The following is a 144179-nucleotide window of genomic DNA, read 5'->3' on the forward strand; positions in this document are numbered from 1 at the left end:
CAGCAGTCATTACATCACCCTCTCCCGTACTCTTAGCTTCATGTCTTCCCCGGTTCTTTTTATTAAACAGCTCCTTTGGAGCTAGAGACATGTACAGTTTTATTACCAGCGCATGTGTGCTCCAAACTCCTTTCAGTACAACTGCTGTACAGCAATTCACATGAGGGCAAAGAACATCCATCTTCTTTATGATGAAAAGTTTTTATTATGCTTCATGTTTCCACTGAAAGCAAGATTACAATTTGTATGTTTGTGCCTCCCAGTGTTGTGCCCTTCTGCCTCTCTGTTGACACATTAAACTCTCCAAAATAAGTGGGGTGGGACATGGTTAGTTAGACCTGAATTTCTACTAGTAAGAAATTTTCTTCTACTGCCAGGTTTGGGAGCGGGAGGTAGAAAGCCACACCATAGATTACATGAGTTCACATGTAGAAAAGTACATCAGATTTTTTTTTTATGTTTACCCATACCAGAATGGAGTGCCAATAACAGAACAAGAGTCTGCTAAGACATAATTTTATCAAGTAATGGAACATTTCTGAAGGGAGAAGGAATTATACACAAATGCCGGACTAAAATGGTTATTCCAAATGACTACAGTCCTGAACAGCCAGACACAGTATAGAAGCACAAGAAAGCCATCACAGCATGACCTAGTCCAGAGGCCAAACACTGAGCAAGTAAAGGAGTGGACAAAAGGTGAGCTCAAGTCGGTAAGAGGTCCAGAACATTAACATTCAACACTGAAGTCAACCATGAATCACAAAACTAGTCTGACAGACAAAAGAATTAAGCACAGGGTGTTTTTAAAACTTCAGATAGATAATCAATGCCCAGGATATTTACAAGACCCTAAAAAAATGCAAGAAAAAGCAGAAAGAAAACCAAATACAAAGAACCTTTATAGGAGATGCAACTCTTGAAACTTCAAAGGAACTTTTATGCCTTTCATACAAAAGTTGAAACAAATTCCCAAGCATCATTAACCTTAGAGGTTCAGGTAGAAGTCTGTAAGCAGAATCATTAAAAGAAAACCAAATAAGCTAATAAAAAGAAGCTCTTACATTTATGGAATGCTTTTTATATGCCATTGCCTGCTTCACTGCTGTACATTTGTAACACTCCTTTGTCCGTTTGACAAACTGGACTCCTGGGATTTAATGAGTTTACAACTTCAATGCTTATTCCCTTGTTCAGATTCAGTAGGTGAATTTCTTCTCTCCTCAGAAGATAACTTGACTAGACTCCGAGTTCTCTGCCACCTGTCAGAAAGGCTTGCCATCTCTTTATATTAATGCATTCTTAATTTAGTCAATGAAAAGTCCCTCCTTCCATTTAATAATGAAATGTCCATAACTGAGGGGGAGAGAGAGGGTGTTAAAAGGCAAGGAGGGCAGGAATATTCTTGTACGAATAGAAGTTCCATGAAATGATGCCCTGTTCTCTGTGCCTGGCAGGGTCCTACAGCAGCCCCTTCTCCCATAAGCTGCTGGTTCATTCCTTCAAAGGTCCCTGCATCCAGGAGAATGGACTCAGCTCCTCCCACGCTGAGGCCCGTTAGTTCTCCAAACAGCACCTTTGGACACATCTCTCCGTCCACACCTAGTCCATATTTGATCAACAAAAAAGTGTGAGACCTGAGCCTGGATCAAGGTGTAATTATTTTAAATTAGGCCTCCATCTTGTAACTTGGGCCTGTGACCAGGCCCTGAACCCTAAGCCAGAAGTTCCTAAAAGTAAATAAATGAACTCCCCTTGTGATAAACTCCTAGCAACAGCCGATTAACAGATAACCGAAAAATACCTGGAGTTCCTGGTATCTTCTCAGGGCAGATAAGGTAATTGATAGCTACCCAGCAGGTATACCCCAGCAGCTCGGACCCTATGCTTCGGCCAATCAATTCAAAAGGTGTCAACCCCAAAGCCATCCAACCACCGTTAGTAGGTCCATACCCGCCACTGGATGCACTAATCAATTCTAAGAGATGTCCTTTGAATTTCCCGCGGGATAAGGATTTGCTAAATGGTACCATGATGTATAGAATATCTCTGAAAACCCTATAAAAACCCTGTTAACTGAAGGGTCGGGGCTCTCAACTCAGACCCACTGCGTCGGTGTTGATTGAGAGTCCAGGCCCGGACCTGCAATAAAACTTGGGTGTGCTTTACAGCGGTATCAGCTCCTTGGTGGTCTTTGGGGACAACTGAACTGGGCATAAAAAAAGCAGTCATGCACTTGTTTCTAGAGCAAGCTTTGAGAACGCAGGACAAAGCCAGTAAGCTCACTTTAACTTCACTCTGTAACTAAAGTTTACCAGATTTCTAGGGTATTAATAAAACACCAGCCTACTGCTTCCCTCCATTTAGAGAACAAACATCCTTTCCTTTCTGTGCCTTGTATGGTTGCTCAGTGCAGATAAAGGAAATAGCTATTCTAGTCCGAGTCTTCTATAACTACACTATTTATACACCTAACTATTTTGAAATTCCTACACAATATCCTATCTTAGAAAAGCACATTAGCATCTCTTGTCACTGGGTACCTCTCTGAAATTTCCCATTTGATATTCTCTTACATTATTAATGTTGCATTTAATCTTGACCAGGTCACTGTCTCAGGTATAGTTCACAAAATACTCAAAAGCATCTACATCAAAGGTGCAATATAGATTCGAAATCTGGTTAAACAAGGTGATTGAGTGGTCACCTCAGTGACTTAGTTTGATGACAACCTAAGTAAGGTGAGGGTATGGATGACAAAGTAAATATGTTTAAAAATCACATTCAGACAACCTACAAAGCCTGTGTTCCTCTTATACATCATATTATATATCAAATACCCACTGAAAAAACAAAATTGAAAATTAGAAGTATCAGAGTCTTCCCTGACTCCTTTGAAAAAAAAAGGAAAAAAAGAAAGCTCTTGTCTGAGACCTAAAAGATGGTTGCCCAGCTCTTTCAAGTAATAGATTCCAAAGTGAATTCAGATCTCCGAAATTTAGCTACTATGCTAGCAACTGTATATACTCCACAGTGTTGTTTTCTTTATCTAAAATGTTGACTTATCCTTTCTTGTTTTTCTCAGCCTCCCTAAGTAAAATGCATTGCCTGGCTTTTGACCATAGCATTTCTGTTTGGACTCCTCCTGGTTAAACAGGAACTAGCAATAAATAACCTGTATTGGCCTACAGAATGAATAGAAAGTCATAAGCAATCATGTTGTATTTGCCAGCCCCAGAAACTAGAGTGTGTTAATACCTATCCAGGTTCTGGCTGATTGTAGATGATTACATCTCCCAGTCATGAAGATCATGGAGGTTGGACGCTATTCTAAAATGTAAAAGTAATGTCCTTCTAGAACATGCATGTGGATTTGAATGAACATATCAAACAATAAAAAAATTAGTGTCAAAATATATCATGGATATCTTGCAAAAAAATGTACTGAAACACTTCCGCGATGCTGTCTTATTTGGAGTCTTGATCACATATTTATATCTTAAAAATGTTTTACCATATATTCTACAGAGCATAAGAAATTTGACATATTTCCATAATATTTTCATAAATAATGTTATAAAAATAAAAAGATTACCTTCTACATTCTAACTGGTGTCATCATTATTAAAGAAAAAAGTTAATTTAAGACACAAAAATTATGCATGTAATGATGGTTTTACCTAATATGCCACAAAATATCTCAAACATCTCAGGAATAAATTCACTTATATTTAGAATTGGGTGAGGACGCCCAGTGGGGCTGGGGGTCTGTGGGTCCTCAGACATAAGTAAAATGTCTCTCACAAGCAGGCTATCACCTGAGGCTGGAACGCCTGAGTCCAGACCAACTGGCATCTCCCCCACTATTAGCTTCTTGTGCTGCATGGGTGACCTTGCAGCCTTAAATCACAGCTTCAGGTGGGTGCAAGCTTTCACCCACGGCTGGCAGGGGAAGGGCTGAACACCTGGGGAGAGTCGACTGGCTCCAGGAGACCCTGGCTATCTGCATGACCTTGCAGTTTTAAACCATGCCTTCAAGTTAGTTCCAATCTTGCACCCAGAGCTAGCAGAGGAGAGGGTTGAGCCCCTTTACGTGACAGTAGCCACGAGGCCTCGACTATCTCCATGAGCCCCAAGCTAATCAACATACATATGTGAAACAGTTGTCCAATAGGCATCCCCACAGAACTGAAATAGGCAGGCATACAGGTTAAAATTCATTAGGTTTGTGAGCTGGAAGACCAAGCCTTCACCATGCCCCTGTGTGACCTCATGCCCCTACCTGGCCACACCTGTGCACCCACCGGCCAATCAGGTTAATTAACCATTCCTCTTTGAAAGTGGATAAAGAGTCTGGGACACGGTGTGCCCGCCCCTTCCTTTCTTTGGCCTTTTGCCAGTATGGGCCTGTGTGGCCCTGCGCCTCCAGGGCACATGGCCTTTGGGCCCCCAGCCCCATGCTTCTGGCCTGAATATTCCTCCCATGGCTGGTTCCTGCTCAGTATGAATCCAGATTTTCCCTTCTCCTTAGATTGGAATCACTGAATAAAAGATTCAAAATGTACCATGCTGCCTTGTTTATTTATGCTAGTATTCAGAATTCTTCTCTGAATGTTAGGCAAGAACCCACAGGGGCTTATTAATATTGGGAATTTATTAATAAGCACCCAGTGATATTGTATGGCACCCCAAATTCTGATTTCATATGGCATCCCAGATGGGACTTTTGGGGGACCTTAAGGGGACCACATTCCGATATCATATTTCACAGGGTCAATCCTGATATCAGAATGACCCAATAAAAAAAAGCAGTAATGCCTTAGAAACCCAAGACACTTTAAAGCCAGTGTCCCACTCAGGCACTCCACCTGCTCTCCTCTCAGACCAGATGCTTTTTCTGTCGCTTGCCAATCACATAAAAGTTTCTTTTCTAACAGAAGTTTCTGCCTCTTTGCAAACCATTTCCCAGTTTTTCATTTCTATACTAAGCTGAGGAAAAGAACCCACGAGACTCACTCTGGCAACCACCCTCCCCTCTGTGACCAGTAACATCGGAAAAAACACATTTCAACAAATCTGATTATTGCTAAGTCTGACTGATACTTTTCTCTTCTTCCAAATGGCCATTAGCAGAGTCCACAGGTTTTAAAGAGGTAGCTATTAATGTACTAGCTGCCTAAACCCTGGCTTCATACATTGGAAGCAAAGAAGAGTCTGGAGGACAGGGGACAGCCAAGAGAAGTAGAGAGGGAAGGGAGGAGAGAGAGAAAAAAATATGATGGGAGGGAGAATACCAAACAGATTCTTATTTACCTTTGGTGTTCTCCTCAGCTTGTTAAACCCCACTCAGGTTTAAGCCACTGACCTCCCTTGTCTTAGAGCATTTACTTTAGAAATCTTTCAGTTGGAAAGTCTTTCCTGTGCTCCTTTGAGATGTAAGTATTCTACAACCCAGGAATGTCTTTCTTGAGAACCCGGGAGCCATCCTTTTGAAATGCCATCACTGGAAAGGACAGAGTTCATTTCTTCCAGTCTCTGTAGGAGGGTAGGGGCCTAACTTCCACGGAGCCAAACACAGATGGCCTAATCACATTCACAGATGTTCCCGCTAATGTCCTCCAGTAATGTTTCATTAGCGCTTGTCAGTATTTAAAAATTCTCTAGCCTTTTCTTTTAGCTGAGTTGAGCTCAAACTTTTTTCACTGTTGTAATAATTTTTAATAAAGTTTTCTTGACTATTTGGTCTTGTAAACAATTGTTTTTGTTATTTTACTTCACTTAGCAAATCTTTAAGGTAGACTATAATGAGTCTCAAAAATCCATTTATCCCTTCCCAGCGGAGGCTCCCAATTCCTGAATAATTTATCAGAAACAGTTTTATTGGCTCAAAGATATATCACACTTTTTGGCTACCTGTTACCCATGAGAGGTAAGCCCACCCTAGAAAACCCAGATGCCAGTGCTAATCCAGAGCCACCACTTTAAATTTACCATGTGCATCTCCATAACCTTTTTCATTATGGCAAAAGAGGCAAGCCTAAACATTGACAAACATACCATACACTGTGAGGTCCACCTGTGTACTTCCTTGTAAAATCCTCTTTTAACAAAGAATACTGTTAAATCACACTAGCAAGAATCCCCTAGTTTCAAAATCCGATCATCTGCCACCATTCTGCCGGGTTATGTCTGTTCATCCCGGCCCATCTTTAGCAGAATCCTCTTAGTTTGGTTTTGTTACAGAATAATGAAGACTATCTCGGTTCTTGTCTCATGACGAAGAATTTCCATGCAGACAGGAACACTGAGCAAAGCGAGATTTGTTGCAGCAACCAAGATGGAGTCTCCAAGCCATGAGTTGCCTGGGGAGCTTGAGGGCAATGGCTCCTTATAAGCCCAAAGTAGCTCTCTCTGATTGGCCCTAATTTAACCTTAAATAACAGCTAATGACCAATCAGTGGACTAGAATAACAACCAGTCAAGAGGCAAGGAAAACCCATCCTGAGAGCTGGCATTGGCAATCCAGTCTAGCCTGGTCTCATGACAAAACTAAGGGTTCCTAAAGGCAGCCTCTGGGAAGAAGTAAGCACTTTGTCACTCTTCATGGAACTCTGACTTCTCTCATTTGGACAGGGACCTGACATAACTGCCTGCCATCCCCTCTCAGTCCTCATAATTTCACATAATCATCCCCTGATGAACCTCCTGATGATTACTCTTAGTAACTTTCCATCCCCCTACTGCGTGGTTGTAAATCCCCACCGGATTGCTCTTCCGGTACTCTGAGTTGAACTCAGTCTCTCTCCACTGCAGATTGCCTTGCAGTGGTCCCTGTACTTATCAAGAAGGTTCCTGAACAAAGTCTTCCATACTGTGCTTTAACAAGTATTATTGATCATTGACTTTAAAAAAAAAAAAAAAAAAAACTTTCTGTCTTGAACTTTTCTTCTCTGTATATCCCTGGGTACTTAATTAATCCTTGATTTCAGCTTTCTGGTTTATAAAAGACTAGATCATCTGCATTTTAGGTAAAGGAGAGAGGTACTCACTAGAGAACCATAAAATGCTATAGGAAAGCAATTACTTGGGACAACAGAAGAAACAAACAGAATGCCATTATGTAAATATAAACCATTTAAAGCTAGTCCCACCTAGAGGTGATAATGTAAATCACTACTCTGCATACCAAGGAAAGCTGAGAAATGATTTCTGTACTTCTGCCCAGTTTATTCCAATTATGTTTGAATACTGAGCATTTTTTAAGGACAGGAATTTTATCTTCGACTTCCTAGTATTCGGAGCACTTCACTAAGGCATATGATAGATGCTTAATAAAAGGACCATTAAATTGAATGTAAATGAATTGTCATGCTTATTAAAGCAAGAGTCAGGAAGGGGCAGATTAGTGCTTTTTAAGACTTTTGAGAAAGATTTGTTTTGTGCTTAGTTGAGGTATTTAAGATAGACAAGTACTGTTTTCCAAGCTAATGATTTCATGGTAGTAATAACAGAGATACAGAAAAGCCTTCTACTTGACCTGAATTTAACAGCCATCATCACATGGAAAATAAGATAGACTACTGGCCCTAACAAACTGTCCAAGGGCATAAGCAGATTCCCCTTCCTCTATTGCTGCATGTTTTAAAACATTAACAGCCTGTTTTGAAGATGAAAACTCTTCATTTATGTGCAAATGACCTTCACTGCACCTTACACTGCAGTAAGCTCTTATGGTTCAAGTTAACGCTCCCATTCTCGCTTAGGCTCTAACACTCAGCTGTGTAATGTATTTTCTATGATTAGGTCTATAATAATAGCTTTAGAATCTATTTAAATAGATATTTTTCTGTAAATATTTTACCTGAAAAACACAACTGCAAATCTGTTTAGAAGGAAGCCTTTTAGGAAATAAAAAAAGACCATTGTTGAGATTACCCTAGTTTGCTGAAAATCCACATCCTACTGACTGTGACTCTTACTTGCAATACTTGTACCTTCTTTCTATTTGTTAACAGGTTAAATTGATCCTACCAACATTAATATTAATAGAGTAAAGGTCAGCAATCTTAGTTAAAATTCAACTCAATATTAGCAATTAAGATTCACCCCTGAAAACTGCAATCTCTGTAAGGCAAAAATCAGAGAACCTGTTTAAAAAGGTTTCAAAATATCTTCTAACTCAGGACTACAGAGAAGGTGGGATTTCATAGATGGCACTCACAAAACCCATTCCTATAGATAGCAAGATCTCCCAATGACACTCTATTGGCACACATTTTCTAGTAGCAGGGAAGATCATACGACAAGAGCAATGAAATGGTGTTGAGAAATGAGGCCGGCCATGGGGCTGGGAGTCCATGGACCCCTTCAGACATAGGTAGAATGCCCTTCAGGAGCAGGCTGCCAGCCATGGCTGGAAAGCCTGTCTCCAGGCCAACTGGCATCTCCCCAACTACAGCGCCTTGTGCTGTACGAGTGACCTTGCAGCCTTAACTCACACCTTCAGCTGGGTGCAATCTTTCACCCACCGCTGGCAGGGGAAGGGCTGAACACCTGGGAAGAGTTGGACTGGCTTCAAGAGATCCTGGCTATCTTGTATGACCTTGTGGTTTTAAACCATGCATTCAAGTTTGTTGCAGTCTTCCACCAGGAGCTAGCAGAGGAGGGGGCTGAGTCCCTAAAGAGAAAGTCTCCAGGAGACCCCCACTATCTCCTTGAGCCCCAAGCCAATCAACAAGATTATGTGAATCCCCCATCCAATGGGCACCCCCAGTAGGATAATCCAATGAACAGATAGTAATGCTTTAAAAACCTGGGACACTTCCTCAAAGCCAGTGTCCCGCTCGGGCACTCCTCGTGGTCTCCTCTCAGACCAGATGCTTTTTCTGTCGCTTGCCAATCAAATAAAAGTTTCTGACTCTTTCTAAATTGTTTCCCGGCTTTTTATTTCTATGCTAAGGTGAGGAAAAGAACGCACCAGACTCACTCCGGCAACTGCCCTCCCCTCCGTGACTGGTAACGAGAAACTGGTATCTTTTTAAACTGCATTTTGAGAAATTTTAGACAGCACCTGAAAACATCAACTATCTGTTAGTTTAATACCAGAAAGACTGGCATCAGTTGTTATAAGAGAAAGATTGCTAGGGAGTCCATATTGGGGAAATACAATTCATAAACAAAATCTCCATACAAGTAATAGAAAAAAAATGTTCCTTATTGAATAAGCATTAAACCAGAATGTAATGTGCATCACAGGTAATTCACTAAGGAATTGCGAAGGCAGAAAAGTATTCATCCCCTTTGATATAGACAAACAGATATGACCCATTGCATCTGTATTTTCAAGATAAACAACAAGGAATCCTCAATTAAGAGGACTTGACAGCTTTTGTCAATAAACTCATCCTACGGCCACTGGATAATTGCGGTGACCATGTGTCTTAGATAATGGTCTTTTTCCACAGAAAAACAAGCTCCTCAGATCTTTATCATAGGAGGTAATTTTGCAACTTGGAAGAAGGTGCCCACCAGTTAGTACTATACTCCAGAAGAAACTGGGAGATGGAGAGGCTATCTCCCTTGAGGATTACAGCTCAAACAGGTTCACAAAGTTCTTGAGAAAGGCATTCCTAGACCATAGCATTGATGAAAGGCCCACCTAGTTTTCTAAGGGATTTATATAGATGTCAGAGAGGACAACTTACTGTAATCACCAAGTTTTCTAAGGTAAAGACTCTAAGAAAAAGGAGGGGAAAGGAAATGTCTACCCTTTTTCTTTTTTTTTAAAGATTTATTTATTTATTTGAAAGTCAGAGCTACACAGAGAGCGAAGGCTGGGGGGGGGGGAGGAGAAAGAGAGAGAAGGAGGATCTTTCATCTGCTGGCTCACTCCCCAGATGGCCACAAAGGTCGAAGGAAGCCATGCCCATCCGAAGCCAGCAGCCAGGAGCCTCCTCTTGGTCACCCATGTGGGTGCAGGGGCCCAAGGACTTGGGCCACCCTCCACTGCTTTCCCAGGCCACAACAGAGAGCTGGATCGGAAGTGAAGCAGTCAGGACTCAAACTGGCTCCCACAGGGGATGCTGGCACCGTCACCCTAGGCAGCGGTGGCTCCATGGGCTATGCCACAGTGCCGGCCCCAGTGTCTTCCCTTATTTAAGGGAACAGTAAGCCACTTTATTTATTTGTTTATTTATTTATTTATTTATTTATTTTTGACAGGCAGAGCGGACAGTGAGAGAGACAGAGAGAAAGGTCTTCCTTTGCCGTTGGTTCACCCCACAATGGCCCCCGCGGCCTGCACTCTACAGCCGGCGCATCACCCTGATCCACTTATTTTTAATTTGCATTTGTTTTACACCAGAAGCATATCTATGAACTAGCAGAGAAGAACCATAAAGATCACAGCAGAGACACTGCTCTGGTCACTCTTGGCTGAATGATTCCCCAAAGTCAAAATGAAATAGAATTGCATTCTCTGACTTTGTCTCTCAACTATGGTAGTCACTGGTATTGTAGTCAGGATAAACTTGACACATCTACGCAGGCTGTTAATTTCATTAACTGATTTGAGAAAATATTTACTTCCAGTTCTTGCAATATTTTGCCACTACACACGTGCAAAAAAAAAATTAAAAATACACCATGTCAGATGATGTTATGGAAATTTTTGCGTAAAGTCAGTGGTTTCAAGGTTTCTGTAATTTGTTAAAACATGATCATTTGGGACTGGCAATGTGACAGAACAGGTTAAGCCACCACAGCTTAAGCTGCTGCCTGCATCCCATCCATGAATTCGGTTTAAATCCTAGGTATTTTGCTTCCTATCCAGCTCCCTGTTAATGTGCCTGGAAACACAGTAGAAGATGGTCTAAGTTGCCACCCACGTGGGAGACCAGGATGGAGTTCTTGGCTACTGGTCTAGGCTTGGTCCAACCCAGGTTATTGCAACCATTTGGGGAGAGAACAGGCAGATAGAAGATAAATATCTCTCTGTCTCTCCCTTTCTTTGTCATTCTAGCTTTCAAATAAACATAAATCTTTAAAAAGATGATTTGAAATTTTATTTGATTTATAGTTATTATATCTGTGATGACATTATATGAAATTGCCATGAAATAACATGAGTAGTTTTTTCATAAGAGAAGTTACTGAAAAGTATCTTAGTATATAAGGGGCTGGGGGGCTCAGGAAAAACATGCAGATGTGCATACAGCAAAGAAAAAAAATATCTGGCACAATTGTAGATTGGTAATTTTAATCAAAACCATGATTCTCACCAAATCAACCAGTAACTTCCCTAGAACTTACAATCAATATCTTAATTCAGAGTCCCACAGCATTATAGATCTCATAAAGTTGGATTTCTTTTAAATGTTAGAATACTTTATTAAATTTTCTTATCATTTTAAAAATAAAGAGCACTTTGCCTCAAGGCTTAATTAGTAAGCAAGAGCAAAAGGCAAGGACTTACTTGTTTAAACTCCTTATTTTTCTCTCAACTGTGCTTCTTTGGGGAAATTGATAGGGAGAAAGCCTTGAAATCATTCTTTGTGTTCTCTCCCCTTTGGATGTATGTGAATAATTGACACTCCCAGATTTCCTAGATACTCCATTCTAGTTAAGAGGCTAAGTAAGGAGGTTTTCATGGAAATGTGAAGTGAATGCTGCTCAGTGGCTGCCTCAGTATTTTTAACTCTTCCATGGAGACTTAACTGGGGCTGAAGAACTGGTATTTAGGAACGAGACAATTGTTCCCAACTTCATCCTCCTTAGTCAGGATGGGTTTACTCGTCTCTGTTTTCTCTGAGGGACCTCCCAAGCCTTACTGGTGGTATTGCTGACCCTCTGCTTTGAAATGTATTTTTGACTTGGTATTTTAAGCCTTTGGGATAGAAGAGGTAGAGGGGATTATGTTAGCTCATGGTAAAATTTGTATCATTTTCAGGTAATGTTTCTGTTTCTGTCTGTGCACATGTATCTTTCTCTCTTATCATACAGTGATTTTTAATACATATACATCACATTCATAAATAATGGTTCTAGCATATGGTACATGTTGTGTGACAAAGGAGGATCATGTGATAAATTAAGACTCTCTCTGGTATAGACTGAATGTATGTTCACAGCAAATTCATGTGCTGAAGACCTAAACCCTGTATTAATGTATCTGGACATGCTCTCTGTTGAAGTAATTAAGGATAAATTAGATTATAAGAGTAGAACCATTATCCAGTAGGATTAGTGGATTCATAAGAAGTGATACCTTTACTCTCTTAGGAATGCATGTACCAAGAAAAGACTGTAAGAATGCATAAGAACATAGCTGTCTTCAACCCCAGGGAAGAACCCTCACCAAAACACACAATGTTAGTACCCTGATATCAGACTTAATAAATGTGAGAAAATAAATTTCTGTGGTTTACAAAACCCAGCCTGTCATATATTATTGTAGTAGTCCAACTTAAAACAATGCCTTTAAATATCTGTACCCTTGACAAACAATGATATATAACATTGACATGAAAGCCTTCATTTCTTATCTCTTTGACTTAACCTAAAGAAGTTGCTGGTGAAAATATTCTGATGGAAATTTTCTAAAAACATTTCAAGTCTGTTAATATTAAAATATTGATTATATTTCAAATTATATATTGCTGTGGTTTGAATAGAGTATGGCTCATGAATTCATGCCAATAATTAAATCCCAAAATACTGGGTGGGTGGAATCATAATCCAATTTCAGTCTTTAGAGGTAGATCTAAATGGGATGTCTTTCAGCCATTGGGGAAGAGTTTTTGAAGGCAGTTCTTTGAGACAGCTTTATGACATGGTGAGTAAAGCTGCTACCTGGAGTGCTGGCATCCCATATTGGCACTGGTTTGAGTCCTGGCCGCTCTACTTCTGATCCAGCTTTCTGCTGTGGCTTGGGAAAGAAGTAAAGGATGGCCCAAGTTTTTGGACCCCTGCACCCACATGAGAGACCAGGAAGAAGCTCTTGATTCCTGGCTTCTGATCAGCACAGCTCCAGCCATTTCAGCCATTTGGGAGAGTGAATCAGCAGATGGAAGATCTCGCTTTCTCTCTCTCTCTTTCTCTTTGCCTCTGCCTCCCTGTAACTCTGACTGTCAAATAAATAAATAAATCTTTGAAAAAAAGTCAGTTCTCATGAGAGGGTTGGTTATAAAAGCCTGAGTTGGGTCTAACACTCTCTGCTTCGCAGCTTACCTTGTGATTCTTTATCTGCATGTGTTCTGCTATTGATACCAATTAGCCTTACCACAAAGACGCCCAACAAATTAGACCACCTAATCTTAGACTGTGAACCTCCAAAACTGTGAGCCATAATAAACCTCTTCATAAGTAGATTGTTGCAGTTACTTTGTTGGAATAATGAAAAGCTAATACTAATAGAATGCATATATTCTATTATATATTAAATATATTATAAAGTGAATTTATAAAATAGAATGCAAAAGTAACATAAAACTATAAAAAAAATAAAAATTCAAATAACTTCATGTTTTGCAGTAGGCTAGTTCATAGCTATTCCATTAGGTCACCTGAGATTATGAGTTTGTGTTCCACTTTTACTTGGAGGGCAGATTTAAGGAACTTGCCAACCACCTTAATTTTTATGCTCATTTTAGTCAGAGGCACATAGATTTAACTTTAACTTAGCTATCTATTAAATTTGATATAATGTCTCCTGTAGTATAACCTTATAGATATAGATATAGATATAGATGTTCAATCTTTTTTTGGTATCTTAATAAGTAGATTAAAAGTAAATGTAACAGTAATTCTTAAAGTTAGGTAACAGGGATGGGAGGCAAGATGACAACTGAGTAAGAAGCACCAGTGATCACCTCCCCACAGACATGCATGCATGAACATGACATGCAGAAGAGCGAGGCATGCGCCAAGTCACCTCCACAAGGACTACAGGATGCAGATGGCAGACTATGTGACTTGTTTAGTATGTTAATAAGGTAAGTCACATTAAAGAAAGCTGGAAGAAAAGAGATGCCTGCACATTCACTTCTCTCTTAGCTCCAATGAGCATGGCATAGAAATAGATGGCACAGGGCTGACGCCGCAGCTCAATAGGCTGGCTAATCCTCCACCTGCAGCGCTGGCACACCGGGTTCTAGTCCCAGTCGGGGCACCAGATTCTGTCCTGGTCGCTCCTCTTCCAGTCCAGCTCTCTGCTTTGGCCCAGGAAGTCAGTGGAGGATGGCCCAAGTGCTTGGGCCCTGCACCTGCATGGGAGACCAGGAGAAGCACTTGGCTCCTGGCTTCAGATCAGCGCGGTGCGCCGGCCACAGCGCACCGGCCGTGGCGGCCTTTGGAGGGTGAACCAATGGAAAAAGGAAGACCTTTCTCTCTGTCTCTCTCTCTCACTGTCCACTCTGCCTGTCAAAAAAAAAAAAAAAATAGATGGCACCTACTAGGGCAAGGGAGAGGAAATCGAATCCCATAGCCACACCTACTTTGATAAAATCCAGAGTTGGATAAGGCCCCATGGTCCCTATTCTCAACCCCCTACCTGCAGACTGAGTATTTTAGCCCTTCCCTCCCCCACCCTCTGGCCCTCAGACACATAGCCTTTGCCACCCTTCCTCCAACATTTCCCTCTGTCAGCAGAGGGAAATTCGCCACTGCTTTGGAGCTCACAGCTAAGTCTTCCTTCCCTGAAACCCAGCACCTAATAAAGCCTGAAGCTTGGCTAGTGTTCATGGACAGAAACTCTGGACTTGCCTAGCATCAGGCATGAACCTGAACTCTTGTGTCATGGACTCCTTCTGGTGTGTGCCACAGATAGCACTAGGTGGGCCTGGCATGCACCTCTGTGACTTCATGTTGCCCAGTGCCTGTGGGATCGAGGTTTGATCCAGCTTCGGCCCAATTTGGATGGCCAGGGGACTGTCTTTATCCCCCTTCTACAGCCTTGGGGGAAAAGCAAGGATCTGTGGAACTATGTCTTGGGACTTAAGTTTGGGAAGCTGCTAATGGTCCCCATCCATTAGTGCCTATGAACAGAGCCTCTGGATTTGCCCAAGGATCAAATGGACACCTCGGACATGCCCTGGTGGGATGGCCTTATTTTAGCATGTATCAGCCAGCCAAAGCAATCTTGAGCAAAAACAACAAGGCAGGAGGCATTATACTACCTGACTTTGAAGCATATTAGAAAACTCCAGTACTTAAACAGCATAGTGCTAGCATAAAAACGGATTCATAGACCAATGAAACAGAATAGAATCTCAAGAAGTAAACCCACATATATACAGAGAACTAATCTTTGACAAGGATGCTAGGAACATGCATTGGGGGAAAAATAGTCTTTTCTACAAATGGTGGTAGGAAAATTGCATATCAGTATGCAGAATCAAAGATTTATATCTCTTACCATGAACAAAAATAAATTCAATATGGACTGAAAATCTAAATGAAAGCTTGGAAACTTTGAAACTGCTACTTGAAGAAAACACAAGGCAAACACTTCAGGACAATGGAATGGACAAGCATTTCTTAGATCAAACCACAAAAGTGGAGGAAACAAAAGCAAACATGGATGGGATTTCATCAAACTGAAGAGCTTCTGCACAGCCAACGAAATAATCAACAGAGTATAGAGCTTCGCAGAAAATATTTGGAAGTCATACATCTGACAAGGAGTTAATGCCAAGAGTTATAAGGGACCCAAATAACTCAAGACCAAAAGGAAAAAAAAAACACACCAACAATTCTATTATAAAGGTTCAGGAGAACTAAACAGATACTGGTCACATGAAGACAAACAAATAGCCAACAGATACAAGAAAAAATGCTCAACATCAAAAATTATCAGAGCAATGCAAATTAAAAGCACAATGAGATATCAACTCCAATTAGATTGGCTATTATCAAAGATAAAAGATAATAAGTGTTAGTGAGGATGTGGAGAAAAGGAACCCTTGCACACACTGATGGTAGGAATGTACAGCCATTGTGGAAAACTAAACCTAGAAGTACCATGGGATCCAACAATCCCATTACTGGGTAAATATCCAAGAGAAATGAAATCAGTCTATAAAATGATCTCTGTATTTCAAGGTGTATTGCAGCACTATTCACAAAAACTAAAAAATGGAAATGATCTATATATCTATCCACTGATGAATGCATAAAGAAAATATGGTACATATTCACAATGGAACAATACACAGCCATAAACAAGAATGACACCTCATCATTCACAACAACATGGATGAACTAGATGTCATTATATAAGTGAAATAAGCCAAGCATAGAAAGACCGGGGTCACAGGATCTCCCTTGAAAGATCAATCTAAGAAAGACAACTAATCTCAAAGAAGCTAAAAATATAATGGTGGTTACCAAGGCTGGAGAGGAAAGGAATGAGGGAGAAATTAGGCAAGGTTGAGTGAAGGCTTCTACATTAGATGAAGTAAGAAGCTCTTCAGTTCCATTACACAGTAGGATGAATATAGATGATGTTATGTACTCTATCTTTCAGTATTGAAAACAGACAAACAAGAGGATAGGATTTGGGATGTTATCACCATAAAGAACTGTTAAGTGTTTGAATTTCACCCCAAATGCATAATACACAAATTATACATGTATGGAAGCATCACATAATGCCCCATTACTATGCAAAATGTTTACATATGAGACCAGGATAAGTACCTGGCTCCTGCCATCAGATCAGCACGGTGCGCTGGCCACAGCGCGCTGGCCACAGCGCGCCGGCCGCGGCGGCCATTGGAGGGTAAACCAACGGCGGAGGAGGACCTTTCTCTCTGTCTCTCTCTCTCTCTCACTGTCCACTCTGCCTGTCAAAAAAATTTTTAAAAAATTAAAAATTCATAAAAAGTTTAAAGAAAACATGTAACAACTTGCTGGATTCAGTTGACAAGGCAAAATATGTGCCAGGGAAAATAGACTCCTTTGTGAAAGTAAATCCTATGTGTAGGGTAGATGACAAGGCATGTTTTTCTTTGGCTTTGCCATATTGTTTGAGAAGCAATGCTCAATTCTGATTTGCATCACTTTGGAAGTTCTAAAAAGAATCAGCACATGGAAAGAACAATTAGATCAAACAAAAAGATCAATTAAACCATTGCCTTTGGGGAGAGAGGTCAGTCCTACCTCCCAGGTACAGCCAGGTGAGATCAGATGCCTTAGAGGGACTTGTTTAAACTTGTATAAATTCAGTAATATACTTTATGTGTATTCTTCCCCCATAATGTTCAATTTCTCAGTCAAACTTGTGAACTAAATGATAATAAATTATGTTGGCCTTCATAGCCAAGGGGCTAAGGATGATTCACAGAATTTAGAGGCATAGCATTTTAACATTTTACTAATTTAGTAACACATAAAAGTGAATTTCGAAAAGCAACAGAGAAGAAAAAATATGTGTCAACTCTGACTGATCATCCACAGAGCAAAGGATTTATATGTCGGTATTTTCCAGAGGACAAAAATCTAATAGGAACTGAAGTGATGAGTTGGACATTCAAAAGAGAATAAAAATTCTGTGTTTAAAGAAAATCGATTAAGAAAATTCATAGAAACATTCCAATATTTGAAGAAAGACAACTCTAATTAAATAGGCAAAAGTACTGAGGACAAACTGAGGAAAAAGATGGATGAGATATTGTGGTCAATATCTGGAAACATACCATATTTATGAGGATTGTATTTATATAGGAACCATTTACCAATTATGAAGCATTGAGCTGAACTCATTAGGGCTCCAATTACTCCAAACCGGTGCTCACCACAGTATGAACATAAGAATTACATGAGGATCTTGTTAAAATGCAGATTTTGATTAAGTCTAGAGTGAGGCCTGAGATTCTGCATTTCTACCAGGCTCCCAGGGAATATAGAAGTTGCAGTACCATAACTACAATTTGAGTAAAAGTAAGCAAACTATTAATCTTTAAAACTTTTCAGATAAAATTATCCAGAAAATAATTAAATTTAAAATGTAAAGTACATTATATTTGTTGCACTTCTGGAACAGAGAATATTTAATTCCTTTCACAGTTTTCTCCACTATACATCTATGATCTAAGTGCTGATTACTATATAAAGAGAGACTAAAAATAATAGACTAACTATAAATTTTGGCAGTGCCATCAGTGCTATCACCACAGATAAGTTCTGAATGAGAATAGAAAAACATGGAAATACCTTTTCTTGAAAATATGAAAGACAACACAATCATTGGCTACTAATGCTGACATGCAAACTGAGTATGCCTCATTCGTAGTTTAAAAGCATCAACAAATACTTTGAATCAGAGCCTTTTATTTTTTTCCTGGGTGGGTTTACCAATATTTCATGGTATGTGTCTTCTGGATACCACATGTTTCCGGACAAAAAGAATTTTAAGCATAAGGTAAGACACAGGGAAAAATGCAATGACCTTGCAGACTAGATTTCAAAAGCACAGGAAGCTTAGGGAGACTGTACTCTTATCTAAAGAATGAAAAATAGAGACTGGAGAACAAAAACAAAATATGGGACATAGGACAGAACACAAAAGTAACAAGTTGATCAAATTCGTTAGAATGTTGTGATGAATATAAATGCCCACCTTCATTTCTACATGGATTATGTTTAGGTACCACATTTTCCTCATACATTCCTCCATTGATGGGCTGATTTTATATCTTGGGTATAGCAAATACAGCAACAATAAACATGAAAGTGCAGGTATAACCTTGATAGGCTGATTTCATTTCCATTGGACATATGCTCAAACGTGTGATATCTGGATCATATGTTAAGCCTATTTTGGATTTTTTTTTTCTAAAACTTCCCCTCTTAGTACTGTTTTGCCATTTCCCATAAGTTTTGTTATGTTGTATTTCCATTTTTAAATGTTTACGAAACTGATTTATTCAATGTTCTTCAGTCTTCATGTATTTGTACAATTTCTTAAGTTCCTTTTGTTGTTGAGTTCTACTTTTATTCAATCATCATCAGAAAAATTGGATGATTTTAATTTTTCTGAATTTGTTGAGACTTTGTAGTCATATATATAAGAATACTGCAAAATGTTTTATGAAATAATACAATGAAAAATGTGTTTTCTATAGCTGATGCATGAATTGCTCTATAAATGACTTTTAAATCCATTTGTGCTTAACTGTGGTTTGATGTATTTGTTGATTTTCTTTCTCTGTATGTTATGTTCACTAATGACAGTGGGGGTGTTGAAGTCATTTATTCTTATGTATAGGCTACTTCTCTCTCTCTTTTGGTCAATAATCTTTGTTTTATTAAATTGAATGTTACAGGATTAGGTGGATAATATTTACAATCATTGTATCTGCTCATTGAATTAATGCCTTGATCCCTCTATAGTGGCCTTCTTTGTCAATTTTTACAGTTTTTATCTTAAAGTCTATTTTGTCTGATATAGCTACTCTTTCTCACTTTTGGTTTTGTCTGAATGAAATGTATTTTTCCATCTTTTCAGTTTTAGTGTTGGGTATGTGCATTAGTCTTCTAAAATAACTGAGAGAAACTTCCTTGGGAAAGATAAGGTTTATTTCAGCTTACAGCTGTGGGTTACAGGACCATGTGGCCCCACAGTATGGTGTCTAATGAAGGCTGGTCATAGTGGGTGCAGCAGTATGATTACATCGTGGGCCAGGAAGGAAAGAAAGAGAACCTAGGTCAAACTTAACTTTAATAAAAACATCTCCTGAGAACTTCCCTTGAAGACACAAACTCAATGACCCAAGGACTTTCCATCAGCCTCACCTCTCAGACAACATCATTAGATCACAGCTCCTCCCTTAATCAATCAACCATTAACATTAAGACAACACAGTTTCAGCGGTTACATGAGTTTTGGGAAGGCAAATCCTGCTATCCCCATTAACAGTGTTTTTATAGATAAAATGGCTTCCTTTTAGGCAGCATAACATTGTGTCTTCTTATTAAGTACATTCAGCCAATCTATATCTTTTAATTGTGGGATTTAGTTTGCTTACATTCAATGTTATTATTAATATTTAAAGACTAGGTCCCATCATCGCTTAAAATTTCATTTGTTTTGAATATAATTTGTTCTTTTCCTCTTTTGTTGTTCATCTTTGTGGTTTGGTGGTTTATTGTATTGAGAAGCTTTGATTCTTTTCTGTTTCTATTTTTTGTATGCATTCTTAAAGTAGATTTTATACTTTAATGTTTCCATGACAACAGTCATTTCTTTTGCTTCTGGAAACAGGATTCCTTTAGGCATCTTCTGTATCACCACCAGTCCAGTGGAGATAAATTCCCTCAGTTGTTGCTTATCTTGAGAGTGTTTATTTTTCATTCATTCTTCAAGGATAGTTCTACTCTATATAGAATTCTCGGTTGATAGTTTTTTTTTTTTTTCCTCTTCAGAACTTGGAATATGCCATTCTATTTTCCTCTTAGCCTATAAAGTTTCTGATGAGAATTCCACTGTAGTCTATTTGGGGTCACCTTATGTGAGACTTTAGACTTTCTTCTTGAAGCTTTAAAAATTCTGTGTTATACATTTGAGAGCTTGCGTATAATATGTTATGGTTGGGACATTTTCTGGTCATTTGTATTGGGGGCCCCATGTACTTAATGCACCTGGATGTCTATATTCTTCCCAATGTTGGGCAAGTTTTCAACTATTAAATCATTGAACAGGTTTTAGATATCTTTCTCTTGCTTCAGAGATCCCCAAATTCAGATTCTTTGACTGGTGTCTCAAAGATCTTGAACCTGTCTTCATTTTTTTTCAATTTAAAATTTTATTTCCAGCTCTTACATGAATAAAAAATTAAGCCCATTTTGTACATGCTGCCAACAATATTTCCTATGTGACAAAGAAAGTAAGAATTATGAATTTATTTATGTAGATAATGAAATCGAGGCTGACTTGTCTTACACCTGCATAATTGTTATATAGCAAATCTCAGCTGGTAGAACTTAGGAGACAAATAACCCCCTTATACTTGAAAGGCACAAAAAAGCTCTTCAAAGCTCATCTAATGATTATAAGATAAGGAATTTATTAACCTTAAATATGATCTGCTTATGAAACAAAATCCTAATTTCCACATCTTTCCTGCTCATTTTCACTCACTTTTAGAAGGTAATTTGCAGCCAGAAATTTCTGACATATCTGTAGTTTAAGATGTGTTACTTGGAGATGTACAAGGCCTAACTTTCCTATCAACAATTCTGGTCTCTCCTCCCTTGAATCACTTAGCCATTTTCAAAATAGCTATAAACTTTTGTGCTGTTGAGAATTTTCTCATTTCTCTGGGGAAACTTTTTCAGATCTCTCCCAGTTTATACACCTCTTAGCAGAAACTATCACTATACATTTCTTTCACATTAATCATGGAGGTATCGCCCTTGGACTCCTTAGGTATCTAATTCAACTCATTTTTATTTCACAGCATCAATGCTGACACATATTTACCATATAAAAAATGTCCAATAAATTCTTACTATATTTTCATGGGAAAAATAAGCAATGATTGAAAATCGTATTGCTTTCATGTTCACATATTTGCTATGATCAGTTTGATATCAGAGATGACCCCCTAAAATAATACAGAAATGTGGCCTCTTAAAGTTCCCCAGAGCGCCATGTGGGATGCCACATATGCTACTGGAATTTGGGGTGCCATACAGTATCACCGTATGCTTACTAATAAATCCCCAATATAAATAAGCCTGAGAGGGTTCTTGCCTAATATTTAGAGAAGAATTCTAAATACGGCATAAATAAACGAGGTAGCGTGGTACATTTTAAGCTTTTATTTAGTGAGAAAGGTGCCTAGGAGAGTGAGAGCTTTATCTAAGAGAGAGGTAAATCTGGGTTCATACTGAGCACCAGGAACCAGCCACGTGGAGAAGTATCTAGGCCAGGAAGCCTAGGGCGGATGGCCCTAAGGCCATGTGCCCTGGAGGCACAGGGCTACAGCCAGCCCCCTCCTGGCAAGAGGCCAGGGCAAAGAAGAGAGAGGTGGGACACACCTTGTCCCAGGCTTTTAACCCACATCCTAAGGGGAGTGGTTAATTAACCTGATTGGCTGGTGGGCACCCAGGTATGGCCAGGTAGGGGGATGAGGTCACACAGGGGCATGGTGAAGGTATCAGGTAGGGTGTGAGGTCACACAGGGGCATGGCAAAAGCATGGTCTTCCAGCTCACAAAACTAATTGATTTTAACCTCTATGCCTGCCTACTTCATTGCCTGCCTACTTCAAATTTGTTAAGTTGCAGTTCATGGAACCAAATTAATGGGTCATAATAATCACTTTATAATATCAAATAAAATAGAACACAAAATAATACAATAGAAATGTGAATATATATACTAATTCTAGAAATCTTTGTAAACAACATCTATGTGCCTAATGTATGTGTTTTGTGACTGCAGTCTCATTTATTTCAAATATCTGGGATTCCTCTGATATATCAGTGTAGGCCATGTAGTGAAAATGACATACAGCAGAACTATATTTGATTCCCAGTGGACATATATCAGGGGCAAAAAATAATAAAGCTTTAAAAATATGAGAAAAATTTGAAAGTGATTTGTTACCACAACCTAACTTAGTTTAAAGTAACTATTATTAACTAAGCATATATTGAACAAAAACTCTTTTGTCTGAGGGGAAAATAGTTGGCATGTGAGTATACAGAGGAAAAAGTGGAAATCTTTTTCCCAAGAAATTGAACAAAGGATCCCAAGCAAATACAATTGAGAAGGAATAATGTAAATACAAATATAAATGTGTAGGATATGACAAATATATACCTTTGTGGTGTTAATAGCTATAAGGAATATTGTCATAATTAATGTGAATTATGGACATTTAAAAATAAACAAAGAGAATAAAAAATTCCCAAATTGACCTCTGTCAGGCATACACAAGTTTAAAACAAAGCTACTTGTGTGACTTTCTTAACATCTTTGATGAATTTTACAGCACAGAAAAAAAAAAAGTCAAAATAACTGTTTTATTTCATTGTGAAAATAAACTCTAAACATGTACTACTAATTTTCATGGTTTCTGGCTTATACTGCTTGTCCTTATGGTCACAATGTAAGAAACAAAAACACAGGAAAAATTGTAAGTCCTAAAGATTTTCTCTCAATATACAAAAGCATGTACTTCTCTTTTGAACTTAACTACATAATATATATATATATATACACACACACACACACACACACACACACTTAAAATGTTTACAGGCCAACTTTTTCTGCCTGACAATTCTCCCAATTTGGCCTGATATAAAAATCCTGTTAACAAAATTTAAAGCAGCCTCATTTTCATCCTTTTCTTAAACACAACTATGCATTAGAAACGCTGGCAGAGACTTCCGTCAAATTGAACTATTGAACTCGGGGCAGGAAAAGTCCCTCCCCGGGCAAACGATTTAAATCATTTTCAAAGTTAATTTCCTGCGCCCAGATGGAGAACAAATCTAATCGGGTTTACTTCATTCTTTGAATGAACAGTAAAATGTCACTTGCATACTCAACAAGGGAAAGAAAATCTCTGGGAAGGCAGTTTCCAATCCACATCACAGCAGACAAACAAGGTGATTCTGAAACAGAATGTGTGAGGTCATTTTGAATCTGAAAGCACATCTGAATTTAATCTAGACAAATCTCCAAGCTTACTTCCAAGCTAGTTCTGTTCAGAGAGGATGTCTGTTTACACCTGAAATACATGCATATGTCTTTAACATTGTTCACCTCAGAGAAGAAAAGATGGTTTTGAGTCCTAAGAAGGAATGTGTGCAGACCTCCTAAGCCTCAGTTTTCATTGTCTGAAACAAGTACAGAATACTTCAAAATCTATAAATTGTAGGGGAATTTAGATCATTATCAGCTTTTACTTAAAAATAAGATAGGATGGGCCTAGCATCGTGGGACAGAGTTAAGCCTCAGCCTGCAATGCTGGCATCCAAAATGAAAGCTGTTTGAAGTCCCAGCAGCTCCACTTGTGATCAGTTCCCTGATAACATACCTGGGAAAGCAGTCCAAGATGGGTTAAGTACTTGGGGCCCTGCCACCTCTGCAGAGACCAGGATGAATCTCCCTGGCTCCTGGCTTCTGCCCTGCCTAGCTCTAGCCTTTTGGCTATTTGGAGAGTAAACCAGTAGATGGAACATCTCCCTCTTTGTTGCTCCCTCTCTCTTTGTGACTTTGCCTTTCAAATAAACAAATCTTTTTCTTAAAACAAAAAACAAACAAACAAAAAAAGGAAAGACAGGATGAGTTAACGTGGAATCACAGAAGAGCGGGAGTTGAGAGAGAGAAAGTTTTAGAAGTATTGTTCTTAATTTAACAGCTGCTATATGTGGGGCCCCATGGGCTGGCCAGCCATGGGGTCCCCATGTCAGGGTTTGGTCTGATAGTTGTCGTTGTGTCTTTATTGCAAGGCGGATGTTGCTAGTTTCGGTTAGGGCAATGCTTTCCAGCGGTCGGGACTTTCCAGAGAAGTTGAGCCTGTCTCGTAAATAACAAGATGGCGCCGAGGACTGTGCACTGAGCCTGCCTGCTGCGTGACACTTCATCTGATTGGCCCGAGGACGCGTGCACACCGCGTGAACAAGCAGCGGATTGGAGTGTTCCGTGCATGGACTAGAGCCCGCTTGCGATTGGTTGAATTTCGTATATAAGCTGTATGCCCAGGAAGGAGGGGGCTTTTTTCTCTCTCCTCTCTTCCTCCTTTCATGCTTTCTCTGTCGCTATTATTTTCTCAATAAAAGTCTACAGAAGACCGAACAGCTGCGAGTATCGTTGTTCCTTTGTGGGCAAGGGAACGGCAGCTATGCACTATTTCAAGGCTTGTAGCCATCTACCTGTCAAGAAAAGATTGACACCTGCTGTCATGCAGACACTGAGTACCTACATCTCTCAACTGTGTCCTTTCCTGCTAACCAAAATGTTCTCAGCAATGAACCAAGTATATCATTAGGTCTTCATGAAACAGGTTGACACCAGTCATGCTTCTCTCAGTTTACCCTACCACATAAGGCTTTGCACAGCTTCCAAGGAATAGAAAGCAGTAGGTTGCAATCTACAATGGAAAATAATTTCCTTAGAAACCTTCTTAACTCTATTCTGCTTGAAGGACAAATTACCCTGAAGTCAACAATACAGAGAAACCTTTTCTGAAAGGGTTGCAATGGACTTGATAATATTAAAATTCATCTTTTCTTCTGAATATAAAGAGGGAAAACAGTATTACCTCAAATTGGTGCTAAAGAAAAGATTTAGATTTTAAAGTAGGATTTATTTCATCCTTTGAGTTAAATGTTAGTTCAGCTTGCAGGATTCCAATTTATTGTTTAAAGCAGGTCTATTTGTGTTATTCTATTGCTTTAGCCAAAGCATGTCCAGACAATTAAAAGTAAACTGTGTTTCATGAGAATACTCAAAATCAATAACATAAAAATTGACAGATGAAAAGGGTCCATTATGATCTAGCTCTTCTTTCAACACACAGAGTCAAAACAAGGCAAGTTTTAAGGCATGACAATGAGCTATGAATCATAGTCAGCACATCTGTTGGGTCAAGAATACCAAAGCATAGTGAGAGAAAAGTAACTGAGTATTCTTAGGGACTTCATTCTGTGTGAGATAGGAGATGAAACACTTTGTAACCTGCACAATCTCATTTAATCCTCATTGCAATCCCATAATTCAAAATTCTGAGAGAATGACTCCAGGATCATAAAATAATGAATGCTGAATGTAGCCCTAGTTCCTCACCAAAAAGAAGTTATATTTATTTTGTATGACTGCATGAACTTTCTAGAAAGAGTAAAATAGAATATTCTGGTATTTCAGAAGCAGTCAAAAGCATAGAAATGCAAAGAACACACTGAAAAGTTAAATAATGAAAATTATGTGCTGTACTATATATATTATTATTATTATAAATTAATTAACAAGTTTAACCTTTCCTCCATATTTGGGATTCTAATTCTGGATTTGCACTGGATTATGGTAGCTCCTCTAAATTTTTTGGCTGCAAACTAAGGTACTACTGTGTCATCTACTTATTCCACAATATGTATGGCAATATATACCCTCAAAGTATGAGGAAGTTTTAAGTTTTATTATTTAATCTTTAATTATTTATTTATTTAAGTTTTATATTGAATCTTAAGGGTATAAGGTTTTGTAGGGATAAAGTTGCAGGAATAATGGCAAAAATTCTTTATTAGCCAGCAGAGCATAAGCCCTTTATAACCATGTGTATCTCTATGTGTATTATCTGAGACTTTTACTGTGTGCAGCTAAACATAAATATTCTGCTGTCATCCATAAGTAGGTAATTAACACTGTATTTACATAGATTTTATGTCAACTAAAGAAGATATCAAGACACCTGAAATTGACACTAGCCTTGTTACAAATAGAACCTAGCCACTAGTTTGGAAGGTTGTCCTATAACATAATTAAAAACAAATATATCAGGAAAAGATATGTGAAGAAGGTATGGAGGCAGCCATCAGATAATATCCAGTTACAATGCAAAGGCACACGCATATATTTCATTATTATTATTTGGAAATGATTTTGAAATTTTTAACTAAATGGAGTAAAGCAGGAAAAACTATATTCTCTTTAAGTATTAGCATCATAGGTTGGTTTACCTAGCTGGAAAACTGCAGAACTATACTTCATGCATATAATTACTAGTTGATTGAATATGAGACAAGTAGCATGTGCCATGTGTGCCACTGGAATAATTCAAAACATGATAAAGATAATTCTTATGAGTTTTAGGAACCAAAGATAAATGTAGGAGGTAGAGAAATAAATCATTTTTTATAGGAGGGAATGCTGAATTAGAGTAAAAGCAGTTTTTGAACTAAAGATATCTTGCCAAAAATGAGGAGAGCTAGCTGAGGGTCCAACTTTATTTTGAAAAGTTTCTGTTTCCATTGTTCCAATTGTAGCTATGGCAAGTTAATTAACAGAAAATTAATTTTTCCAGTAGGAAATGTATCATGTTTAAATTTAAAACAAATGGATATGTTATACTATACTTAGAGGTAAAGAAAAATCAAAGAAACCCATAACACCTTGAACATGTGGGATCAGAATGGGAGATTGGGTTAAGAGCAACAGGAAATCAATTCATATGAAAGTCAAAAAGAACTTCCACTATATGTTCTCTATTAGAAAAACAAGGGATGAGGTATGGAAACAACATAATTTGTGAGTGCAAAATCAAAGTATGAGACTCCTTTTCAAAAACCATGTGAATGATGCTATAAAAGTTACTAAATTATTTTTTCATTTTTCTGTGATCTTTCTTTTTTTTTAACTTATATTTAATGAATATAAATTTCCAAAGTACAGCTTATGGATTACAATGGCTTCCACCCCCAAAATTTCCCTCCCACCTTCAACCCTCCCCTTTTCCTCTCCCTCTCCCCTTCCACTCACATCAAAATTCATTTTCAATTTGCACCCACATAGAAACACAAAGTGAAAAATACTGTTTGAATACTAGTTATAGCATTAAATCACAATTTACAGCACATTAAGGACAGAGATCCTACATGAGGAGTAAGAGCACAGTGACTCCTGTTGTTGACTTAACAAATTGACACTCTTGTTTTTGGCATCCGTAATCACCCTAGGCTCTTGTCATGAGCTGCCAAGGCTATGGAAGCCTTTTGAGTTCACTGACTCTGATCATATTTAGACAAGGTTGTAATCAGAGTCGAAGTTCTCTCCTCCCTTCAGAAAAGGTACCTCCTTCTTTGATGACCTGTTCTTTCCACTGGGATCTCACTCGCGGAGATCTTTCATTTAGTTGTTTTTTTTTTTTTTTTTTTTTTTTTTTTTTGCCAGAGTGTCTTGGCTTTCCATGCCTGAAATACTCTCATGGGCTTTTCAGCCGGATCCACATGCCTTAAGGGCTGATTCTGAGGCCAGAATGCTATTTAGGACATCTGCCATTCTATGAGTCTGCTGTGTATCCCACTTCCCACGTTGGATTGTTCTCTCCCTTTTTTATTCTATCAGCTAGTATTTGCAGACACTAGTCTTATTTATGTGCTCTCTTTGGCTCTTAGTCCTATTATTAGGATCAACTGTGAACAGAAATTGACCACTGGGACTAGTGAGATGGCATTGGTACATGCCACTTTGATGGGATTGAACTGGAATCCCCCGGTATGTTTCTAACTGTACCGTTTGGGGTAAGTCAGCTTGAGCATGTCCCGAATTGCACATCTCTTCCCTCTCTTATTCCCACTCTTATATTTAACAGTGATCACTTTTCAGTTAATTTTCAACACTTGAGAATAACTGTGTATTGATTACAGTATTCAACCAAAAGTATTAAGTAGAACAAACAAACAAAAATACTAAGAGGGATAATGTATTAAGTTGTTCATCAACAGTTGGGGCAAGGGCTGATCAAGTCACCGTTTCTCATAGTGTTCATTTCACTTTAACAGGTTTCCTTTTTGGTGCTCAGTTAGTTGTCACCTATCAGGGAGACAAGTGGTATTTGTCCCTTTGGGATTGGCTTATTTCACTCAGCATAATGTTTTCCAAATTCCTAACAGGGATCACTTTTCAGTTAAAATTTAAACACCTAAGAATAATTGTGTGTTAATTACAGAGTTCAACCAATAGTACTAGAACAAAAAAAAAATACTAAAATGGATAAAGTATTACATTGTACATCAACAGTCAGGACAAGAGCTGATTCTGTGATCTTTCTTATAATTAATATTGGTGTTATTTATTTTCTCATTAATGTCACCATAAAAAGTTAAAAAATTATTATTATCATGAATTTTACCACTTATCTTTATACTAAACAATGTCTCCTTTAAATATGAAAACAAGACAATTTCAGTGAAAACATTAAAATTGTATAGTTCCTATTTCATAATTCTGACCTGCACATATATCATATCAGTGAGTAGAAACACCACAAAAAGTAGCTCAACTTCTTGATATACACTTATTCTAGCCATATTGTCTACACAGGCTTGCTGTTAAGGAAGGAAGGAAGAACTGAAAGAAAAAGGAACTATGGGTTGCTCTTTCTTTTTTCTCTCAGTTGGTTGTTTTAATGTGGCTAATAACATGAATGTAACAAGAGCAAGAAGGGATCTGGTGGGGTTTAATGATCACCAGCATTTCTTAGAATGCCATTCTTCTTTCTGCATTGCAAGAAAGTGTTAGTTCAAATGGAAAACACCATCTCTCAGGGCAATCTGAGACCATATTTAGTCAATGATATAGCCTGTTTACATTCACATGCAATGTAGACATACAAAACACAAATGTTCTGTGTTCATGTGGCATCACACACACTCTATGGGAATGAGGAAGCAAGCAAGGAATGACAGACACACATTTTACACATACATATTTCTTCTGCCCAGTCACAAGCTCCTTCAGTGCTTTCACTTATAAAACACAAATTCAAACATAATATTATTAAGAATTCCAAAACATTCTCATAAGAGCAATAAATAAAGTATGAGGCTCTTAGCATGGGACCTTGTATAACTACATAGTCACATAATAGTGAAGCCAGATTTGATGATATTGTGGATTAAAGACTTTTTAAATAGTATTTAGCTCAAGAAACAAAAAATATTAAATCTCTTTGGATTATAATAGATTTATTTTTGAAATATTAATAAAATCTCTAATTTTTTAAAGATTTATTTATTTATTTGAAAGTCAGAGTTACACAGAGAGAGGAGAGGCAGAGAGAGAGAGGTCTTCCATCCAATGGTTCACTCCCCAAATGGCCGCAATGGCCAGAGCTGCGCCGATCCGAAGCCAGGAGGCAGGAGCTTCTTCTGGGTCTCCCACATGGGTGCAGGGGTCCAAGGACTTGGGCCATCTTCTACTGCTTTCCCAGACCACAGCAGACAGTTGGATTGGAAGAGGAGCAGCCGGGACTAGAACTGACGCCCATATGGGATGCAGGCGCTTAAGGCCAGGGCGTTAACCCGCTGCACCACAGCACCAGCCCCTAGTTTTACTTTTCAATATTATGCCAATCAATAATTTTTTTTTTAACAGGCAGAGTGGACAGTGAGAGAGAGAGACACAGAGAGAAAAGTCTTCCTTTGCGTTGGTTCACCCTCCAATGGCCGCCGTGGCCAGTACGCTGCGGCCGGCGCACCGCGCTGATCCAACGGCAGGAGCCAGGTACTTCTCCTGGTCTCCCATGGGGTGCAGGGCCCAAGCACTTGGGCCATCCTCCACTGCACTCCCTGGCCACAGCAGAGAGCTGGCCTGGAAGAGGGGCAACCAGGACAGAAACCGGCGCCCCAACCGGGACTAGAACCTGGTATGCCGGCGCTGCAAGGCGGAGGATTAGCCTAGTGAGCGGTGGCGTTGGCCGCCAATCAATACTTTTTAAAAATTATTAAAAGGGTCTCTTATCATTGTATTTTCTGAAATGCATATAGAAACAGTATCTGAAGCTCATAAAAAAGCCAATTAGAACTCAAAACTGGATGATTTTCCTCTGTTTCTGCCACTAAAATGTGCTGTACAAATTAATAATTATTCCAATAGTGATAAAGAATTCGGAATCACTTATGAAGAGCAGAGTTTATGTTGACTTTAAACATACTGACTAAATAGATATATGAGTCAATTGATTGGTTTGTACTGAACTAAATCAGTAATTTAAAAATTATCTTCCTGCAGTCTGCTCCTATTGTGGTATCATTAATCAGCAGAATACACATATAGTCAATTTTTCTCTCACTGTCACCACTTCCTTTCTGGGGAGACACTAATTAGACAGAATGGCTAAAATGTTGCCTTTGCTAAAAAATGCTTATTTTTAAAATTTATCTTTATCTGTTTTCAAAGGTGGAGAGGGACAGAGAAGTGTTGGGGGGGGGAGGTAGAGAGAGAGAGACAGAAAGAGAGAGAGTTTTCCATCTATTGGTTCACTCCCCAAATGGCTGCAACAACCGGGCTGGGCCAAAGCCAGGGGCCCAGAACTCCATCTGGGTCTCCCACATGGGTGGCAGGGATCCAAGCACTTGGGCCATCATCTGCCTCCCATGATATAGGATCATTCCTTGTAGTATTTCAAAATATAAAAGATTCTCCTGCTTCTGAAGACAGTGTTAGATTTGAAATCACAGGGAAAAGAGGTAGCTAGGGTTGCCAAAATTCTTCCATATTTTATATTCAGTAATGGGGGCGAAAATTTTACCTTCTCTTTTCTCCTACCCCAAATCACTGCGGAAACTGGAACATTTACTACCTGTCATTCAGAACCCTAAGAACATAAGCAATAGAAGAACTTCAAAGAAATCAAAAACTACTGGGGACAAAGCTGTGGTGTAGCAGGTTAAGCTGCTGTCTGCAGTACCAGCATCCTATATAGGTGCCAGTTCAAGTCCCGGCTGCCCCAGTTCTGATCCAGCTCCTTGTTAATGTGCCTGGAAAAGCAGCAGAAGGTGGCCCAAGTGCTTGGACCTCTGCCACCCACATGGGATACATGGAAGAAGCTCCTGAATGTTGCGGCCATCTGGAGAATAAAACAGCAGAGGGAAGATCTCTCTCTCTCTCTCTCTCTCTCTCTCTAGCTGTGCCTTCCAAATAAATTTTTAAAAAAGAAAAAACACTACCTGCTTTCTGTATTAATGTCTAAATATGTCTAAAGTCATTTGATTATTCATTTAGCTAATGACAACTGCTAAGAACAGCACATGAATATATATAGTACAGTTAGTACATGAAAATGGATTTCTATTTCTTATGTGGAGTTAGATCTCAGATTTTTTATTTCCAATGTGGAATTAGATTCAGTGGGAGGATATGAGATATGCCACAAAACGAAAATAATGAGAAGATCCAAGAACTGAAAAAAATAAGAACAAGAACTGTGAGGATAAATTAATTCTAAATTTGGTATTTGGATTCCATGCTACGTGTGGCTTGAAATAGGTGGAACATTTTTTCATCTTTTCTCCTCTCTTTTCTACTTAGGGACAGAACCCTTGAGACAAGACACCTAAGCAAACTATATCGGGCAGGATTCTCCAGAACAATGGAACCAGTAGCAATAATAACAAGTGCATGATTAATTATTATATATATTTATGATTTATTTTAAGTAACTTACTCACAGAACTGTAAGGGTTGGGCTGGTAAGTTAAAACTCTATAGAGCAAGGGCTGGTGTGTAGTGTAGTGGGTAAAGCCACTGCTTGCAGAGCTGATTTGAGTCCCAGCTGCTCCACTTCTGATCCAGCTCTCTGCTATGGCTTGGGAAAGCACTAGAAGATGGCCTAAGTTCTTGGGCCTCTGCACCCCACCTGGAAGAAGCTTCTGGTTCCTGGCTTCAGATTGGCCCAGCTCTGGCTGTTGCAGTCATTTGGGAAGTGAACTAGTGATGGAAGACACGTCTCTCTCTCTTTCTCTCTCTCTCTCTCTCTCTCTCCCCCTCTCTGTAACTCTGCCTTTCAAATAAATAAATAAAAATCTTAAAAAAATCTATAAAGGCAGACTGATAGGCTTGAAAGAGAAAAATTGACGCCGTTTTCTTGAGTTTGAAATTTGCAGAGCAGACTGGCAGGCCAAAAACTTGTGCAGGATTTCCATGTTTGGATCTTGAAACAAAATCTATTCTTTTCAGCAAATCCCTGTTTTTGTTCTTAAGAATGTAAGACTGTTTAGATGAGTCCCACATAAATAATGGTGGTTAACCTGCTTCACTCAAGGTCAACTGGCTTATAGATTTTAACATCTACAAAATACCCTCACAGCGACACCTATGTTTATGTTTGATTAAATTACCATCTAATCAAGTTGACATATGAATTAACAATTGTACCAAATCTAAGATAAAGTAGTGTATGGTTCATAGTAATGATATACCAGCACTAGACTGGGACAGCATTGCCATGGGAACAGAGACAGAACTGGAGAGTCCCAATATACTTGGGTCTTTTTCAGATTCAACATGGTCTTTTAATGATACAGTACAGTTAATATTAATTGCTTATCACATTTCCTGGAATTTGAAAATACACAAAAAAATGGAATAGTATTTTCTATTTTAAATTCTAAAGCGCCTTTGGAAACTAGCAATAATAAGCACTTGAACATATGAATCTAGAGCTCCTGCCAAGATGTTAAATCAGTCAGATCAGCTTGCTCCATGATTTAGACTATAAAATACGGAATAGAAAAAGGATAATTTTATTATAATGGGCACATAATGGAGCAGACCTATGGACAGAAGCAAAGCAGTGGTGATGTTATCCGGGCTGGGAATACTCATGAAGAGGCATGTATAAGAAAAGGTAAGGTTTGAGAGCTGTTAGGAAGAGTTCATCATCCTCACCATCCATTCTCTTCATCTCTTGTATTCATGCCATCAATGAATGTGCTCTAACTGTCTTCAAGTCTGTCTCACTCTTCCTCTGCCACTACCAAAATAATTCATCTAAAACAAAAGGGTACCCGTGTCATTCCCAGCTTAAAAACCACCAATGACAGTCCATATTTTCCTTCCAAGCTTGAAAACATGTGACACCTATGGCTATCAGACCCCTGCCTACTTCCATGTTTAAATCTCCGGCCATTGCCTGCACCTTTTGTCTTCTGTGTTAAAGATATATTGAGTCTGCTTCCATTTCTGCAAATTTTCTTGCTCTCTTTTGCCTCCAGTTCTTTGAACATCTTTATGTTTCTTTCCAATGTCCCACTGAAAAACTGCTAGATGGCAGAGGCCATCTCTGTTTTCCCTGGTGCTTAGCACAACAACAAGGCACATACAGGTGAATAAAGACACCTGCCCTCCCCTTCAGACGCCCAAGTCTTTAAGCAGAGCAGATCGTAACTATTTCATCTTATGTCTCTCTGTGTGTTAGTGGTGGTGTAGTTTACACTTTGTTCCCTTATAAATTCTTGCTGAATTCAGTGGAAGCAGTGATAGAACTATAAACCCCCATAATCATTTGAAATAGGGAAATCATATTCCAAGTGTTTTAAAATGGGTATAAATGAACCATATGTGTTGATTATATATGGGGACTGAGTATGCTATAAAATGCACATATGGTAGCAAGAACACAACTCCACTGTACTACTAAATGTGAGTCATGTAAAACTAATATGCTAGCAATAAATGTTAATTAAACATTCCATTAACAATTTGCTCGCCTTTATGAAACTTAGAATGGTTTGAAGGGGATTATTGTGTCCCTTAAAAGCATGTTACTAGTAAATTTAAACAGGTACTTTTTTCTCTCAATTTAATTCTGTTAGAGTATACAGAAACTAACAAAAGTATTCTATGGACCTCAACTGTCGGGGACCACGCAGCATGTGACCTCTTAGTTGAGAGACAGGGCTGGACAGGCCAGACCTGATAGTACTGATAATGCAACCTTGTGTGACCTTGTGCCTTAAGGCCTTGTAACCTTTCCCCTACTTGCACTAGCATTGCAGCTACAAGATAAGCCCACCCCTCCTTCCCCCTCCCGATACCCTGTCTCGATGATATATAAGTGTGTGGTTGAAAAATAAAGTCGCAGCTTGATCGGCACCTGTCTTGCTGCCATCTTTGTGTCTCCTGTCCCTTTCATTTCTCCTTCTAGGTGCTCGGCCCCAGTTGCTGTCCCGCGGGACGGGACAACTGGCGCCCAACGTGGGGCTCGAGTGCGGCCCTTGGGGTTCGAGTGCCTGTAAGATTGGAGGAACGCCGCCTTCCAGGAGGAAAACTTGGATCCAAGTGATTGTGCGACCGGCTCGGAACTGCCCACCCGAGATCATTAGCATTGGTCGACGCTGCGGAGTGAAGACGGCGCAAGGTAAGTGACAGCCATGGGACAGGCATTATCGTCACGGGAAATGTTCATTTCGGGTCTCAGGGAGGCCCTCAAGACACGAGGAGTTCGGGTTAAAAATAAGGATCTAAAGGCATTTTTTGAGTATGTAGAAAGATTGTGTCCCTGGTTCCCCAAGGAAGGAACAATTGACGAGATCAAGTGGGAAAGAGTTGGAAGTTGTTTAAAGGATTTTCATGAGATCTTTGGCCCTGCAAAAGTGCCTATTACGATTTTTTCATATTGGAACCTGATTAATGACATTCTAAAAACCCGTCACCTAGATAAGACTATTGATGCCCTAGTAAGGGATGGTGAGGAGACGTTACAGCAATCCTCCCGACCTGCATCTAAATGCCCATCTGTCATTCTAGATATACCCTCCACTGATGATGACCCCAACAATAAAATTAAAGAGTCCACTTTAGCCCCTACCAACGAAGCGAGCCGACTATATCCTGCCATCCGAGACAAATTAGATTCAGATGAGGAAGCTGCCCCAGAGGAAGAGGTCGTGCACTATCATAATTCCAATTGGCCCCAAAATGTTAAAAATCCCCCGCCATACAATACTCACCCGCACCTTCCCATTTGTGCCCCCGCTCTCTATGACTTTAACCCTCCTGTGCCTGACTTGTCGGCCTTGCGACAGTCACTTCAACAGAGACGAGAGCACATCCAGCTCCTTAAGGAAATAAAATCCCTTGACGAGGAGCTCCGCCACCTTGCCTTAGAGCAGCCCCTTCCAAAACCTAAACAAGGTAAAGTCAGGTCCAAAACCCAACCCCTTCTAGCTTTCCCTGTAACCAGGAGGCAAGCCGGAGGTCATTCTGAGCCTGCCGCTGATGGGGAAAATGAGGCTGAGGAGAATTCGCCCCACCACTCTGAGGAAGATAGTGAGGAACCTGGGTCGGAGGAGGAAGATCAGGTCCCCAATCAAGGACCTGGTAATGGACAGCCGCCACCCTATAAAAAACTTAGTCTCAGATTTATTGAAAAACTTAAAACTGCTTGCACCCAGTATGGTCCCACTGCCCCGTATACTCAGGCCTTATTGGAAAGCCAGAGTGCCCGGTGGCTTACACCTAATGATTGGGACTTCCTCGCCAGAGCTGCTCTCAGCGGAGGTGACTATGTCCTGTGGAGGGCTGATTATGTTCAAATTTGTAAAGAAATAGCCCAACAAAATTTTGCTAAAGCTTCATCTAAAAATTGGACCCTCAAAAAACTTTTGGGAGATGCCCCGTATAATTCCAACAATTCACAAGCCCAGTTCCCTGATGGACTTCTGGCGCAAATTAAAACTGCCGGACTAGGGGCTTGGAGAAAGCTCCCTCAAAGGGGAGCAGTCACTACCTCTTTGGCTAAGATTCAGCAGGGGCCCGACGAGCCTTATAGTGATTTTGTCTCGCGCCTTAATGTTGCAGCTGAGAGACTAGTTGGCCCAGGAGAAAATGGAAGTGCATTTGTTACGCACCTCGCCTTTGAAAATGCCAACCCAGCTTGTAAAGATATTCTTCGGCCTCATAAACATAAGGGTGATCTTTCAGACTATGTGAGGCTCTGCGCTGGTGTGGGATCGGCCCATGCCATGGGCTTGGCAATTGGGGCCGCACTCAAACTGACCCAAAATCCCTCCAAGGGGACCTCCACTTGCTACGCCTGTAAACAGCCTGGACATTTTGCCCGCGAATGTCCAACTGCCTTATCAAACAGGCCCATGGCCCAAGGCGCGGCTCCATCTCCTCCAGGTAGGCCGCTCCCCTCCACCCCATGCCCCCGATGTCATAGGGGTTATCACTGGGCAAATGAATGCAGGTCAAAGACTAATTCTTCAGGCCAACCCCTCCCTCCTAGTGTGCCGGGAAACTCCCAGAGGGGCCAGCCCCTGGCCCCAGTTTCTCAAAGGACAAACCCTGGGGCAGTACGGTTTGTCCCTTCCCAGCCTCAGGCTCAGCAAATACCTCAACAATTGCTGCTCTCCAATGAGCAACCCCCGGTAGCGCAGGACTGGACCTCTGTGCCGCCTCCGATACAATATTAGATTCCACCCAGGGCCCACAAATTATCCCTACAGGGGTGTGGGGCCCCTTGCCTTCGGGTACCTGTGCTTTTATTCTTGGCCGAGCATCAGCCACCCTTAAAGGCATTCAAGTTTTTCCCGGTATTATTGACGGTGACTTTACCGGGGAAATAAAAATCCTAGCAGCCGCTATCAATGGAGTAGCTGCCGTTCCACAGGGCACCCGTCTAGCACAAGTGGTTCTTCTGCCTTTAATTACTGGAAGTACATCCTCAATTTCTTCCAGGCCCCGAGGCATTACCCCTTTGGGCTCCTCGGATGCTTATTGGGTCCAGCCAATTACAAAAAATAGGCCTGTGTTAACCCTTACTATTGAAGGAAAGGATTTCAAGGGCATTTTGGATACAGGGGCAGATGCCACGGTCATATCTCAAGATCATTGGCCCGCCCATTGGCCACTGACCGCATCTCTCACCGATTTGCGAGGTATAGGCCAGTCCAATAACCCCCAAGTCAGCTCAAGGGTATTACGCTGGAAAGATAAGGAAGGCAATCAGGGCACTGTGACTCCTTTTGTATTACCAGGCCTTCCTGTTAACCTGTGGGGACGTGACATTCTCTCCCAAATGGAAGTTATCCTGTGCAGCCCTAATGCTGTGGTCACACAACAAATGCTGCACATGGATTATGTGCCTGGCACAGGACTTGGAAAAATGAGACAGGGCATAACTCAACCTATTACAGCCCCCTCTAAAACAGATAGACATGGGCTCGGATATTCGGATTTTTAGTAACGGCCACTGGCCTTCCTGTACCCCATGCAGATAAAATCACATGGAATACTCAAACTCCTGTTTGGGTGGATCAGTGGCCGCTTACTCAAGAAAAGCTAAATGCCGCTACAGCGCTTGTACAGGAGCAGCTCGCGGCTGGACACCTAGAGCCTTCCAATTCTCCCTGGAATACGCCCATTTTTGTCATAAAGAAAAAATCTGGTAAATGGCGCCTTTTACAGGATTTGCGCGCCGTTAATAAGGTCATGGCACCCATGGGTGCCCTCCAACCTGGCATCCCAACCCCTGTGGCCATCCCAAATGGTTATTACAAAATAATTATAGATCTCAAAGACTGTTTTTTCACTATTCCTCTACACCCTGATGATCGTCCTTATTTTGCCTTTAGCCTCCCCCGTGTTAATTTCCAGGGACCGATGCAAAGATTTCATTGGAAAGTCTTGCCCCAGGGAATGGCCAATAGCCCCACCCTTTGTCAAAAGTTTGTAGCACAGGCAGTGGACCCGGTTCGTTTACACTGGCCGCACATTTATATTCTACATTATATGGATGACATTTTACTGGCGGCTCAAAACAAGTCAGACCTACAAGATTGCTTTACAGTGTTAGGGTCTAAAAAAAAAAAAAGCCCACCGCCCGAGGAACGACTCCAAGAGACTTTTTCTCTCATGCAACCAGCAAAGGGTTAAATTTATTGATCCAACATGTTGGGGCCCTCTGACAAGGACAGAGGAGCAGTGAGGAACTACAGCATAGGGTTTATAAAGGCAAAAACCGCAAAATCGGGAGGAGGGAGAGAATACACGGTTGCTAAGCAGTTGCTAAAATCTTACAATCAGCAATTATGATTTTAAGACATAGACAAATCACATCTTCATTAGCAGCCCAGGTAACCCAGGTGCAACCTTTCTACTTTTAAGCTTGAGCAATCATGCTAGGGGGTTTTTGTGCATTGCCAAGGGTGATGTAGTGCACTGCTATTGTCCGACTATTTGAGATCATAGTTTCAGACCAGAGTCTCACGGGGGGGGGGGGGTGCTTTCCCAGAATGCAGTCTCAAGTGCTCCAAAATGGAGTCCCTACTGTCAAGGTGCTGCTTTACTCTGTCTTATTTTCACAGCTGTACCAGGAAGGTTTAAACCTGTGAGCTTAAGCTTAACTTTTGACACCCGCACATATACAATTTTAACTCTTCATTCCCCACTCCTTGTTGTGAGGATCTCTAATCTTAGAGATTATTCGTTTTTGTCTCTTTTAATGTGACATATTGTTGTCTTACAACCATGAGTTTAACATTTTTAACTTGTTCCCACATGAAGGTGATGAGTCTATTTAACACACAAGGTCCTATGGTTACAATTAGGAGTAGAACAATTAAGGGTCCTGTTAGGGCTGACAGTAGAGTAGTAAGCCATGGGGACCGGCAGAACCATGACTCAAACCATCCCTGTTGAGTTTTCCTTTTCCGTTGCCATTTTTCCAGTTGTTTTTTTGAGTTTGGCCATGGAGTTTCTAACCACCCTGGTTCAGTCAGCATAAAAACAACATTTTTTCTTTAGGGCCACGCATAACCCACCCCCATGAAAATGAGATTTAACCCCCGCCTGTTCTGTAATACTGAAATGCAGATACTAGACTGCATCTGGGAGATTGTGGAAGATTTGTCAGGCAGAAGGGGCGGGCATCTCCACCTGGCAGGTTATCAGGTAGAAGGGGGCAGGGCAGGATGTAAAGGCCAGGCTGCCCGTGAAACATTGTCAGGATGACTGAGATGCAGATGCATATGCTGGACACATTAGGCCTTTATGTCACACACACATAAGCTCATAACTGACTTTCTGCCTAATATTTTCCCCTCAAGAGGTAATACCCAAAATTCTTCTTTGGGATTATGGATGGAGTTCCGTTTTCTGTAACTTCTTCGAAGCTGGCATGTGGGCGTCGAGGGGGATTTGGGTATTTCCTCTTGCTACCTGTCTTATGGTGTGCAACAGTGGCCTTGGAAAGACTGTGTTGCTCGGTCCAGAGGGCTGCTCAGGTCGTCCAGTGGAATGGGCTGGAAGCCTTGCCTGATGACCATTTGGAGTTTAACAGCTTTTAGTCTGTTAGAGACAAAACGAACAAGGGCATTAAAAACACATGGTGCAAAGAGAAGCATCAAGATTGCAGAAGTTAGTGGGCCAAGGAGAGGAAATAGCCAGGATTTCCATGACCAGATGTCAGGCCAGAAATCCCAGCCCTGCTTGGCCTGGTCCTGGAGCTGTTTGGCTTTTTCCAGGAAAAGTACAAATCTGGGTTTGTGCCTGTCTAGTCTGATTGACCCAGAGACAATTTTTTTTTTTTTTTTTATATTTAGTAGCCAGTTTTGCTAGGAAGTTAAGCCAATGTACAAGACTAGAGTCTCAGGCTGGGAAAAGGACAGACTAATGAATTATTTACATTTAACCATTTATATTATGGATTATTGTGCACCCCCCCTCAAGAGATAGCCCCTTTAAGTCCTCAGTGAGGACCTGTCCAAATCGGTGTAGGGCTATCTGAGTTAGCTGTTACTGAAAGCCCTGTTTTTAGGAACTGGCAGGGAGGGCTTTCTAAGCTTAATGTTACTGGATAGACTTTTAAGGCCTGGCTGGGTGTGTGAGGCCCAGACCTATCCATGGGGTGCTGGAAGAGAATTGAAAGAGATGCAAATCTCCTTTAAGGGAGGCACCCTGTTGACTTGCATTACATGGCTGGACTAGGAGGAGAGCTGAATAGGAGGCTGATAGAAATAGGCAACTTGCGTTTCACTGACCCTAGGCCATCCCCTCAGTAGCAGTGGCTGGAGCTGGAAGCTGGGCAGAGGCTGGGCAGAGCCAAAGGCTTTTTAGCTCGGGGCCACAGGGTCTGTAGTTCTGAACCAGGAGTCCTTCGACACCCAGGGCAGTTCCGTGTCCAGTGGCCGTGCTCTTGGCAGGGCTGACAGAAGGCATTTGCTGTCATGACAGCAGAAAAACCTCCCAACAACAATCCCTTCGATATCGATGTAGGCCTTGCTCCTTTCTGTACAAATAATGTAACAGTAAACTACCCTCTTTATGCCCCTAATTCCACCGTTTTTGTATGTAGGGATAATTTAGCTTATACCATTTTACCAACAAATTGGACCGGTAATTGCATGCATGCTATACTTTTTCCTGATATAGAGATTATCAATGGAGATACCCCTGTTCCTATCCCCTCCCTTGATTATATTGCAGGGAGACAAAAACGAGCTATTCAATTTATTCCTTTATTAGCCACATTGGGAATTTCCTCAGCTATGGTTACAGGATCCACAGGACTAGGAATCGCGGTCCACAAATATAGAGAATTGTCCCAACAACTTATTAATGATGTGCAGACCCTATCCACCACCATTCAGGACCTTCAAGATCAAATTGATTCCCTAGCGGAAGTGGTTCTACAAAATCGTAGAGGCTTAGACTTGCTTACTGCTGAACGGGGAGGTATTTGCTTGGCTTTACAGGAAAAATGCTGTTTTTATGCTAACAAGTCCGGCATTGTTCGTGATAAAATCAAGACACTTCAAGAAGATCTGGAGCGTCGTCGACGTGCCATGGCTGAAAATCCCTTTTGGACTGGATGGAATGGACTGCTTCCCTATTTGCTACCGCTTTTAGGCCCCATTGTTGGGTTGCTTGTTGTGCTATCTATAGGTCCTTGTCTCCTCAATAGGCTGATGACCTTTATCAGACAACAAGTAGATAATTTAGCAGCCAGACCAATTCAAATACATTACCAAAGTCTGGCCATGGAAGATCCCATGGAAAACGTTATCTCTCTCTCTGGCCGGTGAAGTCTGGCCAGTGAGGTCACGGTCCCTCCAACAACTGACTCTCCCCTTCGGTCTGCCGCTGCCCCAGTCGGGAGCCCAGGAAGGGCCCCAGGCCTATCAATAAAATGAGCAGTAAGCCAATGACGGGCACCTTCCCGGAACCTCATCCACCTAAGACAGGAGTCCTTGGGGACTGGCAAGGATATCCAATGATGGGTAAGAGGTGATGGAGCCCCGGGTCGATTCCTAAGACAGGCACTGCTCGCTCATCATGCTTGGCCTAACCGGTAGCCATTTCTGCTTAATTGATAAGAAAGGGGGATATGTCGGGGACCACGCAGCATGTGACCTCTTAGTTGAGAGACAGGGCTGGACAGGCCAGACCTGATAGTACTGATAATGCAACCTTGTGTGACCTTGTGCCTTAAGGCCTTGTAACCTTTCCCCTACTTGCACTAGCATTGCAGCTACAAGATAAGCCCACCCCTCCTTCCCCCTCCCGATACCCTGTCTCGATGATATATAAGTGTGTGGTTGAAAAATAAAGTCGCAGCTTGATCGGCACCTGTCTTGCTGCCATCTTTGTGTCTCCTGTCCCTTTCATTTCTCCTTCTAGGTGCTCGGCCCCAGTTGCTGTCCCGCGGGACGGGACACTCAACACATGGCTATTCCACTTCACGAACAGGCTTTGCAAAGTATTTTGAAGGGCCTACATGCAGCAATTCACAATCTCTATGCTTACTTCCAGAACACTTTGGGTCTCTGTCCTTTAACAAAACTTCTGGATGAATTCCTTCCTCTCATGTAGGTACACACACACACACAGTACACACTTGCACACTCATAAACACAGCTCCAAAGCTGCTCTGATGCAAATTACACTCACTCTGGTACATGTTTTTAGACATGGTTTTGGTAATATCAGGGATATAGCTTATGATACTGGAGCTGTCTGGATACCTAACAGCTCCTCAGCATTCTATAAAGACTTTGTATAAACAAGTCTGTGGGCTCGGAGGCTAATGTGTCACACCTGTCTGGCTCGTTGTTCTCTCCAGTGCCTCGTACTATATGTGATACACAGTAAGTGTTCAGTTAAAATTTGTTCACTGGGAAAAGGGAGCATATTAAAGAAATAAGAGTGTACCTGCTCTCTAGTACTGTTAATAGTTCTTAAAGATATTTTGGGGGAAAAAAGTTATGGCCGTTAGACACAAACATGCGAACTGTGCTGCTCTATCCTTATAGTAGTTAGAGAGTATCCATAGGAAGGGAGATCTAAAGAGCATTTACTACATGGCAACAGAATCCTGTTACACACATGGTAACTACATGGTAACTACATGACAACAGAATCCTGTTATACACAAGGTAGCTACGTGGTAAGTACATGGCAACCGAATCCTGTTACACACATGGTAATAAACAGCAACCGAATCCTGTTACACACATGGTAACTATTTAAACTGGAGTACATATCATTCTCTTTGCTTTCCCACCAGAGATCCCCAGATTCAGATTCTGAGGTGTCTCAAAGATCTTGAGCCTGTCTTCATTCTTTTTCAGTTTAAAGTTTTATTTCCAGCTCTTACATGAATAAAAAATTAAGCCCATTTTGTACATGCTGCCAACAATATTTCCTATGTGACACAGAAAGTAAGTATTATGAATTTATTTATGTAGATAATGAAATTGAGGCTGACTTGTCTTACACATGTACAATTGGTATGCAGCAAATCTCAGCTGGTAGAACTTAGGAGAAAATAAGTCCCTTATACTTGAAAGACACAAAAAAACCTTCAAAGCTCATCTAATAACTGTAAGATAAGGAATTTATTAATCTTAAATATGATCTATTTATGAAACAAAATTCTGAGTTCCACATCTTTCCTGCTCTCTATTCACCCACTTTTAAAATGTAAATTTGCAGAACAGAAATTTCTGACCTATCTAGTAGTTTAAGAATAGTTATGTGATGTAAAGGCCCAAGTTTTCTATCAATAATTCTGGGCTCTTTCCTTGAACCACTTAGCCATCTTCAAACTAGCTATAAACTTTTGTGCTGCTGAGAACTTTCTTACAAAAGCCTTTCTTGTGTTTTAAAGTCCTCTTATTAATTATAATTACCTAGTTTGAGTATCATTTCTTTGGAAAAACTTTTGCAGATTTCTCCCAGTTTATATACTTCTTAACAGAAGCTATCACTATAAGTTTCTTTCACATTAATCATGGAGGTATCACCCTTGGACTCCTTAGATATCTAATTCAACTGATTATTATTTCACAGCATCAATACTAACAATATTTAGAATATAGAAAATATCTAATAAATCATTATTATATAACAGAATCCAGTTACACACATGATAACTGACTTAAACTGGAATAAAAATGAATAGAGGTCCAGGCCAGCTCTCTGCTGTGGCCAGGGAGTGCAGTGGAGGATGGCCCAAGTCCTTGGGCCCTGCACCCCATGGGAGACCAGGATAGGTACCTGGCTCCTGCCATCAGATCAGCCCGGTGCGCCGGCCGCAGCGTGCTGGCCGTGGCGGCCATTGGAGGGTGAACTGACGGCAAAGGAAGACCTTTCTCTCTGTCTCTCTCTCTCACTGTCCACTCTGCCTGTCCAAAAATTAATTAATTAATTAATTAAAAAATAAAAAAATAAAAACATGAATAGAGGGCCACATAATGACAGAAAATGTTGGCCCCAGTTGTTAGAAATACACTTTTCCATAGCTTAACCTCTCAAATAAGAATGAGCTTGAAGATTGGTGCCATTTGTTAAAATCCATGAGGAGATGAAGAAATGGAAGGCTGCTCTGTATTAAGCCGAGTAGAGCAAGGAAGAAGATTTCTAAAGAAACTGGGAAACCTTCCAGGCCTTGTGACACAGTGGGTAAGGCCATTGTCTGCAGTGCCAGCAGCCCATATGGGTGCTGGTTCATGTCTGACTGCTCCCCTTCCAATCCATCTCCCTGCTAATGTGCCTGGGAAAGCAGTGGAGGATAACCAAGGTACTTTGGCCCCTGCATCCACATGGGAGAACCACAGGAAGCTCCTGGCTCTTGGCTTTGAGCTGACCAAGCTCTAGCAGTTGTGGCCATTTGATGAATGAACCAGTGGATGAAAGATCTCTCTCTCTCTCTCTCTCTCTCTCTCTCTCTCTTGCCTTCTCTCTCTCTTGCCTTCTGCCTCTCTCTCTGTTCCTCTGTCATTCAAAGACAAAAAAAAAAAAAAATAAAGAAACTGCTTCATAGCCATTATGTAGGAAAGTGCTTTATTGATTTGGGGGTTGGGGTTGGACAGAGCTCCTCTAACAACAAACCACATAATTTTGAGAAATGCAAGCAAATTTTTTAGTGCCCTTAACACATGTGTCTTTACCACACAGGATGTTTTAAGGAGGAGTTAGAAAGAGCCCAGCAGTTCTCTTTGGGGTAAAGGCATCAGCTGGTAGTTCTCAACAACTTACCCTGGGATGGGTAGAATTTTCCAGCTGCAGCAAATGAGATCTGGGAAAAACGTTATAAGGACAAATAATACAATATTTCCTAAAAACATGATTTTCACATCATCCAGTTATCCGTAACCAGATGACAGGATACATATGCCATTGTCTGCACGTATGCAACTTGGTCATATCTGTTTGCATTGTCATTTTAACAGTTATGTTTGTACTATAAGTGTCACATGCAATTGTTATTTAAAATGTCTTCAAAAAGTAGCTCATCAGGGTAAGCATCAGGCCCAGTGGTTAAGAAGCCTGTTGAGATGGCTGCTTTCAAATCAAAGTGCCTGAGTTTGAGTCCCAAATTCACTCCCAATTCCAGTTTTCTGTTAATGTACATTCTCTGGGAGCCAGCATATGATGACTCAAATGGTTGGATCCCTGATAAAATTGTGGGAAACTGTAGAAATGCTGCATAAGTGCCTCTCAGCGGGCCACACCCCCCTGAAATTAGAGGCAAGGCTGCAGTTTCTGCTCAAAACAGGCCAGGGGTGGGCACACCCACCTCAGAGGAATGTGGTAGTGGGAGCAGCAGGGGGCTAATGGACATTAATTGGTACCTGGAGTGTTTTTGGGAATTTGTAAATTTGGAGGAGCACCTAAATGGGCCTGTCTCTGAAGATTTACAACACAGTTCTAATCCCTGTCTTAGACCACTAGACCAAATTCCTTTTCTCAAATCCTTAAATTGATGTATAACCTTGCCTATGTGCCTGCTAACTTGTAGACTTGCTGGTACCCTCTAAATAAAAGTGAGAGTACATAGCAATCCAGAGGCTCACTCTTAGAATGGACGCTCCCGTGTCCTGTCTCCCTTTGGAAAACCCTACAGGAAACCAGATTCATGTCCCAGCACCTGACTCCTCAGCTATTGCAAGCATTTGGAAAGAAAACCAGAAGATGCAGGGACTGTCTCTCTCTCTCCCTCTTTCTTTCTTTCTCTCCCCCTCTCTCTCCCCTTCCTCTTAAATAAATACAGTATAATTCTGTATCAAACTGAAAATTTATAATGTGCTTAGAAAGGCACAGAAACTGCACAGCGGTACATACATATATTTAGTAGTCAGAAACAAATATGCAGCCTAAAAGGAATGAATGAAATTATTTCTATTTTCAAAAAGCACTAATTGAGTAGATTTTGGGAGTTAAGGAATACAGAACCCACAGTGAGATAAAGAAATGTTATATTTTACATCTATTAACTATTAAATGCCAAACCAGAAAGTACTAGTGACACATTTTGCAGACCATATATCAGCAGTTTGTGAGAGAAGTCCCCAAAACCATATTGGAACACTATGTAAAGAAATGCTATCTCATGAAGGTTCTTGATGACACAGAAGACATTTTGTGACACAACACAGATAGCTATCGCTAACTATGGAATTTAAAAGGGATACAGAAAGCTTGCACTCCAAATGTGAAATTGTAGAGAAATATATTAAGCAACTTGTCTCACCAATTACAAAATGTACAGAAATATGGTAAGTAAATAATTATTCAAAAATTATTTAAAAATTATTTGAATAAGCATAAGATGAAAACTCTGAGATAAAGTACATCATCACAGTTTTATGGGCAGAATATTTTTATTTTTTCTTTCCTTCTGAGTCACAATTATGTCTGACATTAAACATCCCTTAGATTTCATTTTATATTAATGTTTACTGGATCCTGAAGTATCTGGAGAATTTTTGTGTGGGAGTATAGACATGTACTTCAGAAATTTGTTATCTAATCATCCTTTGAAGAATAAGTAGGACAAATAAATTAGAAAAGACAAAAATACATCAAAAGTAGATGTCTCATGTGACCTAAAGCCAGACAACAATCATTAATGGTTAAGCAGTACAATTTGCTCCCCAAAGCACTCTCAAGTTGGATTCCATCTTGGAGATGATTACACTTGACTGCAAAACAGCCTAGTAGAGAGTCCGTCCTCTTCAGCAGAGCTTTGGAGGAGACACATTAGGCAAAGTGGGGGAGAGGTAAACACAGACCCAGCCCTGTTGCCCTTTGGAGTGGCAGAATTGCAGCCTTATTGAGTCTCTTCACATTCTGATGGCATGTGTCCCTATTCTGTCCTACCACAACAGGGATACATGGGATTTATCTGAGGGTAGACTTCATCTGATGTTTGCAATGGTAAACAGCTAGATGAACCATTCAATTTAAAGTGATGGAATATGTCTGTTACAGGGGTTTTAGATCCCTCCCAAAACCTCACGCAGCATTTTACTGTGCCATAAAATTAACTTTGACTTTCATGACTCCACATTTTTCACTTCCTCCTTGGTTGCCACACCCTCCGGGAATCAGTCTAGCTCTAAATGACTTAGGTAATGAAGGTTCCATTTCTTCCCCTGGGAAACTGATGTACAATTTAATAGACTGTTAGGAAATTGTTTCTGATATTCAACCTACATTTTCTTTTCCTTAATTGCATCCCATTACTACATTCTAAACAATTTTTTTTCTCCTCTGTATCCTACAGAGTCTTGTCTAGGGCCATTTCAATTTGACCAAGCTTTATAAATTGAATTGTTTTTGTTCTTTGTTTCTACTGGAAGTCAAACTTTCCTGTTTCTAGTTTACTGACTTGATAATCTGAAAACTCCCTTGCTGCTGGATATTGCTAAGATAGTCAAGATATTACCAGTCACCAAAGATGATCTGATTAGGCAAGTATAAGGAATAGTACTGCCTTCTAATTTCAAATTCAAAAATTCAATTAACATGTTGGCTGAGAACTGCCACTCCAATTTATTTTAAAAAAGATGACCTAATATGAAGATTATCTTTTCTACATACAAATAGGTATAAAATTCATATTCTTCCCTTAAATTATATCTTGACTTATCTTACATATTTCTGTGCTTATTGTTATTGTTTTGTGTCCCTGCATGCCTTTTAATAGATCACAGATTTTTAACCAACTTTCAGTAGATAACTTAACCCGATTTTATTGGGTAAACAGTGTGTAAAGAACAAAAATATACTCTATAATGAATATCACTAATCTCAAATCTTACTGTTAAATGCCTTTTTGTAATAAGTATATAAAACATTTATAAACAATTTTTTAAATATTTATTTATTTATTTGAAAGGCAGAGTTACAGAGAAGCAGAGGCAGAGAGCTCCCCAAATGGCCTCAAGGGCTTGAGCTGAGCCGATCCAAAGCCAGGAAGAACTTCTTCCAGGTCTCCCATGCAGGTGCGGGGGTTCAAGAACTTGGGCCATTCTCAATTGCTTTCTCAGGCCATATCAGAGAGCTGGATTGGAAGTGGATTCGAACCGACACCCATATGGGATGTCAGCACTGCAGGCAGCAGCTGTAACTGTTACACCACAGTGCCAGCCCCTACACAAATATTTTGAAAGATTTATTCGTTTACTTGAAAGGCAGAGAGACAGAAGGAGAGACAGAGAGCAAGAGACAGAGATTTTTGATCCGCTGTTTCACTCCCCAAATATTCGCAATGGCGAAGGTTGGTCAGGAGTTTTTTTTCAGGTCTCCTACATGGGTGCAGGTGTCAAAGCACTTGGGCTATTCTCCACTACTTTCTCATGCCATTAGCAAGGAGCTGGATTGGAAGTGGAGCAGTGGGGAATTGGACGGCACCCATATATGGGATGCCAGTGCCGCAGGCAGGTGGCAGCTTTACCCACCATGGCACAGCACCAATCCCTATAAACAATTTTTAATATCCACAAACACTTCATATACATTAGATTAATAAGGTGGGAAACTCTGGCTTTACCTTTATAAATGACTTCTATGGTTGCTTTGCACCCCAGGAGTCAGTAAGTGCCCATGCTGTACTGCATACACACGTACACATACACATGCAAACACACACACACATGCATCCACACTCTGGACAGCAAAGAAAATGTTCTTTGCATTATATCTTGCCTTCTTGAGATATATTAAATATCATTTATGAGAGCCTACATTTGAATTGTATATATAGTATTCTTAAATTTTGCCATCTTCTAACATTGAACTAGAAAAAAAATACAGTGAAAGAGTCTTATCCACTACAGAAAAAAAAAAATGACCCCAGGGGAAGGAAGGTTCATTTATGTGTTGTTGATGGAAGCACAGATTCTCCTAAATCTTAAAATGGCACAGTTGAAAAATTTTCCACCTACTAAATAATAATGTAAAATGTCAAAGATAAATATGTGTTATAACTGACGGGTGATAATCCAACGAAAGTCTAAGAAAATGCCACTTAATGAGTATTTTTTTATGAAGCCATAACTTTACTTGAAATCTTGGCTGCTGCCCTCCTGGAGCAATGATTTCCATCACTTTCTCTCCAGTCACTCCATCTGTCCTACTCCCACAGCAGCAGGAAAGAACACTAGGGTCAAGACTGCATGGGCCACATTCCCTAGGGTAGTCTGAGTGTTAAAGAAACATCTTGCAGTCTGATGAAGTACCAGGATCCTTTACACAAGAATTTTCCTCCTGCTTTTATATGTTCCACTACATTTGGACAGTAGGTAGGGTAAATATATCAAAGCAGAGTCTTTCAGTTCGTAAGAGTGTCTGCATTCCTCTTTCTTAATGTTTCTGTAGGTGTTGTTACCATAAAGCTTGATTATGGCTGGCTTCCTTGTTGCTGTTTGGAGATAATATAAAAACTTTGTAAAAACAAAAACCACCAAGTTATTACATTTTTAACTTCTGACATTTTAAGTTATATGGGTACATTGTAAATTTTGATCTTGATAATGAGAACTGACAAGTACAATGTGTAATGAAAGCACCTAACCTATACAAATTAACTGTGTGTTAGAGAAAAAACTAAATGAGAAAAGGAAGAAAAGTGTGTTGCTGACCTGCTGCTCTCCACAGGGAACAGAATATGAAGATCTAGATATGCCTTTGCTTGAGTTTTGTCTCATTGACCTACTACTCGTAACCTGAGCACCTTTCTCACCTTTCTGTGCCAAGTGTTGTAACAAAATGCTTCACACCTCTTGACCCTACTGGTCCAATCAGCTGTGGCTTCATTTGCAGCAAAATTCTTGAAAAGTGGCTTATAATTACCACTTCCAATATATTTCCTCACATTTGGTCTTCTAATATTTTACTTGGAAATAACTTCTTGTTTACTTACAGAAAAGGTATGAGAATAGTACAGAGAGATTCTAAAGATTTTTTCATCTAGATTCCCTGTCATTTTACTATCAGTTGCTTTATGGTTTCTCATGCTATTTCATATATTAAATGCATTTTCATAACAATTTGAGATGTCCATTAACATCTAAATATTTCAATGAGTGTAAGTATTTGCTAAAAGCAAAGTTAGCCTCTTACATAAGCAAAATACAATTATTAAAATCAGGAAATCAATATTGATACATTGTTACATAGTTGACATTCTAATTTTATCATTTCTTTCAAAAATGTCCTTTGTAGAAAACACTACTGCTAATGATAATAATAATAATAATAATTCTGGTCAACAATCCAGCCCTGGTGGTGTTTTCTTTACTTTTTTTTACAATTTTATTTTGCAACTGTTTGCTGCTGGTATACAGAAAAGCAATTGGGTTTTGTACATAGACAACTCCCAACTTAACAATGGTTCAATTTATGATTTTTGACTTCAGAATGTTGTACATGTAATACATGCTTAGATGAATACTGTCCTTCAAATATTTAATTTTGATCTTTCCCCAGGATACCAATGCGTGTGGTACAACAGCCTCTGTCAAAGCTGGACAGAGGCATTAAGTTGAATCTCCCAGTCAGCCATGCAATCACAAAAGGAAAGAACCAATGCTTTACATTGTGTGAGTACTGTGTTGACCTTGTTTGCTGGATACACATATTAGCTAAATTATGATATTCAACACGTTCTCATAAATTGGCTTTGTGCTGCATGATTCTGCTCACCTTTAGACTAATATAGGTGTTCTGAGTACAGTTAAGGGAGGCTAGGTAAAGCTATGGTGTTCAGCAGGTTAGGTGTATTAACGACGACTTCGATAAGTTTATTGAGCTGTAACCCCTTCATAAATCAAGGAGCACTTTTGACCTTGTACCCTACAACTGTTCTAAGGTCATTTATTACTTCTAATAGGCTTTTTAAAAAAGATTCTATAATATATTTAACATAAAAATTATTTCAAACTTGAAGAAACAGTTTTGCTTATTCCTTTCCAAATTGGATTTTTTAAAATTTCTTTTTCTTGCCTGATTGCACTGATTAGACAATGATGAATAGAATTTTTGAGAGTGGACATTCTTATCTTATTCTAGTTCACAAGTAGAAAACCGTATTTTGTTATGAAATATGAGGTTTCCTGTAGATTTTTTTATCAAGATGTGGAACTTCCTGTATGTTGTGGCTTGATCGGTGGTCCTCCAAAGCACATACCCACATTCACATTCCTGGACTCTGAGAATGTTATTTGTAAAAAAAAAAAAAAAAAAAAAAAAAGAAAGAAAAAATATCTTTGCCTGTGAAATTAGATTAAGTATTTTGAGATGAAAACATCATGGCAGAAGTCGACCTGAAATTAAATGGCAACTGTACTTATGAGACAAAAATGAAGATACAGACACACAGAGGAGAACGAGGTAGAAATTGAAATGATTTAGCCACAAGCTGAGAAAGCAAGGGATTCCAAGGGCTACCAAGCGATGGAAGAGACAGAGAGGAATTCATTATTGAAGTTTTAAAGGAGTGTGGTCCTGTTGACATCTTCATTTTGTGCTATTGACCTATACAGTTATGAAATAATAAATTTCTGATGTTCGAAGCCACCCTGAAGCCACAAGGCTCTGAATCACTTTATGGTAATTTGTTTCAGCAGCTGTAGAAAATCAAATACTTTCTACTCCTACTTTTCTGAGAATTTTATCAGGAATGGAAACAGACTTTATCAAATACTTTTTCTTCATCTATTTTTTTTTTCTATTTGATTCTGAGAGTAAAAAGAGGATGAAAACAATACAATTGGGATAATAGGAGTCAACCAAGACTGTTGCACAGCTGGAAAATACAGATTTATTACGATATTCTTGAGTATTCTTTTTTTTTTAACTTTTATTTAATGAATATAAATTTCCAAAGTACGATTTATGGATTACAATGGCTTCCCCCACATACCGTCCCTCCCACCCACTACCCTCCCCTTTCCCACTCCCTCTCCCCTTCCATTCACATCAAGATTCATTTTCGATTATCTTAATATACAGAAGATCAGCTTAGTATACATTAAGTAAGGATTTCAACAGTTTGCTCCCACATAGAAACATAAAGTGAAAAATAATAGATGATTTTTTTTAAATGATGATGAAATCAGATCAGTCCTATTGTCATGTTAAATCCCAGTGAGAGTCAAGTTGGGAGTTGATAATTTCTTTTTTTTTTTTTTTTTACAGAGGATCAGTTTAGTATACATTAAGTAAAGATTTCAACAGTTTGCACCCCCATAGAAACACAAAGTGAAATATATTGTTTGAGTACTCGTTATAGCATTGAATCTCAATACACAGCACATTAAGGACAGAGGTCCTACATGAGGAGTAAGTGCACAGTGACTCCTGTTGTTGACTTTACCAATTGACACTCCTGTCTATGGCATCAGTAGTCTCCCTATGCTCCAGTCATGACTTTCCAAGGCTATGGAAGCCCTCTGAGTTCTCCGATTCTTATCTTGTTTAGACAAGGTCATAGTCAAAGTGGAGGTTCTCTCCTCCCTTCAGAGAAAGGTACCTCCTTCTTTGATGACCTGTTCTTTCCACTGGGATCTCACTCGCAGAGATCTTTTGCCAGAGTGTCTTGGCTTTCCATGCCTGAAATACTCTCATGGGCTTTTCAGCCAGATCCGAATGCCTTTAGGGCTGATTCTGAGGCCAGAGTGCTATTTAGGACATCTGCCATTCTATGAGTCTGCTGAGTATCTCACTTCCCATGTTGGATCACTCTCCCCTTTATTTATTCCATCGGTTAGTGTTAGCAGGTACTATACCTGTTTATGTGCTCCCTTTGACTCTTAGTCCTTTCATTATGATCAATTGTGAACTGAAATTGATCACTTGGACTAGTGAGATGGCATCGGTACATGCCACCTTGATGGGATTGAATTGGAATCCCCTGGTATGTTTTTAACTCTACCATTTGGAGCAAGTCAGCTTGAGCATGTCCCAAATTATACATCTCTTCCCTCTCTTATTCCCACTCTTATGTTTAACAGGGATCACATTTCAGTTAATTTTTAACACTTAAGAATAACTGTGTATTAATTACAGAATTAAACCAGTCATATTAAGAAGAACAGACAAAAAAAAAAACTACTAAGAGGGATAATGTATTAAGTTGTTCATTAACAGTCAGGGCTATGCTGATCAAGTCACCGTTTCCCATAGTGTCCATTTCACTTCAACAGGTTTCCTTTTTGGTGTTCAGTCAGTTGTCACCAATCAGGGAGAACATATGGTATTTGTCCCTTTGGGACTGGCTTATTTCACTCAGCATGATGTGTTCCAGATTCCTCCATTTTGTTGCAAATGACTGGATTTCATTGTTTCTTACTGCGGTATAGTATTCTAAAGAGTACATGTCCCATAATTTCTTTATCCAGTCTACCGTTGATGGGCATTTAGGTCAGTTCCAGGTCTTGGCTATTGTGAATTGAGCTGCAATAAACATTAGGGTGCAGACCGCTTTTTTGTTTGCCAATTTCATTTCCTTTGGGTAAATTCCAAGGAGTGGGATGGCTGGGTCGAACGGTAGGGTTATCTTGAGGTTTCTGAGTAATCTCCAGACTGACTTCCATAGTGGCTTGACCAGTTTGCATTCCCACCAACAGTGGGTTAGTGTCCCTTTTTCCCCACATCCTCGCCAGCATCTGTTGTTGGTAGATTTCTGAATATGAGCCATTCTAACCGGGGTGAGGTGAAACCTCATTGTGGTTTTGATTTGCATTTCCCTGATTGCTAATGACCTTGAACATTTTTTCATGTGCCTGTTGGCCATTTGGATTTCCTCTTTTGAAAAATGTCTATTGAGGTCCTTGGCCCATCTCTTAAGTGGGTTGTTGGTTTTGTTTTTGTGGAGTTTCTTGATCTCTTTGTAGATTCTGGTTATTAACCCTTTATCTGTTGCATAGTTTGCAAATATTTTTTCCCATTCTGTCGGTTGTCTCTTCACTCTCCTGACTGTTTCATTTGCAGTACAGAAACTTCTCAATTTGATGCAATCCCAATAGTTAATTTTGGCTTTGACTGCCTGTGCCTCCCGGGTCTTTTCCAGAAACTCTTTGCCTGTGCCAATATCTTGAAGGGTTTCTCCAATGTTGAGTATTCTTTAAATATTTATGTATTTAATTGAAAGACAGGTGGAGAGAGTGAGAGAGAGAGAGAGGAAGAGGAAGAGAGAGAGAGAGAGAGAGAGGGAGAGAGAAATCTTCCATCCATCCAGTGGTACACTTCCCAAATGATCACACAGCCAGGGATGGTCCAGGCTGAAGCCAGGAGCTAGCAGCTTCTTCCAGGTCTTCCACATGAGTGCATGGACCCAAGCACTTGGGCCATCTTCTACTGCATTCCCAGGAGAATTAGTAAGGAGCTGGATCTGAAGTGGAGCAGCCAGAGATTGACTGGCATCCATATGAGATGCCAACACCACAGGTGGCAGCTTAACCCACTGTGCCATAGCATCAGCCCTTTGAGTCTTTTTTTTTTTTTTAAACAAGAATATCAACCTGTGCCTTTCATAATGTCAGTAGAGAAACTGAGTCAATTTCTTCTATAAAATATCCTCATTCTGTTTCACTGATTGCTTCCCACTCTCCCCTATGTTTCTAACAGACTTTAAATTAGATATAAAGATTTGGGTATTAAATTCCAGTTCTCTCTTTCTCTTCTCTCTCTCTCTATCTCTCTCTCTCTCTCTTACACACACACACACACACACACACGATGAACAGAGAGAAATACATCATAGATGGTGCAGTGTTCTTCATGTTGCATCATATTAAGAAGCAGAGGAGGCCGGCGCCGCAGCTCACTAGGCTAATCCTCCGCCCAGCGGCGCCGGCACACCAGGTTCTAGTCCCGGTCGGGGTGCCGGATTCTGTCCCGGTTGCCCCTCTTCCAGGCCAGCTCTCTGCTGTGGCCAGGGAGTGCAGTGGAGGATGGCCCAGGTGCTTGGGCCCTGCACCCCATGGGAGACCAGGAAAAGCACCTGGCTCCTGGCTCCTGCCATCGGATCAGCACAGTGCGCCGGCCGCAGCGCGCCGGCCGCGGCGGCCATTGGAGGGTGAACCAATGGCAAAAGGAAGACCTTTCTCTCTGTCTCTCTCTCTCACTGTCCACTCTGCCTGTCAAAAAAAAAAAAAAAAAAAGAAGCAGAGGAGGATGTCTCAGCCTCCCACGCTTAGCAATGCTAAAATTGATCAATAATGGCAGCTTAGCCTCCTTTGAAGTTACCCCTCAACTTTTATCTAACAGATTTATCATCTATTAAAGACCATTGTCTCAATTATGATTTTATTAGAGATTGAAAATTTATTTTTTCTAACATATCCTAAATAGGTTAGTTGGAGAGCTTAGACACTGAAAAGTATATCAACTAAAGATGTTTAATTTTCCTGAAATACTGGTTATACTGTAAAGGCAGGATGAATACTTTTTCTTTTCTTAATGATCAGTTCTCAGGAACATAAGAAAGTGCTCTAGCAATAGCTAATGAGGTACAACATTTTCTGTATTTCTGTTTTTTATTGTTTTATTTTAGTATTATTTTTAGTTTTTCAGTATATTCAATATATTTTATTTTTATTAATATAGAGAACAAATTTTATGTAGTTCATAGAGAAAATTCAAAGAACATAATAATACTTTCCCCCACTCCTTCATCCTTTCCTTCTTTTAATCCTTGCAATACATTTTTAATTTACTTTATAATCACAGGCTAAATCCTCCACTAAATAAAATTTTTAACAAGTATAAGGTAGAAAGACCACTGTTCCACAGGAACAGTAGAGAAGGGCTATAAATAATAATTAAATCCCAAAATGTTAATTTCATTCACATATATATATATATTTTAAATATTTATTTATTTATTTGAAAGTCAGAGTTACACAGAAAGAGAAGGAGAGGCAGAGAGAGAGAGAGAGAGAGCGGTGTCTTCCATTTCTGGTTCACTTCCCAACTGGCCACAATGGTTGGAGCTGCGCCAATCCAAAGCCAGGAGCCTCTTCCAGGTTTCCCACATGAGTGCAGGGGCCCAAGCACTTAGGCCATCTTCTACTGCTTTCCCAGGCATAGCAGAGAGCTGGATCCAAAGTGGAGCAGCTGGGACTCAAACCGGCACCCACATGGGATGCCGACTCTGCGGGCGGCAGCCCTACCCACTGTGCCTCAGCACCGGCCACAACTTATATTTTTTACTCTATATATTAGTTATCACAACTCAGAGAAAACATGTGATATTTGTATTTTGGGGCCTGGATTATTACACTAAGCATAAAATTCTCCAGTTTAATCCATTTTGTTGTAAAAGACAATATTTCATTCTTTACTTGGCTGAGTAGCATTTTACTGTGTTTACACATCACATTTTCTTTATCTAGTCATCAATTCATGAACACTTGGGTTGATCGACCTTAGCTATTGTTAATTGAGCTGCTATAAACATGGGAGCACAGATAACATACTCATATGTTGACTTCATTTTTGGGGGGTATATTCTTAGGAGTGGGATGGTTGGGTAATATGGTAGCTACTTTCAGATTTCTGAGGAATCTCCATACTGTTTTCTACAATGGTGGTACCAGTTTACATTCCATCAACAGTGTATCAGTTTTCTTACATCCTTGCCAGCATTTGTTATTTCTGGATGATAGCCATCCTAACTGGTGAGGTGAAAATCTCATCATAGTTTTCAGTTTAATTTCCCTAATGGCTAGCCATCCTGAGCACTTTCTTAAAGAAAAAAATTTATTTATTTATTTGAAAGTCAGGTTACAGAGACAGATGGAGTGACATGGAGAGGGAGAGAGAGAGATCTTCCGACCACTGGCTCATTCTCCAAGTGGTCACAATGGCCAGGTCTCAGCCAGGTCAAATCAAGGAGATTTGCACTTCAGCCAGGTCTCTCACATGGGTTCAAGGGCTCAAGCACTTGGGCAATCTTTTGCTGCTTTTCTCAGGCCATTAGTAAGGAGCTGGATCAGAGTGTATCAGCTGGAACACAAACCAATGCCGTATGGGATGCCAGCCCCACAGGCAGGGATGTTATCTGTGCAGCAACACTGGCCCCCTGAGCATTTTTTCATGTGTCTGTTGTCAATTCGAATTCCATACTTAGAAAAATGCTTGTTCATGTTCTTTGTACATTTTCCAACTTGAATGTCTTGTGGTTGTGGAATTTATTGAGCTCATGAAATATTTTGGATATTAATTTTTCAACAGTGAATAATTTGCAAATAATTTCTCCATTCTGTCATTTGCCTCTTTGTTGAATGTTTCCTTTCCTATGCAAAAGCTTCTTAGTTTGACGTAATCCCATTTTTCTATTTTTGCTTTTATTCCCTGTGCTTCTGGAGTCTTATTTGAGAAATCATTGCCTATGCAAGTGTCTTGTAGTGATCCATTGTGAGTTGATTTTTGTATAGGGTGTAATTTAGGGTCTTGTTTCCTTTTTTTAGATCCATTCATTTCATTTGAAAGGCAGTGTTACAGAGAGAGAGGAAGAGAGACAGAGAGAAAGAGAGACAGAGAGATCCTCCATCTACTGGTTCACTTCCCAAATGGCCAGAACAGCTAGAGCTGGGCCAGACTGAAACCAGGAGCCTCCTCTGGGTCTCCCACATGAGTCCACGGGCCCAAGCATTTGGGCCATCCTCCACTGCTTTCCCAGAAGCATTAGCAGGGAGCTGGATCAGAAGTAGAGCATCTGGGACTCAAACCAGTACCCATAAGGAATACCACCATTGCAGGTGGCAGCTTATCCAGCCACACCACAACACTGGCCCCAGGTTCTTATTTCATACCTTGCAGACATCAAGGATATCGATATGCAGGAGGAATCCTCAAAAAGTTTGTGGAAAATGTGTGTCATAAAAAAAACTATGCATGGATTTTTTTTGCATTACAATAAACATCTTTTAACCCTACTTTCTATAAACTTTTCCAAGAGCCCTTAAAAATCTCTATCCTTTCTATTAAAATTTATTAAATATTTATATTTTTCTCCTACCATAGAACTGAAGTTCAATATTAGTTTATTAGCCAACCAAAATTCTACTTTAGTAAGTGAATTAATCAATTTATAGTTATTAATATGATCTATAAATTTAGCCTCATATTTACAACATTTTTGAAATATTTTTGTCTTATTTTGGTATTGCTCTTGTTGTTTATTAAGCTTATATTTTCTATAACATATTCTAGTTCCTGTGCTGCACTTTTGTTTTCAACTATTCTTATATTTCTTCTATCTTAAAGTTAATTTCTTTTTTTAGAATGTTTTTAAAATTTATTTGAAAGAGTTATAAAAGAAGAGAAGAGACAGAATGATAGTGAAAAAGTGAGTGAGAGAGAGAGAGAGAGAGAGATCTTCCATCTGCTGGTTCACTCCCTAAATGGCTGCAAGAGCTGGGGCTGGGCCAAGCTGAAGCCAGGAGCCAGGAGCTTCTTCCGGGTCTCCCACATGGGTGCAGGGGCCCAAGAATTAAGGCCATCTTCCATTGTTTTCCCAGGCACAGTAGCAGGATCGGAAGCAGAGTAGCCAGGACATGAACTGGCGCCCACATGGGATGCCAGCATCACAGACAGAGGCTTAATCTGCTATGCCACAATGCTGGCCCTTAATTTCTAAATTGCTTAGATTTACATTTATCCAATTCTTTTCTGATTCCTTCCTATGCTCTTTTCAGATTCTGTCATTGTTTATTTCTGCTTTATTGGTTTATTTAAGATTTAATAATTTTTAACATTTCCAAGTTCACAATATATTTAAATGTAATATACCTGTATACATATACTATTTTTTCTTGAAAACATGATACAAATGTCACATAATGTGGTATTCATTATATGATCATAAAGTGAGGAAAAGAATGGCATATTGTCATGTAGAGGGTATAATTCTCGGAAGACATTATTTTTTTTTGACAGGCAGAATGGAGAGACAGAGACAGAGAGAAAGGTCTTCCTTTACTGTTGGTTCACCCTCCAATGGCCACTGCGGCCAGTGCACCGCGTTGATCCGATGGCAGGAGCCAGGTACTTATCCTGGTCTCCCATGGGGTGCAAGGGCCCAAGGTCCTGGGCCATCCTCCACTGCACTCCCGGGCCACAGCAGAGAGCTGGCCTGGAAGAGGTGCAACTGGGACAGAATCCGGCGCCCCGACCAGGACTAGAACCCCGTGTGCCGGCGCCGCAAGGCGGAGGATTAGCCTATTGAGCCGCGGCGCTGGCCTTGAAGACATTATTTATAACTGTCTAATAATGTATGCATACCTTTTATACTCTCTCTATAGATTAACTTCCACATATAATAAAATGTGATATTTATCTTTCTTATTTCTTTTAGTACAGTGGTCTCCAGTTCCATTCATTTGTTGTGAATGTCAAGATTTAATTGTTTTGTATGGTTGAGTAACGTTCCAGCATGTATATAAACCACATTTGCTTTATCCAGTCATCAGCTGATGGACATCTGGGATGATTCCATATCTTTGGTATTGTCAACTGTCTATTACCTCACTTCAGAGCTGCTTTCTTTACTAGTTCATGCTTTTCTCGTAAAGCTTTAACAATTTTCTTAATTTTCTACACTTAAAAAGTCTAAGTGTGTGGTTTTAATCTTTTTTGGGTATATTTTCTGTTGTATTTTCATTATCTATTGTATTTATATATTCTTTCAATTTATTTATATGGGGTTTAAATGTAAATACTTTTTCTGTCTTTAAGTGATGCTGGATTTTTTTTTTTAAGTATGAAGGGAATGTTCCTACGTAAGGAGCAGAGAAAAGCCAGATCACCAAGCTCTGTTTTCAACAGAGGTTCCTCATTCTGTTGTTACCATGAGGTATTTAGAATTACAGTGTTTTTTTGTTTGTTTGTTTGTTTGTTTGTTTCCATGTCTGTATTTGGAGGCTAAGCTTGATTCAGAGAGTTGCCCTGCCCTACTTCTAACAGGCCCAGAGCTTTATGGCTTTCTATAGTGGTGTCCTTATCCTTATCTCTTGTATTTTATGGTTATGAGTTCATTCTCTGTTCATTCCTCCCCAAGGGGTTTGGTTTACTCAATTTGTATTCTGTTCTCAACAGTCTTACCTTCAGTTTCTTCTCTGTTCTTCAAAAGGGAGAATTCTTCAGCTATTTTTGAGTATCTAGAGGCTACATAGGCTACTTTGTCACACGTGACAACCTAAGGAAGTGCTAGGTGGTTTTTACAGCTTTGTATAGTCCATATGGCAGTATATATATTTCACTGGCTCTCCTGTATTTGCCCCACTTCTTCTGTTCTTCTGTGTTGAGTATTACCTACCTACCCCTGTCTATAGAGGTGTGTGAGAATTCTGTCTTGTTTCACTGAAGATATCATGTGTGAGGTTTCCATTTTACTAACTGATTTAACTGGTTTTTGTAATGGGATTAATTTTTTCTAATATTACTGCTGTCATATTCTTTCTATCAGAGTAAATTTATGATTTTTAATTCAAATAATGTAGCTGGTCTGTATAAGGAAAAGTATGATGTCACAGAATTTTTGATGAGGTGTGGAAAACTTGACATTTGAACTTACAACTCAGAAAAATACACACATATTAATGAATCTTGATGACTAAATCAATATGATTGGTTTAATGCCTTTGAGCTATACCTATGTGTGTGTGTGCATGTATCTTTACATGTGAGCACCCAGATTGTTCCCAACTTAGACAAGTTTGACGTGATTTTTCATTTCGTTATGATGCAAAAGTGATATCTACCCAGTACAAACAATACTTAAGTTTCTTGATTTAGATATATTTTATGGAAAATGATGTGTGTGGCAGCAAGGGTCAGCAATCTGCAGATCCCAGTAAGTCACACGATTATGAGGATAAACAACTGATACTGCATACAGTGTACTGCATCCCCTGCATGCTTTTGATACAGATGGTCAAAAAATGATGTGGAAGACATTCAGCACTTCATTAAAATAAATTTTGTGTTAGATGACTTTGCCCAAGTGCAAAAAAAGGCTAAGCTAAACTTCTCAGTAGCTTAGGCATATTAAATGCAATTTCAGCTTAAAACAGGTATATCAGGATATAACCCAGTTGTAAGTCAAGGATTATCTATGTATGTTCAAGTCTATCTAAATCTCTGTATGTGCATAAACACACACACAACTTGAAAAATGGGACAATGGTTTATAAAAGTTTTCTCTTTAATCAACTCATATATATCTGAATTTAGTGTATATATTTATATTATGCATTCTACGTAAATATCCATGTCATTGTCCCACTTTTTTTTTTTTTTGACAGGCAGAGTGGACAGTGAGAGAGAGAGACAGAGAGAAAGGTCTTCCTTTGCCGTTGGTTCACCCTCCAATGGCCGCCGCGGCCGGCGCGCTGCGGCCGGCGCACCGCGCTGATCCGATGGCAGGAGCCAGGAGCCAGGTGCTTTTCCTGGTCTCCCATGGGGTGCAGGGCCCAAGCACCTGGGCCATCCTCCACTGCACTCCCTGGCCACAGCAGAGGGCTGGCCTGGAAGAGGGGCAACCGGGACAGAATCCGGCACCCCGACCGGGACTAGAACCCGGTGTGCCGGCGCCGCAAGGCGGAGGATTAGCCTAGTGAGCCACGGCGCCGGCCCTTTTGTCCCACTTTTCATGTTGCTTACATTTAAGGGGTGTGATAGTAACACATATAAATAATTATTAGAGATGGTATAATATTCTGTTAAGAATAATTCTTAATCATGTTTCAAATAATCATTAATTAATATCCTTTGTAGAAAATGAATTAATAATTGTGATCAGGGAAAGACATGCATAAGTAGAATTTCAATATAACCTTAACTGATGGATGTCCAGATTTGGCTGGGTGTGTATCATGGTAGCAATTTCAATAATGAAGAAAAGTAAGAATGCATACAGTGCTTGGAATTCCTGAGCAGTAGCTATAAGTACATCTAGCTGCTGAGAGACAGAGCTTTTTTGAAACTGTCACTCCAGGTAGTTCAGATCAAGATACCTTTCAAAAATGGTACCTTCTTTAATTATGTTGTAGAAAGGCAGTTCATCCAAGTCCCACCTGTTAAGCTTTCCTCATTTGGAGGGGTATAAATACATTATTAGGTAGTAATGAAACTTAAAAATATAATGAATATTTGTTCTTTTAGCTTAGAGATGAAAGAAAAAAGAAATCATTGGGTGTTTTGCATCTGTCTTCATCCTTTCCGTTTGTCTGTTTTGGAAGAGTAAGCACATCAATTAAGCATTGTTACCCTTCATATTAAATGTCATTTATTCATTAAATAAATGTTTCAGGCACTTGCTAAGTGGTTAATATTTTTCTACAAAAGGAAAAACCTGCATTTTCTCCTCTTTCAGCTCTTAAAATAGCTATCCTTAGTTATAAGTTAGAATAACTAGGGATCTTTTAAAAATCCTAATGTTCTCTCACAGTCAGCTGAATTTAAACATTGGGGATTAGGGTTTCTATTAGGATATTTTACAGTCTCCCAATATAATGCCAATGAGCAGCCAGGATTGAGAGCTATTGTATTAACGGATAGAGACAAGAGGAGGAAAGAGTGTCTTATTTTATGTAGGTGATTGAGTTTGGGTAGCTTTTTCATCAATATTGATACATGGCTTCTTTTCTGTTAATATATTCCCTCTTCAAACAACAAAGACTTCATATTTCTGAGGTACTTAACTTAATTTAGGAGTACACTCTACAAAGAACAGGCTATAATCACAAACAAAACACCATGGATTTATTAACAAAGCTTAATAAAGATCATCTTTAGAAGACAGCGCTAATTGGGCCTTGGTCACGATTTTTACGCTAGACTACTGATTTCATTCTATCTTCATGGCCACAGAATATTCCCCAACACTCAAAATGTTTCTCTTAAGGAAGGAACAAACAACTGCAAAAAATTCTACTGAATGCCTTCCCAGTTACCAGTCAACAAAATAATCTTCATCTGTGAGGAACAACCCAAATTCAAAGGCTACAACTTAGTTAAATTGGAGTCAATTTCAAAGAGATTAAATCTGAAAATGAAGCAAGTACTAATAGTCTCTAAAACAGGCTAGGCACAATTACTCTGTATCTTCCTATCCAATGCATCATGGACTAATCAGCTGTTTTGACATCACTGGTGAGTGGGTTAGAAACGCACAATCTCTTGAGTGCCAGTGCCGCGGCACAGTGGGATAGGCTCCTGCCTGCAGCACAGGCATCCCATATGGCCACTGGCTTCAGTCCCAGCTGCTCCGTTTTTTTTTTTTTAGTATTTTTAAAGATTTATTCATTTATTTGAAAGTCAGAGTTATACAGAAAGAAGAAGAGGCAGAGAGAGAGGTCTTCCTTCCTCTGGTTCACTCCCCAATTGGCCACAATGGCCAGAACTGTGATGATCCGAAGCCAGGACACAGGAGCTTCTTCCAGGTCTCTGACAAGGGCGCAGGAGCCCAAGGACTTGGGCCATCTTCTACTGCTTTTCCAGGCCATAGCAGAGAGCTGGATTGGAAGTGGAGCAGCCAGGAATCGAACTGGCTCCATATGGGATGGCAGCACTGCAGGCAGTGGCTTTTACCTGCTACAGCGCAGCGCCAGCCCCAGCTGCTCCACTCTTGATCCAGCTCCTTGCTAATGTGTGTGGGAAAGCAGCAGATAGTGCCTGGGTGCTTGCTACCCATGTGGGAAGCTCTGGCTCCTGGTTTCAGACTGGCCCAGCCTCAGCCACTGTGGCCATCTGGGAAGTGAATCAGAGGATTTAAGCTCGCTCTCTCTCTCTCTCTCTCACCCGCTCACTCTCGCTCTTGCTCTGCCTCTGCCTTACTCTCTGTATCTCTACCTTCAAAATAAAGAAATAAATATTTAAAAAAAGAAATGCAGATATGCTGAATTAGCAACTGAATTTAGAAAGATCCCCTGGTGATTGTTATGTGCATTAAATTTGAGACATATTGGGATAGGCCCACAACTTGGTAGCTTCAACTCTTAAATTTCTCACATCTCCTCTAGAACCACTATATTCCTATTAAAAAGAAAAAATAAATTTATTATTATAACAACACAGTCAAAATTCCTCATTTGATAAAAGTGTGAGTGATAACATTTCATTAGATATTACAAAAATACTCATTAAAACTATGGAATTATTCATGTAAGATGCAAATATTTTAAAGTTATCATATTTCTGTTAGTCCTGTTTTCTCCTATATCATATACATATGCTCCAACTATTATCTATGATTCTGTCTTGCTATAGTTCTACATTGAAACAAAATATTTTTTAAAATATCAGTTGTTTTCTCCTAACAACAAAATACTTTAAACCAATTGTCAATTGTCTTAGTGTTATCCATTATATAATCCCTTTAAGTATACAGACAGAATACAGTCATTCCATTGATAACTATATTTCACTTAATATGCATAGTGAGGCACTTGTAATGTCTTCCTTCATTGGAAAGGCTATAATTACTTCATTTTGCATTCATTTGTTCAATCTTGCATCATAAAATGATGCTTTGGTCAACCATAGATTAAGTAGACAACGATGATGCCATAAGATTATGTTGAAAATTCCCATGGTTTAATGATGCCGTTGCCATCACAACATACAATGCATTACTCATATAATTGTAGTAGTTCTGGTGTAAACAAACCTGCCATGCTGCCAGGTGTAGAAATCCATATCACATACAATTATATGCAGTTTATAGCACTTGAAAATAATAATGAGTGACCATGTTGCTGGTGTTATATTTACTATACCATATTTTCTATCCTTACATTAGAGTGTGCCACTTTTACTTACAAAAACAAAAACACAGAGAGCAAACCCATGAAACAGCCTAAACAAGTCCTTCCGGAGATATTCCAGAAGATGGAATTGTTACCAGAGGAGAAAACAGCTCTGTTTACGTTATTGCTTCTGACGACCCCACAATGGGACAGTGTGTGGTGGTGTAAGACAGTGATAGTGAAGATTGTGACTTTGTATAGCCTACATTAATCTATGCATGCCTCAGCTTTTATTTAAAAATTTTAAAAGGAAAAATAAATAGGTTACATCACAAATATACAAATGTCTACCAATGCATACAAGAACAGTGACATGCTATTCAGGTAGCCTAGGAATATAGGCTTATACCACACTGCATAGGTGTACAGCAGGCTGTACCCTGTAGGTGTGTAACGACGAAATCAACTATTAACACCTTTCCCACAGCATGTCCCTGTTGTTAAATAATGCATTACTATGATAATCCTACTAAAGATGATTTTAAGATGGCAAGTATTTTATTTCCTAACTTAAAGAGAACTTATATTAAACATTCAGAACTTATTTCCCAGTATATTTGTGGGGGAGAAAACTCAAAGAGTGATATTAATAGTTTGTTTTCCTGAAACAGTGATGCCATGATTTCTGTAAATTGATTCTCATTTGTCATCAGATTAGGTGATATTACAAAGCGAACAAATCTGTTTTAACACTCTTTAATGTGGTTGGTCATTGTGCCTTAGTGAATTTTTAAAGCACCCCGATGTCTTCTCACACATGAGTTTTTTTTTTTTTTTTTTTTTTGAAGACAGAAAAGCTTTATTGTTACTACTATTTGCAAGTAAGGGAATAGACTATCCCAAATCTGCCTTAAGTCAGTCTTCCTGCTGGGGTGGGAGAAACCCACAACAGAGCAGCATCTGTCTCTAGATCTCTATCTACAGCTCATCAATATTTTCTTGTTGCAATATTTTTCATATTTTAAATAAAAAAGCTTTATGTTGTCTTTTTCCTCAGTTTGGTCTTGTTTGTTTTGCTTTGAGATAAATATTTTTTACCACAGGGACTTAGCTGGGTGGTTATCAGCTGGATGAAAACTGCCCTTCAGGAAAGGGGTTATCAATGATCCTCTTATTGTAAAACGTTTTGGTTCAACAATAGTAAAACTCATTTTACTCACAATGTCAGCAGCATTTAAAATTTCTCTTCATGAAGCATCTTCCTCTCTTGGTTTCTATGACACTATCTTTGAACTCTTTTTTCTCTTACTTGCTGCTTCTCATGGATCATAACTAAATTCTCCATATCTACCTAATTTTGACATTTTGACATCTGCCCTGACCATGTAGTCCTCTGGTCTATTCCCTGCTCTATCCATATTTTCCAGGCAGTATCATCTATATGCAAGCCTAAATGCTATGTAAGCCTAAATCTATATGCAGAAAGCTCCCCATATTATATTTCAGGCCTCACTGTTCCTCCCATCTGAAACTCACATAAATAATTGCTGACTCAACCACTCCACTTTGATAGCTATTTCAAAACGAATTCATGCAAAACCAAACTTTGTATTTCTGCCGCTAAGCATACACACACGCCTGTTCTCCCAGTGTTCCCTGTCTTAATCAGTGTAACTCCATGCTCGCAAAAGTCTTGGAGACATTTTGACTCTTCTTCTTAATAGCATACATCCAATCATTAAATTCTGAGACCTAACTTAAAAATGTTATCAAGAAATCCCATCACTTCTCTCACATAATAGCTACCACACAGTCTCATGCTACCATCATTTCCCTTGAGGCGTATTACAAGAGCTTTCAAAATGTTCTCCCTTCTTTTGGTTTGACTTCTTAAGTCTAGTCTCAAAACATTAGAGTTTTCCTTTTGTAGCATAAGTTAGATATTATCTTTTTTTCTTGTTTCACAAGAGTAAATCCATAGTCCTAAAATTATTGAAAAGTTCTTATCCAATACATGTCCTGACCACTTCCACAACTTCATATCTTATCACTGTCTGCCTCCCCCAGATGCAGTAGTCTTGTGTCCTCTTTGCCGCTACTCAGCTATGTCAGTCACGTTCCAGCCTCAGGGACTAAAACTTGCTGTGCTCTACTTGAATGCTCTTTGCTTACTCCCCCTCCCTCAGGTCTCTGCTTAAACAGCATCTTTTTTAGAGGGGACTACTTCACCAACCCCTTTCCTGTACATCCTCACACCTGAATTGTTTTCTTCTTAGCCCTTATAATTACTGATATATAATGTCTGTGTTTATTTTCCATCTCCCTAAAAGAATGCAACCATAGAGAACTCATGTATCTTGTTCACTTCTAAATATCCTTGATGCCCAGAACATTTTTAGAATCATAGGTATTCAATAAATGTATACATGGAAGAAAAAACTGAACAGATAAATGTAAAAAATGCAAGGTAAGCCTCCTTCTGATTGGTACTCTCAGTATGTACACAATGTGAAAAATCTGGCTATCTGATCTGAGGCCAGTGCTGTGACATACCAAGTTGAGCCACTGTCTTCAGTACCAGAATCCCCTACGGGTGCTGTTCAAGTCCTGGCTACTCCACTTCTGATCCAGCTCCCTGTTAAATTGCGTGAGAAAACAGCAGAAGTGGCCCAATTGCTTGGGCCTCTGAACCCATGTGGGAGACCCAGATGAAGTTCCTGGCTCCTGGCTTCAGTCTGGCCCAACCCTGGCTGCTGTGACCATCTGGGGAGTGAACCATCTGGAAGATCTCATTCTTTCTATCTCTCTCTCCCTCTCCTTCTGTAATACTGGCTTTCAAATAAATAAATAAGTCCATACAAAATAGGTTGCAAGAACACCTCATTAAAAAAAAAAAAAAAGCTGGCTATGTATATCCAAATCCAGTTCAGTGGTCTTGGAATTGTATATTTTTAAAAATATTTATTAACAGTGACATCCAAATATGGATTAAAAAAAACTTTAGAAACCACTGATTATAACAATAACTATTGGGTTTCTATGTTGATTATAATAAGAATTAATGTTAACCTCTATCACTATAACTAGGAAACCTGACATCATTTGACAGCAAATTTGGGGATACCAAAAATTAAGGGCTGGGGCCGGCGCTGTGGCTCACTTGGTTAATTCTCTGCCTGTGGTGCTGGCATCCCATATGGGTGCTGGTTCTAGTCCTGGTTCCTCCTCTTCCAGTCCAGCTCTCTGCTGTGGCCCAGGAGGGCAGTGGAGGATGGCCCAAGTGCTTGGGCCCCTGCACCCGCATGGGAGACCAGGAGAAGCACCTGGCTCCTGGCTTTGGATTGGCGTAGCACACCGGTGTGGCGGCCATTTGGGGGGTGAACCAATGGAAGGAAGACCCTTCTCTCTGTCTCTCTCTCACTGTCTATAACTCTACCTGTCAAATAAATTAAAAAAATAAATATAAAAAATTAAGGGCTATTAGGACAAAGTAACCAGCCTATATTCGGCATCACTATATTCTTTTCCTCACTTTGTTAAGTCCTACTGTAGCAATGAGAGATGAGTAGTAACTCCAATGTGGTGAAAAGATCAAAGCTGAAAGCAAGGCTCAAGTTTTCAGCAAGGAGGTACAATTGAAATCTTGGAATAAATGCTCTATGATATTTTAAGAGCAAAAGAGAGTCCTTTGATGTTTTGCACAACTTGTATCCTTAACATTTTTTAAACAACATATCAGACACTCTACCATTTTTGTCTTTCTATATATCTGTGTCATATCCCATTACATCGCATACTCTTGAAATGCAAGGGTCAAGCATAGTAACTAGATAGCCTAGCACTCAACACATACTTGCTGTTTGAATGACTCAATAACTTGCAAAATAACACAGTATGCACATTGAGTGATAACAATCTGGATTAATAATCAGCATCAGTTATAAAACTCCTTCCTATTTTTAGAATCTTTCATGATCCCCTCTCCCCCATGAGAATAAAAATCTTTATAGATTTGAAAACCCATAAGAAGACTAAATCTAGTATTAAAATAAGCCAAAAACATGCATCTGTCAAAATAACAGGTTGGATACGGACTTCAAATAATACTGTGTTCTCATATACTTTTTTTTCTAACATCATCCTCCCACTTCAGAATTTCAGTGAACCAAAGTTGGAGATGCAAAGTAGCTCATTCATATTTTAATTCAGGCAAAGAGAATATGAACTTAATCTAAAACTTCCCATATAGTTGTGTTATGAATTTACAACAGCAACTCCATAATTTATAGGCTGATGGGACATATTTCCAAAACAACCTGGTATGACTAATGAAACAGTGTGTCACAGTTCAGCAACTGAATAGGTAATGTAGCTACAGGGCTTGATTTCTAAATCACTGAACTCATCATGAGCAGACAGGAGAGCCTGCATTTCTCTGCAATGAAAATAAAGATGAAGGAACATGGGACATAAGTTGCAATGGCATTGAGGTTGAATAGCCTGTACCAAATAGTCATTTAAGTTTAAATAAGAATACAAGAAACCATTTCAGAATTTTCACATTTAGCAAATATTATCTGTGCTGGCTTCCTCAATTCAAATATAAATGATGATGATGATGTTTGCCATTGTTTGAGCATTAATAGCACTAATATAAATATACTATGATACCCAAAACTAACAACAAGATACTACTGGCCCCAAGCTCCATTCAGACATGAAGAAATTTCCTGATTTATATCCAGCTGACCTCCCAGTTTCACAGTTCCTTTTCCACTCACAAACACTCATGCTTTTATCCTTGGATATACTTGTTTAACTGGATCTATACTGAGATCTACATTTTGTCTAAGTTCACAATAGTTTCTTATTTTTTAAAAAGTTTATTTATGTAAAAGGCAAAATATTGGGGTGGAAGGAAAGTGAGTAACAGAGAGAGAGATGGAGAGAATCACTCTTCTATCCATTGGTTTACTCCCCAAATGCCCCCAAGAGTATTGGCTGACCCAGGCTACAACTAGGAGCCTAGAACTCCATCTAAGTCTCCTACATGGGTGGCAAGTACCCAAGTACCTGGGTCATTAGCTGCTGCTTTCCAGACACATTAGCAGGAAGTTGGATTGGAAATAGAGGTGGGACTCAATCCTAGGCACTCCAGTATGGGATGTGGGTCTCCCAAGCAGTAACTTAACCTGCTACACTATAAGCCTGCTGCGAAATATTCTGATGTCTGGCTCTGGTTTGCAATTTTCCTTTTCTCTCCTGACAATCTTTGTGTTTCAACTGCTATTAGGTCATCTAAAATAGGAATAAGTTTCAAACAGTTCATGGAAAATAAAATTAAAAGATAAAGCAAATTTTTCATGAACTATTTGAAATTGACTTGTATTATCCTTGAAGACCCTCTACTACCTTAATCTTGCAATAGAGAATTCTCAGGCTAACTACAATTTGAAAGATGATCATTTATCTGTTTAAAATGAGACAAGTTGGAAATTAAGCTTAGCAGTAAAGATGCTGGTAAGGACATCTGCAACTCACACTGGAGTACGTGTTCAAGCCCTGGGTCCCCTCCTGCTTGTAGCTTACTATTAACACATAGCTTTGGGAGCAGTGATAATGACTCAAGTAATTAGATTCCTGCCACTGATATGGGAGATCTGGATTGAGTTCCTGGCTCCTGGCATAGTGGGCATTTGGAGAGTGAATCAGTGCATGGGTACCCTCTCACTCTTGCTGTCTGTCTTGCTCCAAAAAAGGGGGGGGGGATAAACTAAAGAGCCTTTCTCATCGAGCAATCATATGACAACACACAAATACTTTATTTGTTCTCTGTCCTCAAAGCTAGCTTTGATCCTCAGGTCAGAATCCAAGTAAATAAACACATAGATCTGTTAAGAAAACATTGAAGGGTATAGAAGAGACAAGACTTACAATTATTTTTGGTTAAATTAAAGTTGTATTTAGTAAAGATCACATAATAAATAAGGGTAAAATCTATCATTAGGTGTTTCAAATAACAATCCCATTCCATAGAAGCTCTCGAATTCCCCTTCTACCAAGAATAGCGTTCTACTAATGTTCCAGGCTCCCTACATTTACAGTGATCAGCATCTGAGAGAACTTGCTCACCAGATCCCCTAAGGATGCCATTTAGATTTCTATGCTGTGTCTTGGAAGGAAGTCTAGCTATTTAATCAATGAGAGCACGTTTCTTACAGATAAAGTAATTCGGTTGTGAGGGCGATCTCATTGCAACATCTGTCACCCCATTCATAACCAGAGTTGATTCAGCTGATCTGGCTGGCTAGGCAGACATCACCTTCCTCCCTCATCACTCCATGACTGTGTGTCCCTCCTGAAGCCATGTGCTCAGTCAGAGAATGACCTTCCCCACTAGAGAAGGACTGGTCTCCAGTCAAGGGTATACAAGCAGATGTACTGCCTGCTAGAGCCTCCCAACAAGCTCTCAAGATAGAGTGATTCACTGTAGGGTTCCTTCTAGTGAGTTCATTCTAGAGCTAATCTTTAAAAAAATCCTTTTTCTAGCATGTTGATCTTTCATTACAAGGAAAATATGTATTTTTGTATGAGGGAGCAATGCATCTTAAAATAGAATGTTATACTAGAGGCTGGCGCTGTGGCATAGTACGTAAAGCTGCTGCCTACAGTGCCAGCATCCTATGTGGGAGCTGGTTCAAGACCTGGTTGCTCCTCTTCTGATCCAGCTCTCTGCTATGGCCTGGGAGAGCAGTAGAAGATGGCCTAAATGCTTGGGCCCCTGCACCCAGAAGGTCCTGGTTCCTGGCTTCGGATCAGCCCAGCTCCGGCTATTGCAGCCATTTGGGGAGTGGACCGGCCAATGAAGATCTCTCTCGGCTTCTGCCTCTGCCTCTCTGTAACCTGTATTTCAAATAAATAAATAAATCTTGAAAAATAATTTTATATTACTATAGTTTTAATGATCATTTTAACATTTAATGTATATGGGTTAAATGGTCATTTTTCCATTCAATTATTATTTATAGCCATTGTCTATAGTCCCACTACACTAGGATCTTTTGCTTGTTACTTATTAAACTTCTTATTTGGTGAGGTATTAAGCATTTTTACTGTAATGTAAATTTAAACTATGTTGTCTCAAAAACTAAAACAAAAGAAAGGGAGAATGAAGGAGGGAGAAGGAAGGAAGGGAATATCATTATGTTATATCTACAAAGTATATTTAATCTGCTAAAAGCTAATTAAAAATTAAAATAAAAAAATTTTTAAAGTAGCTTTTTTAAATTAATAATGATTTCAGCTAAATTCTTTTGCTTTCATCCTCTACATGCAAGGTCATTAGGATCAAGTCAACAGAAACGTAGTTCAAAAAGCAGGCTATTCAATATCTAATGAAGAAAGGCTAAAGATGCATAACTCACAAGATTTTCATAACTGGAAATAATTAAAATGGGGTGTTGAGCTAAAAAACAGACAGCAGATATCTATTTTCCATGACCAATTAGCAGTTTAATAAGTCAATGGAAAGGTTAAAAGACTCATAGTATTAAGTTGTTTTTAATAAAATCAGCATTAAAGGAGAAAAGGGAAATTGATTATCCTCTCTTTCATACTTTATGACCATGAACTAAAAATGTAGTCTTACAATGAGATTAAAATGAAGTTTGCTAGATTTGCAAGACTGAAAAGGGTTCTTTCAGGGGTAAAAAGAGTAAATTATCATGTGTCAGGCACTATTCTTGACTCTCTTCATTTATCAATGCCTAACAGTGGACATAGAGGCTAAGGGAACATTTTTATGTTCATTTACAGATGAGGGAACAGAAACTTACTGATTCCTTAGATTTGAACCTACATTTATAGTCACTCTAGCTCAAAGTAGATCAAGAAATAGTTCAACAGCAATGTACAAATAGTTTTGAAAGAGTACTTGGAATCCCCTACCTGTAATGTTCATAGTGAATATTTCTGAGATTATAACAAACCTGGATACTTGTTCAAATCTGCAGTGTTTTATGAAAAAATAGAAATAAATCAATATTCATGTGCTTGGCACTCTTTTAAGAATTTTGTAGAGATGAGTTTTTAATAGTCATACAATACTTTAAGGTGGATAGTGTTATTATTGACCTCTTTTTACAAATGAAGAGGGAAATGAGACACAGAGGTTGAGAAATTTGCCCAGGATTATACAAGTAGTGACAGTATCAGAATTTGAGACCAAGAGGCTCACTTCAACATCTGTGTTCCTGACAACCATCCTATTAATGACACTTTCATGCTAACCTAGCCATATTTTAAATTTCAGATAAAGTGAATTCTCTTTTTCATCCTCATAATATGGTATTAACCAAATTATTTCACTAGGGGAGAAAAATATCTAAGGAAAATACTATTAAAATTAATATTCTTTCTATATACTTGAATTTCTGAAAAATTATGGTAATCTCCAGATCTATCACTTAGCTAAATTTTCACCAAACTTGTTGCTTTTCGTTGAAAAGAAACTACTTTAGTAATAACTCTAATTATTTCAAACAGTTGTATCATTGGATTTAATTCAGTAATCTTGAATTGGTTTATTATTAATCCTAATAGACAGGAAGATATCTAGAAAATGTTTCTATCTTTATTTTGTAAGTGCTTTCTATGAAAGTAATTATACTATCTTTAAAGCCAACTATCCAAGCTTCAGAGTATCAGCTATGTAGATCAACATTGTTTAGTATAAATACAATGCAAGCCACATGTTTTCTAGGAGCCACAACCAAAAAGGAAAAAAGAAGAGTTAACCTGTTGGAGTGAGGTGGACACTATGGGAAATGGTGGCTTGATCAGCATAGCCCTGACTGTTAATGAACAACTAAATACATTATCCCTCTTAGTAGTTTTTTTATCTGTTCTACTTAATATGACTGGTTTAGATCTGTAATTGATGCACAGTTATTCTTAAGTGTTGAAAATTAACTGAAATGTGATCCCTGTTGAACATGGTGGTGGGAATGGGAGAGGGAAGAGATGTATAATTTGGGACATGCTCAGGCTGACTTGCCCCAAGTGGTGGAGTTGGAAGCATACCAGGGGATTCCAATTCAATCCCATCGAGGTGGCATGTACCAATGCCATCTCACTGTTCCAGGTGATCAGTTTCAGTTCACAGTTGGTCATGGTGAAGGGACTGGGAGTCAAAGGGAGCACATAGACAAGTCTAGTACCTGCTAACGCTAACTGATGGAGTAAATAAAGGGGAGAGTGATCCAACATGGGAAGTGAGATACTCAGCAGACTCATAGAATGGCAGATGTCCTAAATAGCACTCTGGCCTCAGAATCAGCCCTAAAGGCATTCGGAGCTGGCTGAAAAGCTCATGAGAGTATTTCAGGCATGGAAAGCCAAGACACTCTGGCAAAAGATCTCTGCGAGTGAGATCCCAGTGGAAAGAACAGGTCATCAAAGAAGGAGGTACCTTTCTCTGAAGGGAGGAGAGAACCTCCACTTTGACTATGACCTTGTCTAAACAAGATAAGAGTCGGAGAACTCAGAGGGCTTCCATAGCCTTGGAAACTCATGACTGGAGCATAGGGAGATTACTGATGCCATAGACAGGAGTGTCAATTGGTAAAGTCAACAACAGGAGTCACTGTGCACTTACTCCTCATGTAGGATCTCTGTCCTTAATGTGCTGTACATTGAGATTTAATGCTATAACGAGTACTCAAACAATATATTTCACTTTGTGTTTCTATGGGGGTGCAAACTGTTGAAATCCTTACTTAATGCATACTAAACTGATCCTCTGTAAAAAAAAAAAAAAAAAAAAAAAAAAAAAAAAAAAAAGAAAGAAATTATCAATTCCCAACTTGACTCTCACTGGGATTAAACATGACAATAGGTCTGCTCTGATTTCATCATCATTTAAAAAAATCATCTATTATTTTTCACTTTATGTTTCTGTGTGGGAGCAAACTGTTGAAATCCATACTTAATGTATACTAAGCTGATCTTCTGTATATTAAGATAATTGAAAATGAATCTTGATGTGAATGGAAGGGGAGAGGGAGTGGGAAAGGGGAGGGTTGTGGGTGGGAGGGACGGTATGGGGGGAAAGCCATTGTAATCCATAAGTCGTACTTTGGAAATTTATATGCATTAAATAAAAGTTTAAAAAAAAAACTAGAAAATAAAAAAAAAACATAAATTGAATAATATTTTGATTAACATAATACCACTTCAACATGAATTAGTATAACTATTATTACTGCAATAAATTACAGTCTTTTTATACTAAGTCTTTAAAATTCAAGGAGTATTTTATACAAGAAGTCTTCAGAAACTTCATGGAAATGAAGAGTATGAGAAACCACACATGCATTTCAAATTTTTTAATTTTTTTTGCATCAAAATAAATTATTAATTCACTTTTCCATGTACTTTGGGAGTATCCTCATACCTACTGTGCACCTCACTTCAAAATAATACAAATGTAGTCTTACTGAAACAATAATTATTTTTAACAAAATATTTTTTAATGTTCCATTTCCATCTATGTTTAATTAAACTAAACTAAACTAAAATTAAATTCCTCAGCCACATTAGATATATTTCAAACACTTGGTAGCTCTATGTGCCTCTTGGCTACCATAACGGGTAGGACAGCTCTAGGTGACCTCTTAAATTTTACCCTTCCTTCTTCCTAAGATATATATTGTTATTAAAATAATTATCCTCAACCTCAATCTTCATTTAACATTTTCCAGAGGCTTCCTGATCAAATTATTCTATCAAATTTGAATCCAGTCATTCAACATCCTCTAACGAAGTGTGATCTTGTATTTCTTGAATTGATAGCGTCCACCTGTCCATGCAAACTAATATGGACATATTGTCTCTTTTCCTTCATCTGTGCCTTATTCCCCCATGGGCACCTGCTTCTTTCTCTGTAATGAGTGTTGGCAGCCACATGAAGTTTACCACAATTGGAAGTATTCCTATGAACTTTGTGGCGTAGTGATGACTCCTCTACCTAGAGCCTCTTTGCTCTCGATTTGTAACATACTGTATTGTATAGTTATTTAAACTTATTTTCATTGTGAAAATACTTTATGCTTGCATTAGGCCAGACTTTCATACATTTTCATCAGGGCTCTTAACCTATGTTAAGAAATGCATTTAAACTTGTACACCAATATAAAACTTAATGCGGTGTATGTGTGGCTTATGTTGAGAAGAACATCAACATATAGAAGGGTACATCAAAGAATGAAATTAAAAGAGAATGCACATTTTCCTTGAACTTTTTGAAGAGTTTTGTTCATATGTTGCCTCAGTTTGAAAAAGCAGTTTGGACCACATCAGCTAAAGGCATTATTGGATTACAGATGAAAATCAAGGAACAGAACCAGATCAGTTAAGGTATAGCAAGAAAGCTTGAGTTCTAGCCTAGACAGTGATTCCGCCAGCAGACAGAAAACTTGAGGTTCACGTGTAGCAGAACAAGTTTTCCAAAAGCTTGATAAGGAGAAAGACTACAACTATACTCACATAGATGGTAGGGGACTGTGCATGTGACGGGGTAGGGATCAACTAAACATTTAAACAAAAATTAGTGAAGCAATATTGAGCTTAATTATACACCCTGTGGGTGAAAGGCAACCGAGATGTAAGATTTCAAAGCACACAGAAAAATCACGAAGATGAACAAAATAAAGAAACTAGGAAAATGTAGATGTGGGGCAGCTAATTCAGGAAAACTTGCTTCTAATCCATAGGGCTGATTTCATGGTTATGTGATCTATGCATCTGCCCAGAGCTGTGTGCTCAGAACCACGCTTGATGTCAATATCTTGAAAATCTCCTCAGGGATTCTGTCTTTGAACTTGTGTTTTGTAGGTGAAGTCCAACGGAACAATGGAGCATGCCTGTGAGCATAGATACTGCATATATGCAATATATTTGTCCCTGGCTTATTGCTGACCCATTTTCATGCATAATTCTGGTAACCTCACAATTTATGAGATTTCAGTGAGATTCAAAACAAGTACAAGGTGAGTGTGTTATATCCTCAATTGAATAAGAAGGAGCACAGACATCCCTAAGAGACCAGGTGGTCCATTTTAAGTTCCTTCAAATGCAAAAATAAAGCAATAAAATTTTAAGAAACACAAATGACCAAAGAACACAATTATATCCTTTATTACTCATGCTACCTGCCTGTATTAGCTAATCAATTAGGCTAACAGTGACAGAAAAAACGGGGAAAGGCAAAGCAATCCATACTTCCCTTTCCTTTCAGCCCATCCATCCTTACCAGTAAGCCAAAAGTAGAATGTTCAAAGAATATGTACATATCAAAATATAAAATAAAAATAATGGAGTTACTTTTGTGTAGCAATTCCACTGTTTTAGTAAGAACAAAATCCAGATGCATAATATAAACTGTGCACCTTTCGTGATTCTATGTAAGAGTTAAATAGTATCAGTATAAGGGTAAATATTAAAATTTATGATAATAATTCTAAATTTTAATTTTTTTCTGCTTAGAATGACATTAAACAGCAAATTTTAGAAAATGACCCCTTTCTGCTTTTTGAATAGGACATTCACATTTTTATTTTGCAGTGGGTCCATAAATTGTGAAATTAGTAATGTCCACAGCATTGTAAAATTCTAAGTGATGGCACCTCAGGGCTCCATGTAAGAGAAAATAAGTGCCTGAAACTATGTGGCTGAAAAATACTCCTTGTTGGCCCCATCATCTCTTCAGCTCACTTCCTACACAACATTTCTATACCCAAAGCCTACAACTATATTCTGCACATATGAGATGCTTAGCAAATATTTGTACATAGCTTCCCACAATAACATTCATGGAAGTTGTAATCTTTCTTTACTTTCCTCTCTCAAACATGATTAACCATGGGGGGTGGGGTGGGGATAATATGTGAAAAGTTTGGGAGTTAGAATCATTCACTCTATAAACTTAAGCAAGTTGATTAACTTTTCTGAGTCATTTTCCTTCCCAACTTGTAAATAGAGATTATGCAGGCACATTGAAGATCTAATCGAATCCTGCAGCTTTCTGACAAACCACAGAAAGGAATATCTGAAATATTACACATAACAAAAGCAAAAATATATATTTCTGTTTCTTTTTTAAAAGATTTTATTTCTTTGGAAGGCAGAATTACAGAGAGAGGAGAGACCGAGAGAGAGAAACAGGGAGGGAGGGAGGGAGGGAGAGAGAATCTTTCATCTGTTGGTTCACTCCCCAAATGGCTACAACAAGTGGATCTGGGCCAGGTCAAAGCCAGAAGCCTGGAACTCCATCCTAGTCTACCACTTGGGTGGCAGGGGCAAAGGAGTTGGGTCATCTTCTGTTGCTTTTACAGGAACATTTATTTACCAGGAGCTGGAAGGGAAATGGAGCAACCAGAGCTTGAGCCAGAGCTCATATGGTATGCCAGCATCACAGGAGGCCATTTAACCCACTGTGCTATAATGCCACCCCCTGTATTTTTATTTCTTATGATTACCTGGCTTTCTCTATTGGTTATCAATGTCAAGAATTTCCATAATTGAAGGCAAAGAAAAGAATCCTAGTTCAAGATTAAAGGTTTAAATGTTGGAAGTGAAGGGAATATTTAGCAGAACTAAATATACACTCATTTATTCAATCAACCATGGAAAAAAATAAATATACAGCTCAAGTTCTGGAACTACTAATTCTAACATTAAAGATGTTAACTGGGAATGCAAACTCTAGAGAAAGTTCAAAAATCATGACAGGGGAGCAGGCGCTGTGGCGCAGTGAGTTAAGGCTGCAGCCTGCAGCGCCAGCATCCCATATGGGCACTGGTTCGAGTCCTAGCTGCTCCTCTTCTGACCCAGCTCTTTGCTATGGCCTGGGAAAGCTGTAGAAGATGGCCCAACTCCTAGGGCCACTGCACCCACATGGGAGACTTGGAGGAGGCTCCTGGTTCCTGGCTTCATATTGGCTCAGCTCTGGCCATTGAGGTCATTTGGGGAGTGAACCAGTGGAATGGAAGACCCCTCTCTTTCTCTGCCTCTCCTTCTCTCTGTGTGTATCTCTGACTTTCAAATAAATAAAATAATTCTTTAAAACATAGACATGGTGTTAGAAATATCAAAGAGTAGCCATAGATTAGACAGATATTATAGAAAATTCTTACTATTTCAAAGAAAATAATTTTCTTCTTGCTTTTCTTGGAATGGGTAAACAAATGACATCTAATTTTAGCTTATATTTCAAAGTCCTGAAACAGATTATTAAAAATATTTGAAAAAGGCTGAGATTCCACATGTGAGAATTGGGGTAACCATACTTGTCCCTTTCCCTGAACATTACACATAAATCAATTATAGACTCTGAAAGGTGGAAAGAACACAGACCAGCTAGAGACCTCAGGGCCTGAGGAACAACATGACGGTGAGTATGTTGGTTTTATTTTTTTTTCTTTTTGATCTCAGATATACCATGAAATGGAATGAAAGCAAATGCTAGAAACCCACAAACACCCATGACAGCAGAATGAAAAAAAAAAAAATCCTGTTCTTAGTCAGGAGACAGGCAGAATAGCAAGATGGTCAACTCTATGTAATGACTACTGCTACCCAACCCAAATATCTTTCCCTCTCCCTCTCCCTCTCCCTCTCCCTCTCCCTCTCCCTCTCCCTCTCCCTCTCCCTCTCCCTCTCCCTCTCCCTCTCCCTCTCCCTCTCCCTCTCCCTCTCCCTCTCCCTCTCCTTCTCCCTCTCCCTCTTCCTTTCTCTCTTCCTTTCTCTCTAAAACACAAACCACACACACACACACACACACGCACACACACTGTAGACCATTCCCAATGCCTGCCAGAAAAGTCTTACTGGGAGCCTGGACATACACTCTTGCCAAGCTGTAATGGGTGCTGCCCCAACACTCTCTCTGGTGGGGCCAGAAGACACCAAGAAGAAAGATGAGAATTTCATCTCCACCAGATAGTACCAAAGCCTGGAAACCACCTTAACATCCTGGACTTCATTTTCATCTCCCAACTCCCACTGTGGTGATGTCCCTATAGGAGAACAAGGACTTTCATCATCACACAGTGATACCAAGATCAGTTTTCATTATCTCTTTCAAAAATTAGTGGAAGTCATTAGGCACATTAGGAATTTGTGTTTGAATTCCTTCCCAAAAGGGAAAAAATCTTTTTACTTTAGACTTCAAGTGTCTGTGGACGTAGAGACAGACTATGCTGTATTTCTTCAATTCTCAATGCTATGAAATATTGGCTCATGATAGTGAACAGTCCCAGAGATTCCCAATGCAGCAATGTCCTCTGTGTGGGTCTCCAGAAGCTTCTAGCAGCAATGTCTGAGAATATGGTGACAAAAATCTACTACACTTTTAACTTCTATCTTTCTGCTTTTCATCTTAAATGATAAATGGAAACTCACAGTAATTTTCCTCCTGTGCATGGGCCAGGCAGCTGATGTACCTCTGCTGGATTCTGTAGGGTCTTCCCAGTATATATGATACAGAGGTAATGACTCAGCCAGTGACTGAGGCAGTGACTCCCAGACAGGAATAGGTGGTGCAAAGAGATCCACAGTCTCATAACAAAATAAGTGCTCATCAAAATCAAAATATCCTGTCATACTAAAAATCAGGAAGCCCTAAACATATAGAAAAAAAGAAAAATGTAAATAAGATGGTAGATATGTCAGAATTATCTACTAAAGATGTGAAAACATCCATGAAAAAAAAAAAGACTGAGAAACCCAAATAAACTCACACTAAGACACATCATAGTCAAACTTCTGAAAAGTCAAGAGAAAGAAAAACATTGAGAAGCAATGTTGTGAAAGAGCACCTTACCGACAGCAGAAAACAATGTGAAGGACAACTGCTTTCTTGTCGAAGATGGAGCTCAGGAAAGGGGAGGAATTTTTTTTTACAGTAGGAAGAAAAGACTTGTGAATGTTAAATGCTATACTCAGCTAGAATATTCTTCAGGAAGGAAGGAAAGATGAAGATATGCTCTCAGGGGCTGAGGGATGGGGCAGCAGGCATTTATCCTAGCTGTCAAGACATCCCTTATCAGAGAATCTGAGTCCAACTCCTGGCTTTAGAACCCAATGTCAGCTTTGCACCAATGCAGACCCAGGGAGGCAGCAGTGATGGCTTAAGAAACCGATTCCTAACATCTGTTCGGGAGACCCGGATGAAGACCCTGGCTCTAGGCTTCAACCCCTTACTGGCGCCATTATAGGAATTTGAGGAAAGAACCAGTGGGTGGGGGAGCATGCTCTTCCCCTTAACCCCACAAAAAAGAAAAAAGATATACTCAGATGAAGAGAATTTGTCATTTGTGGACTTAATCTAAAATAATGGCTAAAGGGAGCTCTTAAAACAGAAAGAAAGGAGTATCGGGGAGGAAGAAGGAACACAATAAAACATGGCTAGGTTAGATAGAATTCCCTTCTCTTCTGGAGAGCTTTTTTCTCTTCTTAATTGTTTGAAAGTTGAGGTAAAAATTATAACACTGTCTGATGTGCTTCTAAAGGTGTGTAGAGGAAATGTTCAGGAGAATTACATTATAAATGGAGAAAAGTAACAGGATGTAAAGGAAGGTTTCTGCACTTCACTTGAACTGGTAAAATTAGCATACTAGGTCATTAAGATAAAGGAAAGTCTGAGAAATCATCACAGTCAAGATGAGTCTAAAGAGACACAGCAACTAAATATAATGTGGTCCCCTGGATGGGATTCTAAAATAGAAAAATGTCATTAGGTAAGAACAAAGGAAATCTGAATAAACTCCCAGGTTAAGTTAATAAGAAGTTACCACACTAGTTTGTTAATTTTTAACAAATGTAGGATATAATGTAAAATGTTAATAAGGGAACTATGTGTAGCAATATTTGGGAACTTTGTACTATCTGTTCAATTTTTATGTAAAGCTAAGCTGTTCTAAAAAATAAAGCCTTAGTGACAACACCAATTGCTCTTGAAGTTGGAAAGAAACTGGGTAACTCATGCATTGCTGATAAGGATGTAATATGTTAAAAGCCACTCTGGAAAACAGTTTGGAGGTTTCTTAAAAAATGAAAAAGCAGGTACAGTGTTGTGATGTAGCAGATTAAGCTGCTGCCTGCAACACGGGCATCCCATATGAACACCAGTTCCACTTCTGATCCAGCCCCTTGCTAATGTGCCTGGGAAAGCAACAGAGGATGGTCCAAGTACTTGGGCCCCTGAACCCATGTGAGAGACCTAGAAGAATCTCCTGGGTCTTGGCTTCAGTCTAGACCAGGCCCAGTTCTTGTGGCCACTGGGGAGTGTACTAGGGGTTGGAAAATTGATTTCTCTCTCTCTTTCATTCCCTCCCTCTCCCTCTCTAACTCTGCCTTTCAAATAAATAAATAAATCTTTTTTAAAAATGAAAGAAACAACTATCATAAACTCAGCAACTGTTCTCTTAGATGTTTGTCCCCACAAAATTAAAGCTGATGTTCACATAAAAACCTATATGCAAATATTAACAGCAGTTTTATTTATAATAGGCAAAATCTGGTAACAACTTCACGGCTTTCAATGGGTGATTTATTAAACTAGAAATGAAATGCCAATACTATGGAATATTATTCAGCAATAAAAAGGAATGGATTATTGATACATCCAACAACCTGGTGAATCTGCACAGAATGATGTTGCATGATAAAATTCAACCCCCCAAAATTAAAAATGGTAGATTTCACTGATGCAACATAGTTGAAAAGAAAAAAAGAATTAGAGAAAAGGAGAATAGCTAGTGGATGCTGGCAGTTGTGGCGAAGGTGAGGGTAGGGGGAAGATGTGGTAGTTAGAAGAGCGCAAGAGTAGAGATCCTCAGGTGATGGCAAACTCCAGTACCTCAGATGTATCAGTGTCAAAGTCCTCATCGTCCTATTGCACCATGGTTCATAGGAACTCTCTTTATTGTTTCTTACAGCCGTATATGAATCTATAATTACATCAAAATAAAAAGTATAATTTGAAAAAAAAAAGTAAGTTTCTCCTCTCCTTCCAGCAAACCTTAAGCCTATAATAACATAAAATTTCAAGAAAATTTTCAGAGTAATTTGTAGTATATTAAGAGAGTAATGATTCACACTGCTTTTAAAAATAATTAAATAGGTTATGTTGTGATATATCAAGTAATTTACAGTTCAGTTTCAAAATCACCATACCTCACTGCAGATAGTGTTGTTACATCCTTTGTTTCCTGATTTTAAAAGTCATCACCCTTTAGAATACAACATAATATTCAGAATTGGAAGAGACCATAGCAGGTTACCCAGATAAAATATTTTATATAAGAGACAAGAAAACAGAAGCTAAGAGAGTTTAAAACGTGGTTAAGGTCACATGACTAATTTGAGGCAGAGCTGTCTGGGTCTCCAGTCTCTTGGTTCTTAGACCACTATTGCTGTCAAACTCACATATTATTTTTTCTCTTTCTCACAGATGATCCATAAGTGAATCTAAAAAACAACAATGCTGTGTGTATCAGAAGGAGAAAGTTGGCAGAGCTGGGCAAATATTAACATTCAGCCATAAATAGAACTATGTGGAATATGGAAATGAGCATTCAAAATTCTCATGTTAATACTAAATAGTTTTAGCCTAGTAAATAAGATGCTGGTTAAGACCTCTGTATACCATATCAGAGTACCTGGAATTATCTGACTCTAGCTTCCTGCCGATACAGACTCCAGGGGGTGGCAATGATGGATTAATTGTTTGCACTCCTGTACCTACATGCAAGACCCAGACAGAGTCCCTACTTCCCGTCTTCAGTTAGGCCCAGTCCCATCCCCTGCAACATCTGAGAAGCGAGCCAGCAGATGGGCGTGCTGTTCAGGCTCACTTGCTCTCTCTCTCCTCTCTCTCCTTCTTCTTCCTCCCCTCCACTTCTCTCTCCCTTCTTTGCACATCCTTCCTTCAAGCTGATCTCTATTACCTCATCTTCTCTCCATGCCATCTATTTCCTTTTCAAAGTCCACCCTCTTTGCTGTTCTCACCATACAACTCAAGAGGAGCACACTTCTGGATTTCTCATGAGGTACATATTTCTGCATTTCTAGAGAAGAATTTCCCTCCTTGTAATTTAAGCAAACTCCAAAATCAAATCAATAATTTGCTAGATGAAATAAAAAGACAAGTAATGCACACTGAAAATAGATGTGTAAATTGCTTTTGTTTCCTGGATTACTGCATCCCCCTAAATTGGAAGCCAGATAATGGTTTATTGAGTATTTACATCAGTCAAAGCAGGTGCATATGGTTATCAAAATTATCCAGAAAGCATATACATATCTTGCTGTGGTAGTCAAAATAAGGTCTCACTAAGTCACTTAGCCTGAGCATGCAAGATATAGAAAATGTTTTTTGTTCTTGGTCTGCAATACTTTGTCTTAATATACTGTTCAGTAGCACCTGTACACTTAAAATGGCATTATATTAAGAAATTGACTCTTCCCATCCCTCCTAGCTACACTGTAACTTCAGGATGATAAGTGATTTGGTTTATGGTTATTTGATTTACAATACAGCAAAGAAACATGAAGATACTTAAAAAAGTTTATGGAATATGTATGGATTTTCAATATAAATGTATTTTATGCTATCAAATTAGAAATTCATGTATAGTTTTTTCATAATATAGATTGTCCATGAATTTTTTGAATACCCCCCCCCATCGACTAAATACATAAATAAATAAATAGCCACTAAAATCAAATGAAGTATTTTGCAATTCAACAGAGCATGCCAGCTGGAGGAAGCCAGCTGTGGGTAGTGGTGGGTCCTAGTGGATTCTGCAATTTCTTTCTATATACATTCCTGCCAATCCCTTCCCATTCCAATTTTCCTCCTTGGATGAAAGTAGCTAGGGTTTTCCTGGCACTTTCCTCATTTTGCTGATTATTGGGAGAAATAATCAGAGCACTGTAGAGTGCTGGAGAACAGTCAATGCAGCTGGAGCTTGTTAAGTGAAGTGGTGAGTAGAGGGATATGTTGTGATCAAGTCCTGGGTATAAAGCAGCAGCTGAGTTGGACACATAAATAAAAATGAAATTCATAATTTTGATAGAAATGCATGATTACTAATGCTTTTAGTTGATTTTTTGTAATCCTGATTATCAGTATGTATACCAAGATCTTTAAACCATGCAATTTTCATTCAAGTAATATGAATACAATTGACTCATAAGGATACAATTGGATTTAGTACACTCTGAATCAGAATGAGGAAGTAATTATTTTCCAATATTCTACACACATCCCTAACACGTATTTCTAAATTTCTGGGAGATGATATGGAGTATGCCCAGGGGCTAAGTGTAATTTTGAATTTAATGCATTCAAATGGACTCAGCAGTGTCATTATTGTTATATGAGGTACTTTTAAAAACTTGTGTAAAAATAGAATTTAGAGATAAGTTCATTTACACGCAAAAAAATTGAAAACCATTAATATTTTCCACAAAATGCCTTCTCCACGAACATTTTGAAAATGCCTTATAAGCATGGATTTTTTTTTAAAGATGTATTTATTTTATTTGAAAGGCAGAGTTACAGACAGCAGAGGCAGAGAGAGAGAGAGAGGTCTTCCATCTGCTGGTTCACTCCCCAGATGGCTGCAACTGCTGGAGCTGTGCCAATCTGAAGCCAGAAGCCAGGAGCTTCTTCCAGGTCTCTCACATGGATGCAGAGGCCCAAGGACTTGAGCCATCTTCTACTGTTTTCCTAGACCATAGCAGAGAGCTAGATTGGAAGTGAGCAGCTGGGACTTGAAGCGATGCCCATAAGGGATGCCAGCACAGCAGACAGCAGCTTTACCCACTGTGCCACAGCGCCAGCCCCCATAAGCATGAATTTTAACATCCTTTGAAACAAACTAAATTTATCTTTTATTTATTTTAAAATGTTTTTACTTACTTTTATTTGAGAGGTAGAGAGAGAGAGAAAGATTGAGGCAGAGACAGTGACAAACAGGTAGATGGACAGAACTCTACCATGCATGAACTCACTCCCAAAATGCTCACAAGTAGCAGGGCAGAGCTAGGACAAAGCAGGGAATGGGAATGCCATCCAGGTCTCCCATGTGGATGGTAGAAATCCAACTACTTGGGTCATCATGTGCTGGCTGACAGGGAGCACATTAGCAGGAAGCTGGAGTCAGGAGTGGAGATGGGACGGGAATTCAGGTATGCTGATAGAGTGTGTGGGCATTCCATAGGCATTGTTTTAACTGCTACACCATATGTCCATCCTAACTTAACTTTTAGTTCCATTTTTCCATAAAATTTTTGAAGTCCTCTTGTACATACTATTTACTGTTTATACAGCTTTCTTTCAAAACAGGTATTGAATTTTATTTCTTTTTTTTTTTTTTGTATGTGTCTGCATGTCTTCACATATATTTTATCACTTTTTTTGGTCATGAAAAAACAACATTTATTGGGAAAAAATAAATAAAATTAGGGAATCATTTCCTGTTTATTGATGTTAAAGTTCTTCAGAAAAAATAGTAACATTTGAACTCATCATCCAATCAATCATTCTAATCACACTTTGTTAGGCTTTTATGCTTTTGTTTTTTAAAATCTTAGCTATCTATTTATTCACTCATTTACTTGAAAGGCAGAGAGACAGAGAGAGACAGACAGATATAGATCTCCCATTCTCCAGCAACTGCCAAGGCTGAATCAAAGCCAGGAGCTAATCTGGGTCTCTCACAGGGGTGGCAGGGACACAATCACTTGCGCCATCACCTGCTGCTCTCCAAGGTGTACAAGAATCCAGAGCATAACCAGATCGAACTCAGGCACTCCATTGTGAGCTGGCAGCATCGCAAGTGACGTGTTTACTACCAAGTCAAATGCTGGCCCTTGTTCATTGCGGTTTTATAATGAAAGGGTGTTTAATTTTGTCTAACTTATTTTCTTCACCAATTGAGATTGTTTCACTCCTCAAATGCTTACAATAGCTTAGGCTGGGCCAGGCCACAGCCAGGAGCCTTCCCAGACTCCCACTTGGGTATCAGGACACAACTACTGAACAGCCACTTTCTGCCTCCCAGAGGATGCGTTAGCAGGAAGCTGGAAAAGCAAGCAGAGATGGATCTCAAGCCCAGGCACTCTGATACGGTATGCAGGTATTAGAAGCAGCATCTCTATCGTTACAATAAATGTTCTTCCTGTTTCTTTTTAACGTGAGAATTTACAAATATACTTAAGTTTGTCTCTTAGCATGCTTTTGCTGCACCCCACATATTTTATTATGTTGTGTTTTTATTTTCATGTGAAACAAGGAATATTTTGTGTCCTATTTTGTTTTATTCTTTGATACATCAGTTGTTTAAAAGCATGTTGTTAGGGGCTGGCGCCTTGGCACACTGGGTTAATCCTCCGCCTGTGGCGCCAGCATCCCATATGGGCACGGAGTTCTAGTCCCGGTTGCTCCTCTTCCACTCCAGCTCTCTGCTGTGGCCCGGGAGGGCAGTGGAGGATGGCCCAAGTGCTTGGGCCCCTGCACCTGCATGGGAGACCAGGAAGAAGCACCTGGTTCCTGGCTTTGGATCGGTGCAGCTCGGGCCGTAGAGGCCATTTGGGGAGTACTTCCAGCTATTGTTGGGTGGAGTGTTCTGTGCATGTCTTTTAGACTCAGTTAGTATTGTTCAAGTCCTCTTGTGACTTACTGTTATATCTGCTGTTATTTCACTATTGAAAATGGAGTAAGAAAGTCTCCTATCATTAATATAGATCTATCTTTTCCTTAAATTCTATACATTTTTGTTTCATATCATTAAATACATTTAAAGATGTGTGTGTGTGTGTATGTGTGTGTACATGTCGGAAGAAGTGTTTTTTATGACTTTAAACACGTGAAGGATCAGAAAACTTATTCACCACTATAGTGGTCATGTAGGTATCTCACTGAAATGTCCCTTCATGTGAACCTGCCTCAGTGAACACTGCCAACCAACCACACCAGCTGCAGTACCTTTGGATTCATTGCAGTATTCAGTCAGAGAACTCACTTCCTCTAGGCTGTTACCAGAATGTAACTGAGCTTGGAAAGAGTTCTAGAGTAGAGCTATTCCTGGCCAACCTGAGATGCCTCCAGAATGGTTCAAACCTGTAGCCATTCCTATCAGTTCTCTTACCTTCTGTTTCTCCTTTTAAATGCGTCAGACTTGCATCATAGCCTGAAGGTTTTCTTTATATAATCCTACTTCCCCCTCAGTTGAACCTTTATAGGTGTTGCACTCAATGATCTTCATTTGAATACTATTTTGAAGTCTTCTTCTCAGAGGAATTGAACTGACATAAAAGCTCATTCAGAAGTGGTAAAAAAATAGTAGGTTTTCTATAACTAATAGAATCTTTCAGATGAGTCTTTGACATTTACTTTCCACCATATTGGAAGGAAACCTAAATTTAGCCCTCCATTTCATTTGGAATATTCATTCTACTTAAAGTTTAAATCCTCAGTTAGGAATGCGTAAATAACATCTTAGGGAAGAATTAGTCCCTAGATAAGAAAAATTCCGTATCATCTCTCCTTCCACCCAATTGATGCTGCCTGCACGTGTTTGGACTCTGCTTTTTCTTGTGGAGATTTGGATAATGGAAGCAACATCAGTATTTGTGGTAGTGGTATTATTCGTTAACATTTATTCAAGCTTTCTCTGTGCAAGGTACTACTATGATTCATTTTATCTTTATGATTTCTTAATAAGATACATACAGAAAGAGCTAGCCTGTTTAATGCCCCCCCCATTTATTTCTTTGCAAATTAGAAAAAGGTGGTTGTTCCTCATAAAACTTTATGTCCCCCTAAGAAACTGTTGCTTTACTCTCATTTTCAGAGAAATATATTTTGTCATTTGTTGAAATAAATACATAAACTATGATGTCTATAAAAGGAATGGAGGTTTGCTAGATGCAGCAACCTCATGTAACACACAAACTGGATCACTGTATGGACGTCCTGTGACAGAGACTATTTCCTTATAAAGTGGCATTCGTTCCTTTACCTCCACCTTCTTTCTCACTCGCCACTCCCAGCACTGCTGTAGCTGCAAAGGTGATAAACAGTTGGGAAGTATGATTTTAAAAAGCAAGCAATGAATACCATATCATTACATGGTTTGAAAATATTATGCCAATTATACATGTTTAATTAACTCATTAGTTATGACTTTATGTATGGCTAAATTAAGCATCTTCTTATTTATTAGTCTGCAAGTAGAAATGGTTTAGCTTAGATGAATGTTTGCCTTGAAGGACATTCAAATACAAAGTTAGAACAGTTCCAAAACTAAAAATATGATAGTTCTACTTTATTCAGAATAAATAATGAATGAAATGGGCAGCAAATTTATGCTAGTTATTGAATACTACCATATGTTCTATTTGTGAATTACCAGTATAAAAAGCATTTCAACACAAGTATACTAGATATAATTCATTATGTTTCAGAAGGCACTTCAGTATCTTATATTATTTAAGTCATGTTTAAATATAATAATAATTATACAAAACTATATTAAAATAATACTAGTTAGGAACTGGTGTTATGGTGCAGCAGATTAAGCCACTGCCTGCAATGTCAGCATCCTGAATGTGTGCCAGTTCGAGTCCTGGTTGTTCCACTTCCAATCCAGTTGTCTGCTATTGTACCTGGAAAAGCAGCAGAAGATGGCCCAAGCATTTGGGCTCCTAGACCCATGTGGGTGACCTGGATGGAGTTCTAGGTTCCTGGCTTCGGCTGGTCTAGCACTGGCCATTTGCAGCCACTTGTGGAATGAATTAGTGAATTGAAGACCTTTCTCTTTTCTCTGTTTCATTTTTTCTCTCTTTAACTCTACCTTTCAAATAAAATAAATAAATCTTTTAAAAACACTACTATTAGTTGGATGGCTGCTATAGACTGAATTTTGTGCTCCACAAACTCATATGTTTCACCAATAATGTCCAATGTTACTCTATTTAGAGATGGGGCCTTTAAGAGAAAATTAGTTCTCATATAGTAGGATTGTGGGCTTGTTAAGAGAAATGAGCACTTTGACACTCTCACACATAGAGAGTAGCTGTATGGTGCTGACACTGGCGCAGTGGGTTAAAACCCTGGCCTGCAGCGCCAGCATTTCAGAAGGGCACCGGTTCAAGTTCCAGCTGTTCTACTTCCAATCCAGCTCTCTGCTATGGCCTGGGAAGGTAGTGGAAGATAGCCCAAGTCCTTGAGCTTCTGCACCCACATAAGTGACCTAGAAGAAGCTCCTGGCTCCTGGCTTCGAATCAGCACAGCTCTTGCCATTGCAACCAATTGGGGAGTGAACCAGTGGATGGAAGGTTCTCTCTCTCTCTCTCTCTCTCTCTCTCTCCCTCCCTCCCTCCCTCTCCCTCTCTCTTCCTCCCTCCTTCTCACCCTTCCTCTCTCCCTCCCTCTCTCTCCTCTCTCTGTGTAACCTTGACTTTCAAATAAATAAATAAATATTTTTTAAAAATAAAATATACAGATATATGGAGATGAATAACATGCTCCTGAATAAACAGTGGGTCAAGGAAGAAATCAAAAAGGAAATCAAAAGATTTCTTGTAAGGAAGGAACATGAAAACACAACATATCAAGATATATGGTGTATACCAAAAGCACTGTTAAGAGGAAAGTTTATAGCAATAAGTGCCTACATCAAAAAATTGGAAAGGCATCAAATAAATGATCAAATAGCACATATTGTGGACCTAGAAAAACAAGAACAAACCAAACCCAGAATTAGTAGAGAAAAACACAATAAAAATCAGAGAAGAAGGAAATAAAATACACATTAAAAACAATGTATAAAATATCAGGGAAATGAACAGTTGTTTTTTTTAAAAAGTAAACAAATAGATAAGCCATTGACTCAACTACCCAAAAAAAGGAGAAGACTGAAGTTAATAAAATCAGAGGAGAAAAATGAGATGTTATAACTGATACGACAGAAATAAAAAGAATCATCAGGAATTATTATATAAGGCTATATGCTAACAATTTGGAAAACCTAGAAGAAATGGGAAGATTTCTGGACACCTGCAATTTATGAAAATTGAGGCATAAACACATGGAAAACCTAAATATACCAATAACCAAGGATGAGATTCAATCAGTAATAAAGTGCCTCTCAACAAAGAAAAGCCCAAGACTAGATGGCTTCACTGCTGAATTCTACCAAGCTTTTAAGGAAAAACAAATTCCAACCATCTTAAAAAGCATTCAAAAAAATTAAAAGGGAGGAAACCTTTACAAACGCATTCTATGACTTCAGGATAACTTTCATTCCAAAGCCAGAGAGAGATCCAACAAAAACAGAGAACTATATACCAACATCCCTGATGAACACAGATACATTCAAAAATCCTCAACAAAACACTACCAAATCAAATCTAACAAATCATCAAAAAGATCATCCACCTTGACCAAGTCAGATTTATCCCAGGTATGCAGAGATGTTTAACATGTGCACATCAATAAAATATATCATATCAACAAAATGAAGGATAAAAATCATGATTATCTCAACAGATGCACTGAAAGCATCTGATAAAATACAATATCTATTCACAATGCTACAAACATCAAAAAATTGGGCATAGAAGGAATATATCTCAACATACTATGTGACACACCTGCAATTAGCAACATACCGAATGCGGAAAGCTGGAAGCATTTCCACAAAAAATCTGAAACCAAACAAGGATGCCTACTAATGCCCACTGTCACCACTATTATTCAAATATAGTTCTGGAAGTTTTAGCCAGGACCATTAGGCAAGAAAAAGGAAATCAAAGAAATACAAGCTAGAATGGAGAAGTCAAATTACCTCTGCTTGCAGATGACATGATCCTTTATATAGGGAAAGCAAAATAGTCCACTATGAACTATTAGAACTCAAGAAAAATTGACAAATTTGTAGGATATAAAATCAAGACACAAAGATCATTAGCATTCTTTTTAATTTTTGTTTTTTAAAGATTTATTTACTTTCTTGAAGGTAGAGTTACATGGTTGGGGGGAAGGTAGGGATAGAGAGAGCATCATTCATCCACTGGTTCACTCTTCAAATGGCCTCAATGGTCAGGGCTGGGCCAGGTCAAAGCTAGGAGCCAGGAGCTTCATCCAAGTCTCCCATGTGGGTACAGGAGCCCAAGCACTTAGGCCATCTTCCACTGCTTTCCTAGGTGCATTACTGTGGAGCTGGATCAGAAGTGGAGCAGCTGGGACATGAACCAGTGCCCGTATAGGATGATAGAACCACACGTGGTCACTTTACTCACTATCCCACAGGGCCAGCCCCTCAATATCATTTTTATACACCAAATATGCTCTGGATTGTCGCTCCCCTACTTACGGAGGAACGACACCAGACCCTGCGCTGTTCTCTTTCCCCGGCCCTTCCCAGGTTTGCTGCCGTCCCCCCCCGCCCCCCACGGAGGGGCGGCACCCCCGCCGCTTCCCCCGCTTCCGCGGAGGAGCGGCACACCGCCGGCCGGCTCTCTCAGGGGTTGCTCAGATGTTCCTGGTGCATGTTGTCTCTCTCCTCCTTTATGGTCCTCTTCCACCAATCCCAACTCTCCTGGCGTTCTCTCCCCATGCGCTGAGCACGCTGCTCTCCTCCAATCAGGAACAGGATCAGCTCCTGCAGCTTGTTAGTCGAATTGGTGAGGCAGCTGTGTGGAAGTTGTTTATTCCCTCTCAGCGCCATATGATGGGAGATCAGCTGCATAGAATTAGTCTTAGCAGTTCCAGTAATTTAGTCTAGTCTCATTTGCTGCCCACATGGATGAGTAAGAACTAATAAGATCAGTGCCATTCACAATAGCTACACAAATGTCAATACTCTGAGATAAATTTAACAAAGGATGTGAAAGATTTCTACAATGACAATTACAAAACGTTAATGAAAGGCCTGCACTGTGGTGTAGTAAGCTAAGCTTCTGTCTGAGATGCTGGAAACACATTTGGGAGCTGGTTCACATCCTAGCCACTCCTCTTCTGATCCAGCTCTCTGCTTATGGCCTGGGAGAACAGTGGAGGATGCTCCACTGCTTGGGCCTTTGCACTAATGTGGGAGACCTCTAAGAAACTCCTGGCTCCTGGATTCAGATCAGCCCAGCTCTGGCCGTTGCAGCCATTTGGGGAGCGAGAGTGTATAGAAGACCCCTCTCCCTGTCTTTCCCTCGGTCTGTAACTCTACTTCTCAAATAAATAAACAAATGATTAAAAAAAGAAATTAATGAAAGAAATAGAAGACACAAAAAGTGAAAAAATCTTCCATGTTCATGGATTGTAAAAATTAATATCATCAAAATGTCTGTACTGGGGCCGGTGCTGTGGTGTAGCAGGTAAGGCCACCACCTGCAGTGGCAGCATCCCATATGGCCACCAGTTCAAGTCCCGGATACTCTACTTCCGATTCAGCTCTCTGCTGTGGCCTGGGTGGGCAGTGGAGGATGGCCCAAGTTCTTGGGCCCCTGCACCTGCATGGGAGTCCCAGAAGAAGCTCCTGATTCCTGCCTTTGGATTGGTGCAGCTCTGGCTGTTGCGGCCATCTGGGGAGTGAACCAGCGGATTGAAGACCTCTCTCTCTGCCTCTGTCTTTCTGTAGCTCTGCCTTTCAAATAAATAAATATATAAAACTTTAAAATAAATAAGTAAAACAAAATGTCTGTACTACCCAAAGCAATTTTCAGATTCAGTGCAATCCCAGTCAAAATTCCAATGATGTTCTTAAGAGATCTAGATAAAACAATTTTAATATTCACATGGAAATACAAAAGATCCCAAATAACCAAAGAAATCTTCAACCATAAAAACAGTCAGAGACATCAAAATGCCAAATTTTGAGACATATTACAGGGCTGTTATAATCAAAACAGCCCAGTACTAGCACAAAAAGACATTTATTCCAATGGAACAGAATAGAAACCCAAGAAATTAACCTACACTTCTACAACCAACTAATCTTAGACAAATGAACTAAAGTCACTCCGTCTGAAAGGACAGTCTCTTTGACAAATGGTGTTGGTAAGATTGGATATCTAATAATTGAAGAAGTTTGACATTAGATCCCCGCCTTACACCTTAAAAAATTCAACTCACATTGTATCTAAAGTTAAGACCTGAAACCATCCAATTATTAGAAGAAAACAAGGCAAATTCTGGAAGACATTGATCAGGGCAAAATTTTCTTGGATAAGACCTCAGAAGCACAGACTATAAAAGCAAAATAGACAAACAGGATTACATCAAGCTAAGAAATGTATGCAGAGCAAAGGAAACAATTAATACAGTGAAGAGAGAAGCAACAGAATGGGAGAAAATACCTGCAAATTATGCATCTGATAAAGGATTAATATCCAGAATATAAGGAGATCAAGAAGTTCTAAAACAACAAAACAATCCAGTTAAGAAATGGGCAAAGCAGATTATCATGCATTTTTCAAATAATGTAATACAAATGGCAAAGAAACACTTGAAGAAATGCTCAGGATCACTAGCCATCAGGAAAATACAAACACAAACCGCAAATTATCACTGCACCCCAGTTAGAATGGCTATCATGCCATACCTGGGGGAGGGGATACGGAGGCCATCTTTGACGCATTCATACAGCACACAGGGAGCTTAGAGTCTCCAGGAGAGAATCGTGCCAACGTAACTGCTCATTGGACCTGCCGCCCGCTGAATCAGCCTTGTCAGCCAGGGTCCTCGGGAAAGGAAATGGGTCTCCCTAAGAGACTACTGAAGAGAATTCTTTAAGAAGAAAGAATTAAATGTGCAAAATGAGCTGATGTGTAACATTTGACTTCTTTGGCCATTTTGCATCTTCATACATTGTTCCTCAGAGGATGACAATTTTTGTGCTCCTGATTTCTGTATGGGCCTTTGGGAAACAGCTGCCTTGCAATCAAACAACTAGAGCATAGCTACATTAAATAAAGTTGGCATTACAAAAAGGTTAGAAAGATAGAGGCCCTAAAATGGACCTTTTCAGAGCCATCCATGGTTTCTAAGTTACATGAACCATGCCCGTAATAACCAAAAGTCTGGCTAGGAAATTTGATCAAGTAGGAAACATTGTTAGTGCATTGTCAATGCAGACGTGTGATGTGTTGTGGAGGAGATGCCTTAGATTGGGAGTGAACGTCTTCTAACCTAGAATACAAAAATGTATAAGTATACAGGGCACATTCCAGGAACCTTGCCTTGGTTAAGAGAACCAGGAATAATCAGCTGAAGACCGGCGTAGGAGGCTACAAGGAACATGACCAGTGGATGCTAGCTGGCATAGTCTCAGGAATTATGTAAGGTGGCAGCCCCCTTCAATACATCCCATAAGGACATGCATACCATATCCATCTCTCACACTATACCTGAATGCCATTCTAGGAAAAGGGATCGAAGGAAATTTGGAGGAGATTTTTGAAAAAAAAATTGAAAAAGTTTGCTAAAATTATAACAGACTAAAAACATAAGATTTACAGCTACTAATACTATCTGAACTTATTTATTTATTATTTATTTATTTATTTGCTTCTTTTGTTCCTTCAGGTCTTCTATTATCTGGAAGTAAAATAATGAACTGTGGGACCAATTCTTGTTTGTTTGTTTTTCAAACTAGGGCTGACAATTTTGTAAAGGACAATGAAAATAAAATACCAAAACAATGATCACATGCTTGGAAGTTGCAGCAATGTCAAATTGCTATAAAGGTGTTCAGATAGGGGACAGGGTGGTGGCATAGCAGGTTAAGCCACCGCCCATGACGCCAGCATCCTATATGGTTGCTGGTTCGAGATCCAGCTGCTCTACTTCTGATCCAGCTCCCTGCTAATGTACCTGAGAAAGCAACAGATGATGGCTCAAGTGCTTGGGCCACTGCACCCATGTGGGAGACCCAGAAGAAGCTCCTGGCTCCAGGCTTCTGGCTTCGGTCTAGTCCAGCTGCAGCCATTGTGGCCATTTGGAGAATGAACCAAAAGATGGAAGATCTCTCTCTCTCAATCTGTAACTCTGCCTTTCAAAAAAAAAATGTTCAGATGCTTAATGTGCATGTGTGTGCTTACTGTCATGAACCATTAAGCAGACCCTGGCCCAGCGGCGACCCACAGTTCCCACTTTGCACAGCACAGCACCCAGCCAGGGCAGGGGTGAAAAGGCGTTAGCTGCCAGAGTTACTGGGAGTCCCTGGGCATGCATACAGTATCGGTCACGCTTGAGGGAAGCTTCTGGGTCTTCTGGAGCCCATGAGGCAGACACACTGGAAGACAGAGAAGTCATCTTCCAAGCAAGGTCAGTATTTATTTATTTTTCAACATGCAGGGCTCCACTAAAATCTTTGCCTTACAATTATTGGCATTTCACCTATTAAAATTTTTCCCATACAAGTACTAACCATGCCCGACCCTGCTTAGCATCTGAGATCAGACGAGGCGCATTCAGAGTGGTATGGCCATAGACTTTTTTTGGTTTTTTTTTTGTTTGTTTTTGAGAGGCAGAGTTAGACAGTGAGAGAGAGAGAGAGACAGAGAGAAGGGTCTTCCTTTTTCCGTTGGTTCACCCCCCCAAATGGCCACCACGGCCGGCGCGCTGCAGCCAGCGCACTGCGCTGATCCGAAGCCAGGAGCCAGGTGCTTCCTCCCAGTCTCCCATGCGGGTGCAGGGCCCAAGCACTTGGGCCATCTTCCACTGCCTTCCTGGGCCATAGCAGAGAGCTGGCCTGGAAGAGGAGCAACCGGGACAGAATCCGGCACCCCGACCAGGACTAGAAGCTGGTGTGCCGGTGCCACAGGTGGAGGACTAGCCTAGTGAACTGCGGCACCGGCTGGCCATCAACTATTAACTTAATTTCATTCATTTTAATAAATAATGACTAAACCAAATTACTCTAAGAATTATCCAAATTAATTATCAGATTTATAAGGGTAGTTTTTATCCTAGGGCTTAAGATACCTCATTCCACAGTGGACTACCTGGCTCCAACTCCTGACTTTATCTTACTGATAAAATGAATTTTTTATATTAACTTCATTTATTTAAGTGGCAGAGTGACAGAGACAAGGAGAGACAGAGAGAAGGAGAACTTCCATGCATTAATTCACTCCACAAATGTCCATAACAGCCAAGGATGATAATGATGAAGGCAGGATCTTGGAATTCTATCCATTTCCCATGTGGGTGGCAGAGGCCAAGGATTTGGCCCATCTTCTGCCACTTTCTTAAACACATTAGCAGGGAGCTTGATTGTAAGGTAGAACCTGGGACTCTAACTAGTGTTCCAATATGGGATACCAGCATCAAAGGCAGTGGTTTAATCAACCACATGGCAATCCTGGCCCTTAAAGTTGATTCCTGAAGGCTGTGGTGTTGTGCCAGTAATTGGGGTCTTGTCACACACACTGAAGAGCTAGATTGCATTCTTAGCTCCTGGCTTCATTCCCTTCATTTCTACCCAGTCTGGGCTGTTGTGGGCATTTGGGGAGTGAACAAGTGGATGAAAGTGCTCTTTCTCTCTCTTGCTCTCATTCTACCTCCATATCAAATGATTTTTTAAAATTTCCCAATAGAGAGAGCCTTATCCCATGTGTCTGAGATGAGACTTAGAAGTTTCCACAATCCCCAAACTTCATAAAAATTTTAAAGTGAACGATTCAAAACAGTATCTAAGTTCCTAGTAAAAATCCTCACTTTAAATATCATCAGTCCTCCTATTTCTTATCAACCAATATTAATAGCCTTCTTAGAGAACCCAGACAATGTCCTATTATTGACAAATGTACAATAGTACACTCAAAATATTCCACTGCATTGGGCAGATACTTGGCACAATAGTAACAAACTGCTTAGGATGACCATACCTTATATCACAGCTTGATTTCAAGTCACAACTCTGCTTCCAATTCCAGCTTCCTGTCTGTGTACCCCCTGGGATGCAGCAGGTGATGGCTCAAGTGGTCATTTGCTACTACCCACCTAAGAGACTGGGATTAAGTTCCCAGATCCAAGGCTTTGAACTTGACCTACTCCCAAGATGTTTTGGGCATTTGGGAATGAACTAATGAATGGGAAATTTGTCACTCTCTCTCTGCCCACCCTTTAAGAAAAATTTAAATATTTGATTTCATGAATTTAACTATTGGATCACACTAAATATTTCATGAAAACCACAATAAATCACAAGAAATGAACATCACCTGGCACAATTCAAGAACAAAGTCTGAGACAGTGGATGAATCCCACTGTCAATCTAAGTTCAGGCATGACTGGACAAAATATGCATGTCAACAACACCAGCACTGCCATATTGACTTTCCCCATCCTATCACTGAGAGATAATCACCCTTTAAATGAAAACCTATAAGCATGCAGAAACTGCAGCAATTCACCATGATCCAAGAGTTTTCTTTTATACACCAAGAAATTAATACATTACCCCGAATCACCTTTATCATTCCATGTCATTATAACTTGTTTACAAAAGTCAAAAAGAGGCCGGCGCCGCGGCTCACTAGGCTAATCCTCCGCCTAGCGGCGCCGGCACACCGGGTTCTAGTCCCGGTCGGGGCGCCGGATTCTGTCCCGGTTGCCCCTCTTCCAGGCCAGCCCTCTGCTGTGGCCAGGGAGTGCAGTGGAGGATGGCCCAGGTGCTTGGGCCCTGCACCCCATGGGAGACCAGGAAAAGCACCTGGCTCCTGGCTCCTGCCATCGGATCAGCGCGGTGCGCCGGCCGCGGCGGCCATTGGAGGGTGAACCAACGGCAAAGGAAGACCTTTCTCTCTGTCTCTCTCTCTCACTGTCCACTCTGCCTGTCAAAAAAAAAAAAAAAAAAAAAAAAAAAAAAAAAAGTCAAAAAGCAATCTTCAGGTTGGAAAAGAAGAGGCTAAGAAGCATGTATTTCTGCTCACAATAGATTTTTACAGGCCTCACTGGAATTAATTACTGAAAAGTTGCATAAAGTAATTACTTTTATGCAATTCAGCACCCTCTGCAGATGTATTAATTTCATTCAAAACTAGTAGAATTTAATATAAAATTGAAAATATTAGAAATTTTGATAAAGCTTAAATTTTTGTATCTTTGTTTATACTAACCAGGCAAGAGCATTTTACCTTTTAGATATTCCTCCCAAAAGTATTAACTGAATTACCCTTAAGATAGATGTCAAAGAGAAAAGTAAAACCACAAATTCTAAATGTTGACCTTTACTTCAGGGGTTATTCAGTCTAACTTAAATACCTAGACCATCATGATACTCTCCTGCTGCAAAAATAACATAGTTTTCAAAACTCCATAGTCTCACAGTTTTTAATACAGCTTGCAAAGTTTGTATTATTCCCATGCACATTGAACTACGGGAGCTACAACTCCCATAATGCTGGTTTGCAGAGAACAAACATCCTCCCATAGCACATACACTCTAGAGTTCACTCCCTCCCCAGAGCCTGATAAAAAACTAATCAAAAGAGAGTATGAAGGAGAAGTACAGTGTATTTCCCTTTTCGTAGGCTTTCTGCCTGTTCCTCATTAGTTTTGCCGTCTAACCCTTTTGTGGGCCTATCCTAATTTATTTGAGGCCTTAGGCATGTGAATAGGTGCTTTGACTTTTCATGACAGGTTTAAATATGCAGGTAAGCCTTTCTAGAACAGGGCTTACTGTGTCAATATCTATTAGTGTGGACCATCAGATTCCCCGGTTTGTAAACACTACAACTACTAAAAGCAGTTGCAGTGTGTCATTGATCTTAAGGACAGACCCTCTAGAAGGATTAGGAACGATCAGGGAGACACTGGAACATCTCTTCAAGACACCACAAAACATCCATGTTTCATACCTGACCTAAAGATTTGTCCATAGCAGAAGCCTTGAAGGACAAGATATGGGATCCACTAATGCATGCTTCTTTCTATTCTTTATGTGATGAGCATATGTGGAAATCCATTTAAGAAATGGGATAGACATTCTAGGCCCCAATCACAAAGAGTATTTTCCTTATATTAAATTAGCAGTATTCTCTTCTCTGACTAGAATTAAAAATATTAGCAGCCAGAAATACTGATTTTTTTTTTTACAGGAACAAAATATATACCCTGGGAACTCATCTCTCAAAGCACAAATGTCATCTGTTTCTTTAAATTTTTCTCACTTTTTTTTCATATGTCTGTTTTATCTTTTAAGATATAACTGCCTTTATATGCTATGAAATAAGTCATCAGAGAAGCAACAATATATGACTATATCTCCTTTTTATGTTGTCTTAAAACTTATTACAGAGAATTATGTAAGTTATTTCTTCATGACAAGGAGAGAAAGCTATGAAACAAATTAAATCATTGGGTCTGCAAATAAAATTTCTGTAACAGAAACTATTTATAACTTCTTCACTATTTATATGGCTACTGCCTCCATGAGCCTTTCCCAATCATTTTAATTAAATAAATCTCACTCCAAAAAGGATAAAGGTGATAGAGGACAAATTCTGGGGCTCTGTCTGTCATTTAGTCCCACAGTCAAAAGAAGTCATAGCAATTCTCATGGCATTTTTAGTAAAAGAAAATCATGTTGTTTCAGACATTTATTTAACTGACATTTATGGGTTGGAAAATTTCACCTAGAAACCTTAAGAAAGTGAAAACATGATAAGTCATCCATTTCTCTTTTTTATATAGGTAATTTGATCGTTATCTCCTACTTTCACACTTCAACACTGGAATGAAGTCTTCCTACTATCCAGACTAAGTGATAAGACTGAAAAAAGCAAAGCCAGAGGCTCAGGAGGCCAATTCACAGTAGAAGTTAGATAAAATCATCCAAGACTAAAGGCTGTTATTGAATTGAGGTGGCACAATTTAACACTGATTTTGGCATCAAGAGACCAAAGTTCAGGAAATATTTTATTCTTTGAAGAAGAATCAACAACCTTTGCTGAAAAATAGTTTACATCTTAAAAATCAATGCTATAGTGATCCAGTTTTTTATTAACATAAACTGTGGCTTTAGACATTGGTCACAGATTTCCATCAGTATGTTTTGAACTATAGTCTTTTTTCAACACCTCACAATAAGTTGAAATACCACATTCTGCAATAAAAATGCTCACATATACATTGTTTAAATTATTTCTGAACTAGGAAAACAGCTTAAAATGCAATTTAAAAATGTACTTGCATATTTGCAGAGATCATCTTCCTTTTTGTGCTTTAAAACATAATATTTGAGTTTTATACATGTAAAACCAGGCTTACCATGAAATGTGGCAAACTTATCCCTTTTTCTAGCCTCCAGGTTATACAAAAATGAAAGTAAAGAACTAAAACAGATGCAAACCCTCAAGGATGAGAGAACAGGAAAAGAGCAAGAAACATTTCTGGGAAATATTGGGAGACAGAAAACAGAATAACTTCAGGAGCAGAGAGAAGACAATGGAAATGCAGGGTCTGAAGTGAAAGTGTACCAGTGCCAGCTCAGAAACCCCAAAAGGTGATTTCAGATTCCACAGAAGGAAGGAGTGAGGGATCTCAAGACTTTTCTGGTCTTCTTCCTGAGCCTACTCACCAGGTCATTACTCCTTCCCAAAATAAAAAGGACACCAGAGGGTCTCCTCTCCGGATGAACTGAATAAAACCAGATAGATAGATACAGAGGTATCAAGCACAGTGGTGATGGCTGGGAGACTCAGGACTGAAGACATGGAATTCCACCCACAACTCTGTATGGAATGCTGACTCCCACCGCCATTGCCATCCCCAGCTTAGAGCAGACAGTCTGACATAACAAAGAGCAGGATGGTAGAGCACTTTCAGAAGAAACTGAAAAAAATCCCAAAGAAATAAACAAAATACTGGCATTGGAGAATTTCCGAAAGAATAAAATCTGGCAAATTTCATTAATGTTCCATGAAGTGCCTGATGCAAAGCCCTCCCCAGGCACACAACCTCCAACCAGCTTTTTAGTGATCTTCTTACAGGCATGTGAAGATAGCAAACAGTAAAGGAAAGTCCCTAAATGAAGGAAACACACAGCAGACTCATAGAATGGCAGCACTCCTGCCTCAGAATCAACCCTTGGGACATTCAGATCTGGCTAAAAGGTCCATGAGAGTCTCACAGGCATGGAAAGCCATGACACGGTGGCAAAAAACAATCGAAATGAAAGATCCTGGTGAACAAGACCCAGGCAGAAGGAACAGGCCATCAAGGAGAGAGGCACCTTTCTCTGAAGGGAGGAAGGAACCTCCACTGTGATACGGCCTTGACTAAACAAGTTCAGAGTTGGTGAACTCAAGGTGCTTCCATTGACTAGACAGCTCATAGCAAGAGTCTTGGGTGATTGCTGACGTCATAAATAAGAGTGCCAATTGTTAAATCAACAACGGGAGTCACTGGGTACAGGCTCCCCACGTAGGATCTCTGTCCTTAGTGTGTTTTACTATGAAACTTATAAACAACACTACTAGTCGAACAATACTCTATACCTTGTGCGGTTGTGTGAGTACAGCCTGTTGAAATCCTTGCTTAGTATATACTAAGTTGATCTTCAGTATATGAAGGTAATTGAAAATGAAACTCGATGAAGGGCGGGATGGGAGAGGGAGAGGGGAGGGCCAAGGGAGGGAGGGGGGTTGGGGGGGGAAGCCACAACAATACAAAAGTTGCACTTTGTAAATTCACATTTATTAAATAAAAAATAACTATATAACAAAAAAAAAAAAAACAGAAAAAAAAAGAACTTGATACTTTACCCTTTTAGTATTTTTTATGTTCTACTTAAAACTATTGGTTGAACTCTGTAATTAATACACAATTACTCTTAGGTGTTTAATTAATGCTATAACTAGTACTCAAATAGTATTTTACACTTTGTGTTTCTGTGTGGGTGCAAACTGTTGAAATCTTTACTTAATATATGCTAAATTGATCTTCTGTATATAAAGATAATTGAAAATGAATCTTGATGTGAATGGAAGGGGAGAGGAGTGGGAGAGGGGAGTGTTGTGGGTGGGAGGGAAGTTATGGGGGGGGAAGCTATTGTAATCCATAAGCTGTACTTTGGAAATTTATGTTCATTAAATAAAATAAAATAAAAAAAGAAAGTCCCTAAATGAAGGAAACACACCAGAATAAACAAAAATTGGGAAAATATGAGGTAATCTAAGCAATTGAACAGTAGAAAAGTCAAAAATTAATTTCCCAAACATAAAATATTGTATCTATACAGTAAAAATGAGAGACTATTCAAAAGGAAACATTTAAAACCTTAGATTGGTGCTGGTGCTGTGGCGTAGTGGGTAAAGCCCCCACCTGCAGTGCCAGCATCCCATATGGGCACTGGTTTGAGTACCGGCTGCTCTACTTCTGATCCAGCTCTCTGCTATGGCCTGGGAGAGGAGTGGAAGATGGACCAGGTCCTTGGGCCCCTGCACCCGCATGGGAAACCCAGAAGAGGCTCTGGCTCCTGGCTCCTGGCCATTGCAGCTAATTTGCGAGTGAACCAGTGGATGGAGGACCCCTCTCTCCCTCCCTCTCTGCCTCTCCTTCTCTCTCTGTGTAACTCTGACTTTCAAATAAACAAATAAATCTTAAAAAAAAAAAAAAACACCTTAGGTTAAATTAGTTTAGAATGAAATATAAGATTTAGAAGACAAAGGTTGAGAACAATTTGGGAATACCTTACAAAAAAGAACAAAAATAAAACAGAGGAAAGATATCAGAAGTAAAACACAAAAACTATTGCAGGAAATTCAAAATCTGCTTAATAGGATTCCTTGAAAGTAAGCATAGGAAGAAAATGATCAAAAAAAAAAAAAAAACATACAAAACTGTGCTAAAACACGTCTCTAAATTGAAATGGCCCATTGGCTGTTCACATGAACTGTTTCCAAATATTTACCTTTCCTGTAACCTCTGTAACCTCTCATTGGAAGCTACTATAGAATATCCATTACAAAACACAGAGTTTAAAACCAAGAAAGAAATAATGGAGTATAGGAAATGAAGGATTCAATAAAAGGGAAAGAGGAAAGGAATTCTGAAATCTGCGAAAAGTTGTAAAATAACTTTAGATTGCAACCTGTGTAGACTAGCACAGGAATAGGAGGAATTCAGGAGACTGGTCCCTTGGAAAAAGGACAACTGTGATTGAGAGATTATTCTATGGGTAAATCCTGAAAAAAAAATTAAAATTATGTTGGAAAATGTGCAAGAATACTAAGTTCACACTAAAAAATTATTGATTGCAAAAATGAAGCAAATATCTAGAAAAAATTTTCAAGAAAGAGTATTCAATAGAAAAAATGCTATTTGGATTACCATTAACAAAATTTACATAGTCCCAGAAAAGAGTACACAATTCAATTAACACAAAAGTTGAGATACTGGGGAAGAAACAAGAGTGCTATCATACAAGGAAGAAAAGCCTCAAGTATTATTGGTCACCAATAATATGTGACCAATAATGTAAAGAAAATGGAGATCTTACAAATTAGAGATTTAATATACTGTTTAGTAATAATGGCTACTATGGGAAAGATTGCTTAAGGATAACGGAATCATATGAAAATGATTTTGTTTATAAACCTTTTAAAAACTTACTCAAATTTGAAAAGTGTGCATGAACTGCTACTATAAAAAGAATAGTATTTAGAAATAAGCATAATTCCAACTGTGTTTGTTTTGCTTTCAAAAAAATAGAACTCGGTGTATACCAGCAATCCCAACAAAATTATAAATACTATTTTGAAAAAAACTAAAGCATTTTTAAGAGTACTTATGAAAATACCTGAATATACTTAAATATACTCAATAGCATTTGAGTCTATAGAATCTAATATTTTATTGAAAAAATTTATTAAAATGTCATATTTTCAAATTTATAATATACTATTTAGAAAGAGGAACATTTTGGAATTAGAACAAATGGTTGTAAAGAAATTTGAATTCAACTCTAAGGCTTTCCAAGAAGAAAAGAAACAATATACCTAAGAAATTACCAAAATTCCTTATTTTTTATATAATTTCTTGTCATCATTATGCTTGCTAAAGAATAGAAAAAAATAGAGAGGAATGAAATGAAGAATCTTCTAACTTTTCAAGATTATCAGAAGAAGAAAATGAACACTGTTTTCTGATTTTCATGTTGTTCATGACAGTGAATTATCTTCCAAATGTAAAATTCAGTGTGCCTTTCTTATAATGTCACCTTCATAATTACATATATATATAATAATAAATAGAGTAAGGTAATATTAGCAGAAATGTTCATGAGTTCCATGTATCCTCATAAAAAAGATTCTTAGGTTTAAAAAAGAAAATGAAGAATACCTGAAGCATATTGAAGATAAGCTATATAAAATAATCTACATTCTGTCTCATTTAATAATCTACATTCTGTCTCATTTAAACTTAGAAAAACTTTAGATCTGCTTAGAGACATTAAATGTGGATGGTATATTTATAAGGTGTGTGTATTGATATTTCTTCACTATGTTCTCTGTGTTTCTGTACCCATCCTGCTGTCTTGGTGGTACTGGTATTATTCCAAAGGATTTTCCCAAAGGGGTTCAGGTAGTAAAGAATAACTAAGACAGAAACCCAGGTTTTCTGATCTTTTCCTACCACTTTCTCTGAAAGTTTAGATTTGGCACCTGTTCCTAATAGTCATGTAATTTCTGTTTCTTAATGAATGTCTTTTCCATCTACTAGCCCATACTCTCCTTCCAACTCTATTAAAAACATTACATAATATACAATGTAGCTCCTTGGCACATTATAGTATTTTGCTTTCTTGCTTAAAAATTAAAGCCTACATGTAAAAGAAACACACCCAAATATTCCCTCTTTCAAGAAGTCTTATCTTTTATTGTTTATGACACTTAATGGAAAGATTAAGAACCAAATGTATATAAATGTGGTGAATATTTGGTACACAAAATCAAATGTTAAATGAGTTATTTCCAATTTGTCTCCGTATTAATAATCTTGTTGAAGTAAGACAAGGGAGTGAAAACAGAGATGAGCTAATGTGCTGCACAGCATTAGTCCAATGAATAGTTTTGCTGATTCAATTAGTTTTTAGAGTTTAATTTTTTAAAAAGATTTATTCATTTGTTTGAAAGTCAGAGTTACACAGAGAGAGAAGGAGAGGCAGAGAGAAAGAGGTCTTCCATCCACTGGTTCACTTTCCAAGTGGCCACAATGGGTGGAGCTGTGCTGATCTGAAGCCAGGAGCCAGGAGCTTCTTCCAGGTCTCCCGCATGGGTGCAGGGGCCCAAGGACTTGGGCCATCTTCTACTGCTTTTTCAGGCCAAAGCAGAGATCTGTATCAGAAGTGGAGCAGCCGGGTCTTGAACTGGTGCCCATATGGGATGCCAGCACTGCAGGAGGTGGCTTTACCCATTATGCCACAGCACCAGCCCCTACACTTTAATTTAAAAGTATATGACTGCTCTAGAAGTTGACCTTCGACCACTCTTTGTCAAGTAGGTACTACTAAAATGTGTATTAATGGATCATTTTCATTTGACTAATTTGAGCCAAACATGTTGTTTTGAGGCTTGAGCTAATGTCTTTGATTCACATGCAGTTCAGTTAGTCCCATTCCATTCATGCCTGTGGACAACATGACTAACTGGCCAGCTATCCCAGCTATCCAATTAAGAAATGGACAAAGGGTCTAAACAGACATTTTTCAAGAGAGGAAATTCAAATGGCCAATAAACACATGAATAAATGCTCAGGATCACTAGCCATCAAGGAAATGAAAATCAAAACCACAATGAGGTTTCACCTCACCCCCATCAGAATGTCTTGCATATTCCCACTCTTAATTTTTACAAAGCTCTATTTTCAGTTGACTTAATCATCATAAAGTTAAGCTGGTACTGTTATTGTGGAAGATGGTTTAGAGACACCTCAGAATCTGAATATAGGCCTACCATCTGATCCAGCAATGGAATTTACCCAAATGAAAAGAAATCAGCATATGAAAGAGTGATCTGTATCCCCATGTTCGTTGCAGCTTAATTCACACTAACTAATATATGTAATCAACCCAGATGTTCGTCAACTGATGATTGAATAAAGAAAGTATGGTCTATATATACATTGGAGTACTATTTAGTAGTTAAAAAAATGAAATCCTGTCATTTTCACAAAATGGATGAAACTGGAAACCATTATTCTTAGTGAAATAAGCCGGCCCCAACAAAGACTGGTTTCCAGTTTCATTCCACGGTAACAGTACCAGCTTATCTTCTTACTAACAATGGATTAGGTTACCTTTTTTCCTACATCCTGCCAGCATTTGTTGTTTGTTGATTTCTGTATGAGAACAATTCTAAAGGGGTGAGGTGAAATGTCATTGTGGTTTTGCTTTGCATTTCCCTAATGGCTAGTTATCTTGAATATTTTTTCATGTGTCTGTTGGCCATTTGGATTTCCTCTTTTGAAAAATGCCTGTTCAAGTCCTTTGCCCATCTCTTCTTAACTTTTTGTTGTTGATTTTCTTGAGCTTTTTATAGATTCTGGATATTAATCCTTTATCAGTTGCAGAGTCTGCAAATATTTTCTCCCATTCAGTTGGTTCCCTCTTTACTTTGCTGAGAGCAGAGAGGGCACTAGTTTAGTAATGGAGGTGAGATCAGACTGCAGCAACAAGCATGGTCTGGGTCTGGCCCAGAGCCCTAGGAACAAGAGGGTACCTGCGGACACAGTAGAAGTAAAAGGGGCATGTTTCTCTTACCCCATTGCCCCCACAATGGGGTTGACATGCTGAGAATGGGAGGGTACCATGTGGGGCATAAGCAGCAGCTACAGAAGCCCTTGTGCACACACTCAGCAACTGGCTGAGACAGGACATGATCTTCTCAGCAGTACTGGAGGCAGCTTCAGGGAGAGGGCAACATTCAGCCAGTGGCTTTTGTGTACATGTGTGATCCAGAGATTCTAGCACAGTTTTCCCTCTGACTTTGAATCTGGCTGGTAGGATTGACAGGGGGCTGGGCACCCAGGTAAACTGTGAAGTGCCCCCAGCTTCCCAACATACCACAAGCCACCTAGGTGGAGAATCCTCAGGCAGCTGGCTCAGTGAATGTCTGCCTCTCTGTGGATTGGACAGGATGACAGGGTGAAGCAGACTCTCTGCACCCAGGGACTGTGGGAGCATTCTGTGCTGATACTGTGGGGAATCTGTGGCTGTACTAGAGGGTGCAGCCTGTAGCGGGGTCTCTGGGCAATCATTGTATGAGGTTCCACATGCTTGCAACTACCTGGCTGCCTTGAAAAATTCATTGTAGTGTGATCCATGCTCAGAGTGAGGACTGTGCAGATCATTCATGTGGTTCATGCAGTAGTGCAGATGAGTGTTGCACCCAGGGGGGCTAACATCTGGGCACTAATCACCTTGGTGGAGAGGAGGTGGGGGCATGATCACACCAACAGAGGTGAACATTCCCCCATCTCTGTTAACAAGGGGAGAACTATCATGCTCAAATTAGGTGTTACCTTGGATACTTGTCTGACCCTGGAGCACTGACCAGAGCTCCCTGGCCACACCCAGCACACACCTCTTGGGATTCACTGAAAGTGCAGATACTGCACCAAGCCACAGCAGCATAGGTCAGTGATAAAAGACATCACTGGATAAAACCAACAAGTATCTCCACAAATTCCTAAAAAATAAATGCAGAAATTCAAGAACAAGAATGAGGAACACTACATGTCCCCCACAAATGAATACAATAACATTTCAATATTAAATGTGAAGATGAAGGGATCAATGAAATGCCTGAAATGGAATTCAAAAGATATGATTACTCAGAAACAATCAGCAGGAAATCTATGAGTTAAAGAAATCCATACATGACATGAATGAAAATTTCTTCCAATGAAATTGAGATTTTAAAGAGAAATTAAGATTAAATATTAGATATGAAGAATTCTGTAGATCAAAAAAAAAAAAATGGTGGAAAGCCTTAACAACAGATTGATGAGGCAGAAGAAAGAAAATCTGATAGAAGACAAACCTTTCGAAATTTTTCAGTCAAACTATTTAAAAAAGAATAAGAAATCATAAAAATTAAAAAACAATGTTGGAAATTCATGGTATACTACCAAATGACCCAATATACAGGTCTTAGGAGTTCTGGAAGATGTGGAAAGAGAGAATGGATTAGAATGTATTTTTAGTGTAATAATTACAGGAAACTTCCCCAATTTGTAGAAAAAAAGGGACATCCAATTATAAGAAGTACATAGAACTTAAAATAGATATGATCAGAAAAGATCTTCACCATTAAACATTGTAGTCAAATTTTCAACAGTAAAACATACAGAAAGATTCTAAAATGTGCATGAAAGAAATGCCAGATTATTTTCAGAAGATCTCCAATTAGACTCAAAGCTGACTTTTATCAAAAATCCTGTAGACTATGAGAGAATGGCAAGATATATTTGAAGTCTTAGGAAAAAAAAACAAAACTGCCAATCCAGAATACTGTACCCTGCAAAGCTCTCATTTATTAATGCAAGTGAAGTAAGGAACTTCTATAAGAAACAGAGATTTAAAGAATTCATCACTATTTGTCCAGCCTTACAAAATAAGCTTAAGAATGTGCTACACATGGAAACATGGTCATTATTATGAAAAAATGTGAAGGTAGAAAATCTCCCAGTAAAAGTACAAAAGAAATTCAATATCTAGGAATATCTAGGGGGAAATGGCAGGGCCAGGTTGTTACTTATCAATAGTCACCTTGAATGTAAATGGCCTCAACTTTCCAGTTAAAAGATACAGTCTGGGGGTTGGTACTGTGGCACAACAAATAAAGCTGCCACCTGCAGTGCTGGCATCCCATATGAGGGCCGATTCAAGACCCAGCTGCTCCACTTCCAATCCAGCTCTCTCCTATGGCCTGGGAAAGCAGTAGAAAAATGTTGCAGTTGATTTCTCAACAATGTTGCAGTGGATTCCTTTCTGAGAGAAGGAGCGTGGTGGAGACAAGAGGCAGGGAGTCACCACACAGACCCTGGGAGTCGGGTGAAAGTGGGCTTGAGGCAAGCACCCTGCAGATTCATTTATTTCAGTTAGTACAACAGCATATATAGGCAAGACCAGCCAATCCGGTCAAGGGGCGGTCTATGCCCCAACCAATCACAGCCTGTTGCCAGGCAGTTTCCAAAGCCATCCAATCACAGCCTGTTGTCAGGCAGGCTCCATTGCCAGGTGGGTTTCAAAGCCATTTCTGAGTAACTGACGCTCATTTGCCAGTGGCCATCTTGGCATGGCCTCCTCATTCCACCACAGAAAAAGGCTCAAGTCCTTGGACCCCTGCACCCATGTGGGTGACCCAGAAAAAGCCCCTGGCTCCTGGCTTTGGATTGGTGCAGCTCCCGCCACTGTGGCCATATGGGGAGTAAACTGGTAGATGGAAGACCTCTCTCTCTCTCTCTCTCTCTCTCTCTCTGACTCTCTGTAATTTTGCCTTTCAAATCAATAAATAAATCTTTAAAAAAATGATACCATCTGGCCGAATGGATTAAAAAACAAAGCCATCTATTTGCTGGCTACAAGAAACAGATCACCAACCATGGTATACACAGACTGAAAGAGAAAGGATAGAAAAACACATTCCATGCTAACGGAACCCCAAAAAAGAGCTGATGTAGTCACCCAAATATCAGACAAAATAGACTTTAACACAAAAACAATTAAAAGAGACAAATAAGGGCATGTGACTATTTAAAACAAATGTTAATGAATATAAAGTGAGACATAAACTCCAATACAATAGTAATGGGGGTCTCCAAAACTCCACTTTCATCAATGGACAGATCAACTAGACAGAAAATCAACAAACAGAGCTAATCATCACTGTAGTCCAAATGGATCTAACTGATATCTACAGAACTTTTCACCCCCCAGTTGCAAAATACACATTCTTCTCATCAGCACGTGGAATTTTCTCTAGAATAGACAATATGCTAGAACATCAAGCAAGTCTCAGAATATTCAAAAAAAATCAAAATTGTACCATGGATCCTTTTAGACCATAATGGAATGAAGCTGGAAATCAAAAATCAAGAATCTAAAAGATAATTTTTAATAATAATTCTATTTTATGTGATAAAATCACAAATCAAAACTGTAGCACAAATCTTAGTGCTTATGTGTCAGGAAGAAAATCTTACATCAATTATCTTCTACATGGAAAGATTTAAATTTTCCTATCTGATATAAATAAACACACACACACACACACACACACACAACTCTTTATTATGTGACTTTTTTGATTGACTCACTCATTTGTTTACCCAACAGATCTCTGAGGACTCCCTGTGGTTAAAAAAAAAAAGCCATAAAACTATTTAGCTTATGAGGCAATGGAAATAAAAGTGCAGGTGAGGAGATAAGAGTGGCAATATAAAATAATGATCATGAATTTAGATCAGAATTCAGATACACAAGTACTGGAAGTGTAGCCCACTTACACACTTGATATGCTGGCAACATTTTTGGAACTCTTGGGGCTTTCTTCTCCTCCAATTAAAAAAATGGGGTAATACTTGCTTCATAAGGTCATGTAAGCACTACGTTTTATCATTTATGTCTCCCATTTTATAGGTTAACTTAATTATCTTTTACTTGTATTTCTTAATGGGATTCTCTTTTTATTCAGTAATCTTTACTGCCCAGTTCTATTAAACGTATTAAAATGACATAGAGTTAGTCCTCAATAAATGTTAACTAATAATATTACTATTTCAATTATAACTAAGACATAGACACTTTTCCCAAGACTTTTAAAGGAGAAGACACTTATATCAATTATAATGTCACCTGGAAAATAGCAAATTAAGTAAGCTACTCAAATATGGTTGAGGGAAAAGGAAATTTTAAAAACTACATTTATTTTGCTTCAAAAAATGTGAAATTTATGCATAGTTTTTTCATAATGTGCATATCCATGAACTTTTTGGAGACCACTCATAAATAAAGTGATCTTATATATTAATGTTTACAGAACAGAAAATCCATTTTCAATTTAGGGTACCAGGAAAATCTAAACAGGGAGAATTTGGGCTGGTGTTAGATCGAGGATTTGAATATACCAATAGAGGCAGAGAGGGAGTCATGTGAGCAAAGATACACATGTGCAGGTGTAAACCTGATGGATGTGATGAGTGAGTGCATAGGGAGCAGAATATCTAGTGTATGATGAGAGAGGAGTCAAATTTGGAACAATAGGCTCATATTGGCTCATAGAGTCATCAAGGACTTGCAGACAGTACACTCCAGGCTATTAGAAAGGAAGCAAGTGCTGACAGCTGGGTTTAGCATACAAGAATATACTGTAAATTGAAAATTTAATTTAATGATGACTAGTTGAATTTATAACTTCTATGCATCTATCTGAAATAAGTCTTGTTTATCTTTAATGTAAAGAAAACCCTAACAGTCCTATAGACCACCTTAAAAATTCAATACAGCTGGGTTCCTGAGATGAGTACATTTCATCTGATTTAATATCTCCTGATATTCCATAATCACATTTTACTTTTTTTTTAATTTTTTTTTTGACAGGCAGAGTTAGACATTGAGAGAGAGAAAGAGACGGAGAGAAAGGTCTTCCTTTTTCCATTGGTTCAGCTCCCCCACTGGTGCACTGTACTGATCCGAAGCCAGGAGCCAGGTGCTTCCTCCTGGTCTCCCATGTGGGTGCAGGGCCCAAGGACCTGGGCCATCCTCCACTGCCTTCCCGGGCCACAGCACAAAGCTGGACTGGGAGAGGAGCAACCGGGACAGAACTGGCGCCCCAACTGGGACTAGAACCCGGGGTGCCAGCGCCGCAGGTGGATGATTAGCCTGGTGAGCCGCAGCGCCGGCCTTATTTTTCCTCATTGTAAATAATTTGGCAATTTTGTTTCCAACATTACTACTGTTTGTACTTTTTCAATTAATTTAGGCCTCAATTTATAGAGCATCAGCCTACTTATAAGTCAATCATGTAACAGAATTAGGGTCATCACAAGTTTTCTTCAAATACGCTGCAATTAAAAAAAAACTAATTCTGCAGGATGTATAATTTATTGCTGAATGCAACTCATGATCAATAAATAAGTATTTTTCATAAGATGTAGTAAATGTTTCCTTCCTTTTATCTTTGAAAGACCTATCTAAACCTCATCGGTAGAGTGAAGACAGCCATGATACTTTAAAATATGAAAACCAGGGTAAACTGACTTGTGTTTTAAAAGAAACATAAGTCAAACTTTCTGTCCCCATAGATTGCAATTATAACATGCAGCTAACAAGCAACTTAGCATATTAACATTTAGCCAACTAGTCAGTCTCTGTATTAGATTATTATCTTCTGAAAATTGGGAACTATATTATGACTTTAATTTTTTTCTTTATTCAGTGTCTAAGTCCTGCCACATAATGGACATTTGACAGTATTTGATTAACAAATAAGTGAAATATTAATTCTATATTTTCTCTGATTTGTTTCATTGAATTTAGAATAAAGATATAATTAACTTATTTAGGTTATATAAAGTAAAAAATGACTCAAAATCTTTTAGGAAGGAGATAAGGTATGAAATGTACATTACACATACACACATTACACATAGATGCTGAGTATCAAAATGCAGATAATTTGGGGCCAGCGCCTTGGCACAGTACGTTAATCTTCTGCTTGCAGTGCCGGCATCCCATATGGGCATCAGTTTTAGTCTCGGCTGCTCCACTTCCTACCCAGCTCTCTGCTGTGGCCTGGGAAAGCAGTAGGAGATGGCCTAAGTCCTTGGGCCTCTGCACCTGTGTGGCAGACCGAGGAAGCTCCTGGCTACTGGCTTCAGATGGGCACAGCTCCAGCAGCTGGGGCCAGTTGGGGAGTGAACCAGCAGACAAAAGAGCTTTCTGCTATTCTCACTGTCTGTAACTCTGCCTCTCAAATAAATAAATAAAAATCTTTTAAAAAATGCAGATACTTTTAAAATGGGGGGGAGGAATAAATCAGATAGAAGAGATTAAAAGCAAATCCAGCGACAAAGAGTGAAAGCACAGAATAGCAGATATTAGAAGGCAACTTCATATTGTAACTAATTGAAATTTATTTATTTATGTGATTAAGATTGATGAGGAAAACAAATGTAGGTAATAAATACACTTTTCATGAATGTCACTCACTGTTCCATTTTCACAAAATATCTAGGAAATATCAGCTTTTGTTAGCACTGTCAAAATAACAGTTTTATTTTAAATTCTGAAGCACAACACAAAGCAAGAACTAAAATACGATAAACATAAAGTCTCATCTTGGAAATTAGACAATTTTTCAGTGTGTTCAAACATGAAGAGTTGCTCTGCTGTTTTATTCCGACCTTTATGGCTTATATAAAACTATTTCCTATAGCCAAGATAAAAATAAATAACTACATTGTAAGTACTTCAATTTGCATGACTGCTTCTATTTCCCTGTTTTTGTATTTCTCGTGTATCCTGGAGACCTTTGAAAATTCTGCACATAAGAGTACAGGAGACGTTTGTGTCCATTTGCCATAAATGACCACTCTGCCTTCATTTGTGAAGGAGCAAATTGTATAAACTATCACCAAAATTTATAGAGTATAATAGCCTAAGGTCTTTGATGTCTCCCAAAAGCATTTACTTCAATTTTCAACAAAGAAAGTAAATGAAAATATGACATGTTCTACAAAATTCTTATGTCTTTCTTTAAATCCTCAAAAATTGTGCATGGTTTTAGTTCATAATGTACATAGTAGTAGACCAAGGAAGATAGTCCTTTGGATTGCCAATGAAAGAAGAGACCTGGGATTGGCCTCTTAATACTTTTACCATCTTATTTATAGAGACAGAATAGGAACATCTTGCCATTTCATGCCCAAAACTTGGATTTCTTTAACCACTTTCCTAAAACATCAGCATGAAGAAGGATGGTGTTCATTAGAATGACTTCTTAAAAATATTTATTATTTATTTGATAAGTAGAGAGAAGACAGGGAAAGAGACAGAGACAAACAGCAATAAGAGAGCTCCCATCTGTTGGCTCACTCCCCAGATACCCACAATAGCTAAGCCAGGAGCTGGGAACACAATCTGGATCTCCTATGTTGGTGGTGGTGATCCGGTCACTTGGGTCTTCATCTGCTGCCTGCTAGGGTATGCATTATCAGAAACTAACATCAGAATCAGAGCAAAAACTCCAACCCAGGTATTCCAACATAGGAAGTGGGCATCCTAAGCAGTATCTCAACTGCTAGGTCAAACACTAAATAAAAATTAATGTTTTATAGAGGGTAGTAACCTTACCATCAGAGGGCTGAGACACCAGTGAAGGCAATAGATGATTACTTCTTGGTATATTTTGAGGAGAAATTTTTTTTTAAAAAATTGGCAAAATACCCTTTTTTAGCATCTTACTAACCTGAAGTGTTAGAAATGTGGGCTTCAGGCCCACCCTAGACTTACTGCATCAAAATCTTCCTTTTAAAAAGATCCTCACAATTGCCATACATTCAAATCAGAGAAACGCTGTTCCAACTTGTCTCTGTGAATTGTGAATCATTGCTTAGAAAAGTAAACAAAATCACTAATTTTGATAGGCAAAGAGAGGAACTTCTTACTTCTTCCTGAGTCTCTGTTAAAAATTTCCCCCAGCATAACACCACAATGTCTAGTAGAGCAGCCAGTGGATGATCAGTAAACACAATTAATGCAGCAGAATTTAAATTACCACATATCACAGGCCCTGATTTCACCATGGGTTACTTAAGCTTTTTACCAAGTAAAGGCATTTTTGTCCTTTACAAAGTATTCATGCATTCTCTCTCCCCTGCCTTGGAGTACAAATGGGTATTCACAGAAATTCTTTATGATGCTGTCTGAGGACAGTAAAAACACTCATTTGTTTAAGCTGTCTTATAGCAAGGTTTCACTAGGTGTAGTTAGATTTTAAGAGACATGACTTGAGTTGCAGTATATCTGATTTTGTAAAACAGTATTTTAATGAGGTCTACACACTGGAAAGTATAGTGGAAGACATATATAAATATGGGAAAGGACAATATGATTATATAAAATAGGTACTAAAATATCAGTTGAATATTGTGATTCACAACAGCATCTTCAGATTAGCAAATCAAAGGAAGTTCATGTATATTGAACAAATCATGGTTGGAATCAACTTGTTCTCCATTAGTGTTTATAAATCAGGCATTTTGATTAACAAATAACAAAAATAGTTTTTATCTGGTGTATTAAAATTTAACTGTTTAGATGTTTCCCAAGATGAAAAGTTAATGAAATATTTTATGGCATATTACTACTAAAAACTACAAAAATCTTACTTAAAAGAGAAACAACAACATTTAACTATTGAATGCAATAATTTAACTCATATTCTTTTTTTGAAAGCAGACAATATTACTATCTAATGATGATACTGTCAATCTATGAGGGTATACATAAATACTAGAAATAATTAGTTGCAAATAATCATACAAAAGTCAGCAGTTCTAAATATGTGAGTGTTAAAGAATTAAGTTTTGAATATAAATTCATTAGAGAGGCAGATGCAATCTAATAGATTGATGGCTAACCCATAACATTGATTCACTGAGCATGTCCACAGAATTGAAACTTAGGAAATATTAGTTATTTCATTTCTTTGAAAAATTCCATATGGGTCAGATCTAAAAAGAATGACTAGTATTGAACTAGGTAGGGGAATCTTTATCTCAAAAAAGGACTTTATGCTTGGAATCTCCCCCTTTTACCACTGAGCTCCTTTCCTGAAAAATCTATGATAATAATTTTCTACTTGGAGTTTTCCATAGGTAAGTGATGATTATTGAATAGTCAGAAATCCAGAAAATTCTACAGAGAATTGCTTTGACCTCCAGAGAATTTCAGGAGTGTACACATTTCCTTTGGGTGCTCAATATACATTTGTTAGAAGTACTATTATTGACTAGTTCTTAATAAGACTGAACACCACTAAACAACAACTTACAATTTAACAAGGACAACTCCATTTTCTTAGCCAGGTGGTTGAAATACTATTGATTTTTCAGGTTTTCCCTGAAAAGATACATGGCTGAAAATATTTCTTATATATGAGCAAATTTAAATTGTAAACATCGTAATAAAACACTACCAAGACTTACAAACAGGTATTCATACAGTTTTTATGCTCTATTTGATTAAAGTTTAATTAATATTTATATTGAGTCTTGTTAAAGCAGTGATTAGACAAGTGATTGAAAAAATGACAATTCGGAAACAGAAAATTTCTATATACACATAATTCTTAATTATTATTGTAAGATAAGGGAAATGAGATGGCTCTTCTGGCATGCCAATTTGAAAGTCATTGTATAGGAACAAATTTGACATTTAAGAAACCACTGTCATTAAAAACATAAGATATTGCCGGCGCCATGGCTCACTAGGCTAATCCTCCGCCTTGCGGCGCTGGCACACCAGGTTCTAGTCCCGGTAAGGGCTCTGGATTCTGTCCCAGTTGCCCCTCTTCCAGGCCAGCTCTCTGCTGTGGCCAGGGAGTGCAGTGGAAGATAGCCCAAGTGCTTGGGCACCTGCACCCGCATGGGAGAAGGAGGAAGCACCCGGCTCCTGCTTCGGATTAGTGCAGTGCACCGGACATAGTGGCCATTTGGGGAGTGAAGAAAGGAAGATCTTTCTCTCTGTCTCCCTCTCACTGTCTATAATTCTACCTGTCTAATAAAAAATAAATAAAAATAAAAAAAAACCGTAAGATATTGATAGAATAAATGTAAGTTAATTAGAATAGACTACAACAATAAGACACAGGTCTAACAGTATCTGAGAACTTAATATATCCTACAGGTAGCATTTCAAAGCAGCAGGAAAGACGTGGATTATCCAGTAAGTGATATTCTCTATTTATTTATATAAGGAAATACATACCCTAAAATATCTTATTGTATACTAAAAATATAATACAAACTGTGTACAAAATTATAATGAAATATTAAGTCCTTCAAAATAATACTGAGGTGGGGACACTTTTCTAAACAAGGCTTGACGTACAAGAGCCAGTATACATGATTGAATACAATTCAGCCATAAAAAATGAAATCCTGATATTTGAAACAAAAGGAATGGAACTGGAGAACATTATGCTAAATGGGATAATACAAACTCAGAATGACAAACATGCTTTCTTTTTCCCTTTTTCCCCATGTTATGATCATTGTCATGAGGCCCTCACTTTGTAATATTAATATCTCTAATTTTAATAAATATAGTATATATATATACATACATATCTATATTTGAAGTGAATATGGCAAAAAGTTAAAAATTCCTAAATTTTAAAACTGCAAGAACTTACCATAAAAGCAGCTTAAAATAGCTGTGGGTGTGTGAAAACATACACACAGAATTTGACTCTTTAAAATTTAAAACTAACTCATGTTAAGAAAATAAACTCCCCCCAAAAAGCTATTTTAAAGACATAAACTTAGAGAAAATTTCTGAAGTATGTTTAAAAATAATACCCTATTTTTTTTTTTTTTTTTGACAGGCAGAGTTAAACAGTGAGAGACAGACAGAAAGATCTTCCTTCCATTGGTTCACTCCCCAAATGGCCGCTACATCCGGCGCGCTGTGCCAATCCGAAGCCAGGAGCCGGGTGCTTCTCCTGGTCTCCCATGCGGGTGCAGGGCCCAAGGACTTGGGCCATCCTCCACTGCCCTCCTGGGCCACAGCAGAGAGCTGGACTGGAAGAGGAGGAACCGGGACAGAACTGGTGCCCCAACCGGGACTAGAACCTGGGGTGCTGGTGTTGCAGGGGGAGGATTAGCCCAGTGAGCTGTGGCGCCGGCTCCCCCATATTTTTAAAAGCTTTAATTTTTAAACAAAAAAAACAGTGCAATAGGAAAAGAAATGAGTCATGTATAAGAATAGATAATTGAAGAAGAATAGTAATGACCAGCAAGACTTTAAAATAGTTGTGTACCTTTAAACCTAATTAAGGACATGAAAATTAATACACAAATTTCAATTTAAATCTAATCTAATAAAGTCTCATAAAGCACACTATTATTGATAATATTTTTGAAAGATAATAGTACTATCTTAATATTTATAAAGTATGATGTTCAGTATATAGAAACAGAAATATATGGGACATGTGTACTAGGACACTCCACACATTATTGATCAAAACATAAAAACTGAAAAAGAATGGAAACATACATTGATAAGACAATAGTTAAGTAAATTGGATATATAGATACAATCCAGATATCATGAGCCATCAAATTATAAATAATTCATAAACAAGTGAATTATAGAATTGATAATTGATAAAATGAGTTCATATAAAAAATCAATATTCTTTTTCAAATGAAGGAATAAGTACTTAACGATTCAACTGTCTTTTTTTTAAGATTTATTTACTTATTTGAAAGTCAGAGTTACACAGAGAGAGGGGAGACAGAGAGAGAGAGAGAGAGAGGTCCCCCATCCAATGGTTCACTCCCCAGTTGGCTGCAGCAGGCAGAGCTGGAGCTGCGCCGAACCGAAGCCAGGAGGCAGGAGCTTCTTCCAGATCTCCGATGTGAGCATAGGGGCCCAAGGTCTCAGGCCATATTGTACTGCCTTCCCAGGCTACAGCAGAGAGCCGGATCGGAAGTGGAGCAGCCAGGTATCGAACTGGCACCCACATAGGATGCTGGTGCTTCAGGCCAGGGCATTAACCTGCTGTGCCACAGCGCCAGCCCTGTCAACTGTCTTAAATGTATGTGTGTATTTATATAACAATCAAAATTCTGGGAAGTTTTATTATCTGATTTGTTCCAAAAGAAGACTGGAAGGAAATTACAGACAAGAGTTATTAACTTCATATTATATTATATGTAAATATTAAATTTATGGGGCTATATTTACCTTTTGCTAATTTTAACACTTTGAAAACCAACAAATATATAAATCTCTAGCAATGTAAGTTCATCTTCAAAAATCTCTAAATCAAACAAATTTATACCTTCTCAGTCTCAACAGAACTGTCTATTTTTCAAGAAAGCTCACTAATTTGCCTCGAAAGGAAATATTTGATGCAAATGTTCTGGTACTTTGGATACAATTCCAGAAAATAAGATAAGAGATGATAAGCTTTTGTGGGTTCTTCTGCCAGGGCTTTTGGGAGCTAACCTAATAGAACTACACACCATCATGTGCCACCTAGTGGTATATTAAGGACTATCATAGGCTAACCATGACCATCATTTTAAACAAAGTTACTAAAACAAAAATTTATAGGGATGTTTCAGCTTCATAACAACTTAATCTCTGAGCAGAGAGAAAATCAGTTTAGTCTGTGCAAAATGTATGGAGACTGCTAGTATTCTAAGTACCTCTTACAGCTCTGGTACACAGTGAGCACTCAGTCAGTATTTACTGATGAACTGAATTTGGTTTCAGCTTTTGGTTTCAGCTCTGCCCCTTACAACTTCTGTAACCTTGACAGGTTTCTCTAAGCTTTGGTTCCTCATATGTGAAAAGGGGGCACCAGGACTTACCTTCTCAGCTGGTCGCAACAGTGCAGTATCAGCAGTGTTCTTTTCATCCTCATTTTCCACACACTTAGATGCTATATTTAAGAGAGAATGTGAATATTTACCAGTTAAGCTCAAAACACATGTTTCTTTGTAGCCCACACTTAGCACATTTAGCAGAAAAGATCTTATGTCTGATGGACCTTAGTTTGAATCCTGGCTTTGCAATGTATTAGTGTTGTGGCCTTGTGCGAGTTACTTAACTTACCAGTAAAGTACAGTGAGATTAAAGTGACTCATTATATATATACATAAACCACCTAGTTCATTGTCAGATTTGTGTAGGCCCAAAATAAATAATATTATTTTTGCTGGGGGGAAAAAAGGACCATAATGCTTCAGTTGAAAGAAGGAAAAAAAAAAAAGTAAGGTTGCTTTTCTTAAACAGTAGACTACCGTAAAAAATCAAGAGGTATTTTTCCTACTTTTTGAGTATCAATTTAAGTCCCTGTACCACTTCTGCTGCTGCTACTATTAACTAGTACCACTTCTAAATAATAATGACATATAGCAATGTAATAAAATATAATTGTAAATAATAAGCCAATATAAGCAGGAATATGATTTATGTTATCATAAATTAATTCATTTCTTTTTCCATATTTAGGACACTTAGGTGTTATGAAATGCATTTATTGAAAAATTTCTCTTGAAAATGTCTGCATAACAATAAGCATCCTTGTCAATAGCATATTACTAGCTGGCGCCGTGGCTCAACAGACTAATCCTCCGCCTTGCGGTGCTGGCACACCAGGTTCTAGTCCCGGTCAGGGCGCTGGATTCTGTCCCGGATGCCCCTCTTCCAGGCCAGCTTTCTGCTGTGGCCAGGGAGTACAGTGGAGGATGGCCCAAGTGCTTGGGCCCTGCACCCCATGGGAGACCGGGAGAAGCACCTGGCTCCTGCCTTTGGATAGGCACAGTGCGCCGGCCGCAGCGTGCCAGCCGCGGTGGCCATTGGAGGGTGAACCAACGGCAAAGGAAGACCTTTCTCTCTGTATCTCTCTCTCTCACTGTCCACTCTGCCTATCAAAAATAAAAAAAATAAAAAAATAGCATATTACTACAGTGGTTTAACTTCAACATGCATTAGAATGATCCCGATTGTTACCATACAGCAACTGGACCACATCCCCATAATTTTTGATTCAGCAGGAGTGGGATGAGTCAAAAAACTTATTTTTCACAAATTCTCAGGAGATGCCTATAGCTACTACTCTGAGGAACACACTTTGAGAACCAATGTCTTATTGTATTGCAGACTGGACACACAGATTTCTTTGCAGGTAGGAATCTGGGTGTGAATGAAGTTCATACAATTAGATGCTCTCCTGTGATTTGGAGAATGAATGAAAGGTAAAATTTAATTTTGTCCCTTTTTTATTGGCTGTTTTCTGTGGCAAGTAAGGTTGTAGAGAATTGGAGAGATTTTTTGCAATAACATTTCTATGTCCAGCTTTAGCAAAGGTGTCAGCTGGACCATGTCTTATCAAGAGAATGACTGATGGAGACTGAGAGGCCTGTGTGGTAGTAGTGGCAGCAGCAACAATAACAGGAGTAAGTTGATTTCAACTTCCTGTTCCCTGGAGTACAGTTTCAGCAATGACATCTCGCAGTGGCCTCCTGAGTCACCTTCTGACTATGGCAGGCTTGGCAGATTCCCAGGTGGGTCATACTTTGAGGCCGACTATAGTCCTGTTTCTTTCTAGCCCTTCTGATGACATAATATGCATCTAACTATCTTTAAGTTTAAGTGTCGAGAGTGGTTTCTTTTCTACTTTTTGTAGTGAATCTTGAAAAGATAGAAAATGCAAACATGTTAAAAAAAAGTTCAACATGAAGAAATTTCATCTATGATTCATTTTTGTGTATCCATGAACAAATTGTACACTTAGTTTCAAACAACAGATGTGTCTTTGACTAAAAATAATTAGCCATATCACCCAACAGAAGCATCAAGACATGATAAAATGATAAAAGAAATTTCTCTGAAAGCTAACTACATTCTATTATGGAATATGTGCTATTCCATAAATGAAATATTAAAGCTAAAAGGGAACTTATCTAGCCTAATTGATCTTCCTGACACCTCTGCCCTGATATGGCACAAAAAATGTTACTGAAATTCAGAAAACTTAAGCCTATGCTCAAGTCCAGACGTTCAAATATAATCAATATCAATTAATAATATGGTAAGTAAGTTGCATATACACTGTCAGGGCAGTTTTTGCTTTGTATAACCTTATGTCTGTGTAATTTCTTTAGGCTACTATGTTTCTTACTCCTTAAAACATTCTGCTATAAGACAAAGAGTGTTTTATGTGTTGTATTAAGTTATAGACATAAATTGTAAGGGTAATATTAATTATATGCACTTTGTAATTTAAGGCATCTTTATATAGCTTATCTCATAAACTCAAATGATTCTTTCCATAGTCCTGTGGATAGAAATGTAGGGGTACTATATACATACAAATATGTATATATAATGTATGTATATACACACACACACATAAATACATACTGTGATAGACATTCCCAAATGAATTTGATTCACACCAAAACATTTATAGTGCTTCACAGAAGAAAAGTATTGTACAAGACTGTCACAGAAATGTAAACTTACTTTTATACTCTGTATTATATATTTTAACAAAATAGCTATCAAAACATCTTCGGAATCCTTCCAGGAAAAAAAAAAAATCAGGAAATGTAAAAATGTCTAAGCCCATTGAATCAGTATAGTTAATGTCTCTAAGACACCCATGGGCTCAGAAATTATGTGCTCAGGAGAGAAAGCATACTTCTGGAAATCAGGGCTTTGTTCTCCAGGAAACAGTAAAGCTAGTAATCAAAATGAAATAAAGGCACCCAATGAAGATTCCCATAGGTAAAAACTGCTTCCTAAGTGGATGTTTGATTGCTCTCAGCTTCTCCTTTTATGTTCATCTTTCTACCACAAAAGCTCATTCTCTGTGGCATTTCATAAGGTTGCTAATGATTTACGGTTGGTAGATGCTGGAGTCTAAAGGGGAGATACGCAGAAATAGTGCAATTTTAAAAAATGTAAGACATAAATAGATTTTAAAATTCTTGTCCCATTACTTTTACTTGGAAAAATAATGCAATTTTTCTATATTTTCTCTGGTTATCTTAAATCTTTATGTTTACTTTAAAACTTAAATACTATGAGTATATGAATTACTATACAAAAATTATGAAGAAGACAGTTTACCTTGAATCTTTCATATTTCACATATTTCGGTTGAGTCTTTTTCATTGCCCTAAGCACCTACAGAGTCATTATCAAGAATGCTGTTGATCTTGAACCTTACTCAACATTAATTCCCCCCTATTGTGGTTATATTAACACTCTCAATTATTCATTGCAGATAGGGGAAAGGTCATCTACTAAACAATCCCTATTAACCTGAAAATGACTAATTACCTCCATATACTTTCATTGTCTTAAAAAAATGTCATCTATTAACCAAGTGAGTTTTTAAAGTTAACACTAATCTGAATGGGAAAGACTAAAATGAAATTTTTCCCTAGCCTGAAGAAATCTCACAGACAGCATTGTGCCGGCCCTGATGCATGCTTTTCAAGTTATTTTTTGTTCAAAAGACATAAACAAAATATATAAACTGTAAATGACAACATCAACCATCTTTATCAGCAGTATTAACAGCCTTTTGGACTGATTTGCAGCCATGTGGGGCAAGGATTAAACATCATTTTAACAGAGATCAGCTTTCAATTACTGGCCCCCAGTCACTTCTTAGATTCCGTATCTTCAGAAATACTAAAATGTTAGGCCATTTTAAATAGCTTCCTTAAATGGAAAAATCAAATGGAGCCCAATTTCTGTTCATGCACATTAAGAGGCAATAAGCAATAATATACTATTCCTCCCAGATTTCTGTTGAATAGGCTGAATCATCTTAGAGATGGCCCTGCAATCTGACATTATAATTATATATGAGTGAGATGATGTGAGGTGGGGCTTTTGTGTATCTGTGTGTATGTGCTTAAAATAACATTTATTTCTTTTGGGGGATCAGATTATTCATTAATTAATACTTAGGTCTTTGGGAATAGACTATACTTTTAGTGACCTAAATCTAGTATCATGTATATAAGGTATTAACCATATTTTCTGTAATCTGTATAGAGTTGAGGTACTGGAGCCTTTAACATTCAAATTTAACATTGAGGAGAATCTACATGCCATGTTTTTTTAACGTGCTAGCTCTTAGTTTCTGATCTGCCAAAGTAGATCAGCCTATGGAGTCTCTCTATCCAAGACACCATTGCTTTTCTCTGGATTTTCCCAACCCTGAAAAGCGCCCTTACATATCCATTCTGTGTGCCCCCTGCCCAGATTCAGGAGTTACAACATGAAGGTAGGGTTGCGGTGAGTGGTGCTTTAAATGACATAATTTATTACGAGAAATCAGACACTGTTGTTTATAAACCACAGCCATTCTCATTTACTATCACACAATTGGCATTTTGGCTTTTATTAGATAACTGACTTTCTTTCAATTTCCTCATTTCAGTGACTCTCCTTCCAATTTGCCCTTTTCAACCTGTTGTCAGTATTTCAAAAGCCTTATTTTATTATGAAGAAGAATTTATGTCTGTCTCTATTCAGTCTTCATAACTGTATCTAAATCCCATCTTTCATCAGGAAATGTCTCATCTATGCATTTTGCTAAACCACAAAAAGGAAGCTTTAGAAAAATTATTCCATCCCTCTAATTTGCAGAAACAGACAAACTTTTGGAGTTTTACAAAAAGGCAATTATATTTTCTCTTCAATATATGTGCATAAATATCTGTTTCTAAATACAGATATAGACACTGATATATACATTTAAACCATAATCATTAAGTTAGGCTTAAGTATAAATGGGAAATGATTTTATATGAGACAAATAATATCTAATTAAACTCACAGTGCTACACCCATTGATTTGGCTGGCTAAGTGTTACAGTCCATTTATTGTGTATAAATAAAAAATTATTAGGGAACTATGTTCTGATAAGTGTGCACTCAAAAATGTATATTTTTCTATTAATAGAAAAAATACTGTTTCCTAAGATGGGTCAACCTTAAAGAAAACTTAAAAAATAATTTTGAGCTATTAGCTTTAGATTAAATGTCATGATTAACCAAATGAGTTGCATTTCAGGTAACAAAGGAAGATTCTAAAAAAGCATGTTAAGTGCATGTTTCTCCCCCACATAATTGATAGATATCTAGAGTAACATTGTTGTTTCTGCTTCTAAAATAAATATAGGGTAAATATATACAAATATTCCAATAAAATCTGAAAATACACATTATATTATAATTTTATTTCATGGAAGTCAAGGTCCAAAATTACATAGCAGATAACAAAACATTTTAATTATTCCTTCTCTCATTGATGATTACTTATCAATGCAAATAGCAAAGAAAATTATTTTAATTAATGTGCATATTACAGATAGAAAGAAACTGTGCCTTTCTGACTGATGTTCTCTATAAGAATAATTGCTTCATTAACCTTACAATACCAACTCCACCTCATTAGGAAGGTCAAATAAATGGATTTATAGACCTCTGAGTAGCAGAAAATTTTATACAATGTTTTGCAAATGCTAATAACTTTTATTACATATAAAAAGTTAAAGGAAAGTCATAAAAATAAATAAAATAGTCAGAGACACAAATATAACACATAATTATTAATTTTGTACATTATTTGTTCAGAAAAAGAATGATGATTCAGGATAGCATAAACTATATAGATTCTTAAAAAAATAAAAATGATCAAGATAGGAACTTTTTTCCTTTATAAATACAATGGCACAATTCTAATTTTGAGTCGATTTTATTTATGAAATGATAATGTGTTTTTCCTTCATTGTGTTAATGTGGTAACTTCTTTATTGATAATGGAATTTTGTGATCTCCAACTGTTATAGTAGAATTTTCTATTTCTCCCTTAAATTCTGTCAATTTTTGTTTTATGTATTTTGATGGTCTTATTATGTATGTAACAAAACTCAGCACCCTTCAATGACTTATATACACACACAAACACTCACATACAACAAACTCAGAAATTAAGAAAACATTTCAACATAATTAAAGTCACAAATGAAAAATATCAAACATCATATTCAATTATGAAAGACAGAAACTTTTGTGTCTAAGAAGAGGAAAAAGTCATAATGCCTCCCATTTAATTGAACATTGTACTGGAAGTCCTAGCCAGAATGATCCGGTAAGAAAAAGAAATAAAGTCATCCAAATTGAGAAGAAAGAGGCTAGATCATTTCTGGGAATAAATGATGTAATCTTAGATATAGAAAACACTAAACATTTCACAAAAAAAGTGCCTATTAGAACTAATAAGCAAATTCATGGGGCCAGCATTGTGGAACAGTGGGTAAAGCTGCTGTCTACAATGTCAGCATCCCATTGAAGCGCCACTTCAAGCTCCAGCTGCTCTACTTCTGATGTACCTCCCTACTTATGCTCCTGGGAAGGCAGCAGAAGATGGCCCAAGTTCTTGGGCCGTTGCACTCACGTGGGAGACTTGGAAAAAGCTCTAGGTTCCTGATTTCAACCTGGCCCAGCCCTGGCTGTTGCAGCCATTTAGAGAGCGAATCAGCTGATGGAAGATCTCTTTCTGCCCCCATACCCCTCTCAATAACTCCAACTTTCAAAGAAATAAATAAATCTTAAAAAAATCAACAAATTCAGCAAATGAGCAGGATATGGAATCAACATACTAAATCAAGTTGAATTTCTATACAATACAATGAGAGAACAAAAAAAGGAAATTAAGAAAACAATGCCACTTATGATAGCATTGTATAGTCAAGATTTTCCAGAAAAACTTAACCATAAAAGATAGGTAGGTAGGCAGGTAGACGGATAGATAGATAGATAGATAGATAGGTAAATAGATAGACAGATAGGAAGGCAGACAAGAGAAGATTAAGTAGGATTATGGAGATTGAGACAGTTATGATATCTAAGACTCACAATATGTCATTTGCAAGAAGAAGAACCAGAGAAGCCATTAATGCAACTCAATCCAAGTCTGAAGGCCTGAGAACAGGAGAGCCAATGGTATAACTTGAAGTCTGAAGGCAGGGCATGCCGGGTGCTGCTGGTGTTAAGTGCCAAAATCTAAAAGGCAGGGAACCTAGGAATCTGTTGTTCAAGGGTGGGAAAAGATGAAAGTTCCAGCTCCAGAGAAAATTTGGGCCCCACATACATATCCCTAAACTGTACTTAACTTTATTTTTTTTAAATGTATTTATTCATTTGAAAGTCAGAGATACATTGAGAGGGGGAGAGATGGATAATATATAGATAGATATGGAATCAATCTTCCATCTGCTGTTTCATTTACCAAAAGGTGACAATGAAAAAAAAAAAAAAAAAAGAGGACCTAAATGAAAGATCTCTGCGAGTGAGATCCCAGTAGAAAGAATGGGCCATCAAAGAAGGAGGTACCTTTCACTGAAGGGAGGAGGGAACTTCCACTTTGACTATGACCTTGTCTAAATAAGATCGAAGTCAGCGAACTCAAAAGGTTTCCTTAGCCTTGGCAACTCATGACTAGAGCCTAGGGAGATTACTGACACCATAAACAGGAGTGTCAAATTGCTAAGTCAACAACAGGAGTCACTGTGCACTTACTCCTCATGTAGGATCTCTGTCCTTAGGGTGTTGTTCAATGTGAATCAATGCTATAACTAGTACTGAAACAGTATTTTACACTTTATGTTCTGTGTGGGTGCAAACTGATGAAATCTTTACTTAATATATACTAAATCGATCTTCTGTATATAGAGAATTGAAAATGAATCTTGATGTGAATGGAATGGGAGATGGAGCGGGAGATGGGAGGGGTGCAGGTGGGAGGGAAGTTATGGGGGGAAAAAGCCATTCTAATCCATAAACTGTACTTTGGAAATTTATATTTACTAAATAAAGGTTTAAAAAAAAAATTAAGATACAATAAAAAAAAAGGCTACAATGGCCAGGCTTGGGCTAGGCTGTAGCAGGAGCCAAGCACTTCATCTGAGACTACCCGTGAGTACAGGGGCATAAATACTTGCACCATCTTCTGCTTCATTCCCAGGCACATTAGCAAGGAGCTGGATTAGAAGTGGAGTAGCAGGGATTTGAACCAGTGCCCATCTGGGATGCCAACACTGCAGGCACCAGCTTAACCAAATGCATGACAACACTGTCCCCCATACTTAACTTTGAAATAAAGACAATAACAATGGCATATTCCTGTTCAACATGATAAGACTATCCTTCATATGATCAAAAATGCACTAATCCCCTCCCCAGAAGAAAAGTCATTGAGTGATGTCTATTCTTCTCTCAATATGCCATAATTTAATAACTATGTTGTAAAATTAACAATTCTTAAATGCCAATATAAAATTAATGTATCATAAGTTATATGTTAAAGTAATAATACAGGAAAGAACAAGAGTATCTGCTTAATATATGTATATATACACATAAACACATTCTTAAAAATAGGAAAAAATATTTATGACAATTGTAGTCCTTGTCTCAATAACTAGACATATGGTTGATATTTTACCTACTTTCTTCCACTACTCATTCTGTATTCCTTTTGTCTTCAGCAATACAAATAAACTCAGTTGTTCAGGTTTTTTTTATCTAGTGGGGGAATCACACTATCATTCCTAAAAAGTCTAAGTCATTTGTAATCTGTCTAGATTTAGTTTTGGTAGTTTCCCAGTGAGTTTAATCAAAGGGCACAGTAATATTAAGAGATACCAAAAAAAGGATCACCTATATTCTAGACATACTTGTTCTGTTTTTTCTTTTTTTAAAATTTTATTTAAGGTATATAAATTTCATACATTTCATAATACAGATTTAGGAACATAGTGATTCTTCCCATCATATCTTCACTCCTAGCCACACTCCCACCCTATTCCTCCTCTCTCTTATTCCCACTCTTAATTTTTACACAGACCTATTTTCAGTTTACTTGACTTTATACTCACAAGATTAACCCTATAGCAAGTAACAAGTTCAACAAACAGTATGAGAAAAAACAAAACAAAACAAAACTGGTCCTTGAGGGTAGAGACAAGGGCTATAAATAATCACCAACCTCAAAATGTCAATTTCACTCTTATACATTATATTTTAGATACTCTATTACAAAGAAAAGTATAGGACCAGATGGCTTCACTGCTGAATTCTACGAGACATTTAAAGAACTAATTCCAATTCTTCTCAAGCTATTAAAAACAATTGAAGGGGAGGGAATACTCCCAAACTCCTTCTGTGAAGCCAGAATCATATTAATTCCTAAACCAGAAAGATTCAATAGAGAAAGGGAACCATAGACTAATATCCCTGATGAATATGTATGCAAAGATCCTTAACAAAATACTAGCTAATCAAATCCTAATGATATCAGGAAGGTCATTCACCATCAGAAAGTGGTATCTATCCTTGGCATGCAGGAATGATTCAACATTTGCAAATCAATAAATGTGATACATCACATTAACACACTGAACAAAAACCATATGATTATTTCAATAGATGAAGAGAAAGCATTTGATACAATACAGCATCCTCTCATGATGAAAACCTCAAGTAAATTGGGTATAGAAGAAACAATCCTCCACACAATCAAGGCAATTTAAGACAAACCCATGGAGAGCATCTTATCTAATGGGGAACAGTTGCAAGCATTCCTACTAAGATCCAGAACGAGACAAGGATGCCCATTTTCACCACTGCTATTTAATATAGTCCTGGAAGTTTTAGCCAGAGTCATTAGGCAAGAACAAGAAATCAAGGGATACAAATTAGAAGGAAGAAATCAAACTATTCCTATCCACAGATGACATGATTCTATATATAGGAGAAGAGAATGACTCCACTAAGAGACTACTGGAATGCATAAAAGAGTTTGGTGAAGTGGCAGGATATAAAAAATAACACACAAAAATTAATAGCCTTTGTATACACAGATAATGCCATGGCTGAGAAAGAACTTCGAAGATCAATCCCATTCACAATAGCTACAAAAAATTAAATATCATCGAATAACTTTAACCATGGAAGTCAAAGATCTCTATGGTGAAAATTACAAAACAGTAAAGAAAGAAATAGAAGAAGACACACATACAAAAATGGAAAAATCCTCCATGTTTATGAATTATAAGAATTAATATTAAAATGGCCATATTACCAAAAGCAATTTATAAATTCAATGCTATCCCAATCAAAATACCAACGATGTGGCCATCATCACTGTGGAGTAGTAGGTTTAGACTCCACTTGCAGTGTTGGCATTGCATATGGTTACTGGTTCATATCTCAGCTGCTCTTCTTCTGATCCAGCTCTCTGCAATGGCCTGGGAAAGCAGTAGAAGATGGTCCAAGCGCTTGGGCCCCTGTACCCATGTGAGAGACCCAGAAGAAGCTCCTGGTTCCTGGCTTTGGATCAGCTCAGCTTTGGCCATTGAGGCCATTTGAGGAGTGAACCAGTGGATGGAAGACCTTTCTGTCTCTCCCTCTATCTTTCTGTAACTCTGCCTCTCAAATAAAAAAATAAATCTTTAGAAATCTACCCATGATATTATTCTCAGATCTAGCAAAAATCAATGCTAAAATTCATATGAAAACACAAGAAACCCAAATAGTTAGAGCAATCTTACACAATGAAAGTAAAGCCAGAGGGATCACAATATCAGATTTCAAGACATACTACAGGGCATTTATAATCAAAGCAGCCTTGTACTGGCAATAAATAGACTTGTAGACCAACGGAACAGAACAGAAACTCCAAAAATCAATCCACGCATCCACAACAAACTTATCTTTGATTAACAAACTAAAATCAATTCCTTGAGCAATGACAGTCTCCATGCATAACTGTTGACTAGAAGAAAGGTATAGGTGAGAGGTTTTAGGTGGTCCTGAAAAGAAGTAGAATTTCATTTGTTAATACTTATTCTTCTCTATTTTCCTCAAAAATATAGTATAAATGCTAGTTGTGCTTCAAGAGAAGCAAGAATATCCACATGTGGTTAGTAAAATGACCCGTGGGAATTCTAACAGATACCATTCCCCTATAATAATCTCACATCCTAACAATCAGGAAGTTGCAGAGGTTTGGGCTCCAAAATGCCTGTGTTCAAACTCTGTGTTAAATTTCACCAATGTACTTCATCTCTCTAGATCTCAGTTCTCATAGATACATTCCAAAATCCTAGGATTCTTGAGATGAATTGATATAACACATGCAAAGCACTCAGAATATTAATTATTAAACAAATTAACGTACTTTTCATCTAGTTCTTTACATTAAAAAAACTTTCCATATTATCTTGTGTGATACCTTTACATTTAAAGGAGCATAATCTCTAAAGATTCTCCTCTGATTATCAAAGTAATTAATGTTAATTCCAGTTAACTAGAACACAGAGTAATATATAAAATAAATATGGAAAAACACTAAAATTCTCAAAGATAATAATTTCTAATGGTTTTCTGTTTTTCTCTTTCTTACTTCTGTGCATATTTCTACCTCACTGAGATAATAGTAGGCTGCAATCAATGAGATGCTAATACTCAAATTTTAGATCTACAAAAATGGCAATTTCATTTGTATATAATGTTGTGCTTTGCAATTTTATCCCTTTAGTATAATATAAAAATCAATAATAAACCATGGATATTGTTAAACTTATTTTATATTTTTAGAGACTATAGGTCAGCATAGCTTAAATAATTATTCTAAGAGAGATGATCTGCATGTATTGGAAGTAATGAAAGGATCCAGGTCTATGACTTCAGGAAAATGTGCTTTCCCTTCCAGCAGCTCACTTTCAAAGCTGTTGAAGAGATAGATCTCAAAAGGGAAAATGAGGAGGAAGGATTCCATTCTTCTTGTTTCCAAACATCCTCCCATTTGTTTGCCTTTATAAACTACTCATCTGCTTTTCTGATTTTCCCCAAAAAGTTCTTGAAGCCTCCTCATTATCAATTTACCCAAGTTCAAATACTGCATACCTAAAAGCTAGTCCTAGTATTTTAGAATCACCATCCTACCAAGACTGTAATCATCTCATCACTAATATTAAGATTATTGCTCTGCTTGTTTTATGTATTCCTTATTCTTTATTAAAATATTTTAAAGCAAATGTTAGATGTCATGTTATTTCACCATTTTAGTAAACATCTTCCCAAAATCTGATTGTTCTCTCATTTAACACATCCTGCCATTGCCACACACAATTCAATTAAAAAAATACCTTACTAACAGTAATACTCTTGGGGCCGGTGCTGTGGCCTAATGGGTAAAGCCGCTGCCTTGAGTCCAGGTTGTTCCACTTCCGATCCAGCTCTCTGCTATGGCCTGGGAAAGCAGCAGAAGATGGCCAAGTCCTTGGGCCCCTGCACCCATGTGGGAGACCCAGAAGAAGCTCCTGGCTATTGGCTTTGGATCAGCACAGCTCTGGCCATTGCAGCCAATTTGGAAGTGAACCAGTGGATGGAAGACCTCTCTCTCTCTCTCTCTCTCTCTCTCTCTCTCTGCCTTTCCTTCTCTCTCTGTGTAACTCTTTCAAATAAATAAATAAATAAATCTTTAAAAATAACAGTAATACTCAAGTCAGATTCAGATCTCTTTGGATAAAAATGTTACATATTTGATTTTGTGGTTTACATTTCATATCAGGTCTTCCACACATTGCCATTGGAGGTGAACAAGTTAAATCCCCAGGAAGTGCTAAATTGGCATTGAGAGTGAGAGAGATTTATTAGAAATAAAAACTGAAAGCAGGATTGGGCAGGTGGAGCCACAGCATCATAATGGAATAATAATAAAATCTCTTCCAATCCTAGATGAAACTCTGGAGACATTCAAAGCATCCCATTTCAGACAAAAATGACTAGGCTCATGTACTACATTCGTGTGCACTCATTAGCTAGAACAGAGGAAAAAAGCTGATAACTGCATTTATAGTTAGGCAAGTGATTTCTTGAAGGGGAATCTGAGAGGTGTATTTGTGTGTTTCATGGCTCAGCTGCTGTATGTCTTTTAAATCATTCTCATTCTTTATTTTTCCTCTATTCCTATCTTTATCTCTTTGTCTGTCTCTCCAGGGCACTGACTAATTAAAAGAAATGGATCACTGAGATACAAGAAAGGTACCTGTCATAGTGAGAAGTCAGTTTGGTGATGATCAGGAAATTTTACAGTCTTTGATATATGAGTACCGGCAACTAACTCCACTTCTCCAGAGGAATTGGTTGGTGGGGGCGGGAGGGATGAGGACTATATTAGAATAGATGTTGCTGGGTCATGAAATAAACACCAGTGTTCTCTAGTAGCTGCTGTCAGCATTATGTCACCTGTCAACCACGTATGAAGAGATATTGTAGAGCTGGAAGGCTCCTCCCTGGTTTTCCTCAAATGAGAGTCACATGTCTTCCCTGGGCACCAGGTACTTTTGTCTTCATAAGTAAAAAATAAAATAAATAAATATAAACAAAATAATTAAAATAAAATAAATAAATATAAAATATAAATAAAATAATTAAAATTGTATTTTATCATGGTGTTAGTAATAAAGATGAATATGTTCTTTGATCAAAGACTTACTTCTCTTTCTCTGGCTTAGAAGATACTAAAATATGTTCCTGGGCCCCTGAAAGCACTGTGGCCCCTGGACACTGTGCTGACTGTGCCTAAAGAAGCAGATGGACCTGACTAAAATCATACTACTTACTCCTCAAGATCAGCCAGCCTTGAATACCTCACATGTAGTAGGAGGCTCTTAGACATGTGGGTTTAGCCCCTCCAGATGCCATGTCATTTGCGTACTAAAACAACATTTCATCATTATTTGCAAAAAATAAATCAATGATATTGATATGGTTAGGCCAGAGTTCTAAAGGATAGTTGGCAACTTCCCATTCTGCTGTGGCTGACACACTATCTTTAGCGAAGTTCTCTAATCATATTCCATCATGCCACAGTGATCAATCCAAGTAGTGGGCACCTGACATCTGTCTTGTCAAACTCCTCCCTAAGACTTTGAACTTACGTTAGGGGAATGAGCCCTTTCCTCCAGTAGTGAAGCTGTGACAACAATAATCCATAGTTAGCCAGGGCAGCGATTCAATCCTGGACTGAGGGTTTCGAGCAGATTCAGAGGTACAAGAAAATAGGGCACCAAACAAAAGAAGACCATGAACAGTTCACATCTCTACTTCCTAAGGTTCTCGAAAATTCTGTTTTTTGCTATTCCTGGTATTGGCTGTTCTTACTCACTCTATGAGCTCATGTAGTATCCTTCGAATGTATCTGCAGTACATTCACCTTCTCCTTTAATATCCTGCTTATCCAAAGCTTAAATCTATACATAACTCTAAGCAGAATGTTTTAAAATATTGACCAAGTGATGAACTTCAGACACATTGTTAATGAATGAGTTGAAAAAAATTTAAGGGAATTTTAGCAGTAAACAAAATACTATGTACCAAACATTTCACTAGTGCCTGAAATATAAAAAATAAATAGAACAATAATTAGTATTTAAAAAAAGAAATGGATTAAATTTCTTATATAATATCCTACATTCTGGATTTGTCTGTGTTACCTTCTTGAAATATCCTTTAACCAGCTTTTTAGTCTTCAGATTTCTAATACATTGGAAGTTACCTATAAAGTTAAACTAAGGTTCAACATTTTTTTAAAAAATGCTTCATAAATGCTGGTTGAAATTCATATTATATCCATGTATTAGGAGTTCCTCCAGTAAAGAGTCCTTCCTCTTTCCACTATAATTTTTTTTTTTAAATAACTTCATTCTGAAATAACTTCAGGTATCTAAAGCCTTGTGAAAAATAAAGAATTTCTGAATACCTGGCATCCAGCTTCCTTGGAGCAAAGACTTGTGGCAATTTGAGCCATGTGGCTACCTTGAGATCTGATGTCACTAACGAAGGGCAGTGGATTGAAAGATTGAAGGAATTTGGGTCCTAAATGATTGAGGAGCTGTCACACCAGCTAAGGACTGTTGTTTCTGGAATTCTTAAGTGGGGGAGAAGAATGCACAACTTATTACGTTATCATTATTTGGGGCTTTTTGTTATGTGCAAGTTAAAATCTTCTTAACTGATACCCATGCCTTCTCAGATACCATCTACATGACTATTACTCTCACTGCATATTCATCCCTTCCATGTTGTATTATTTTATATATTGTTGGGAAGTGTGGGGAGCAACTCGGACTAGACTAAGTTACTGGAATTAAGACTTATTCTATGCATCTGCTCTCCCACAATATGGCGCTGGGAGAGGAGGAAACAGCTTCTACGCAGCTGCCTCTTGCCAACTTGAGTGATGACCTCCAGGAGCTGATCCTGCTCCTGATTGGAGGAGAGCAGCGTACTCGGCGTGTGGGCAGCCGAGTTAGGATTGGCGGAGGAGGACTATAAAGGAGGAGAGAGACAACATGCACCAGGAACATCTAGGGGGAACATCCATCTGAGGGAACACCTGTGCAGCCCCCGAGAGAGCCGGCCGGCGGTGTGCTGCTCCCCTGTGGAAGTGGGGAAAGTGGCCAGGGGGAACCGCCCTTCCACGGAGGTGGAAGGGACAGTAGCCAACCCAGGAAGAACCAGCAGCAAACCCGGGGAGGGCCGAGCAGACGAAAGAACAGCGCAGGGTCCTGTGTCGTTCCTCCATGAAGAGGGGGAGCGACATAATGGTGCCGTGACTCGGATATGAAGCCTAGGCAGGGTTTAGTGTCGCTCCTCCATGAAGAGGGGGAGCGACAGGGAAGGAATTATGTTATAAAATAAGGCTTCTAAAGATTCATACTAGACAGCTACTAAAACACAGTTAGGCAGTTGACACACTTCTTCAACTCTGTACATCAATATTGATAAGTTGAACTTTATAACATGTAACCTCCATCCCAAATCATCTTTGATTTAGAATACCCATCTTTTGCATTCAGATCAGATGTGCTTTAACTATTTAGTGGCTCCTTAATAAAAATGTGTCACAAACAGGCAACATCCAAAATAGTATCATTTGATCATTATTGCATGGTTTATAGGTGGACAGAAAGGAAATTATTACAATTTAATGAGTAAATAAACTGTGACAAGAGATATCAAAATGATTTTGTCATGGGCTCATGCTGGTGAATTACAATCATTATTAGAAAATAGTTTCTGGCTTCTGCTGCATATGTCTATTACTGATGATGTAGCAAAAAAGGCATCTATTTTTCATAAAGATCCAGGCAGAATATGTTTCTAAATATTTCCTTTTAACAGAGGATGATTTCAAAATTCTAAAACCACATTATTTTCAGTACCTCATATTTTATTTGTTTTCACTGTATCATGTTTATCTCAAAATAAGTAATGAAGTTTTTAATATATATTGTGAGGTATAATCTGTATAACAATAATGAAATCACATACTTCAACTTAATCTACATTCTGAACAGATACTAAAGATGAGGTCATAATATTTCTTATGTTTGTAACCAAGTCAGCTTTGTGATTTTCTCATTCTTGTAAATTAATTGATGCCAATATCATATTACTCATTCCATAGTATATTTTTACATTATGAATAAAACATGATTTTAACAACAAGAATTACTGCTGCTAATGTTTACTTTTTGCTTCATATTACAATTCATAAGCCACATACAACATTTAGAATAAATTCTATTTGGTTAATTTGCAAAAGCTCTTTAGCCAAGTGTCCAAGGTAAGCTGTAATAATCATATGGCAATGTTTTCCATAACATAAAAAGGTAGGTCATTTTTATAACAAGACACACATATAATCAGAATATATTCTGTAACTAAATCAGAATTTATATGTTTACTGGGAGATGAGATAATTACTTTAGAATTGCCATGGAAACTAGGCTATTTTAAGGCAGTCATCATTGAATCTTTATGACCATTTATGTTACTATCTCCCTATGTTTCAAATTTGCTTATATAGAAATGTTGCTAGACTGCAAAAATAATTCACAAGTTATTGCACAGTTATTACCTTGCATTTGGTTCCCAGAAATGCCAAATTCATGCCTCACAGGATAATTTGTAAGCATTTTTTCTCATTTATCATGTGTGTGGTAATGCAAAAACATTGCTAGCATTTATAAATAGGAGTATATAATATAGAATACACGTGATTTTATTCATTTGTTGGCTTTTCCTTGTTTGGCCATGTTGAGCTAATGTCTCAAAGTAGTTTGACTAAGTAATTAACTGCCCTTGCACTATTGAGCTCAACATGAAAAGAAAAATGTGAAAAAATTTCTCATTCTTGAAATGAGGAGCCAGGGCTTTGGGTCTTAAAGCTCTGGGTTTCCCTTACCCCAGAATAATTTTATTTTTATAAGTAGAGGATTCAGAAACTATTGTGTTTGAGAGAAAGGTAACATATTCAGTGTTAATGAGTGGAAGTAAATCACCCTGGAGAACATACTATTTCTTAAAATCATTAGCATTTCATTTTTTATGGAAAACCTCAGAGGAGGTAGAGCCTCCACATAATGTGAGTATGTATGTCTGCCATGAAATATGATGTTCTGGAATCATGGAGAAAGTTCTCTGTCACCAGAGAGATCCACCCTCAAATGGATCACAAAAACTGAATGAAGAGAGACAACAGAGTCTGTGAAAACTGTGCTAGCCATCATGGTAGCCACTACCCACATGTGGCTACTTAAATGTGAATTTAAATAAATATAAATAAGATCAAATTAAAGTTCATGTCTTCATTCACACTACCTACATTTCAAGTGCTCATTGGCCACTTGTGGCTGATGGCTACCATATAAGACATCATAGATCATTTCCATCACCATATACAGTTCCTTTGGATAGATTTTCTTAATATTGCTTATGTATCCACTTCTGACAGATAAAGAAACAGGAAAGTATGACCCACTCACTCACAAGATGAAACAAATAAAAGGAATAGAAACCATCCCTAAGGAAGTTGAGACTTTGGAATTACATGACAATTAGTACTACTTAGCATACTTAGACAACTCAGAGGGGCACAATTTAATTAGTTGTATCTTCAACTAACTAAAGGAAACCATTTGTAAGAAATTAAAATAAAGTATGAAAACCATGTCTCTCCAAAGAAAGAACAGGAATTATGACATAAATGTTATTTTCAATGATGGCCAAATGAATTTTTGTAAATTACAATAACTAAAATAAAATATTCACTAAAAGTTATCAACATCTGATTATACCAGGGAGAAGCAGAAATAAGCAAATTTTAAAATATATTAATTAAACTATCAGTCTGAGGAATGGGAAAAAAAGATGAAACAAAATGCACATACACACACATATACACACACACATACACACAGCCTCAGAGACTTGTGGGTCACCATCAGGTGTAAAATATAGGCATAATAACTGTACTCAAAGAAGAGGAGGGGAGAAACATAAAGGATAACAGAAGAAATCATGATGAAAAGCTTCTCAAATTTTATAAAAATACTTACATGTGTATGCAAGAAACTCAAATTTCAACCAGAATAAACTAAAGAGACTTACATCTATATACATCATATTCTAGATGTCAAGAACTGATTACAGAATCTTAAAATCATCATGCAAAGTGTGTCTATCACTACAAGATCCTTTTCTATAATTAATCGCTGACTTCCAATCAAAAACAATGTCGAAATTTCATTAGGATAACATAGTCAAAGTGTTTAAAGGAATAGATAAACAGCCAAGAATTCTACATGCAGCAAAAATGTCCTTCTAAAATTGAGAAGGGATGGTCTGGGCACACGCAGGCATACACACGTAGGAACTATGTTAGCTTTGGATAGTCAAGTAGCAGCAATGGCTTTTCTGTCTCAGAGTAAAACACACTGTGTAGGTATTGACTGTCCAGTGTTTTTCCTCTGAGACTACATGAAGTTCACAAAACATGTCTTTCAGCTCTATCACACTGACCTTGGTGGAAATTATGGTAAATGGAAAGTCAACTGCACTGGAACTAATACCATTGCAGCTGTGTCAGTTGTGAAGTCTGAAAAAAGGAAAAATGACTTTGAATTCAGTACTTGGTTTAGCCACCAAAACGTGAATTAAGATCATGAATGTTAGTAAACTATCTACTGAAAAAAACAGAAATTGTCAAAAAAAAAAAAAAAAAAAAAAGGAGGGGGCATGTCATGGAAAAATGGTCATAAGAGGTTTGTTTTGTTTTGTTTTGTTTTAAGTGGAGCAGTTGATTTAAAAGGTGGAGGGTAAATAAGTTAACACCTGAGAATAAAGATAAAGAACAGAAGATAAAATCATGATTTTATGATTCATGTGGAGAAACATTTCATATGGAATTGGATCGTTGTCATTTCAGTCCAACTAAATACTCTAATATAAAAGTGATTATTAGGGCTGGCCCTGTGGTACAGCAAGTTAACGCCCTGGCCTGAAAGACCGGAATCCCGTATGAGCGCTGGTTCTAGTCCCAGCTGCTCCTCTTCTGATCTAGCTCTCTGCTGTGGGCTGGGAAAGCGGTGGAAGATGGCCCAAATTCTTGGCACCCTGCACTCGCATGGGAGACCCAGAAGAAGCTCCTGGCTCCTGGCGCAGCTCCAGCCATTGCGGCCAATTAGGGAGTGAACCATCGGATGGAAGACCTCTCTCTCTCTCTCTCTCTCTCTCTCTCTCTCTCTCTCTCTCTTTGCCTCTCCTTTCTCTGTGTAACTCTGACTTTCAAATAAATAAATAAATCTTTAAAAAAGTGATTATTACTCTTAATTAACATCTTATTCCTTTTGCTCGCACAGAATCAGAGTTGTCAAGAATGGTAATTTTTTAGTGAGAAATAAATTTGCATAGTCACAAATAAAAACTTCAGGAATTTTTCAGATTTGAATTAAATTGATTTTAATTCATCTGATTGTCTTAAATTATGCTGTTGATTGTAATTCAAGAAGAATCATTAAGAAAGTATCTCTAGACGATGGAACAGAAGAATTTATATGATAGAATAGAAAACATATATTTAATACAAAAGAACACAGTAACATAGTTACAGAGAAACAAGGCAAAAGGCAGAAAGTAATTATGAAATCACGGGCATATCTTTTCATATCCTCAACGGCAGTACATTTTTTAAAATTTTTTATTTATTTTTAAATTATATAAATTTATGAAATACAATGTGATGTTTTGAAGTATCCACATTCTACAATATCCAATTGGTAAATATATTTCTCTCTTCAAATATCTCACACTAATTTATGTTGAAATGATCCAAAATCATATCTTCTATCTGTTCTTGTTAGAAGAGAAATTGATGGTACATTATCTATAGTTTACTAGGCAATGGAATCCCAGAACTACTTAATCATACCTAAATATAATTTAGTATTCATTAATGAATCTTTCTCCATCTCTCTCTTTTGTTTTCCCTCTCAAATCTCTGGTAATTACTAGTATACTTTTAACTTCACCTACTTGTTAGAATCCACATATGTATGAGCTCCTGTGGTACTTGTCTTTCTGTGCTTGGCTTATTTTAGTTAACCTAATAACCTCTAATTCTATCCTTGTTGTTACAAATAACAAGATTTTGTCCTTTTTTAAAAAATTTTGGCTAAATAGTATTTTGTATATTCATTCTCATTCCCCTTCTCTCTCTCCCTTCCCCCCTCTCTCCCTCCCTCCGTTTTCTGCATCTATTTATCAGTGCATGGACACTCAGGTTGTTTCCAATTCGTGGTTCCTGCAAATATCGTTGCAGTAAACATGGGAGTGCAGATGTCTCTTCAACAGACTGATCATTTCCTTTGGATATATACCCAGTAGTGGGACTGCTGGAGCATATGGCAGTTTCATTTTTAGTTTTTTTCAGGGACCTCTGTATTTTTTTACACCCTAACTTTACTAATTTACATGCCCTCCAACAGTGTGCAAGTGTTCCCTTTTATCCACCAACACTTACCTTTTATCTTTTTGATCATAGATAATCTAACTGAAGTAATGTGACAGTTCATTGTGGTTTGCATTTCCCTGGTGATCAATAAAATAGCACATTTTTTTTTCATGAAACTGTTGGCCATTTGTATGTCTTTACTGGAGAAATGTCTATTTAGATCTACAGATCATTTTTATTGGATTATTTGTTCCCTTGAAGTTGTTTGAGTTCCTTATATATTTTGGGCATGAGCTCCTTAGTAGATGAATAGCTTGCAAGTACTTTCTCCCATACTGTAAGCTGTCTTTTCATTCTCTCAACTGTTTTCCCTTTGCTGCACAGAAGCTCCTCGGTTTGAAGAAATTCTATTTGTTTATCTTTGCTTTTGTTTCCTCCTGTGTTTGGAGTCTGTTCTGAAAAACTCTTGCCCATTTCCTGAAGTGCTTTATCTATATTGCATATAATAGTTTCAGTTTTGCATCTCATATTTGGGTCTTTTTTGAGTTGACTTTTGTACATAGTGAAAATAGGGGTCAAGATTCATTCTTCTGCATGAGAACATTTGGTTTCCCCAGGATAATTTACTGAAAAAACTATTATTTTTCCAATTTATGTTTGTTTTTGATTTCATGTATTTCAATACTACCTTTTTTGTTAGTCTGACTAGGAATTTATCAATTTTGTCTATATTTGAATAACCATCTCTTTGTTTCATTGATTTTTGTCTTTTTAAAGTCTCTACATCAGTCATTTGTTCTGTGATTTTTAATTTCTTCCCTTCTATGAATTTTGGGTTTCATGCGTTCTTGTTTGTCTAGTTCCATGAGGTGGAGTAATAAGTTGTTTATTTTGAGTATTTCTGTTATTTTGATGCAGGCTTGTATTACTATAAACTTCCCTCAGTACTACTTTTTCTGTATCCCATAGGTTTTGGTACCTTGTGTTTCTATTTTTAATTGTTTCAAGAAAGTTTCGGAAGTTTTTAAGGTATTAATTTCCAGTTTTATTGCATTGTGGTCTGAAAAGACACTGGATTCGATTTCTTTTTTTTTTCATTAATGAAACTTCCTTGTGATCTACCATATGATCTGTGCTGGAGAATGCTGCACGAGCTGTTGAGAAGAATGTGTGTTTTTACCACAGTTGGCTGGAACACTTGGTGGATGTTTGTTACGTTCAATTTATCTAGGGTGTAATTTAACTTTTCTATCTGGATCATCTGTCCATTTCTGAGAGTGGGATGCCAAAGTTCCATATTATTATTGTATTGGAGTCAATTTTTCTATTATTGTATTATTGTATTCGGGACTTCTAATACTTGATTTATATATCTCATTACTCCACTATTTGGTGCATACATATTTATAATTGCTATTTCTTCTTACTGTAATGAATCCTTTATCAATATATAATGATCTTTTATTATTCATTCTGCTTAAAAATTATTTAAAATCTATAAAATCTCTTATAACTTATAGAAGTACGGCCATTCATGCTTCCTTTTAATTTCCATTTGCAAGGAATATCTTATTCCATCCTCTTCCTTTTAGTCCATAATTGTCCTTAGAGGTCAAGGTGGGTTTTGCAAGCAGTATACAGGTAGATCTGGGTTTTTTATTCATTTGGTCATTCTGAATCATTTAATTGGAAAACTTAATCATTTTAAAATTAAAGTAATTACTGATAATTAAGGTTAACTATCATTTTTGGTATTTGTTTTGTATTTTTATTCTAATTCTTTTTTCTCTCTCTTACAATATATATTTGTGGTTAAATGATTTTCTCTAGTTGTGAACTTTCAATACCTTTTTACTATTTCTGGTACATCTATTATAGATTTTTCTTGAGTCTTATAAAAAACTTGAGTACCTTGAATCTTATAAAAACTTCTTTGGATTACCTTCTAAAATTTTGTTTTGACTGCTTTGGATCTCTTTTTTTTAACTTTTATTTAATAAATATAAATTTCCAAAGTACGGCTTTTGGATTACAGTGGCTTTTCCCCGCCATAACCTCCCTCCCACCCACAACCATCCCATCTCCCACTTCTGCTCCCTCTCCCATTCCATTCACATCAAGATTCATTTTCAATTATCTTTATATACAGAAGATTAATTTAGTATATACTAAGTAAAGATTTCAACAGTTTGCACCCACACAGAAATATAAAGTGTAAAGTACTGTTTGAGTACTAGTTATACCATTAATTCACATAGTACAACACCTTAAGGACAGAGATCCTACATGGGGAGTAAGTGCACAGTGACTCCTGTTGTTGATTTAACAATTGACACTCTTATTTATGATGTCAATAATCACCTGAGGCTCTTGTCATGAGTTGCCAAGGCTATGGAAGTAATTATTGTGATATCAGTCTCGTATTGTTTAAATTTATTCTTCTTTTGTTTTGGAATGTTGTTATCTCTTCCT

At 38.3% G+C, this 144179-nt stretch overlaps 1 protein-coding gene and 1 long non-coding RNA gene across 6 annotated transcripts; both read left to right on the plus strand.

The window, feature by feature from the left end:
* The first annotated feature begins 34883 nt into the window (after nucleotides 1–34883).
* LOC108176921 (endogenous retrovirus group K member 9 Pol protein) lies at nucleotides 34884–37699 on the plus strand. Its single transcript, XM_070074932.1, has 2 exons — nucleotides 34884–36636; nucleotides 36876–37699. Exons 1-2 carry the CDS (start codon nucleotides 34884–34886, stop codon nucleotides 37697–37699), a joined length of 2577 nt encoding a protein of 858 aa, XP_069931033.1.
* Nucleotides 37700–46392: 8693 nt separating this feature from the next.
* On the plus strand, nucleotides 46393–102477 carry LOC103349784 (uncharacterized). 5 transcript variants are annotated; one of them, XR_007922939.2, is made up of 5 exons: nucleotides 46393–46514; nucleotides 50731–50843; nucleotides 76890–77044; nucleotides 79383–79446; nucleotides 83509–86404. It is a non-coding gene; the product is annotated as an uncharacterized lncRNA (long non-coding RNA). The 5 variants fall into 5 exon arrangements; XR_007922938.2 differs by lacking the exon at nucleotides 79383–79446 and adding an exon at nucleotides 82994–83048; XR_517920.3 differs by lacking the exons at nucleotides 79383–79446; nucleotides 83509–86404 and adding an exon at nucleotides 100762–102477.
* The last annotated feature ends 41702 nt before the right edge of the window (nucleotides 102478–144179 follow it).

This window comes from Oryctolagus cuniculus, chromosome 5, assembly GCF_964237555.1.
Source record: "Oryctolagus cuniculus chromosome 5, mOryCun1.1, whole genome shotgun sequence".
Classification (NCBI taxonomy): Eukaryota; Metazoa; Chordata; class Mammalia; order Lagomorpha; family Leporidae; genus Oryctolagus; species Oryctolagus cuniculus.

Bases quoted from the DNA above. Each gene is read 5' to 3' on its own strand.
- LOC108176921 (XM_070074932.1), top strand. From the start codon at position 34,884: ATGGGACAGGCATTATCGTCACGGGAAATGTTCATTTCGGGTCTCAGG. The intron at 36,637-36,875 runs GTAGGCCGCTCC...CTCTCCAATGAG, and splicing joins CGCGGCTCCATCTCCTCCAG to CAACCCCCGGTAGCGCAGGA.